Source organism: Somniosus microcephalus, unplaced genomic scaffold, assembly GCF_052327205.1.
Source record: "Somniosus microcephalus isolate GS21.2 unplaced genomic scaffold, FLI_Smic_1.0 unresolved_chr4, whole genome shotgun sequence".
NCBI classification, from domain to species: Eukaryota; Metazoa; Chordata; class Chondrichthyes; order Squaliformes; family Somniosidae; genus Somniosus; species Somniosus microcephalus.
Genome location: NW_028225182.1, coordinates 28,063,670 through 28,206,647, shown reverse-complemented (window position 1 = coordinate 28,206,647; position 142,978 = coordinate 28,063,670). Strand labels below are relative to the sequence as shown.

General features: G+C 51.4%; 1 protein-coding gene, 1 long non-coding RNA gene and 1 pseudogene across 3 annotated transcripts; 1 reads left to right on the top strand and 2 right to left on the bottom strand.

The window, feature by feature from the left end:
* The first annotated feature begins 36,935 nt into the window (after positions 1-36,935).
* LOC147090066 (uncharacterized) lies at positions 36,936-103,295 on the top strand (annotated as a pseudogene).
* LOC147090068 (uncharacterized) lies at positions 52,784-70,196 on the bottom strand. 2 transcript variants are annotated; one of them, XM_085977229.1, is made up of 3 exons: positions 70,106-70,196; positions 69,035-69,196; positions 52,784-54,718 (listed from the first exon to the last, which is right to left on the bottom strand). In XM_085977229.1, coding segments are annotated over exons 2-3 (903 nt in total). In that variant the 5' UTR covers positions 69,037-69,196; positions 70,106-70,196; the 3' UTR covers positions 52,784-53,817. The 2 variants fall into 2 exon arrangements, with proteins under 2 accessions (XP_085833355.1, XP_085833356.1); XM_085977230.1 differs by having other exon boundaries at positions 70,101-70,186.
* LOC147090067 (uncharacterized) lies at positions 72,214-78,525 on the bottom strand. Its single transcript, XR_015075318.1, has 2 exons — positions 77,901-78,525; positions 72,214-73,131 (listed from the first exon to the last, which is right to left on the bottom strand). It is a non-coding gene; the product is annotated as an uncharacterized LOC147090067 (long non-coding RNA).
* Positions 103,296-142,978: the final 39,683 nt, after the last annotated feature.

Here is a 142,978-nt window from a genome sequence, read left to right as displayed (position 1 = left end):
GCTGCTAGTGGGCATGCTCAGGGGCAGAGTCCCAGGACCAGAGTCCCAGGACCAGCTGCTAGTGCGCATGCTCAGGAGCAGAGTCCCAGGACCAGCTGCTAGTGGGCATGGTCAGGGGCAGCAGAGTCCCAGGACCAGCTGCTAGTGGGCATGCTCAGGGGCAGCAGAGTCCCAGGACCAGCTGCTAGTGGGCAGGCTCAGGGGAGCAGAGACCCAGGACCAGCTGCTAGTGGGCATGCTCAGGGGAGCAGAGTCCCAGGACCAGCTGCTAGTGCGCATGCTCAGGGGCAGAGTCCCAGGACCAGCTGCTAGTGGGCATGCTCAGGGGAGCTGAGTCCCAGGACCAGCTGCAAGTGCGCATGCTCAGGAGCAGAGTCCCAGGACCAGCTGCTAGTGCGCATGCTCAGTGGCAGAGTCCCAGGACCAGCTGCTAGTGGGCATGGTCAGGGGCAGCAGAGTCCCGGGACCAGCTGCTAGTGGGCATGCTCAGGGGCAGCAGAGTCCCAGGACCAGCTGCTAGTGCGCATGCTCAGGGGCAGCAGAGCCCCAGGACCAGCTGCTAGTGCGCATGCTCAGGGGCAGCAGAGTCCCAGGAACAGCTGCTAGTGCGCATGCTCAGGGGCAGCGGAGTCCCAGGTGCAGCTGCTAGTGGGCATGCTCAGGGCTGCAGAGTCCCAGGACCAGCTGCTAGTGCGCATGCTCAGGGGCAGCAGAGCACCAGGACCAGCTGCTAGTGGGCATGCTCAGGGGAGCAGAGTCCCAGGACCAGCTGCTAGTGGGCATGCTCAGGGGCAGAGGCCCAGGACCAGCTGCTAGTGGGCATGCTCAAGGGCAGTGTCCCAGGACCAGCTGCTAGTGCGCATGCTCAGGGGCAGAGTCCCAGGACCAGTTGCTAGTGGGCATGCTCAGGGGCAGAGTCCCAGAACCAGCTGCTAGTGCACATGCTCAGGGGCAGAGTCCCAGGACCAGCTGCTAGTGGGCATGCTCAGGGGCAGCAGAGCCCCAGGACCAGCTGCTAGTGCGCATGCTCAGGGGCAGCAGAGTCCCAGGACCAGTTGCTAGTGGGCATGCTCAGGGCTGCAGAGTCCCAGGACCAGCTGCTAGTGCGCATGCTCAGGGGCAGCAGAGTCCCAGGACCAGTTGCTAGTGGCATGCTCAGGGGAGCAGAGTCCCAGGACCAGCTGCTAGTGGGCCTGCTCAGGGGCAGAGTCCGAGAACCAGCTGCTGGTGGGCATGCACAGGGACAGCAGAGTCCCAGGACCAGCTGCTGGTGCGCATGCTCAGGGGCCGAGTCCCAGGACCAGCTGCTAGTGGGCATGCTCAGGGGCCCAGAGTCCCAGGACCAGCTGCTAGTGCGCATGCTCAGGGGCAGAGTCCCAGGACCAGCTGCTGGTGGGCATGCTCAGGGGCCCAGAGTCCCAGGACCAGCTGCTAGTGCGCATGCTCAGGGGCAGAGTCCCAGGACCAGCTGCTAGTGGGCATGCTCAGGGGCAGCAGAGTCCCAGGACCAGCTGCTGGTGCGCATGCTCAGAGGCAGAGTCCCAGGACCAGCTGCTAGTGGGCATGCTCAGGGGAGCAGAGTCTCAGGACCAGCTGCTAGTGGGCATGCTCAGGAGCAGAGTCCCAGGACCAGCTGCTAGTGCGCATGCTCAGTGGCAGAGTCCCAGGACCAGCTGCTAGTGGGCATGGTCAGGGGCAACAGAGTCCCAGGACCAGCTGCTAGTGGGCATGCTCAGGGGAGCAGAGACCCAGGACCAGCTGCTAGTGGGCATGCTCAGGGGAGCAGAGACCCAGGACCAGCTGCTAGTGGGCATGCTCAGGGGCAGCAGAGTCCCAGGACCAGCTGCTAGTGGGCAGGCTCAGGGGAGCAGAGTCCCAGGACCAGCTGCTAGTGGGCATGCTCAGGGGCAGCAGAGTCCCAGGACCAGCTGCTAGTGGGCAGGCTCAGGGGAGCAGAGACCCAGGACCAGCTGCTAGTGGGCATGCTCAGGGCAGCAGAGTCCCAAGTCCAGATGCTAGTGCGCATGCTCAGGGGCAGCGGAGTCCCAGGTCCAGCTGCTCGTGGGCATGCTCAGGGCTGCAGAGTCCCAGGAGCAGCTGCTAGTGCGCATGCTCAGGGGCAGCACATTCCCAGGACCAGCTACTAGTGCACATGCTCAGGGGCAGAGTCCCAGAACCAGCTGCTAGTGGGCATGCTCAGGGGCAGCAGAGTCCCAGGACCAGCTGCTAGTGGGCATGCTCAGGGGCAGCAGAGTCCCAGGACCAGCTGCTAGTGGGCATGCTCAGGGGCAGCACATTCCCAGGACCAGCTGCTAGTGCACATGCTCAGGGGCAGAGTCCCAGGACCAGCTGCTAGTGGGCATGCTCAGGGGAGCAGAGTCCCAGGACCAGCTGCTAGTGCGCATGCTCAGGGGCAGAGTCCCAGGACCAGCTGCAAGTGGGCATGCTCAGGGGAGCAGAGTCCCAGGACCAGCTGCTAGTGGGCATGCTCAGGGGCAGAGGCCCAGGACCAGCTGCTAGTGGGCATGCTCAAGGGCAGTGTCCCAGGACCAGCTGCAAGTGGGCATGCTCAGGGGCAGTGTCCCAGGACCAGCTGCTAGTGGGCATACTCAGGGGCAGCGGAGTCCCAGGACCAGCTGCTAGTGGGCATGCTCAGGGGCAGAGTCCCAGGACCAGCTGCTAGTGCACATGCTCAGGGGCAGAGTCCCAGAACCAGCTGCTAGTGGGCATGCTCCGGGGCAGCAGAGTCCCAGGACCAGCTGCTAGTGGGCATGCTCAGGGGCAGCAGAGTCCCAGGACCAGCTGCTAGTGGGCATGCTCCGGGGCAGCAGAGTCCCAGGACCAGCTGCTAGTGGGCATGCTCAGGGGCAGCGGAGTCCCAGGTCCAGCTGCTAGTGGGCATGCTCAGGGGCAGCGGAAGTCCCAGGACCAGCTGCTAGTGGGCATGCTCAGGGGCAGCGGAGTCCCAGGTCCAGCTGCTAGTGGGCATGCTCAGGGCTGCAGAGTCCCAGGACCAGCTGCTAGTGCGCATGCTCAGGGGCAGCAGAGCCCCAGGACCAGCTGCTAGTGCGCATGCTCAGGGGCAGCAGAGTCCCAGGACCAGTTGCTAGTGGGCATGCTCAGGGGAGCAGAGTCCCAGGACCAGCTGCTAGTGGGCATGCTCAGGGGCAGAGTCCGAGAACCAGCTGCTGGTGGGCATGCACAGGGACAGCAGAGTCCCAGGACCAGCTGCTGGGGCGCATGCTCAGGGGCAGAGTCCCAGGACCAGCTGCTAGTGGGCATGCTCAGGGGCAGAGTCCCAGGACCAGCTGCTGGTGGGCATGCTCAGGGGCCCAGAGTCCCAGGACCAGCTGCTAGTGCGCATGCTCAGGGGCAGAGTCCCAGGACCAGCTGCTAGTGGGCATGCTCAGGGGCAGCAGAGTCCCAGGACCAGCTGCTGGTGCGCATGCTCAGAGGCAGAGTCCCAGGACCAGCTGCTAGTGGGCATGCTCAGGGGAGCAGAGTCTCAGGACCAGCTGCTAGTGGGCATGCTCAGGGGCAGAGTCCCAGGACCAGAGTCCCAGGACCAGCTGCTAGTGCGCATGCTCAGGAGCAGAGTCCCAGGACCAGCTGCTAGTGGGCATGGTCAGGGGCAGCAGAGTCCCAGGACCAGCTGCTAGTGGGCATGCTCAGGGGCAGCAGAGTCCCAGGACCAGCTGCTAGTGGGCAGGCTCAGGGGAGCAGAGACCCAGGACCAGCTGCTAGTGGGCATGCTCAGGGGAGCAGAGTCCCAGGACCAGCTGCTAGTGCGCATGCTCAGGGGCAGAGTCCCAGGACCAGCTGCTAGTGGGCATGCTCAGGGGAGCTGAGTCCCAGGACCAGCTGCAAGTGCGCATGCTCAGGAGCAGAGTCCCAGGACCAGCTGCTAGTGCGCATGCTCAGTGGCAGAGTCCCAGGACCAGCTGCTAGTGGGCATGGTCAGGGGCAGCAGAGTCCCGGGACCAGCTGCTAGTGGGCATGCTCAGGGGCAGCAGAGTCCCAGGACCAGCTGCTAGTGCGCATGCTCAGGGGCAGCAGAGCCCCAGGACCAGCTGCTAGTGCGCATGCTCAGGGGCAGCAGAGTCCCAGGAACAGCTGCTAGTGCGCATGCTCAGGGGCAGCGGAAGTCCCAGGTGCAGCTGCTAGTGGGCATGCTCAGGGCTGCAGAGTCCCAGGACCAGCTGCTAGTGCGCATGCTCAGGGGAGCAGAGTCCCAGGACCAGCTGCTAGTGGGCATGCTCAGGGGCAGAGGCCCAGGACCAGCTGCTAGTGGGCATGCTCAAGGGCAGTGTCCCAGGACCAGCTGCTAGTGCGCATGCTCAGGGGCAGAGTCCCAGGACCAGTTGCTAGTGGGCATGCTCAGGGGCAGAGTCCCAGAACCAGCTGCTAGTGCACATGCTCAGGGGCAGAGTCCCAGGACCAGCTGCTAGTGGGCATGCTCAGGGGCAGCAGAGCCCCAGGACCAGCTGCTAGTGCGCATGCTCAGGGGCAGCAGAGTCCCAGGACCAGTTGCTAGTGGGCATGCTCAGGGCTGCAGAGTCCCAGGACCAGCTGCTAGTGCGCATGCTCAGGGGCAGCAGAGTCCCAGGACCAGTTGCTAGTGGCATGCTCAGGGGAGCAGAGTCCCAGGACCAGCTGCTAGTGGGCCTGCTCAGGGGCAGAGTCCGAGAACCAGCTGCTGGTGGGCATGCACAGGGACAGCAGAGTCCCAGGACCAGCTGCTGGTGCGCATGCTCAGGGGCCGAGTCCCAGGACCAGCTGCTAGTGGGCATGCTCAGGGGCCCAGAGTCCCAGGACCAGCTGCTAGTGCGCATGCTCAGGGGCAGAGTCCCAGGACCAGCTGCTGGTGGGCATGCTCAGGGGCCCAGAGTCCCAGGACCAGCTGCTAGTGCGCATGCTCAGGGGCAGAGTCCCAGGACCAGCTGCTAGTGGGCATGCTCAGGGGCAGCAGAGTCCCAGGACCAGCTGCTGGTGCGCATGCTCAGAGGCAGAGTCCCAGGACCAGCTGCTAGTGGGCATGCTCAGGGGAGCAGAGTCTCAGGACCAGCTGCTAGTGGGCATGCTCAGGAGCAGAGTCCCAGGACCAGCTGCTAGTGCGCATGCTCAGTGGCAGAGTCCCAGGACCAGCTGCTAGTGGGCATGGTCAGGGGCAACAGAGTCCCAGGACCAGCTGCTAGTGGGCATGCTCAGGGGAGCAGAGACCCAGGACCAGCTGCTAGTGGGCATGCTCAGGGGAGCAGAGACCCAGGACCAGCTGCTAGTGGGCATGCTCAGGGGCAGCAGAGTCCCAGGACCAGCTGCTAGTGGGCAGGCTCAGGGGAGCAGAGTCCCAGGACCAGCTGCTAGTGGGCATGCTCAGGGGCAGCAGAGTCCCAGGACCAGCTGCTAGTGGGCAGGCTCAGGGGAGCAGAGACCCAGGACCAGCTGCTAGTGGGCATGCTCAGGGGCAGCAGAGTCCCAGGACCAGCTGCTAGTGGGCATGCTCAGGGGCAGCAGAGTCCCAGGACCAGCTGCTAGTGCGCATGCTCAGGGGCAGCAGAGCCCCAGGACCAGCTGCTAGTGCGCATGCTCAGGGGCAGCGGAAGTCCCAGGTGCAGCTGCTAGTGGGCATGCTCAGGGCTGCAGAGTCCCAGGACCAGCTGCTAGTGCGCATGCTCAGGGGCAGCAGAGTCCCAGGACCAGCTGCTAGTGGGCATGGTCAGGGGCAGCAGAGTCCCAGGACCAGCTGCTAGTGGGCAGGCTCAGGGGAGCAGAGACCCAGGACCAGCTGCTAGTGGGCATGCTCAGGGGAGCAGAGTCCCAGGACCAGCTGCTAGTGCGCATGCTCAGGGGCAGAGTCCCAGGACCAGCTGCTAGTGGGCATGCTCAGGGGAGCTGAGTCCCAGGACCAGCTGCAAGTGCGCATGCTCAGGAGCAGAGTCCCAGGACCAGCTGCTAGTGCGCATGCTCAGTGGCAGAGTCCCAGGACCAGCTGCTAGTGGGCATGGTCAGGGGCAGCAGAGTCCCGGGACCAGCTGCTAGTGGGCATGCTCAGGGGCAGCAGAGTCCCAGGACCAGCTGCTAGTGGGCATGCTCAGGGGCAGCAGAGTCCCAGGACCAGCTGCTAGTGCGCATGCTCAGGGGCAGCAGAGCCCCAGGACCAGCTGCTAGTGCGCATGCTCAGGGGCAGCAGAGTCCCAGGACCAGCTGCTAGTGCGCATGCTCAGGGGCAGCGGAGTCCCAGGTGCAGCTGCTAGTGGGCATGCTCAGGGCTGCAGAGTCCCAGGACCAGCTGCTAGTGCGCATGCTCAGGGGCAGCAGAGCACCAGGACCAGCTGCTAGTGCGCATGCTCAGGGGCAGCAGAGTCCCAGGACCAGCTGCTAGTGGGCATGCTCAGGGGAGCAGAGTCCCAGGACCAGCTGCTAGTGGGCATGCTCAGGGGCAGAGTCCCAGGACCAGCTGCTAGTGGGCATGCTCAGGGGCAGTGCCCCAGGACCAGCTGCCAGTGGGCATGCTCATGGGCAGCGGAGTCCCAGGACCAGCTGCGAGTGCGCATGCTCAGGGGCCTAGTCCCAGGACCAGCTGCTAGTGGGCATGCTCAGGGGCAGAGTCCCAGAACCAGCTGCTAGTGGGCATGCACAGGGACAGCAGAGTCCCAGGACCAGCTGCTAGTGCGCATGCTCAGGGGCAGAGTCCCAGGACCAGCTGCTAGTGGGCATGCTCAGGGGCAGCGGAGACCCAGGTCCAGCTGCTAGTGGGCATGCTCAGGGCTGCAGAGTCCCACGACCAGCTGCTAGTGCGCATGCTCAGGGGCAGCAGAGCACCAGGACCAGCTGCTAGTGCGCATGCTCAGGGGCAGCAGAGTCCTAGGACCAGCTGCTAGTGGGCATGCTCAGGGGAGCAGAGTCCCAGGACCTGCTGCTAGTGGGCATGCTCAGGGGCAGAGTCCCAGGACCAGCTGCTAGTGGGCATGCTCAGGGGCAGTGTCCCAGGACCAGCTGCCAGTGGGCATGCTCAGGCGCAGCGGAGTCCCAGGACCAGCTGCGAGTGTGCATGCTCAGGGGCCTAGTCCCAGGACCAGCTGCTAGTGGGCATGCTCAGGGGCAGTGTTAAATCTGTGAGTTATCTAGTTAATTAAGACACAGACTAATTAATAACAATCAAAAACAGGTCTTTACTGGTTGGAGGTAGGGACTATTCTGAATACAAGATTACTGCACAGTGCTTATATACCGGTGTGTTCACCCCTGGTATTACGTCTACAGCAGCCTGAGAAAGTAGTGCATCTCTTAAGGTGGAACAGGCTTAAGCTCTCAAGGTGGAACAGGTTACATACACAACACTCCTCCCTTCTTAGCTTTATAGTCATCCCCCCATTTAACCTAACGTAATAACAGCTATACATATATAACTTCATGTTTAACGTAACATAATAACATATATACATATATAACTCCATGTCAAAACAGATCACAGATTCAGTCTCTGCGGAAAACAGTTCACAGATTCAATCTCTGTGGTGTAGTCGGTTCACGTTACTCATTCAATAGTCCTTTCATGGATTTAACAGCTTGAACTTCCGAACTGATTTGGCTCCGTTCGGAGGGACCACGTGTTTGATCTGGTAGAGGTGATTATGGTTCAGATGGGTCATCTTCTGTTTCGACTTTTTCTTTTCTGCTTCTTGGATCCTCTCTGGGCTCCACTGTCAGCTGCCAGCTGCATGCAAAGTTTCTCCTTCTCTTCCTCCTTTTTCAGTAGTAGCGCCACCATCTCCCGGTGTTTCTTAGACTTTTTGTGATTCATCATGGTTTCTGCACTTTGGGAGTTTTCATCACAAGCTGGGCAGACCAGGTCACTATAATATTCAGTGTCACTCAATAGGTCATGGTAATATTCGGTGTCGTCCTGATCTAGGCCAGCGAGAGGGTCTTCTATTTCCTCCATACCCAGCTGGGCGTTAGCCAGCTTTTGTTCCAAGTCCAGACATCTTTCCTGAAGAGACTTCTTCATGCGTACCTCTTCATCCAGCTTTTTCTGGGCTTTCAGCAAGTCGTTTACTAATGACCTCATTTGAGATTTTACTATTTCAACTTCTTTTGGAGATTGATTGATCGGACTATTCAATCCCTCTACCGGAGCAGCTGTTTCAGCGATCTGTTGTTCTACGTTGACGTGAGTCAGCGTACTTTTGGCATCCAAGGGCTGCTCTGTTGCAGTCATCTCAGTCTGTGTTGCCACCTCAGCTCTTCCAATAACCTTTGAGAGCTCCGAACCCCTTTCGTTTGAATATTGAAGTTCGTGTTCAAGTTTTTCCCATTTCAGAGTCCTGTCCTTCAGCATATGCAGGAGTTGGCTGACCGTTAACTCCTCTGACATCAGACGTTTTGTGTGCTCCTGCTCCATTTTCTCCATCAGCTGCTTCTGTTGTCTTTCCAGATTCTCCAACTCTATATCAAAGAACTCTTTCGTTGCATTCAACTCTTGCTCAAAACGGCGAAGCATTTGTTCTAATTGCTGTTGTAGTTTGAAATGGAGTTGAGTTCGAGCCCGGTGTCCCTCAGAAATGGGCACATCAGTAGACTTGCCAGACTCAGAATCCACAGTTAAACTATGTTGTTGTTGCTCAGTGGAATTCTGTGCTGAAACTTTGTCTTTTGCACCTGAGTTGGGCTTACCATCATCCGTTCCAGAGTCTGGGCCGACTATCTTCACCGAGTTCTCACTCGTTATTGTTTGTAGGAAATGCCAGTCCATATTCATTTTCCTAATCCACTCCCGTCCTAGTAGTGGAGGACCTCCTTCAGATATCACATATAAGTCCATTATTTGACTGTCTTCGCCCTTGTGGACCACTGCAACCTCTATTTTCCCGATGGGGTACACTCTTTGCCCCGTGTATGTTTTCAATATAATCCTCGTATCCTGTAGGGGAATATGTTGGAATAACTTTCCGTAATCTTTCTTATTTATGACCGTCAATGCCGATCCAGTGTCCAATTCCAGTTTTACTTGGACTCCTTCTATCTGAAGAGTGACCCAAATTGTCTGGAGGTCTGCACCCTTACCAGCGTTGAGTACTCTTAAGCTAGCCAGTTCATTACAGCTTAAGCTAGCCAGTTCATTACTGCTAGCGTCTGAATCGGACTCCTGTTCGGTCACCTTGTGTACCTTTGCGTATTTTCCTTGCGGTGACTTCTTGTTGCTGGTCTTCTTCCCTGACCTGCATACTCTAGCTATATGTCCAAGCCTACCACATGTTCTACATTCTTGGTTTTTAAACCAACACTGGTTCTGATCATGCGTTGTCTTTCCACAACGATAACATTTGACAGAACTCACACCCAATTTGTTTGCACTGAGCTCCGGTGACCGTAGCTGCATTACTGCCGTGCCTCTCGCTGCGGCTTCGTGTGCTGCTGCCATAGTGACCGCCTTCTCAAGCGTCAGCTCATTCTCCTCGAGCAGTCGCTTTTGTGTATCTTGTTTAAATAAACCACACACAAATTTGTCTCATAGTGCAACTGTCAGTCCCGTTCCAAACTGACAATATTTCGCTAATTTACGCAATTCCAGCAAATATTCAGCATTGCTTTCATTCTGTAGTTGCCTTCTGTCGTAAAATTTAAATCGTTCCGCTAGCATCAGCGGCGTGGGGTTTAGATGATCTTTCAGGACAGTAACAATCTCATCGAACGTCTTATCCGCCGGTTCATCTGGTGATAACAGGTGTCTCAATTGCCCGTATGTCTTCGCGCCCATTAAATTTAATAATGTTAGAGCTTTATCTTGGTCACGAATTTTATTGGCCTTACAATAATTTTTTACTCTTTCAACATATATGGCCCAATCTTCGATGTCACTATCAAAGGTGCTAATATTCCCGTGTTTAGGCATTGTAGTACTTTATCAGGTATGTAATTCCTCAGATGTTTTATTTTTTTTACAATCAAAGATGGCGGCTTCCCGCTCTTGCTGTCGTCCTCCGCCCCCAAAATGGCGTTTTTCCCGCGCTTAGCGGTCTTCACCCGTCCCCCGACGCTGTCAGCCCGAGTGCGGCCCTTATTTGAAGATGCGATCGCTCTCGCGGCTCCCGGCCCTTATCTGGAGATGCGATCGCTCTCGCGGCTCTCGGCCCTTATCAGGAGATGCGATCGCTCTGTTGAAACGCCTCCCGCTCGAAGCGGCTCTCGCGCCCTATTCCTCCGGCTCCCCCAGCCTCGTTCGTGCGGCCAACGCGGTCGACTGCCTGTCGCGTCGCTGCCCGGCTCAGACAACGGCTTACCCACCACCAAGCTGGAGAAGAAGCTGACGGTCGCCGATGGAGGCTCCGAGGTCAGGATGTCTTCCAGTGGGGTGGAGAGGGTGGAAACGTCCTGGCTGTGGACGAAGCTGCCGTGGAGTGACTGCCGCAGGGTCCGAATCAGACTCGTCGCCAGTGTTAAATCTGTGAGTTATCTAGTTAATTAAGACACAGACTAATTAATAACAATCAAAAACAGGTCTTTACTGGTTGGAGGTAGGGACTATTCTGAATACAAGATTACTGCACAGTGCTTATATACCGGTGTGTTAACCCCCGGTATTACGTTTACAGCAGCCTGAGAAAGTAATACATCTCTTAAGGTGGAACAGGCTTAAGCTCTCTTAAGGTGGAACAGGTTACATACACAACAGGCAGAGTCCCAGAACCAGCTGCTGGTGGGCATGCACAGGGACAGCAGAGTCCCAGGACCAGCTGCTAGTGGGCATGCTCAGGGGCAGAGTCCCAGGACCAGCTGCTAGTTGGCATGCTTAGGGGCAGAGTCCCAGGACCAGCTGCTGGTCGGCATGCTCAGGGGCCCAGAGTTCCAGGACCAGCTGCTAGTGCGCATGCTCAGGGGCAGGGTCCCAGGAACAGATGCTAGTGGGCATGCTCAGGGGCAGCAGAGTCCCAGGACCAGCTGCTAGTGGGCATGCTCAGAGGCAGAGTCCCAGGACCAGCTGCTAGTGGGCATGCTCAGGGGCAGTCTCCCAGGACCAGCTGCTAGTGGGCATGCTCAGGGGCAGCAGAGTCCCAGGACCAGCTGCTAGTGGGCATGTTCAGGGGCAGCAGAGTCCCAGGACCAGCTGCTAGTGGGCAGGCTCAGGGGAGCAGAGTCCCAGGACCAGCTGCTAGTGGGCATGCTCAAGGGAGCAGAGTCCCAGGACCAGCTGCTACTGCGCATGCTCAGGGGCAGAGTCCCAGGACCAGCTGCTAGTGGGCATGCTCAGGGGAGCAGAGTCCCAGGACCAGCTGCTAGTGGGCATGCTCAGGGGCAGAGTCCCAGGACCAGCTGCTAGTTGGCATGCTTAGGGGCAGAGTCCCAGGACCAGCTGCTGGTCGGCATGCTCAGGGGCCCAGAGTTCCAGGACCAGCTGCTAGTGCGCATGCTCAGGGGCAGGGTCCCAGGAACAGATGCTAGTGGGCATGCTCAGGGGCAGCAGAGTCCCAGGACCAGCTGCTAGTGGGCATGCTCAGAGGCAGAGTCCCAGGACCAGCTGCTAGTGGGCATGCTCAGGGGCAGTCTCCCAGGACCAGCTGCTAGTGGGCATGCTCAGGGGCAGCAGAGTCCCAGGACCAGCTGCTAGTGGGCATGTTCAGGGGCAGCAGAGTCCCAGGACCAGCTGCTAGTGGGCAGGCTCAGGGGAGCAGAGTCCCAGGACCAGCTGCTAGTGGGCATGCTCAAGGGAGCAGAGTCCCAGGACCAGCTGCTACTGCGCATGCTCAGGGGCAGAGTCCCAGGACCAGCTGCTAGTGGGCATGCTCAGGGGAGCAGAGTCCCAGGACCAGCTGCTAGTGGGCATGCTCAGGGGCAGAGTCCCAGGACCAGCTGCTAGTGGGCATGCTCAGGGGCAGAGTCCCAGGACCAGCTGCTAGTGGGCATGCTCAGGGGAGCAGAGTCCCAGGACCAGCTGCTAGTGGGCATGCTCAGGGGCAGAGTCCCAGGACCAGCTGCTAGTGGGCATGCTCAGGAGCAGAGTCCCAGGACCAGCTGCTAGTGGGCATGCTCAGGGGCAGAGTCCCAGGACCAGCTGCTAGTGCGCATGCTCAGGAGCAGAGTCATAGGACCAGCTGCTAGTGCGCATGCTCAGTGGCAGAGTCCCAGGACCAGCTGCGAGTGGGCTTGCTCAGGGGCAGCAGAGTCCCAGGACCAGCTGCTACTGGGCATGCTCAGGGGCAGCAGATTCCCAGGACCAGCTGCTAGTGCACATGCTCAGGGGCAGAGTCCCAGAACCAGCTGCTAGAGGGCATGCTCAGGGTCAGCAGAGTCCCAGGACCAGCTGCTAGTGGGCATGCTCAGGGGCAGCAGAGCCCCAGGACCAGCTGCTAGTGCGCATGCTCAGGGGCAGCAGAGTCCCAGGACCAGCTGCTAGTGCGCATGCTCAGGGGCAGCGGAGTCCCAGGTCCAGCTGCTAGTGGGCATGCTCAGGGCTGCAGAGTCCCAGGACCAGCTGCTAGTGCGCATGCACAGGGGCAGCAGAGTCCCAGGACCAGCTGTTAGTGGGCATGCTCAGGGGCAGCTGAGTCCCAGGACCAGCTGCTGGTGCGCATGCTCAGGGGCAGAGTTCCAGGACCAGCTGCTAGTGGGCATGCTCAGGGGCAGTGTCCCAGGACCAGCTGCTAGTGGGCATGCTCAGGGGCAGCAGAGTCCCAGGACCAGCTGGTAGTGGGCATGCTCAGGGGCAGCAGAGTCCCAGGACCAGCTGCTAGTGGGCAGGCTCAGGGGAGCAGAGACCCAGGACCAGCTGCTAGTGGGCATGCTCAGGGGAGCAGAGTCCCAGGACCAGCTGCTAGTGCGCATGCTCAGTGGCAGAGTCCCAGGACCAGCTGCTAGTGGGCATGGTCAGGGGCAGCAGAGTCCCAGGAGCAGCTGCTAGTGGGCATGCTCAGGGGCAGCAGAGTCCCAGGACCAGCTGCTAGTGGGCATGCTCAGGGGCAGATTCCCAGGACCAGAGTCCCAGGACCAGCTGCTAGTGCGCATGCTCAGGAGCAGAGTCCCAGGACCAGCTGCTAGTGCGCATGGTCAGGGGCAGCAGAGTCCCAGGACCAGCTGCTAGTGGGCATGCTCAGGGGCAGCAGAGTCCCAGGACCAGCTGCTAGTGGGCATGCTCAGGGGCAGCACATTCCCAGGACCAGCTGCTAGTGGGCATGCTCAGGGGCAGCAGAGCCCCAGGACCAGCTGCTAGTGCGCATGCTCAGGGGCAGCAGAGTCCCAGGACCAGCTGCTAGTGCGCATGCTCAGGGGCAGCGGAGTCCCAGGTCCAGCTGCTAGTGCGCATGCTCAGGGCTGCAGAGTCCCAGGACCAGCTGCTAGTGGGCATGCTCAGGGGCAGCAGAGTCCCAGGACCAGCTGCTAGTGGGCATACTCAGGGGCAGCAGAGCCCCAGGACCAGCTGCTAGTGGGCATGCTCAGGGGCAGCAGAGCCCCAGGACCAGCTGCTAGTGCGCATGCTCAGGAGCAGAGTCCCAGGACCAGCTGCGAGTGCGCATGCTCAGGGGCCTAGTCCCAGGACCAGCTGCTAGTGGGCATGCTCAGGGGCAGAGACCCAGAACCAGCTGCTAGTGGGCATGCTCAGGGGCAGTGTCCCAGGACCAGCTGCTAGTGGGCATGCTCAGGGGCAGAGTCACAGGACCAGCTGCTAGTGGGCATTGTCAGGGGCAGCAGAGTCCCAGGACCAGCTGCTAGTGGGCATGCTCAGGGGCAGCAGAGTCCCAGGACCAGCTGCTAGTGGGCATGCTCAGGGGCAGCAGATTCCCAGGACCAGCTGCTAGTGCACATGCTCAGGGGCAGAGTCCCAGAACCAGCTGCTGGTGGGCATGATCAGGGGCCGCAGAGTCCCAGGACCAGCTGCTGGTGGGCATGCTCAGGGGCAGCAGAGCCCCAGGACCAGCTGTTAGTGCGCATGCTCAGGGGCAGCAGAGTCCCAGGACCAGCTGCTAGTGCGCATGCTCAGGGGCAGCGGAGTCCCAGGTCCAGCTGCTAGTGCGCATGCTCAGGGCTGCAGAGTCCCAGGACCAGCTGCTAGTGCGCATGCTCAGGGGCAGCAGAGCCCCAGGACCAGCTGCTAGTGGGCATACTCAGGGGCAGCAGAGTCCCAGGACCAGCTGCTAGTGGGCATGCTCAGGGGCAGCAGATTCCCAGGACCAGCTGCTAGTGCACATGCTCAGGGGGCAGAGTCCCAGAACCAGCTGCTGGTGGGCATGATCAGGGGCCGCAGAGTCCCAGGACCAGCTGCTGGTGGGCATGCTCAGGGGCAGCAGAGCCCCAGGACCAGCTGTTAGTGCGCATGCTCAGGGGCAGCAGAGTCCCAGGACCAGCTGCTAGTGCGCATGCTCAGGGGCAGCGGAGTCCCAGGTCCAGCTGCTAGTGCGCATGCTCAGGGCTGCAGAGTCCCAGGACCAGCTGCTAGTGCGCATGCTCAGGGGCAGCAGATTCCCAGGACCAGCTGCTAGTGCACATGCTCAGGGGCAGAGTCCCAGAACCAGCTGCTGGTGGGCATGATCAGGGGCCGCAGAGTCCCAGGACCAGCTGCTGGTGGGCATGCTCAGGGGCAGCAGAGCCCCAGGACCAGCTGTTAGTGCGCATGCTCAGGGGCAGCAGAGTCCCAGGACCAGCTGCTAGTGCGCATGCTCAGGGGCAGCGGAGTCCCAGGTCCAGCTGCTAGTGCGCATGCTCAGGGCTGCAGAGTCCCAGGACCAGCTGCTAGTGCGCATGCTCAGGGGCAGCAGAGCCCCAGGACCAGCTGCTAGTGGGCATACTCAGGGGCAGCAGAGTCCCAGGACCAGCTGCTAGTGGGCATGCTCAGGGGCAGCAGATTCCCAGGACCAGCTGCTAGTGCACATGCTCAGGGGGCAGAGTCCCAGAACCAGCTGCTGGTGGGCATGATCAGGGGCCGCAGAGTCCCAGGACCAGCTGCTGGTGGGCATGCTCAGGGGCAGCAGAGTCCCAGGACCAGCTGCTAGTGGGCATACTCAGGGGCAGCAGAGCCCCAGGACCAGCTGCTAGTGGGCATGCTCAGGGGCAGCAGAGCCCCAGGACCAGCTGCTAGTGCGCATGCTCAGGAGCAGAGTCCCAGGACCAGCTGCGAGTGCGCATGCTCAGGGGCCTAGTCCCAGGACCAGCTGCTAGTGGGCATGCTCAGGGGCAGAGACCCAGAACCAGCTGCTAGTGGGCATGCTCAGGGGCAGTGTCCCAGGACCAGCTGCTAGTGGGCATGCTCAGGGGCAGAGTCACAGGACCAGCTGCTAGTGGGCATTGTCAGGGGCAGCAGAGTCCCAGGACCAGCTGCTAGTGGGCATGCTCAGGGGCAGCAGAGTCCCAGGACCAGCTGCTAGTGGGCATGCTCAGGGGCAGCAGATTCCCAGGACCAGCTGCTAGTGCACATGCTCAGGGGCAGAGTCCCAGAACCAGCTGCTGGTGGGCATGATCAGGGGCCGCAGAGTCCCAGGACCAGCTGCTGGTGGGCATGCTCAGGGGCAGCAGAGCCCCAGGACCAGCTGTTAGTGCGCATGCTCAGGGGCAGCAGAGTCCCAGGACCAGCTGCTAGTGCGCATGCTCAGGGGCAGCGGAGTCCCAGGTCCAGCTGCTAGTGCGCATGCTCAGGGCTGCAGAGTCCCAGGACCAGCTGCTAGTGCGCATGCTCAGGGGCAGCAGAGCCCCAGGACCAGCTGCTAGTGGGCATACTCAGGGGCAGCAGAGTCCCAGGACCAGCTGCTAGTGGGCATGCTCAGGGGCAGCAGATTCCCAGGACCAGCTGCTAGTGCACATGCTCAGGGGGCAGAGTCCCAGAACCAGCTGCTGGTGGGCATGATCAGGGGCCGCAGAGTCCCAGGACCAGCTGCTGGTGGGCATGCTCAGGGGCAGCAGAGCCCCAGGACCAGCTGTTAGTGCGCATGCTCAGGGGCAGCAGAGTCCCAGGACCAGCTGCTAGTGCGCATGCTCAGGGGCAGCGGAGTCCCAGGTCCAGCTGCTAGTGCGCATGCTCAGGGCTGCAGAGTCCCAGGACCAGCTGCTAGTGCGCATGCTCAGGGGCAGCAGAGCCCCAGGACCAGCTGCTAGTGGGCATACTCAGGGGCAGCAGAGTCCCAGGACCAGCTGCTAGTGGGCATGCTCAGGAGCAGCAGAGACCCAGGACCAGCTGCTAGTGCGCATGCTCAGGGGCAGCAGAGTCCCAGGACCAGCTGCTAGTGGGCATACTCAGGGGCAGCAGAGTCCCAGGACCAGCTGCTAGTGCGCATGCTCAGGGGCAGAGTCCCAGGACCAGCTGCTGGTGGGCATGCTCAGGGGAGCAGAGTCCCAGGACCAGCTGCTAGTGGGCATGCTCAGGGGCAGAGTCCCAGGACCAGCTGCTCGTGGGCATGCTCAGGGGCAGCAGAGTCCCAGGACCAGCTGCTAGTGCGCATGCTCAGGGGCAGCAGAGTCCCAGGACCAGCTGCTTGTGGGCATGCTCAGGGGCAGCACAGTCACAGGACCAGCTGGTAGTGGGCATGCTCAGGGGCAGCAGAGTCCCAGGACCAGCTGCTAGTGGGCAGGTTCAGGGGAGCAGTGACCCAGGACCAGCTGCTAGTGGGCATGCTCAGGGGCAGAATCCAGGACCAGCTGCTCGTGGGCATGCTCAGGGGCAGCAGAGTCCCAGGACCAGCTGCTAGTGCGCATGCTCAGGGGCAGAGTCCCAGGACCAGCTGCTAGTGGGCATGCTCAGGGGCAGCAGAGTCCCAGGACCAGCTGCTAGTGCGCATGCTCAGAGGCAGAGTCCCAGGACCAGCTGCTAGTGGGCATGCTCAGGGGCAGTGTCCCAGGACCAGCTGCTTGTGGGCATGCTCAGGGGCAGCAGAGTCACAGGACCAGCTGGTAGTGGGCATGCTTAGGGGCAGCAGAGACCCAGGACCAGCTGCTAGTGCGCATGCTCAGGGGCAGAGTCCCAGGACCAGCTGCTAGTGGGCATGCTCAGGGGAGCAGAGTCCCAGGACCAGCTGCTAGTGCGCATGCTCAGTGGCAGAGTCCCAGGACCAGCTGCTGGTGGGCATGCTCGGGCCCAGAGTCCCAGGACCAGCTGCTAGTGGGCATGCTCAGGGGCAGAGTCCCAGGACCAGCTGCTGGTGGGCATGCTCATGGGCACAGAGTCCCAGGACCAGCTGCTAGTGCGCATGCTCAGGGGCAGAGTCCCAGGACCAGCTGCTAGTGGGCATGCTCAGGGGCAGCAGAGTCCCAGGACCAGCTGCTAGTGCGCATGCTCAGAGGCAGAGTCCCAGGACCAGCTGCTAGTGGGCATGCTCAGGGGCAGTGTCCCAGGACCAGCTGCTTGTGGGCATGCTCAGGGGCAGCAGAGTCACAGGACCAGCTGGTAGTGGGCAGGCTCAGGGGAGCAGAGACCCAGGACCAGCTGCTAGTGGGCATGCTCAGGGGAGCAGAGTCCCAGGACCAGCTGCGCGTGCGCATGCTCAGTGGCAGAGTCCCAGGACCAGCTGCTAGTGGGCATGCTCAGGGGCCCAGAGTCCCAGGACCAGCTGCTAGTGGGCATGCTCAGGGGCAGAGTCCCAGGACCAGCTGCTAGTGGGCATGCTCAGGGGCAGAGTCCCAGGACCAGCTGCTAGTGGGCATGCTCAGGGGCAGAGTCCCAGGACCAGCTGCTGGTGGGCATGCTCAGGGGCCCAGAGTCCCAGGACCAGCTGCTAGTGCGCATGCTCAGGGGCCCAGAGTCCCAGGACCAGCTGCTAGTGGGCATGCTCAGGGGCAGCAGAGTCCCAGGACCAGCTGCTAGTGCGCATGCTCAGAGGCAGAGTCCCAGGACCAGCTGCTAGTGGGCATGCTCAGGGGCAGAGTCCCAGGACCAGCTGCTAGTGGGCATGCTCAGGGGCAGCACAGTCCCAGGACCAGCTGCTAGTGCGCATGCTCAGAGGCAGAGTCCCAGGACCAGCTGCTAGTGGGCATGCTCAGGGGCAGTGTCCCAGGACCAGCTGCTTGTGGGCATGCTCAGGGGCAGCAGAGTCACAGGACCAGCTGGTAGTGGGCATGCTCAGGGGCAGCAGAGTCCCAGGACCAGCTTCTAGTGGGCATGCTCAGGGGCAGCGGAGTCCCAGGACCAGCTGCGAGTGCGCATGCTCAGGGGCCTAGTCCCAGGACCAGCTGCTAGTGGGCATGCTCAGGGGCAGAGTCCCAGAACCAGCTGCTAGTGGGCATGCACAGGGACAGCAGAGTCCCAGGACCAGCTGCTAGTGCGCATGCTCAGGGGCAGAGTCCCAGGACCAGCTGCTTGTGGGCATGCTCAGGGGCAGAGTCCCAGGACCAGCTGCTGGTGGGCAAGCTCAGGGGCCCAGAGTCCCAGGACCAGCTGCTGGTGCGCATGCTCAGGGGCAGAGTCCCAGGACCAGCTGCTAGTGGGCATGCTCAGGGGCAGCAGAGTCCCAGGACCAGCTGCTAGTGCGCATGCTCAGGGGCAGAGTCCCAGGACCAGCTGCTAGTGGTCATGCTCAGGGGCAGTGTCCCAGGACCAGCTGGTAGTGCGCATGCTCAGGGGCAGAGTCCCAGGACCAGCTGCAAGTGGGCAGGCTCAGGGGAGCAGAGACCCAGGACCACCTGCTAGTGGGCATGCTCAGGGGAGCAGAGTCCCAGGACCAGCTGCGAGTGCGCATGCTCAGGGGCAGAGTCCCAGGACCAGCTGCTAGTGGGCATGGTCAGGGGCAGCAGAGTCCCAGGACCAGCTGCTAGTGGGCATGCTCAGGGGCAGCAGATTCCCAGGACCAGCTGCTAGTGCACATGCTCAGGGGCAGAGTCCCAGAACCAGCTGCTAGTGGGCATGATCAGGGGCAGCAGAGTCCCAGGACCAGCTGCTGGTGGGCATGCTCAGGGGCAGCAGAGCCCCAGGACCAGCTGTTAGTGGGCATGCTCAGGGGCAGCGGAGTCCCAGGTCCAGCTGCTAGTGGGCATGCTCAGGAGCAGCAGAGCCCCAGGACCAGCTGCTAGTGGGCATGCTCAGGGGAGCAGAGTCCCAGGACCAGCTGCTAGTGGGCATGCTCAGGGGCAGCAGAGTCCCAGGACCAGCTGCTAGTGGGCATACTCAGGGGCAGCAGAGTCCCAGGACCAGCTGCTAGTGGGCATGCTCAGGGGCAGAGTCCCAGGACCAGCTGCTAGTGGGCATGCTCAGGGGCCCAGAGTCCCAGGACCAGCTGCTGGTGGGCATGCTCAGGGGAGCAGAGTCCCAGGACCAGCTGCTGGTGGGCATGCTCAGGGGCAGAGTCCCAGGACCAGCTGCTAGTGGGCATGCTCAGGGGAGCAGAGTCCCAGGACCAGCTGCTAGTGGGCATGCTCAGTGGCAGTGTCCCAGGACCAGCTGCTAGTGGGCATGCTCAGGGGCAGAGTCCCAGGACCAGCTGCTAGTGGGCATGCTCAGGGGCAGAGTCCCAGGACCAGCTGCTGGTGGGCATGCTCATGGGCCCAGAGTCCCAGGACCAGCTGCTAGTGCGCATGCTCAGAGGCAGAGTCCCAGGACCAGCTGCTAGTGGGCATGCTCAGGGTCAGTGTCCCAGGACCAGCTGCTTGTGGGCATGCTCAGGGGCAGCACAGTCACAGGACCAGCTGGTAGTGGGCATGCTCAGTGGCAGTGTCCCAGGACCAGCTGCTGGTGGGCATGCTCAGTGGCAGAGTCCCAGGGCCAGCTGCGAGTGGGCATGCTCAGGGGCAGAGTCCCAGGACCAGCTGCTGGTGGGCATGCTCAGGGGCAGAGTCCCAGGACCAGCTGCTAGTGGGCATGCTCAGGGGCAGAGTCCCAGGACCAGCTGCCAGTGGGCATGCTCAGGGGCAGCAGAGTCCCAGGACCAGCTGCTAGTGGGCATGCTCAGGGGCAGAGTCCCAGGACCAGCTGCTGGTGGGCATGCTCATGGGCCCAGAGTCCCAGGACCAGCTGCTAGTGCGCATGCTCAGGGGCAGAGTCCCAGGACCAGCTGCTAGTGGGCATGGTCAGGGGCAGCAGAGTCCCAGGACCAGCTGCTAGTGGGCATGCTCAGGGGCAGAGTCCCAGGACCAGGGTCCCAGGACCAGCTGCTAGTGCGCATGCTCAGGAGCAGAGTCCTAGGACCAGCTGCTCGTGGGCATGGTCAGGGGCAGCAGAGTCCCAGGACCAGCTGCTAGTGGGCATGGTCAGGGGCAGCAGAGTCCCAGGACCAGCTGCTAGTGGGCATGCTCAGGGGCAGCAGAGTCCCAGGACCAGCTGCGAGTGGGGATGCTCAGGGGCAGAGTCCCAGGACCAGAGTCCCAGGACCAGAGTCCCAGGACCAGCTGCTAGTGCACATGCTCAGGAGCAGAGTCCTAGGACCAGCTGCTAGTGCGCATGCTCAGTGGCAGAGTCCCAGGACCAGCTGCTCGTGGGCATGGTCAGGGGCAGCAGAGTCCCAGGACCAGCTGCTAGTGGGCATGCTCAGGGGCAGAGTCCCAGGACCAGCTGCTAGTGGGCATGCTCAGTGGCAGAGTCCCAGGACCAGCTGCTCGTGGGCATGGTCAGGGGCAGCAGAGTCCCAGGACCAGCTGCTAGTGGGCATGCTCAGGGGCAGCAGAGTCCCAGGACCAGCTGCGAGTGGGGATGCTCAGGGGCAGAGTCCCAGGACCAGAGTCCCAGGACCAGCTGCTAGTGCACATGCTCAGGAGCAGAGTCCTAGGACCAGCTGCTAGTGCGCATGCTCAGTGGCAGAGTCCCAGGACCAGCTGCTCGTGGGCATGGTCAGGGGCAGCAGAGTCCCAGGACCAGCTGCTAGTGGGCATGCTCAGGGGCAGAGTCCCAGAACCAGCTGCTAGTGGGCATGCTCAGGGACAGCAGAGTCCCAGGACCAGCTGCTGGTGGGCATGCTCAGGGGCAGCAGAGCCCCAGGACCAGCTGCTAGTGCGCATGCTCAGGGGCAGCAGAGTCCCAGGACCAGCTGCTAGTGCGCATGCTCAGGGGCAGCGGAGTCCCAGGTCCAGCTGCTAGTGGGCATGCTCAGGGCTGCAGAGTCCCAGGAACAGCTGCTAGTGGGCATGCTCAGGGGCCCAGAGTCCCAGAACCAGCTGCTAGTGGGCATGCTCAGGGGCAGAGTCCCAGGACCAGCTGCTAGTGGGCATGCTCATGGGCAGAGTCCCAGGACCAGCTGCGAGAGGGCATGCTCAGGGGCAGTGTCCCAGGACCAGCTGCTAGTGGGCATGCTCAGGGGCAGCGGAGTCCCAGGACCAGCTGCTAGTGGGCATGCTCAGGGGCCTAGTCCCAGGACCAGCTGCTAGTGGGCATGCTCAGGGGCAGAGTCCCAGGACCAGCTGCTAGTGCGCATGCTCAGGGGTCCAGAGTCCCAGGACCAGCTGCTAGTGGGCATGCTCAGGGGCAGTGTCCCAGGACCAGCTGCTAGTGGGCATGCTCAGGGGCAGCAGAGTCCCAGGACCAGCTGCTAGTGGGCAGGCTCAGGGGAGCAGAGACCCAGGACCAGCTGCTAGTGGGCATGCTCAGGGGCAGCAGAATCACAGGACCAGCTGGTAGTGGGCATGCTCAGGGGCAGAGTCCCAGGACCAGCTGCTAGTGGGCATGCTCAGGGGAGCAGAGTCCCAGGACCAGCTGCTAGTGCGCATGCTCAGGGGCAGAGTCCCAGGACCAGCTGCTAGTGGGCATGCTCAGGGGAGCAGAGTCCCAGGACCAGCTGCTAGTGCGCATGCTCAGAGGCAGAGTCCCAGGACCAGCTGCTAGTGGGCATGCTCAGGGGCAGTGTCCCAGGACCAGCTGCCAGTGGGCATGCTCAGGGGCAGCAGAGTCACAGGACCAGCTGGTAGTGGGCATGCTCAGGGGCAGCAGAGTCCCAGGACCAGCTGCTAGTGGGCAGGCTCAGGGGAGCAGAGACCCAGGACCAGCTGCTAGTGGGCATGCTCAGGGGAGCAGAGTCCCAGGACCAGCTACTAGTGTGCATGCTCAGGGGCAGAGTCCCAGGACCAGCCGCTAGTGGGCATGCTCAGGGGCAGAGTCCCAGGACCCGAGTCCCAGGACCAGCTGCTAGTGCGCATGCTCAGGAGCAGAGTCCCAGGACCAGCTGCTAGTGCGCATGCTCAGGGGCAGTGTCCCAGGACCAGCTGCTAGTGGGCATGGTCAGGGGCAGCAGAGTCCCAGGACCAGCTGCTAGTGGGCATGCTCAGGGGCAGCAGAGTCCCAGGACCAGCTGCTAGTGGGCATGCTCAGGGGCAGCAGATTCCCAGGACCAGCTGCTAGTGGGCATGCTCAGGGCAGTGTCCCAGGACCAGCTGCTAGTGGGCATGCTCAGGGGCAGCAGAGTCCCAGGACCAGCTGGTAGTGGGCATGCTCAGGGGCAGCAGAGTCCCAGGACCAGCTGCTAGTGGGCAGGCTCAGGGGAGCAGAGACCCAGGACCAGCTGCAAGTGGGCATGCTCAGGGGAGCAGAGTCCCAGGACCAGCTGCTAGTGCGCATGCTCAGGGGCAGAGTCCCAGGACCAGCTGCTAGTGCGCATGCTCAGAGGCAGAGTCCCAGGACCAGCTGCTAGTGGGCATGCTCAGGCGCAGTGTCCCAGGACCAGCTGCTAGTTGGCATGCTCAGGGGCAGCTGAGTCCCAGGACCAGCTGGTAGTGGGCATACTCAGGGGCAGCAGAGTCCCAGGACCAGCTGCTAGTGGGCAGGCTCAGGGGAGCAGAGACCCAGGACCAGCTGCTAGTTGGCATGCTCAGTGGCAGAGTCCCAGGACCAGCTGCTAGTGGGCATGGTCAAGGGCAGCAGAGTCCCAGGACCAGCTGCTAGTGCGCATGCTCAGGAGCAGAGTCCCAAGACCAGCTGCTTGTGGGCATGCTCAGGGGCAGCACATTCCCAGGACCAGCTGCTAGTGCACATGCTCAGGGGGAGAGTCCCAGGACCAGCTGCTAGTGGGCATGCTCAGGGGCAGCAGAGTCCCAGGACCAGCTGCGAGTGGGGATGCTCAGGGGCAGAGTCCCAGGACCAGCTGCTCGTGGGCATGGTCAGGGGCAGCAGAGTCCCAGGACCAGCTGCTAGTGGGCATGCTCAGGGGCAGAGTCCCAGAACCAGCTGCTGGTGGGCATGCTCAGGGGCAGAGCCCCAGGACCAGCTGCTAGTGCGCATGCTCAGGGGCAGCAGAGTCCCAGGACCAGCTGCTAGTGCGCATGCTCAGGGGCAGCGGAGTCCCAGGTCCAGCTGCTAGTGGGCATGCTCAGGGCTGCAGAGTCCCAGGAACAGCTGCTAGTGGGCATGCTCAGGGGCCCAGAGTCCCAGAACCAGCTGCTAGTGGGCATGCTCAGGGGCAGAGTCCCAGGACCAGCTGCTAGTGGGCATGCTCATGGGCAGAGTCCCAGGACCAGCTGCGAGAGGGCATGCTCAGGGGCAGTGTCCCAGGACCAGCTGCTAGTGGGCATGCTCAGGGGCAGCGGAGTCCCAGGACCAGCTGCTAGTGGGCATGCTCAGGGGCCTAGTCCCAGGACCAGCTGCTAGTGGGCATGCTCAGGGGCAGAGTCCCAGGACCAGCTGCTAGTGCGCATGCTCAGGGGTCCAGAGTCCCAGGACCAGCTGCTAGTGGGCATGCTCAGGGGCAGTGTCCCAGGACCAGCTGCTAGTGGGCATGCTCAGGGGCAGCAGAGTCCCAGGACCAGCTGCTAGTGGGCAGGCTCAGGGGAGCAGAGACCCAGGACCAGCTGCTAGTGGGCATGCTCAGGGGCAGCAGAATCACAGGACCAGCTGGTAGTGGGCATGCTCAGGGGCAGAGTCCCAGGACCAGCTGCTAGTGGGCATGCTCAGGGGAGCAGAGTCCCAGGACCAGCTGCTAGTGCGCATGCTCAGGGGCAGAGTCCCAGGACCAGCTGCTAGTGGGCATGCTCAGGGGAGCAGAGTCCCAGGACCAGCTGCTAGTGCGCATGCTCAGAGGCAGAGTCCCAGGACCAGCTGCTAGTGGGCATGCTCAGGGGCAGTGTCCCAGGACCAGCTGCCAGTGGGCATGCTCAGGGGCAGCAGAGTCACAGGACCAGCTGGTAGTGGGCATGCTCAGGGGCAGCAGAGTCCCAGGACCAGCTGCTAGTGGGCAGGCTCAGGGGAGCAGAGACCCAGGACCAGCTGCTAGTGGGCATGCTCAGGGGAGCAGAGTCCCAGGACCAGCTACTAGTGTGCATGCTCAGGGGCAGAGTCCCAGGACCAGCCGCTAGTGGGCATGCTCAGGGGCAGAGTCCCAGGACCCGAGTCCCAGGACCAGCTGCTAGTGCGCATGCTCAGGAGCAGAGTCCCAGGACCAGCTGCTAGTGCGCATGCTCAGGGGCAGTGTCCCAGGACCAGCTGCTAGTGGGCATGGTCAGGGGCAGCAGAGTCCCAGGACCAGCTGCTAGTGGGCATGCTCAGGGGCAGCAGAGTCCCAGGACCAGCTGCTAGTGGGCATGCTCAGGGGCAGCAGATTCCCAGGACCAGCTGCTAGTGGGCATGCTCAGGGCAGTGTCCCAGGACCAGCTGCTAGTGGGCATGCTCAGGGGCAGCAGAGTCCCAGGACCAGCTGGTAGTGGGCATGCTCAGGGGCAGCAGAGTCCCAGGACCAGCTGCTAGTGGGCAGGCTCAGGGGAGCAGAGACCCAGGACCAGCTGCAAGTGGGCATGCTCAGGGGAGCAGAGTCCCAGGACCAGCTGCTAGTGCGCATGCTCAGGGGCAGAGTCCCAGGACCAGCTGCTAGTGCGCATGCTCAGAGGCAGAGTCCCAGGACCAGCTGCTAGTGGGCATGCTCAGGCGCAGTGTCCCAGGACCAGCTGCTAGTTGGCATGCTCAGGGGCAGCTGAGTCCCAGGACCAGCTGGTAGTGGGCATACTCAGGGGCAGCAGAGTCCCAGGACCAGCTGCTAGTGGGCAGGCTCAGGGGAGCAGAGACCCAGGACCAGCTGCTAGTTGGCATGCTCAGTGGCAGAGTCCCAGGACCAGCTGCTAGTGGGCATGCTCAGGAGCAGAGTCCCAGGACCAGCTGGTAGTGGGCATGCTCAGGAGCAGAGTCCCAAGACCAGCTGCTTGTGGGCATGCTCAGGGGCAGCACATTCCCAGGACCAGCTGCTAGTGCACATGCTCAGGGGCAGAGTCCCAGAACCAGCTGCTAGTGGGCATGCTCAGGGACAGCAGAGTCCCAGGACCAGCTGCTAGTGGGCATGCTCAGGGGCAGCAGAGCCCCAGGACCAGCTGCTAGTGCGCATGCTCAGGGGCAGCAGAGTCCCAGGACCAGCTGCTAGTGCGCATGCTCAGGGGCAGCGGAGTCCCAGGTCCAGCTGCTAGTGGGCATGCTCAGGGCTGCAGAGTCCCAGGAACAGCTGCTAGTGGGCATGCTCAGGGGCCCAGAGTCCCAGAACCAGCTGCTAGTGGGCATGATCAGGGGCAGAGTCCCAGGACCAGCTGCTAGTGGGCATGCTCAGGGGCAGTGTCCCAGGACCAGCTGCTAGTGGGCATGCTCAGGGGCAGCAGAGTCACAGGACCAGCTGGTAGTGGGCATGCTCAGGGGCAGCAGAGTCCCAGGACCAGCTGCTAGTGGGCATGCTCAGGGGAGCAGAGTCCCAGGACCAGCTGCTAGTGGGCATGCTCAGGGGCAGAGTCCCAGGACCAGCTGCTAGTGGGCATGCTCAGGGGCAGAGTCCCAGGACCACATGCTAGTGGGCATGCTCAGGGGCAGAGTCCCAGGACCAGCTGCTGGTGGGCATGCTCAGGGGCCCAGAGTCCCAGGACCAGCTGCTAGTGGGCATGCTCAGGGGCAGAGTCCCAGGACCAGCTGCTAGTGGGCATGCTCAGGGGCAGCAGAGTCCCAGGACCAGCTGCTAGTGCGCATGCTCTGAGGCAGTGTCCCAGGACCAGCTGCTAGTGGGCATGCTCAGGGGCAGCAGAGTCACAGGACCAGCTGGTAGTGGGCATGCTCAGGGGCAGCAGAGTCCCAGGACCAGCTGCTAGTGGGCAGGCTCAGGGGAGCAGAGTCCCAGGACCAGCTGCTAGTGGGCATGCTCAGGGGAGCAGAGTCCCAGGACCAGCTGCTAGTGGGCATGCTCAGGGGAGCAGAGTCCCAGGACCAGCTACTAGTGTGCATGCTCAGGGGCAGAGTCCCAGGACCAGCTGCTAGTGGGCATGCTCAGGGGAGCAGAGTCCCAGGACCAGCCGCTAGTGGGCATGCTCAGGGGCAGAGTCCCAGGACCAGAGTCCCAGGACCAGCTGCTAGTGCGCATGCTCAGGGGCAGCAGAGTCCCAGGACCAGCTGCTAGTGGGCATGCTCAGGGGCAGCAGATTCCCAGGACCAGCTGCTAGTGCACATGCTCAGAGGCAGAGTCCCAGGACCAGCTGCTAGTGGGCATGCTCAGGGCAGTGTCCCAGGACCAGCTGCTAGTGGGCATGCTCAGGGGCAGCAGAGTCCCAGGACCAGCTGGTAGTGGGCATGCTCAGAGGCAGAGTCCCAGGACCAGCTGCTAGTGGGCATGCTCAGGGGAGCAGAGTCCCAGGACCAGCTGCTAGTGGGCATGCTCAGGGGAGCAGAGTCCCAGGAGCAGCTGCTAGTGCGCATGCTCAGGGGCAGAGTCCCAGGACCAGCTGCTAGTGCGCATGCTCAGAGGCAGAGCCCCAGGACCAGCTGCTAGTGGGCTTGCTCAGGCGCAGTGTCCCAGGACCAGCTGCTAGTTGGCATGCTCAGGGGCAGCAGAGTCCCAGGACCAGCTGGTAGTGGGCATACTCAGGGGCAGCAGAGTCCCAGGACCAGCTGCTAGTGGGCAGGCTCAGGGGAGCAGAGACCCAGGACCAGCTGCTAGTGGGCATGCTCAGTGGCAGAGTCCCAGGACCAGCTGCTAGTGGGCATGGTCAGGGGCAGCAGAGTCCCAGGACCAGCTGCTAGTGGGCATGCTCAGGGGCAGAGTCCCAGGACCAGAGTCCCAGGACCAGCTGCAAGTGCGCATGCTCAGGAGCAAAGTCCCAGGACCAGCTGCTAGTGCGCATGCTCAGTGGCAGAGTCCCAGGACCAGCTGCTAGTGGGCATGGTCAGGGGCAGCAGAGTCCCAGGACCAGCTGCTAGTGGGCATGCTCAGGGGCAGCAGAGTCCCAGGACCAGCTGCTAGTGGGCATGCTCAGGGGCAGCAGAGTCCCAGAACCAGCTGCTAGTGGGCATGCTCAGGGACAGCAGAGTCCCAGGACCAGCTGCTAGTGGGCATGCTCAGGGGCAGCAGAGCCCCAGGACCAGCTGCTGGTGCGCATGCTCAGGGGCAGCAGAGTCCCAGGAACAGCTGCTAGTGGGCATGCTCAGGGGCCCAGAGTCCCAGAACCAGCTGCTAGTGGGCATGCTCAGGGGCAGAGTCCCAGGACCAGCTGCGAGTGGGCATGCTCAGGGGCAGTGTCCCAGGACCAGCTGCTAGTGGGCATGCTCAGTGGCAGAGTCCCAGGACCAGCTGCTGGTGGGCATGCTCAGGGGCCCAGAGTCCCAGGACCAGCTGCTAGTGGGCATGCTCAGGGGCAGTGTCCCAGGACCAGCTGCTAGTGGGCATGCTCAGGGGCAGCAGAGTCACAGGACCAGCTGGAAGTGGGCATGCTCAGGGGCAGCAGAGTCCCAGGACCAGCTGCTAGTGGGCAGGCTCAGGGGAGCAGAGACCCAGGACCAGCTGCTAGTGGGCATGCTCAGGGGAGCAGAGTCCCAGGACCAGCTGCTAGTGCGCATGCTCAGGGGAGCAGAGTCCCAGGACCAGCTGCTGTGGGCATGCTCAGGGGCCCAGAGTCCCAGGACCAGCTGCTAGTGGGCATGCTCAGGGGCAGAGTCCCAGGACCAGCTGCTAGTGGGCATGCTCAGGGGCAGAGTCCCAGGACCAGCTGCTGGTGGGCATGCTCAGGGGCAGCAGAGTCCCAGGACCAGCTGTTAGTGCGCATGCTCAGGGGCAGAGTCCCAGGACCAGCTGCTAGTGGGCATGCTCAGGGGCAGCAGAGTCCCAGGACCAGCTGCTACTGGGCATGCTCAGGGGCAGTGTCCCAGGACCAGCTGCTAGTGGGCATGCTCAGGGGCAGCAGAGTCACAGGACCAGCTGGTAGTGGGCATGCTCAGGGGCAGCAGAGTCCCAGGACCAGCTGCTAGTGGGCAGGCTCAGGGGAGCAGAGACCCAGGACCAGCTGCTAGTGGGCATGCTCAGGGGAGCAGAGTCCCAGGACCAGCTACTAGTGCACATGCTCAGGGGCAGAGTCCCAGGACCAGCTGCTAGTGGGCATGCTCAGGGGAGCAGAGTCCCAGGACCAGCCGCTAGTGGGCATGCTCAGGGGCAGAGTCCCAGGACCAGAGTCCCAGGACCAGCTGCTAGTGCGCATGCTCAGGAGCAGAGTCCCAGGACCAGCTGCTAGTGCGCATGCTCATGGGCAGAGTCCCAGGACCAGCTGCTAGTGGGCATGGTCAGGGGCAGCAGAGTCCCAGGACCAGCTGCTAGTGGGCATGCTCAGGGGCAGCAGAGTCCCAGGACCAGCTGCTAGTGGGCATGCTCAGGGGCAGCAGATTCCCAGGACCAGCTGCTAGTGCGCATGCTCAGAGGCAGAGTCCCAGGACCAGCTGCTAGTGGGCATGCTCAGGGCAGTGTCCCAGGACCAGCTGCTAGTGGGCATGCTCAGGGGCAGCAGAGTCCCAGGACCAGCTGGTAGTGGGCATGCTCAGGGGCAGCAGAGTCCCAGGACCAGCTGCTAGTGCGCATGCTCAGGGGCAGAGTCCCAGGACCAGCTGCTAGTGGGCATGCTCAGGGGCAGAGTCCCAGGACCAGCTGCTGGTGGGCAAGCTCAGGAGCCCAGAGTCCCAGGACCAGCTGCTAGTGGGCATGCTCAGGGGCAGCAGAGTCCCAGGACCAGCTGCTAGTGCGCATGCTCAGAGGCAGAGTCCCAGGACCAGCTGATAGTGGGCATGCTCAGGCGCAGTGTCCCAGGACCAGCTGCTAGTGGGCATGCTCAGGGGCAGCAGAGTCCCAGGACCAGCTGGTAGTGGGCATACTCAGGGGCAGCAGAGTCCCAGGACCAGCTGCTAGTGGGCATGCTCAGTGGCAGAGTCCCAGGACCAGCTGCTAGTGGGCATGGTCAGGGGCAGCAGAGTCCCAGGACCAGCTGCTAGTGGGCATGCTCAGGGGCAGAGTCCCAGGACCAGAGTCCCAGGACCAGCTGCTAGTGCGCATGCTCAGGAGCAGAGTCCCAGGAGCAGCTGCAAGTGCGCATGCTCAGTGGCAGAGTCCCAGGACCAGCTGCTAGTGGGCATGGTCAGGGGCAGCAGAGTCCCAGGACCAGCTGCTAGTGGGCATGCTCAGGGGCAGCAGAGTCCCCGGACCAGCTGCTAGTGGGCATGCTCAGGGGCAGCACATTCCCAGGACCAGCTGCTAGTGCACATGCTCAGGGGCAGAGTCCCAGAACCAGCTGCTAGTGGGCATGCTCAGGGGAAGCAGAGTCCCAGGACCAGCTGCTAGTGGGCATGCTCAGGGGCAGCAGAGCCCCAGGACCAGCTGCTAGTGCGCATACTCAGGGGCAGCAGAGTCCCAGGACCAGCTGCTAGTGCGCATGCTCAGGGGCAGCGGAGTCCCAGGTCCAGCTGCTAGTGGGCATGCTCAGGGCTGCAGAGTCCCAGGAACAGCTGCTAGTGGGCATGCTCATTGGCCCAGAGTCCCAGAACCAGCTGCTAGTGGGCATGCTCAGCGGCAGAGTCCCAGGACCAGCTGCTAGTGGGCATGCTCATGGGCAGAGTCCCAGGACCAGCTGCTAGTGGGCATGCTCAGGGGCAGTGTCCCAGGACCAGCTGCTAGTGCGCATGCTCAGGGGCAGCGGAGTCCCAGGACGAGCTGCTAGTGGGCATGCTCAGGGGCAGAGTCCCAGGACCAGCTGCTAGTGCGCATGCTTAAGGGCCCAGAGTCCCAGAACCAGCTGCTAGTGGGCATGCTCAGGGGCAGAGTCCCAGGACCAGCTGCTAGTGGGCATGCTCAGGGGCAGAGTCCCAGGACCAGCTGCTAGTGGGCATGCTCAGGGGCAGTTTCCCAGGACCAGCTGCTAGTGGGCATGCTCAGGGGCCTAGCCCCAGGACCAGCTGCTAGTGGGCATGCTCAGGGGAGCAGAGTCCCAGGACCAGCTGCTAGTGCGCATGCTCAGGGGCAGAGTCCCAGGACCAGCTGCTAGTGCACATGCTCAGTGGCAGAGTCCCAGGTCCAGCTGCTAGTGCGCATGCTCAGGGGCAGAGTCCCAGGTCCAGCTGCTAGTGCGCATGCTCACGGGCGGAGTCCCAGGACCAGCTGCTAGTGCGCATGCTCAGGGGCGACCCTCTGGGTGACGGACGTTAACGGTTGAATAGTCGGAATTACCGGCCGAAAGCGAGTTTTCTCAGCTGGACGGACGAGCGGAGAGAGACGGGGAAATAAATGACGGCAAACACAAACCTGGGAGATTTAGGGTCCCGGGATGCGAAGCGGTCAGACTTCCTCAGAGATACGTGACCGGGGCCTCAGTGACCCGGGCCCACGGCCTGATTGACGGGAGCTTCCGACCAATAGGGAGCGAGCGGGGCGGGGCTGGAGGAGTGAGCCGACGGCGGGTCTTCCAACCAATCAGGCAGCCCGAGGGGCGGGACTAGCGGCACCCAGTGGGCGGGGCTGGAGGAGCGGGCCGGCGGCGGGTCCTCCAAGCAATCGGGGAGCCCGAGGGGCGGGACTAGCGCCGGCTGATTGTCTGATCCGCAGGGCAGCGAGTTTCTCCAGTCCCTTGTTCAGGGCCCGGGGCCCGGGGAGGCTGTGGGCCTTTATTCCCCGCATTGGACACAAGGCTCTTTGTCTCACAACACACTGGCTCAGGTTTTAATAGAGACTTTTTAAATTCATCAATAAAAGCAGATAAACCTTGTGCTTCTGTGGAACAAACTTTCTAATATTTTATAGAATCATAGAAAGGTTACAGCACAGGAGGCCATTCGGCCCGTCAAGCCCGTGCCGGCTCTCTGCAAGACCACTTCAGCGAGTCCCACTCCCCGCCCTTTCCCCGTAACCCTGCACATTTCTTTACTTCAGATACTTATCCAATTCAATACAATACAATACAAATCGCTTTATTGGCATGATAAGGTACATCCTATGTTGCCAAAGCATCAAAATACATTTATGGCTGAACACATAAACGCGGTTCCATTCATACAGTGTATAAACAGGTATACCCCTGAGTCTATAAATATACATTCGCCTTGTTCATATATACTCTTGTCTTAGTTTACTGGTTGTCCCTCCGTTCATGGCAAGCTGTAACATAGTGTGCCGCCAGTGTTACACAGCTTCTCTCCTCCCCCAGTAGGAATGGGAGTTTTTGGTTGTCAGTCAGATTTCTGAATTCAGGGCATATTTGTGAGAATTTTTGGTAGAAATTCTCTCTGATGCCCTGATATTTTCCATAGGCTGTGAGGAAGTGCATCTCTGTCTCAACTACTCCCTGACTGCAGTGAGAGCATATCCTGTCTTCTCTTGGCAGCCTGGTCTGCCTGTGTCTGCCTTTTTCGATCGCTCGGCTATGTTCGCTAAGTCTGTACCTTGTCAAGGTTCTTCTCAGTTTGTTATCCTTTACCATGGTCAGGTAATCAGCTATGTTGTATTGTCTGTTTAGGGCCAAGTAGCAATTGAGTTTGCTTTGGGTTTTTGTTGTTTCTGCCCAATATGACAGATATTTTTCCTTTTGCTTAGCGACGATTGTGTTGGGTCGAATTCTTTGTGTTACCCTGTCACTGTCCTGGGACTGGTTATTGTTAGTATTGTTATTAGTTACTTTATTGAGTCCCAGGACTAGTTGACTGAGGGTATTCTTCTTTATGGTCAGCTCTTGGCATTTCAGGGCGTCGTAGTGATAGCATTGGGGGTTGCTCATTTGTAGGTGATTCCAAAATTTGGTGGCTCTTTTTTGGATAGTGATTATTAATGGGTATTGGCCTAGTTCCGCCCTGCATGCGTTGTTTACTGTTTTCCTTTGAGTCCGGAGGATACTTTTACAGAATTCCGCATGTAGGATCTCAATTGGGTGTTTGTCCCATTTTGCAAAATCTTGTTGTGTTAGTGGTCCCCAGACCTCACTGCCATAGAGTGCAATTGGTTCAATTACTGATTTGAAAATTTTGAGCCAAATGCTAATTGGGATTTCTATTTGGATTGATTTTTTGATGGCATAGAAAGCCCTTCTTGCTTTCTCTTTCAGTTCATTCACAGCCAGTTTGAAGTTTCCCGTAGAACTGATTTTTAAGCCCAAGTATGTGTAGTGAGTGGTTTGTTCAATTTTGGTTGTTCCTACTGTGAAATTTATTGTGGGTCCATGTTGTTTGGATCTTTGCTGGAACACAAGGACTTTGGTTTTTTGGGGATTTATTGTCAGGGCCCAAGTCTGGCAGTACGACTCCAGCAGGTCCAGGTTCTGCTGTAGACCCTCCTTAGTTGGTGACAGCAGAACCAGGTCGTCGGCATAGAGGAGGAATTTAACCTTGGATTCATATAGGGTGAGGCCGGGTGCTGTAGATTGTTCAAGTAGTTTTGCCAATCCATTAATGTAAATATTAAAGAGTGTCAGTGAGATTGGCGAGCCCTGCGTCACCCCCCGCCCCTGTGGGAAGTATTTTGTTTGTTTGTCTCCAATTTTAACTGCACATTTATTGTTTGTATACATTGATTTAATTACATCATATGTTTTCCCTCCTACCCCGCTTTCGATAAGTTTCAGGAATAAACCGTCATGCCAGATGGAGTCGAAAGCCTTCTGGAAATCTACAAAGCATGCGTAGATTTTGCTTTTGTTATGGTGAACGTGTTTGTCAATTAGGGTCTGTCGGGTGAAGATATGATCGGATGTTCTATAGTTTGGCAGGAATCCAATTTGGCTTTTACTCAAGACATTGTGCTCTTCAAGGAAGTTTATAAGTCTTTTGTTTATGATGCTACAGAATACCTTCCCCAGGTTACTGTTTACACAGATGCCTCGATAGTTGTTTGGGTCGATTTTGTCCCCACTTTTGTATATGGGTGTTATGAGTCCTTTGTTCCAGATGTCAGGGAAATAACCGACACTCAGAACCAAGTTGAAGAGTTTTAGGATAGCCAGTTTCAGTTTGTCGTCTGCGTGTTTAATCATCTCGTTTAGTATGCCGTCTGTCCCACAAGCTTTTCCTGGTCGCAGGTCCTTGAGTTTTTCAAGAAGTTCTTTTTCTGTTATTATGGCGTCTAGCGGGTTTTGGTTATCTTTTATGGCCATTTCAAGCTTTTCCAGTTTTTTGCGTATTTGGTGTTGTTATGGTCCTAGTGTGTTTTTCTGGTATAATTTTTCAAAGTGGTTTACCCATGTGTCCCCATTTTGAATGGACAAATCGTCGTGTTGTTTTTTGTGTAGTGTTTTCAAGTTGTCCCAGAAACAATTCGACTCAATGGATTCCTCCATGGAGCTGAGTGTATTCTTAATAAATTGCTCTTTTTTGGTCCTGAGTGTGTTTCTGTATTGTGTTAGCGTCTGACAATAAGTAAGGCATAATTCCTCGTTTTCTGGATGTCTGTGTTTTTGGTTTGATAGTTTTCTAAGTTTTTTCCTCATGTTATGGCAATCATGGTCAAACCATTTTTCATAGTTTTTTGTTTTGGGTTTGTTCTTGCGAGCTTTCAAGTTTGCATTTGTTGCCAAATTATCAAAAATATTGTTTAGTTTACTAACTGCCCGGTTTACGCCTTCTTTATTGTGAGTGTATATGTTATCCAGAAAGGTGTCTAAGAGAGCTTGAGTTGATGCATTGCTAATTGTTTTCTGGTATTTTTCCGTGTCATTTTTGGCCCATCTGTACGATTTTTTGGTGTTGTACAGTTTACTGGGTTGTGTTTCTATGTTGTTTGTTTCTGTCTTTTTGAGAAACATAGTAATTTGGCTGTGATCTGACAGTGTTGTTTGTGGTTTGACTGTGAATGCTCTGAAAGAGGATGGGTCCAAGTCTGTAATCATATAGTCTACTGTGCTGCAGCCAAGAGGTGAGCAGTAGGTCGATCTTCCTAGGAGGTCTCCTATGAACCTACCATTGACAATGTACAGACCCAGGTTTCGACAGAGCTGTAGTAGCTGTTTACCGTTGGTATTTGACTGCTTGTCGCAGTTATGCCTGTATGGAAGGGAAGGGATGTCAAAGTGGTTATTCCCAAATACGTAATTGTTTCCCTGATTATTGGTGAAGTCTGGTTCTTCGCCCATTCTTGAATTGAGGTCCCCACAGATCAACACGTTCCCCTGGGCCTGGTATTGGATAATTTCCCCCTCCATGTTGGAGAAGGTGTCCTCTTTGAATTACGGGGAATCGATTGGAGGGATATAAAGTGCGCAAATGTAATCATCTTGGGTGTTTGAGATAATCTCCCTCTCAAGGTTGAGCCACATATGGTTTTCGCCCTTTTTTATAAATTTGATGTAATTCTTAAGTTCTGTTTTAAACCAGATCAGTATGCCTCCGGAGTCTCTGCCTTGGGTTACACTTGGTAATTTATTGGAGGGGACCACTAGCTCAGTGTACCCTTGGGGACAGCCGGTGTGTCCTTTTCCTTTATACCAAGTTTCCTGTAAAATGATAATATCTAGATCTTTAGCTTCCTCTATGAACTCTGGGGTCCTACTCTTCACTTCTCGCACTGAAGATCGTAGACCTTGGATATTCCAGGTCGAAATATATAAGGATTTAATGTTAAGTTTTATCTTTTTCTATGATAGGTTAAAGAGTGGTACGTGTTTGTCGTGTCTAAGTGTGGGGAAAAAAAAGATCACCCCAGTTGTCTACAAAAGTTAATACAATTTGGTTACCCTTTTAAAAGCCGTGATTGAATCTGCCTCCACCACCCTTTCAGGCAGTGCATTCCAGATCCTAACCACTCGCTGCATAAAATTTTTTTTCCTCATGTCGCCTTTGGTTCTTCTGCCAATCACCTTAAATCTGTGTCCTCTGGTTCTCGACCCTTCTGTCAATGGGAACAGTTTCCCTCTCTCTACTCTGTCCAGACCCCTCATGATTTTGAACACCTGTATCAAATCTCCTCTCAACCTTCTCTGCTCTGAGGAGAACCACCCCAGTTTCTCCAGTCTATCCACATAACTGAAGTCCCTCATCCCTTATCCCTGGAACTATTCTTGTAAATCTTTTCTGCACCCTCTCTCTGAGGTCTTCACATCCTTCATAAAGTGGGGTGCCCAGAATTGGACACAATACTCCAGTTGTGGCCGAACCAGTGTTTTATAAAGGTTCATCATAACCTCCTTGCTTTTGGACTCTATGCCTCTAAAGCCCAGGATCCCGTATGCTTTTTTAACCGCTTTCTCAACCTGCCCTGCCACCTTCAACGATTTGTGTACACATACCCCCAGGTCTCTCTGTTCATGCACACATTTTAGAATTGTACCCTTTAGTTTATATTGCCTCTCCTCGTTCTTCCTACCAAAATGTATCAGTTCGCACTTTTCTGCGTTAAATTTCATCTCCCACGTGTCCGCCCATTCCACCAGCCTGTCTATGTCCTCTTGAAGTCTGTCACTATCCTCCTCACTGTTCACTATACTTCCAAGTTTTTTGTCATCTGCATATTTTGAAACTGTGCCCTGTACACACAAGTCCAAGTCATTAATATATATATCAAGAAAAGCAGTGGTCCTAGTACCGACCCCTGGGGAACACCGCAGTGTACCTTCCTCCAGTCCAAAAAACAACCGTTCACCACTATTCTCTGTTTTCTGTCACTTTGCCAATTTCATATCCATGCTGCCACTGTCCCTTTTATTCCATGGGCTTCAACTTTGCTGGCAAGCCTATTATGTGGCACTTTGTCGAACGCCTTTTGGAAATCCATGTACACCACATTAACCGCATTGCCCTCATCAACCCTCTCTGTTACCTCATCAAAAAACTCAATCAGAATCAGAGCGGCCGGGCCCGGCGGATGTGCGGCCAGGGTCCCGGCACCAGGAAACCCAGGGTGCAGTGCCTCCCCCAGACAGGAGAAACCACAACTGGATCGACACAGCAGAGCCACCAATCCAGAGCCGGCTTGGATCAGGGCGGGCGCTGAATGCAGAAGTCGGTCCCTGGCCGCCTGTGTAGGTCTTTTTGTTGCTTCAGTTTGAGCTGGAGTGGAGATGGAGGAGAAGCTGCTGGGTTTAACCCCCAGTACTTCTGAGCCCAGGAGGACCCAACAATTTCCAACATGGGACTGTCAAGGGAGGTGGATTCTGGGGGAGATTAGGTTGTGAGACACTGTCCCTACAATGTAAAAGAGTATTGTTTTAGGAACAAGTATTTCTGTAGAGGCTTTTAATCCAGTTTACATATACAGATTTGTTTTAATTCATTCTTGGGATGTGGGCGTCGCTTGCAAGATCAGAATATGTTGCCAATCCCCATCTTCCCGTTGAGAAGGTGATGGTGGGCCACCTTCTTGAACCGCTGCAGTCTGTGTGGTGATGGTACTCCCACAATGCTGTTGTGTAAGGAGTTCCAGGATTTTCACCCAGTGATGATGTAGCAACGGCGATATATGTCCAAGTCAGGATGGTGTGTGACTTGGAGAACTTGGAGGTGATGGTGCTCCCATGCACCTTCTGCCTTTGTCCTTCTAGGTGCTGGAGGTTGCGGGTTTTGGAGGTTCTGTCAAAGTTCTGGCCGAGTTGCAGATGTATAAAGTCCATCTCCTTCGCCCACTCCCACTCCCACCTCTCTCTCTCTCTCCTCCCATAGAGGCCAGAGGCCCAGACCAGGTGGCAGATTCCCTTCACCGAGGGACATTAGTGAACCAATGGGATTTTATTACAATCCGGCAGCTTTCATGGTCACTTTTTTCTAGTGCCGGCCCCACAAATAACCAGATTCATTGAGCTCAATTTCACAACCTGCCTCTTCAGTGGGTTCTCTCTCACGCTCCCTGTTTTAAATTCATTTTACAGGGTATTAGAAGGGGAGGATTTGCAGACAGGAAACTCAAACCAAACATCACGTCAAGATCTGACAGTCACTCGATTCATCAGGAACTGAATATCATCGGCCTTTGAATATGGAAGCAAAAAGCACCGTTCACACCGGGGAGAGGCCGTTCACCTGCTCTGAGTGTGGGAAGGGATTCACTAATTCATCCCACCTGCTGAATCACCAGCGAGTTCACACTGATGAGAGACCTTTTAATTGCTCGGACTGTGGGAAGTGCTTTAAAAGTTCCGGGGAACTGATACACCATCAACGTGTTCACACTGACGAGATACCGTTCAGGTGCTCTCACTGCGGGACTGGGTTCAGGCAGTCATCTGACCTCACTGTCCACCAGCACTTTCACACTGGGGAGAGTCCATTCACCTGCTCCGTGTGTGGGAAGTGATTCACTAATTCATCCACCCTGCTGACACACCAGCGAGTTCACTCTGGGGAGAGGCCGTTCACCTGCTCTGAGTGTGGGAAGGGATTCACTCAGTCATCCAACCTGCTGACACACCGGCGAGTTCACACTGATGAGAGACCTTTTAACTGCCCGGACTGTGGGAAGTGCTTTAAAGGTTCCGGGGAAATGATACACCATCAACGTGTTCACACTGATGAGAGACTGTTCAGGTGCTCTCACTGCGGGACTGGGTTTAGGCAGTCATCTGACCTCACTGTACACCTGCGCAGTCACAGTGGGGAGAGGTCATTCACCTGCCCTGAGTGTGGGAAGGGATTCACTCAGTCATCCCACCTGCTGAGACACCAGCGAGTTCACACTGGGGAGAGGCCGTTCACCTGCCCTGAGTGTGGGAAGGGATTCACTCGCTCATCCCACCTCCTGACACACCAGCGGGTTCACAAGTGACTGCAGGGGTTGGATTCTGTTGTTGTTGCTGCTGTTAATCAGATCCAGGACTGAACCATGTTCATTCTGACAGGTGGGGATTGTTTCTGCTGATGTTAATAACTCCGGGAACTGGGCTGGAGTTTAATATTTTGGATATATGTCAAATAAATCAACTTTGTTTTAAACACATTATTGTAGATTTTTGTCTTTCCCACCTGAGTGTTTAGCATCACCTGGCTGGAGCTCAGAAAGGACAATCTGGGGGAGGATCGTACGGTGGGAACAGAACTCCAGCCTGGACACAGTCCTTCAGGGCCACACTGAATGGGGCAAACGGCACTTTGGTCTTTCTCGTCTCTCTTCACTGACAGCAAAGTTGCCGAGCGGGTTAATCTCGATGCGTGTGAGAAATGTGTCCCAGCCGCTCTCTGCCATGGTTCAGAGCTCCGAGGCACGGAACAGAAGGCTCCTTTAGGAATGTACCCCAGTGCTTTTTTTTAATGGCCTTATTAACCTGTGTTGCTACTTTTAGTGATTTGTGTATCTGTATCCCTGGATCCCTCTGCTCCTCCAGTCCATTTAGACTCTTAGGGGGAAATTCGGTGGCGCCCCCTTTGGGTCGCTAACGTCGCCGGGGCTAATTTTAGCCCCCTGAAAAAGTTAGCGCCCCTGCGCATTAAATTCAGTGGTAGCGTCCCAAGCAGGAGGTGGGGTGCTACTGGAAGCGCTCCCCTCCCTCTTGAGGCGCTACCAGTGAATTTCACGGCGTTTTGCGTAACAGCGCCACGCCCATCGGCAGATAGCACTGCGTCATAGCAGACCTCCCTCCCTGATTAAAGGGGAGGGGCCTAGCACTGCGCACACCGGGGCCCTGCTGGACCACCGGGGAGCGGGGTGTCAGATCAAGAGGAGCGCCGGGCTGAGCGATCGCAGTTGACACCCCGAAGAAGAAAGGGGAAGGGGGCAGGTGCTGGCAGTTGGCCAAAATAAAAAGTTGCCGCCCGACACCTGCCCTTTAAGTTGTGTCACCTCGGCTGCAGGAACGACCCCTGACCCTGTCGGACATATCGTCCGGCGATAGGTCAGGGGTCACAACCCAGGAAATGCAGTGGATGTTGTGTCGATGGATTGTCTGAAGGTGTTTGATAAGGTGCCGGACAGGAGGCTTGTTGATCTAATTGAGGCTCACGGTATTAAAGGGAGTGGGGCAGCGTGGATAGGAAGTTGGGTAAAGGGCAGAAAACAGAGAGTCGTGGTTATTGGATGTTCTTCAGACTGGAGGGATGTAAACAGCGGTGTCCCCAGGGTCAGTGTTGGCACCATTGCTCTTCTCAATATAACTGAATGAGCTGGGCTTGTGTTTATGGGGCACAAGGTCAAATTCACCAGATGAGGCTGAAAGAGGGAGCATGGCCACCTGTGAAGAGGACTGTAATTGACTTCAGTGTGAATATACAGGTTTGTATATGGGGCGGGTAGATGTCAAATTAAATTTCATGCTAAGAAATATGAGTTGATAAGAACATAAAACGTAGGAGCAGGAGTCGGTCATTCGGCCCCTCGAGCCTGCTCTGCATTTCAACAAGATCATGGCTGATCTGATCTTGGCCTCAACTCCACTTCCCTGCCCGCTCCCCATAACCCTTGACTCCCTTATCGTTCAAGAATCTGTCTATCTCCACCTTAAACACACTCAATGACCCAACCTCCACAGCTCTCTGGGGAAGAGAATTCCACAGATTCATGACCCTCTGAGAGAAGAAATTCCTCCTCATTCCGATTTAAATGGGTGCCCCCTTATTTTGAAATTATGGCCCCTAGTTCTAGATTTCCCCACGAGGGGAAACATCCTCTCAGCATCTACCCTGTCGAGCCCCCTCAGAATCTTATATGTTTCAATAAGATCACCTCTCATTCTTCTAAACTCCAGTGAGTACAGGCCCAACCTGCTCAACCTCTCCTCATAAGACAACCTCCTCATCTCCAGAATTAACCTACTGAACCTTCTCTGAACTGCCTCCAATGCAAGTATATCCTTCCTTCAATAAGAGACCAAAACTGTATGCCATAAGGCAGGATCTGGCCAAAGTGGATCGGGATAAGCTACTTGAAGGAAAATCCACATCAGAGCAATGGGAGTCTTTCAGAAAGGAAATAGAGAGAGTACAACGCCAACATGTTCCCGTAAAGGTCAAGGGTGGGACCAACAAGCACAGGGAACCCTGGATATCAAGAGATATACAAGAATGGATTAGGGGGAAAAAAGGAGGCTTTTGGCAGATACAAAGGAGTAAAAACAGTGGAAGCTCTAGAGGAGTATAGAAAGTGCAGGGGGGTACTTAAAAAAGAAATTAGGAGAGCGAAGAAGGGGCATGAAAAAACACTGGTGGGCAAAATAAAGGAAAATCCCAAGGTGTTTTATAAGTATATTAAGGGCAAGAGGATAACCAGGGAAAGAGTAGGGCCCATTAGGGACCAAAGTGGCAATCTGTGTGTAGAGCCGGAAGATGTGGGTGAGGTTTTAAATGAATATTTTGCCTCTGTGTTCACTATGGAGAAGGACAATGTAGGTATAGAAATCAGGCAGGGGGATTGTGATATACTTGAACAAATTAGTATTGAGAGGGAGGAGGTACTAGCGGTTTTAGTGGGCTTAAAAGTGGATAAATCCCCAGGCCCAGAAGAAATGTATCCCAGGCTGCTGTGTGAGGCAAGGGAGGAGATTGCAGGGGCTCTGACACAAATGTTCATAACCTCTCTGACCACAATGGAGGTGCCAGAGGACTGGAGGACAGCTAACGTAGTACCATTATTCAAGAAGGGTAGTAGGGATAAACCAGATAATTACAAGCCAGTGAGCTTAACATCAGTGGTAGGGAAATTATTGGAAAAAATTCTGAGGGACAGAATTAGTCCCCACTTGGAAGGACAAGGATTAATCAAGGATAGTCAGCATGGCTTTGTTAGGGGGAGATCGTGTCTAACCAATTTGATTGAATTTTTCGAGGGAGTGACTAGGTGTGTGGATGAGGGTAGTGCAGTTGATGTAGTCTATATGGACTTCAGTAAGGCTTTTGACAAAGTCCCGCATGGGAGACTGGTCAAGAAGGTAAGAGCCCATGGGATCCAGGGCAATTTGGCACATTGGATCCAAAATTGGCTTAATGGCAGGAGGCAGAGGGTGATGGTTGAAGGTTGTTTTGTGACTGGAAGCCTGTGTCCAGTGGTGTACTGCAGAGATCGGTGCTGGGTCCTTTGCTGTTTGTAGTGTACATTAATGATTTAGATATGAATGTAGGAGGTATGATCAGTAAGTTTGCAGATGACACGAAAATTGGTGGAGTGGTAAATAGTGAGGAGGGAAGCCTTAGGCTACAGGATGATATAGATGGGTTGGTGAGATGGGCAGAACAGTGGCAAATGGACTTTAACCCCGAAAAGTGTGAGGTGATGCATTTTGGGAGGACTAACAAAGCAAGGGAATACACAATGAATGGTAGGATCCTAGGAAGGACAGAGGATCAGAGGGACCTTGGTGTGCATGTACATAGATCCCTGAAGGCAGCAGGACAGGTAGATAAGGTGGATAAGAAGGCATATGGGCTACTTGCCTTCATTAGCCGGGGCATAGAACCTAAGAGCAGGGAGATTATGATGGAGCTGTACAAAACACTAGTTAGGCCACAGCTGGAATACTGTGTGCAGTTCTGGTCACCACTCTATAGGAAGGATGTGATTGCATTGGAGAGGGTGCAGAGGAGATTCACCAGGATGTTACCTGGGATGGAGCGCTTCAGCTATGAAGAGAGACTGGACAGGCTGGGGTTGTTTTCCTTAGAGCAGAGAAGGCTGAGGGGGGACCTGATTGAGGTGTACAAAATTATGAGGGGCATAGATAGGGTAGATAGAAAGGAACTTTTCCCCTTAGTAGAGGGGTCAATAACAAGGGGGCATAATTTCAAGGTAAGGGGCAGGAGGCTTAAAGGGGATATGAGGAAAAACTTTTTCACCCAGAGGGTGGTTGGAATCTGGAACTCACTGCCTGAAAGGGTGGTAGAGGCAGGAACCCTCACAACATTCAAGAAGCATTTAGATGAGCACTTGAAACGCCATAGCATACAAGGCTACGGACCAAGTGCTGGAAAATGGGATTAGAATAGACAGGGCTTGATGGCCGGCGCAGACACGATGGGCCGAAGGGCCTCTTTCTGTGCTGTATAACTCTATGACTCTAACTCTGAGCTGAAGTTCCTCGAACTGCAGACACTTCTGGTTGCCACACTTTAGGAAGGATGTGAAGGCCCTTGAGAGGGTGCAGAGGAGATTTACCAGAATGGTTCCGGGGATGGGGGACCTTAGCTACAAGGACAGGTTGGAGAAGCTGGATTTGTTTTCATTAGGGCAAAGGAGGTTGCGAGGTGATTTGATCGAGGTGTACAAGATTATGACCAGTTTGGATAGGCTAGACGGGGAAAGGCTGTTCCCACTAGTTGATGGTACAAGGACTAGGGGGACACAGATTTAAGGTTTTGGGCAAGAGATACAGGGGGGGTGTGAGGAAAAACTTTTTTACGCAGCGAGTGGTGAGGACCTGGAACTCACTGCTGACGGAAGTGGTGGAAGTGGAGACACTCAATGTTTTCAAGGGGAGACTGGATAGGCACTTGAGGGAAATAAACTTGCAGGGCTACGGGGATAGAGCGGGGGAATGGGACTGACTGGATTGCTCGACAGAGAGCTGGCACGGACTCGATGGGCCGAATGGCCTCCTTCTGTGCCTCTATGTGGTTGCTGTGGATCACACTGGGGTCCACCAGCTCCCACATGCTACAGCTGCAACACATCACCTGCCCCGCCATCTCTATTGTATTTTCTTTAACTAATTCGGTTTTCAAGTTTTGAAATACCCAATTCTCTATTAATAGTTTTTAATCTAGGTGATACATTTAGTGTTATGCTTTAGGTCTTTACTGTAACTTAGCCCACAGTCCTAACTTGTACTTCTCGCAATCTAGTATACTGTATTCGCTGCTCACGATGTGGTCTCCTCTACATTGGGGAGACCAAACGCAGATTGGGTGACCGCTTTGCGGATCACCTCCATTCAGTCCGTAAGGGTGACCCCGAGCTTCCGGTCGCCTGTCACTTTAATTCACCGCTCCATTCCCACTCGGACCTCACCGTCCTTGGCCTCTTGTATTGTTCCACGGAAGCTCAATGTAAACTCGAGGAACAGCACCTCATCTTCCGATTAGGCAGTCTGCAGCCTTCCGGACTGTTGTGGGGAAAATAAATTCAAATCTAAACCGTGTAAAAGTAAAAAGATGCAGTTTATTATCAGAGCTCTGGGAGAAGAGTCTCAGACCCCGCGGTCTGTGCGCGCACCTTCTCATTCTCTCTTGGTTGGTACAGCTTTTTATTCTATTTTCATCCAATCACATTGTATTACAATAATCACCTGATCACAAATGGATTCTTTTCAGTATTAATAAAGGTTAGTTACATCTTACTATGCCTTTGGTTACAGGTCAAATTCCCATGACCCCTATATTCTGCTGTGTCTACAATTTTTAGCTAAAGCAGCATATTCCTTATTGCTTACGCAAAACGCACATATTCTGTCTGGTCCCACAACTGCGTCTTATCTTGGTTTTTCGAAGCTTCTCACATTGTTCTTTGTTTAGTTTCGCCTCTTTACGTAAGTCAATTTTTATTGTGATATTTCTTATCTTATTCACTTTCACATGACCCCACTCCTTTGTTCTGAGTTTAATTTTGCTGGCATCACTTAATTAGTGGTCACCTCGGCTGTCCGAATTCTGAGAGGGTTCAATTTAACCCCTTCAATACAATAGCTAATTAATCCTCCCCTGCAATGATTCTGGCGGTTAGGCCCTCGTGACCCTTCCTGGTCTGCAACACTGGGCTGCAGGTCATAGGTTACAGTATCAACAACTGGTTTGTAACTGAGCCCATTCTTTCTGTTCTGTTTCTTATCTCTGCCACCTGTGTTATGACGTCTGGTTCTACAGGCTGCCAGACCATAGTTGCTAGGCTGAGGTTTCTTTAATAATCTACGCAAGCCATTTTGTTTCTTTATGTTACTAGTTTAAGTTTATTAAATCTTTCTCACACTTCAGCATTAGCTGTGTGTAGCTTGGTGGCTGTGCCTTATCTTATTCTTGTAAGGCTCCATTGTATAAAGTCCTTGAGCTGGGCAGACATTTTATCATCACCTGGCTTCTCCTCAGCTCTTAGTGATTTCGCACATGACCCCTTTCTCTTTCCTTTGTAATTTGTTTGCTTTGCATTTTAAACACTGAGAGGATTTGCTTTTAACCCTTTCACGGACTCAATATTGAGTTCAACAATTTCAGATCATAACCTCGGCCCCTATTTCATTTTTTCTTGTAATTTTTCCACTCCTTTCCCCCCCCCCCCACCCTTTCCTTTTGTTTCTCACACCTGGCAGCTATCCCTTGCCCTGCCAGTACACTTCGCACCTAATCTCAGCCTATTACCATCTCATCTAGCTTCGTATACCTTTTATTGTCTCTTTTTTACTTCTTTTGTTTCTTTTATTCTTTTGTCCGATCGCAGCCCTGCCTCCGATCCATCTTTTCTTTCCAGTTTTGAAGAAGGGTTCGACCCGAAACGTCAACTCAAATTTCTGTCCACGGATGTTGCCTGACCTGCTGAGTTTTTCCAGCATTTTCTGTTGTTATTTCGGATTTCCAACATCCGCATTATTTTGCTATCGTACTAATTAAACCCTAGTTGTTTATATTTTTTTAATGTATCAAGCAGCACCTCTTACCCCCACCTCATCGAATTTGCCTACTTACCCAATTCCCGAGTTAAGCACTCTGTAGAAGCAGTACTCCGTAGAACTGGACTCCGTGCTACTTACCTCCCAAACATTTCTCCTTCCACACTCAAAATGCAGATGAATTTCAGGTCCTGATGAATGGAGTGACTCTCTGAGATCTTGATGTGAAGTTTGGTTTGAGTTTCCCCGTCTGTCAATCCTGCCCTTCTCACAGCCTGTGAAAGGAGTTTACAAAAGCCATCACTGAGTGTCCAGGACAGAAATTGACAACATTCTCTCCTCCTGCTCCCTGGCCCAAGGGGGCTGTGCATGCACCCCGCTGCACACTCGGCCTCTCAAGATGGCGGCTGTTGAGCCGGGCCTGTCACCGGGAGAAAGCCCTGCAGCCGCCGCCCCACTCGGGGCAAACGCGGGACCCGTAGGTTCTTATTTGGGGGCTTGAGGCCTACACCGGGTGTTTATAAAGCCTCCCCGCCGGTTCCATTGCTCCCCTGCGCCCCTCCACCTCCCCGCTCCGGAATCTTCTCTCCGCCTTCTGCCGCCATCACCCGACTGGCGGCACTGACTGCGCATGCGCGGGACCCGCCCTGCCCCCATGCCTTGCCTGTGCACCAGGCCCCTGCAGCATTGATAGGGCCTATTCTGCCGCGTGGAGCATTCTGGGTAACAGCCACCGTCATTGTCTAGGGCGGCTGAGGAGCGCAGAGATACATTTAGAGCAAGCAATAGAAGGAGGAGGAGAAAATCAATGAAAGTTGATTCTTGTGATTTCAGACACTGGGATGAGCCGCACGGTGTCCATTGGAGCAATGCTCAGATAGACTCAGCGCACGGGCATCTAGCACAATTTTAGAAAGGGTTAGAAGATTCGATTAAATTGTTATAGTTTATTATTCTATTAAAAAAATTAAGTGGATGATTAGCATGGGTTAGATACAGATTAAGACTCCCTCCGCACTGTCCCATTACACACTCCCAGGACAGGTACAGCAGGGATGAGATACAGAACACAGATACAGAATACAGCTCCCTCTACATTCATGGGATGTGGGCGTCGCTGGCAAGGCCAGCATTTATTGCCCATCCCTAATTGCCCTTGAGCAGGTGGTGGTGAGCCACCTTCTTGAACCGCTGCAGTCCTTGTGGTGAAGGTACTCCCACAGTGCTGTTAGGGAGGAAGTTCCAGCATTTTGATCCAGTGACGATGAAGGATCAGCGATATATTTCCAAGTCAGGATGGTGTGTGACTTGGAGGGGAACTTGCAGGTGGTGGTGTTCCCATGCGCCTGCTGTGCTTGTCCTTCTCGGTGGAAGAGGTCGCGGGTTTGGGAGGTGCTGCCGAAGAAGTATTGGCGAGTTGCTGCAGTGCATCTTGTAGATGGTACACACTGCAGCCACGGTACGCCGGTGGTGGAGGGAGTGAATGTTTAAGGTGGTGGATGGGGTGCTAATCCAGCGGGCTGCTTTGTCCTGGATGGTGTCGAGCTTCTTGAGTCTTGTTGGAGCTGCACTCATCCAGGCAAGTGGAGAGTATTCCATCACACTCCTTACTTGTGCCTTGTAAATGGTGGAAAGGCTTTGCGGAGTCAGGAGGTGAGACAGTTGCCACAGGATACCCAACCTCTGACCTTTGGAATTCTCTCCCCGAGAGAGCTGTGGAGGCTGGGTCATTGATGTGTTTAAGGTGGAGATAGACAGATTTTTGAACGATAAGGGAGTCAAGGGTTATGGGGAGCGGGCAGGGAAGTGGAGTTGAGGCCAAGATCAGATCAGCCATGACCTTATTGAATGGCGGAGCAGGCTCGAGGGGCCAAATGACCAACTCCTGCTCCTACGTCTTAGGTTCCTGTTTCTCGCATCAGCTCTGGCCGCCGCGCTGAGTTGTGGCTGAGCCCACGCCTGCGCCCCATGGCCCCGCCCTCTCCTGCTCCACAGGCGCCTGTCCCGCACCGCGCTTGCTCAGCACACACCCTGGGCCCCTGTCAATCATCCTCCCCCCGCACTTGCACGCTGGGCCCCTGAGCTCCAGGCTGCCGTGCGGGGCTTTCTTTGTAAAGTCGGTGTTGGTGAAGAGCCACAATCAGTGGGGGAAAGTGAGTTTTGCGAGGGGGCGGAGTGAACCGCAGCACGTGATCATGGGGCCTGTGACTGACGGGAGCTCTGACCAATAGGAAGAGCGCGGGCGGAGCCGACTGGCAGCCTGGTCCTCCAACCAATGGCGGCGTGGCAAGGGGGAGGGGCCTCCTCTCTAGCTCAGGTGCGCTGGGGCCGATTGTGACGCGCTGTCCCCAGGTGAGAGCAGCTCAGTCAGCACAGAGCTGGGGCTGGAATCTGGGAGAGGGGCCGCAGGCAGCACAGAGCTGGGGCTGGAATCTGGGAGAGGGGCCGCAGGCAGCACAGAGCTGGGGCTGGAATCTGGGAGAGGGGCCGCAGGCAGCACAGAGCTGGGGCTGGAATCTGGGAGAGGGGCCGCAGGCAGCACAGAGCTGGGGCTGGAATCTGGGAGAGGGGCCGCAGGCAGCACAGAGCTGGGGCTGGAATCTGGGAGCGGGGCCGCAGGCAGCACAGAGCTGGGGCTGGAATCTGGGAGCGGGGCCGCAGGCAGCACAGAGCCGGGGCTGGAATTTGGGAGAGGGGCCGCAGGCAGCACCGAGCCGGGGCTGGAATTTGGGAGAGGGGCCGCAGGCAGCGGGCCTGGCAATGGGGCAATCACTGATTGAATAATAAACAGGGGTAAGGGGACACTAACCTCACATCATATATATATTAATAAATACTTTACATCTGTTTTCACAAAAGAGAGGGACGATGCAGACATTGCAATCAGGGAGGAGGAGTGTGAAATTTAGATGAAATAAACATAGTGAGAGCGGAAATATTAAGGGGTTTAGCATATTTGAAAGTGGACAAATCCCCAGGCCCGGATGAAATGTATTCCAGACTGTTAAGAGAAGCGAGAGAGGAAATAGCAGAGGCTCTGACCATCATTTTCCAATCCTCTCTGGCTACAGGGGTGGTGCCGGAGGACTGGAGGACTGCTGACGTGGTGCCATTGATTAAAAAGGGAGAAAGGGATAGACTGAGTAATTACAGGCCAGTCAGCCTAACCTCGGTGGTGGGAACATTATTGGGAGAAATTCTGAGGGACAGGATAAATCTTCATTTAGAAAGACACGGATTAATCAGGGACAGTCAGCGTGGATTTGTTAAGGGGAGGTCGTGTCTGACTAACCTGATTGCATTTTTTGAGGAGATAAGAAGGAGGGTCGATGAGGGTAGTGTGTTTGATGTAGTCTATATGGATTTTAGCAAGGCTTTTGATAAGGTCCCACATGGCAGACTGGACATGAAAGTAAAAGCCCATGGGATCCAAGGCAAAGTGGCAAGTTGGATCCAAAATTGGCTCAGAGGCAGGAAGCAGAAGGTAATGGTCGAAGGGTGTTTTTGTGACTGGAAGGCTGTTTCCAGTGGGGTTCCGCAGGGCTCAGTACTGGGTCCTTTGCTTTTTGTGGTATATATCAATGATTTGTGTAAGAAGTCACACAACACCAGGTTATAGTCCAACAGCTTTATTTGAAATCACAAGCTTTCGGAGCGCTGCTCCTTCTTCAGGTGAAGTGGAGAAATGCATAAAGACACAGCTTATATAGTCAGAGAATCATATCAGATGTTTACAGGTAACCTTTCCAACTGCCATTTATCACACCTCAGCAGAGAGATAATCACAGCAGTCAAAGGTGTGAATGGTGTCCAAACAGGTCAGTCAGGGAAACATTACATCAAAGAACAATGAGGTGGGGTCACAAGGGGTCAAATATTGCAGATGCTGGGGTCTGTATGAAAAACAAAAAAACAGACAAAAAACATTTTTTTTGGCTGGAAATCACAGCAGGTCCGGCCGCATCTGTGTAGAGAGAACAAGCCAATGTCGACTCGAGTCTGGATGACCCTGCATCAGGTGGTGTTACATGTAGCATGACATGAACCCAAGATCTCGGTTGAGGCCGTCCTCATGAGTGCGGAACTTGGCTATCAGTTTCTGCTCGAGCAAGTTCCGCACTCATGAGGACGGCCTCAACCGAGATCTTGGGTTCATGTCACGCTACATGTAACCCCACCTGATGCAGGGTCATCCAGACTCGAGTCGACATTGGCTTGTTCTCTCTACACAGATGCGGCCGGACCTGCTGTGATTTCCAGCCAAAAAAAATGTTTTTTGTCTGTTTTTTTGTTTTTCATACAGACCCCAGCACCTGCAATATTTGACCCCTTGTGACCCCACCTCATTGTTCTTTGATGTAATGTTTCCCTGACTGACCTGTTTGGACACCATTCACACCTTTGACTGCTGTGATTATCTCTCTGCCGAGGTGTGATAAATGGCAGTTGGAAAGGTTACCTGTAAACATCTGACATGATTCTCTGACTATATAAGCTGTGTCTTTATGCATCTCTCCACTTCACCTGAAGAAGGAGCAGCGCTCCGAAAGCTTGTGATTTCAAATAAAGCTGTTGGACTATAACCTGGTGTTGTGTGACTTCTTACATTTGTCCACCCCAGTCCAACTCCGGCATCTCCACACCATCAATGATTTGTGGACTTGAATGTAGGAAGTATGATTAAGAAGTTTGCAGATGATGCAAAAGTTGGCCGTGTGGTTGATAATGAAGAAGAAAGCTGCAGACTGCAGGAAGATATCAATGGACTGGCCAGGTGGGCAGAACAGTGGCAAATGGAATTCAATCCGGAGAAGTGTGAGGTAATGCATTTGTGGAGGGCTAACAAGGCAAGGGAATACACATTAAATGGTGGGACACTGAGAAGTGCAGAGGATCAGAGGGACCTTGGAGTGCATGTCCACAGATCCCTGAAGGTAGCAGGACAGGTAGATAAGGTGGTTAAGAAGGCATACGGGATACTTGCCTTTATTAGCCGAGGCATAGAATATAAGAGCAGGGAGGTTATGCTTGAACTGTATAAAACACTAGTTAGGCCACAGCTAGAGTACTGCGTGCAGTTCTGGTCACCACATTACAGGAAAGATGTGATTGCACTAGAGAGGGTGCAGAGGAGATTTACGAGGATGTTGCCTAGGCTGGGGAATTTTAGCTATGAGGAAAGATTGGATAGGCTGGGGTTGTTTTCTTTGCAACAGAGAAGGCTGAGGGGAGACTTAATTGAGGTGTATAAAATTATGAGGGGCCTAGATAGAGTGGATAGGAAGGACCTATTTCCCTTAGCAGAAAGGTCAATAACCAGGGGACACAGATTTAAAGTAATTGGTCGGAAGTTTAGAGAGGATTTGAGGAGAAATGGTTTCACCCAGAGGGTGGTGAGGGTCTGGAACTCCTGCCTGAAAGGGTGGTGGAGGCAGAGACCCTCATCACATTTAAAAAGTACTTGGATATGCACTTGAAGTGCTGTAACCTACAGGGCTATGGACCAAGTGCTGGAAAGTGGGATTAGGCTGGATAGCTCTTTGTCGGCCGGCACGGACAAGATGGGCCGAATGGCCTCCTTCTGTGCTGTAAATTTCTATGATTCTATGATTCATTGATCATCCCATTCCCAAGCTGCCTCTGTGTTAACACCTCAGACGAGCCGTCCCATGTAGGGTGACTCCCTCAACCTGTTCTCCCGGTTACAGAAGCAGTTTGTCTCTCTCAGGAATGCCCAAGGCTCTGTTGTCTGTGCACCAACTCACTCGTGACCTCACATGTTGCAACAAGTCTGCTGCCTGAGCAGTTTGCAGTGTTATTAGGTCTGTGGGTCTCTTAGCAACCACCTCCCTTATCTAGGCAAAGGGCTCATCTCCTGACTTTGGGTGTTATCATTCCAAACTTCAGCATTCTCTGTCTTTTAGCATCAATCTGTCTGTGTCCACCCAGTGACAACACTGAGCTCCTCCCTCCAACCACTGACACTCACCCTCTTGCTGAGAAAGACTTGCATTTATATAGTGCCTTTCACAACCTCAGGATGTTCCAGAGCGCTTTACAGCCAATGAAGAACTTCTGAAGTGTAGTCACTGTTGTAATGTAGGAAACACGGCAGCCAATTGGTGCACAGCAAGCTCCCACAAACATACAATGCGACAATGACCAGATAATCTATTTCAGTGATGTTGATTGAGGGATAAATATTGGCCCCAGGACACCGGGGAGAACTCCCCTGCTCTTCTTCAATGTAGTGCCATGGGATCTTTTACATCCACCTGAAAGAGCAGACGGGGCCTCGGTTTAACATCTCATCCGAAAGACGGCACCTCTGACAGTGCAGCACTCTCTCAGTACTGGAGTGTCGGCCTAGATTTTTATGCTCAAGTCTCTGGACTGGGACTTGAACCCACGACCTTCTGACTCAGAGTTGAGAGTGCTGCCCACTGAGCTAAAGTGCCTGGAGCTAAGCCAGCTGGGATACTTGACATAGGATTACATTGGATATACGGCACAGAAACAGGCCATTCGGCCCAACCAGTCCATGCCGGTGTTTATGCTCCACTCGAGCCTCCTCCCGTCTTTCCTCATCTAAATCTATCAGCGTAACCCTCGATTCCCTTCTCCCTCATGTGCTTGTCTAGCCTCCCCTTAAATGCATCGATACTATTTGCTTCAACCACTCCCTGTGGCAGCGAGTTCCACATTCTCACCACTCTCTGGGTAAAGAAGTTTCTTCTGAATTCCCTATTGGATTTCTTGGTGACTATCTTATATTGAGGCCTCTAGTTATGCTCTTCCCCACAAGTGGAAACATTCTCTCTGTATCCACTCTATCAAAATGTTTCATAATTTTAAAGATCTCTATTAGGTCACCCCTCAGCCTTCTGTTTTCAAGAGAAAAGAGACCCAGCCTGTTCATCCTTTCCTGATATGTATACCCTCGCATTTCTGGTATCATCCTTGTAAATCTTCTCTGCACCCTCTCCAGTGCCTCTATATCCTTTTTATAATATGGCGACCAGAACTGTACGCAGTACTCCAAGTGTAGTCTAACCAAGGTTCGATACAGGTTTAGCATAACTTCACTACTTTTCAATTCTATCCCTCTCGAAATAAACCCTAGTGCTTGGTTTGCTTTTTTATGGCTTTGCTAACTTGTGTCGCAACTTTTAGTAATTTGTGTATTTGTACTCCACGATCCCTTTGTTCCTCTACCCCACCTAGACTCGCACCCTCCCAGTGATAAGTGACCTCCCCATTCTTCCTACCAAAATGTAATACATCACATTTATCTGTTCATCCTTGGGCACTCTGCAAAAACGCTGAAATGTTTAATAATGAAATCAGGGAGTCAAAAAGCTCAGGTGAGGCAGTTTAAAAAGACAGTCCCTGACCAGAGATTGCTGGATGCTGACACTCGGTGCTCACGAGGATAGAATGTCCCATTCCCCAGGCACAGACATCCAGCACCTCGATCACAGCAACAATTCACAAAACACTGGCAATATAACTTGGAGCAGAGACGGTTAAGTGGAGCTGTGATCGAGGTGCTCAAAATTATGAGGGGCTTTGATCGAGCAAACAAGGAGAAACTGTTGTCACTGGCAGGAGGGTCGGTAACGAGAGGACACAGATTTCAGATCTGTGCAAAAGAATCGAGAGAGGAAATGAGGAGACTTTTTTTACACAGCGAATTGTGATGATCTGGAATGCACTGCCTGAATGGGAGGTGGAAGCAGATTCAATAGTAACTTTCAAAAGGGAATTGGATATATACTAAAAGCAGAAATTTGCAGGGCTGTGGGGAAAGAGCAGGGCAGTGGGGCTAATTGCATCGCTCTTTCAGAGAGCCGGCACCTGCACGATGGGCCGAAAGGCATCCTACTGTGCTCTATGATTCTATAACATCAGCTTCTCTCTGCTCACTAGTACTGAGAGAACAGGGAATAATCTTTAAATCCAGCCCAGTTATTGGGAGCTCTTAACATTAACAAGGCCCAGTTGCCTGAATTAACATGGTTCAGTCCTGGATGTGATTAAAGGCATCGGAAACAGTGGAATCGACCCACCGCAGTCACAATGTGGACACTCTGGTGTGTCAGTGGGTGGGATACACCAGGGAATCCCTTTCCACACACTGAGGTTGACTCTAATGATCGGGAGTCCCAGGGTTTCGGATACCAGATAATCAAGCTCACAACAACACAAATTGTCTCTCCAGTCTTTATTAAGATGCTGCATAACACAGATCGGGTGATAATTCCCTCAATCTGGAGAATAGAAGTACAGTGGATTCACGCGCGATCTTCTCGAGTCTGTTCCAACTGACAATGGCTTAAGTGGCCTGTTTTTATACACAAGCTTGGTTACCGCTCAGGAAATGGGATTGTTTGGACCCGTCTGTTGACCGCCTCCTGAACTCCTGCTAATTCAGGGAAATTAGTCCATCTGTGACCAGACTATAACCACAAGCCCGTCTGGTTATCACACCTATACGGTCCGTGAGGTTATTATCAGATTCACACCCAGACGTTGTGCCTTTACTTGTCTGGCACTTCATCCCATAACACGGGTACAGGGGCTCAGTAATGTTTCATTCATCAGAAAAAGACAAAGTACAACAACATACTGGTCAGCTTAACAGAATCTCATCATATTTATGGGGCTATAAATATAAAAGTCACTAATAAATCCAGGAGGGAATTCAGGAGAAACTTCTTTACCCAGAGAGTGATGAGAATGGGGAACTCACTTCCACAGGGAGTAGTTGAGGCCAATGGCATAGATGTATTTAAGGAGAAGCCAGATAAACATAGGAGGATATGTCGGAGGAGGCTCGCGTGGAGCATAAACCCCGGCATGGACCAGTTGGGCCGAATGGCCTGTTTCTGTGCTGTACATTCGATGTAATAACATGAACAGTCCACCGGCGCGCTCGAGGCCTTCCGTGACCGGTGGGTACCAGAGGGACTGGCGTGCATCATCACCACCGAAAATAGAATTTTAATTTCATTTAAGTTTCCTTTAAACTTTTTTTGTTATGTTACAGGTTTTATTGGTTGTGATGGTTGACTTTTAATAGGCAATTGCCAGTGATAAGGAGAAAAACAAAAATAACATTAACAGTCAAATCAAGGGAATCATCAGCACAACAGATTGAAAGATTAAACAGCAATACAAGAATTTATAAAACATTCATCCATTCCACGTTAATGTCACCCCAGCTGTCTGCAGGGCCCTGCGTTACAGAACAGTGTGAACTCGCTGGTGTCTCAGCAGGTCATTGGAGCTTTTAAAGCTCTTCCCACAGTCAGAACATGTAAATGCTCTCTCATCAGTGTGAACAAGCTGGTGTGCCAGCAGGTTGGTGGACTGCAAGAATCCCTTCCCCCACACAGAGCAGGTGAACGGCCTCTCCCCAATGTGAACTTGCTGGTGTCTGGTCAGAGCCCTGGAGCTTTTAAAACTCTTCCCACAGTCAGAACATGTAAATGTTCTCTCATCTGTGTGAACAAGCTGGTGTTGCTTCAGGACCCTGGAGTATTTAAAGCTCTTCTGACAGACAGAACATTTAAAGGCTCTCTCATCAGTGTGAACAAGCTGGTGTCTCAGCAAGTTGGATGAAACAGAGAATCCCTTCCCACACACAGAGCAGGGAAATGGCCTCTCCCCAGTGTGAACTTGCTGGTGTCTGGTCAGAACCCCAGAGCATTTAAAGCTCTTCCCACAGTCAGCACATTTAAATGGTTTCTCATCAGCGTGAACAAGCTGGTGTCTCAGCAGGTGGGATGGGTAAACAAATCCCTTCCCACACACGGAGCAGGTGAACAGACTGTCCCCGGGGTGACTGCGCCGATGAACCTCCGACGTAGACGGGGAACTGAATCCATTCCCACCATCCCCACCTTTACCCGGTTTCTCCCCGGTGTGACGGTGCACATGTCTCGCCAGGTCAGGCAATCGGCTGAAGGCGAGTCCACACAGGGAACACGTGTGCGGTTTGTCCACGCTGCGATCGCTGCTCTCTCCTTCCATGTCCAAAGGCCGATAGTATTCAGGTCCTGATGAATCCAGTGACTCTGACAGATCTTGAGGTGATGTTTGGTCTGAGCGTCCTGTCTGTAAATGCTCCACTTCTAAAACCCTGTAAAAGGAGTTTAGAAAGGGGTAAGAGGGAGAATGTTGTCTCATGTCCCCCTTTCCCAGCCCAGGGGCAGTGAAGCTGATTTTCAGTTTCCAGTTGCTGTCCCCAGGTGAGAGCAGCTCAGTCAGCACAGAGCTGGGGCTGGAATCTAGGAGAGGGGCCGCAGGCAGCACAGAGCTGTGGCTGGAATCTGGGAGAGGGGCCGCAGGCAGCACAGAGCTGGGGCTGGAATCTGGGAGAGGGGCCGCAGGCAGCACAGAGCTGGGGCTGGAATCTGGGAGAGGGGCCGCAGGCAGCACAGAGCTGGGGCTGGAATCTGGGAGAGGGGCCGCAGGCAGCACAGAGCTGGGGCTGGAATCTGGGAGAGGGTCCACAGGCAGCACAGAGCTGGGGCTGGAATCTGGGAGAGGGTCCACAGGCAGCGGGCCTGGCAAAGGGGCAATCACTGATTGATTGAATAATAAACAGGGGTAAGGCGACACTAACCTCACATCAGATATATCTATAGCTTAAGTAGACAGATTTTAAGCCAAACAATGGGACCGATGGCTGCAATTCCTGTGCCATGCGGGAACTCCGGGATGCTTCATGTGTCCTGGTGAACCATGTGTGCAGGAAGTGCTTCCCGTGGCTGGAACTCAAGCTCAGGGTCTCTGAGCTTGGGGAGCTGCTGGAGTCACTGCAGGGCAGACGGGAGGCTGAGAGTTTCCTGGAGCGCACGTTCCAGGAGGTGGTCAACCCTCAGCCACAGAGAGTTTGTGGGAATTGGGATGGCAGGAATGACGTATGAGGAGAGATTGGGTCGATTGGGCTTATACTCGCTGGAGTTTAGAAGAATGAGAGGGGATCTCATTGAAACTTATAAAATTCTAACAGGACTAGACAGACTAGATGCAGGAAGGATGTTCCCGATGGTCGGGGAGTCCAGAAGCACATTCTCCCTGTGTTTGCGTGGGTTTCCTCCGGGTGCTCCGGTTTCCTCCCACAGTCCAAAGATGTGCGGGTTAGGTTGATTGGCTATGATAAATTGACCCTTAGTGTTAGGGGGATTAAATACGTGGGGTTACGGGGATAGGGTGGGATATGTGTTGGTGTAGGGGTTACGGGGATCGGGTGGGATATGTGTCGGTGCAGGCTCGATGGGCCGAAATGGCCTCTATCTGCACTGTGGGGTTTCTGTGAACTGTGAACTGTGAACCAGGGGTCACAGTCTAAGGATAAGGGGTAAGCCATTTTGGGCAGGGATGAGGAGGAATTTCTTCACCCAGAGAGTGGTGAACCTGCGGAATTCTCTGCCACAGAGGGTGGTGGAGGCCAGTTCATTATATTTAAGAAGGAGTTAGATATATTTCTTAAGGCTAAAGGGATCAAGGGATATGGAGAGAAGGCAGGGACAGGGTACTGAGTTTGGATGATCAGCCATGATCTCATTGAATGGCGGAGCAGGCTCGAGGGGCTGAATGGCCTATTCCTGCTCCTATCTTCTATGTTTCTATGTAATTGTAACTGGGTGGCCGCCCAGCAGGGTTTGAGGAGGCAAGGCAGTGCAGGAATCCCCCGGGAGTGCGGCGCTCTCAAACCGGTTTTCAGTGCTGAATCCCGGTGAGGGTGATGACACCTCGGGGGGAGTGCAGTCTGGAGTGCATCCACTGCACTGTGGGGCAAGGCCAATTTCAGTGGGGTGAGAATGGATCTGGCCCGGGTAAATTGGAATCAAAGATTGGCAGGAGAAACTGTAGAGGAACAATGGGCTGCCTTTAAAGAGGAAATAATTCGGGTACAGTCGAGGTACATTCCCACTAAGGGGAAATGTAGGGCAACTAAATTCAGAGCTCCCTGGATGACGAAAGAGATAGAGAGTAAGATGAAGCAGAAAAAGAGCGCGTATGACAGATGTCAGGTCAAGCATACATCTGAGAATCAGGCTAAATATAGAAAGCTCAGAGGAGAAGTGAAAAAGAAAATACGAGGGGCAAAGAGAGGGTATGAGAATAGAATGGCAGCTAAAATAAAAGGTAATCCAAAAGTCTTCTATAGGCATATAAATAGTAAACGGGTAGTAAGAGGAGGGGTGGGGCCGATTAGGGACCAAAAAGGAGACCTACACACGGAGGCAGAGGACATGGCTGAGGTACTAAATCAGTACTTTGCATCTGTCTTCACCAAGGAAGAAGATGCTGCCATAGACATAGTGAAGGAGGAGGTAGACGAGATACTGGATGGGATAAAATTGATAAAGACATGGTACTAGAAAGGCTGGCTGTACTTAAAGTAGATAAGTCACCAGGACCGGATGGGAAGCATCCTAGTATGCTGAGGGAAGTGAAGGAAGAAATTGCGGAGGTACTGGCCATAACCTTCCAAATCCTCATTAGAAACTGGGGTGGTGCCAGAGGACTGGAGAATTGCAAATGTTACACCCTTGTTCAAACCCAGCAACCACGGGCCAGTCAGTTTGACCTCGGTAGTGGGGAAGCTTTTAGAAACAAAAATCAGGGACAAAATTAACAGTGTGGATTAATTAAGGAAAGCCAGCACGGATTTGTTAAAGGCAAATCGCGTTTAACCAACTGATATGAAGAGTAGATTGCCTTTCAAAAGCTAGGCTTTATTAACCTTAAAAAACCAGCAGCACATCTTAAGCTCCCAGTCTCAGCCAGACTGTGGAGAACTGAATTTAAGATGGCCACCACAGGTCACATGACATCAACTACCAATAAGTTTACAGCATATATCTCAAGGCAGGAAAACAGGCAACCAATTACAATGCTTCTTATAAAACAAGAATAATCACCACATTGACCCCTCCTTTTAAAATATACTTCAACCTAGGTAGCCTTTACAATTTACAATTAGTTATTTATGACTAAAACAATACATGTATAATATTTCAACAATTTTAAAATTTTACTATCAAATTATTTTAAAAGTCCATTTTTAATCGGTCAACTGGATATCTTGTTCGTGTCGACCTTCTTAGCCTTGGTGAAGTTCTTTGCCCTCCCACACCAGGAGACACGGAAATATCTTCTGCAGGGAGGCTATCAATATCCCGATTATCAACGGTTTCCGGATTGGAAGTCCCATTAGAAGGTAAACTGGGAGGGTCATGAACATCCATCGGGGGCAGACTAAGAGAATTGTAAGTGTCTGCAATAGGATTGGAAACATTCGTAGTATCTGTGACGACATCAACATTATCTGAATTATGGCTATTGTTAATGTCCTCAGAAGAGGGCTGGCCACCACAAGGAGCTAAGTCTTTAACTGAAACCGTGCTTTCTTTCCCATCTTGGAATCGAATGTGAGCATATTGGGAATTTGCCTCCAATAGCTCCACCTCCTCCACTAAAGGATCATACTCTGACAGTCTAACATGGCGTCGGAGCAGCACAGGTCCCTGCATAGTAAGCCATGAAGGTACCGAATATCCCGTAGTGGATCTCCACGGATAGTTGAAGAGCCTTTCATGGGGAGTCACATTAGTAGCCGTTGAAAGCAATGATCTAATGGAATGCAGGGCATCAGGCAATACCATTTCCCACTGTGTATTCTTAAGGTTCCGGGATGTCAAAGCCAACATAACTGCCTTCCAGATCACCCCATTGTATTGTTCACACTGTCCATTACCCTGGGGATTATACGGGGTAGTTCTGCTGGTAGAAATTCCCCGACTCTGGAGGTATTCCTTCAACTGGGAAGACATACAAGAACTTCCTTGATCCAAATGGATATACGCAGGCATCCCAAAGATGACAAAAAGTTGAGTCAGGCATTTGATAACTGTAGCAGCTGATACATCTGCACAAGGAAAAGCAAAAGGGAACCTTGAAAACTCATCCACCACAGTAAATATATATCGATTCTGAGTTGTTGAAGGAAGAGGCCCCTTAAAATCAACGCTCAGACGTTCAAAGGGAGAAGTAGCCTTTATAAGATGAGCTCGTTGAGGCTTAAAGAAATTAGGTTTACACCGAGCACAGACAGAGCATGACGAAGTCATCCGCTTGACGTCTTCAACTGAAAAGGGCAAATTCTTACTGCGTACGAAGTGTATCATCCTCGTAACACCAGGATGGCACAAAGCATTATGAAGATTAATAAGCGTATCTCTGTGAATCACAGAACAATAAGCCCTCGACAGCGCATCAGCGGCAACGTTATCCTTCCCCGGACGATAAACTATATCGAAATGGTACCATGCCAACTCAATCCTCCACCTCATTATTTTATCATTCTTAATCTTTCCAAAATGTTTGACATCAAACATGAAGGACACAGATTTTTGGTCAGTTACTAACGTAAAATGTCGCCCAGATAAATAATATCTCCATTTACGCAGTGCTTCTACTATTGCGTACGCCTCTTTCTCTATTGATGAATGTCTCTTCTCACTATTGTTCAGAGTACGTGAGAAAAAGGCCACAGGTCTTCCATTTTGGTTCAGAGTAGTCCCAATTGCAAAATTGGAAGCGTCCGTCTCAATCACAAAGGGAACCTGCTCATCAATAGAATGCACAACTGCTCCAAGGATATCCTTTTTAAGATTATCAAAACACATCCTGGCCTCCCATGATAGAGGATATGTCGTAACCCGAATAAGGGGCCGGATCTTCTGCGAGAAGTTTGCAATCCAATTAGAATAATAAGAAAACAGTCCAACAACTCGTTGCAAAGCCTTAGAATTAGTAGGACAAGGTAAATCAATCAGTGGTCGCAGCCATTCTGGATCTGGTTTAATCTTTTTCCCCCCGAGATAATATACCCCAGTAAATTTACCTCGGTGGTCGAAAAGATACACTTCTTTTTATTGAAAGTTAAGCCAACTTTTTCCGCAGCTCAAAGGAATCTTTCTAAATTAAAATCATGCTCCACCCTTGATTTGCCACACACCGTGATGTCATCTAAATATGAAAAGGTGTCAGAGAGAGAGTTATCACTTATAAAAGCATCCATTGCCCGTTGGAAACAGGCAACACCGTTAGTAACACCAAATGGTACTCGGCAAAACTGATACAGCTTTCCGCCAGCCTCAAATGCCGTATATGGTTGGTCCCTCTTAGCGATAGGAACCTGATGATAAGCACTCTTTAGGTCAATAGTGCTAAAAACCTTATATTGAGATACTTTATTGATAAGCTCATCAATCTTAGGCAGGGGGTACGCATCTAATTCAGTATACCTGTTAATAGTTTGAGAGTAGTCTATCACCATTCGCTTCTTATGTCTCTCATTAGTGGTGACAACTACGTGTGCCCGCCAGGGCGAAAAACTAGGTTCAATGATTCCTTCCGATAAAAGACGTTGAACTTCAGAATTAATAAATTCTTTATCCTGACTGCTATACCTTCTTGACTTGGTAGCAATTGGCTTACAGTCTGGCATCAACTTGGAAAAAAGTGATAATGGAGAAATGGATAAAGAAGTTAATCCACAAATAGACAAAGGTGGCTTAGTTCCTCCAAAAGAAAGACTGAGAGACTCATGTAATTGAAGCACATCATGACCAATCAAAATATCCGCACGGAGATTAGGCAGAACAGATAGGCGTATATCAGTATACGTATTACCTAGGAAAATTAATTTCACAAGGCAACAACCAGCTACTTGTGAGGTGAGAGTCGTCTGAGCCATACACCCCTGATAGGTAACAGGCGAAATTTTCAAACGCTTCTCCCTCACAAACTGAAGACTTATAAAGCTCTCAGTACTGCCCGTATCTATAAGGGCCTTCACTTCCAACCCATTAACTTGGGCCATAACTATAGCTTTGTTTAGGCCATGGGCAAAGGCGGCAGAAACTGATGCAATAAACGCCCTATCTAAAGGCTGAATGGTCACAGAGGAGGCAACCGATTTGCAAACACGTGCGTAATGACCTCCCTTGCCGCATTTACTACACACAGCCTCCCGGGCAGGGCACTTCAGACGGGGGTGACGGGCGTTCCCGCAAAAATAACACTTCTGAATCCTAGAGGCAACAGCTGCCGAAGTAGAAACTGTTTCGTAATCTGGTAAACCACTCTTATTAAGTCCACATAATTCCTTTTCATCCGGAACTGCCGAAACCAGGGTCGCAGGCCGATCAAAAAGAGCATAAGAATCCGAACTTCTCCGAGCCAAATCCAATGTAGAGGCTTGCTCAAAAGCACTCTTAAGATCCAAGGTCTTATTTTCTAATAACCGCTGACGAATTGATCTAGTCAGTAATCCATTAATAAATGCATCCCGTACCGACTCTTCCTTATATTCTTCTGCAGACACGGCCTTATAATTACAGTTAGCACCAAGGCGCCGGAGTGCCTGTAAATAAGCATCCAAGGATTCTCCCGCCTGCTGCCTACGGGCAGATAAAAGGTGATGTGCAAATACCTCATTTTTAGGTTTAACAAAATTTTTTTCCAACGTAGCAATAGCCAATTCATAAGTTTCACAGTCCAAAATATACTTGTACACATCCAGAGCAATGTAGTTGATTAGTATATCCAACTTTAGAGATTGCTGATCCAACACACCCAAAAAGTTTTTAAATGTACGATACCAATGTTTCCATTGATCATCCACTCCTGCAGAATTAGGGTCAGCATTAAATCGTTCCGGTTGAAGATATCGTTCCATTATAGCAAAAGGTTAATAAATTGATATGAAGAGTAGATTGCCTTTCAAAAGCTAGGCTTTATTAACCTTAAAAAACCAGCAGCACATCTTAAGCTCCCAGTCTCAGCCAGACTGTGGAGAACTGAATTTAAGATGGCCACCACAGGTCACATGACATCAACTACCAATAAGTTTACAGCATATATCTCAAGGCAGGAAAACAGGCAACCAATTACAATGCTTCTTATAAAACAAGAATAATCACCACACCAACTTGATGGAGTTTTTTGATGAGGTAACAGAGAGGGTTGATGAGGGCAACGCGGTTGACGTGGTGTGTATGGATTTCCAAAAGGCGTTCGACAAAGTGCCACATAATAGGCTTACCAGCAAAGTTGAAGCCCATGGAATAAAAGGGACAGTGGCTGCATGGATAGGGAATTGGCTAAGTGACAGGAAACAGTGAGTAGTGGTGAATGGTTGTTTCTAGGACTGGAGGAAGGTATACGGTGGTGTTCCCCAGGGATCAGTTCTAGGACCACTGCTTTTCTTGATCTATATTAAAGACTTGGATGTGGGTGTACAAGGCACAATTTCAAAATTTGCAGATGACACAGAACTTGGAAGTATAGTGAACAGTGGGGAAGATAGTGATAGACTTCAAGTGGACATAGACAGGCTGGTGGAATGGACGGACACGTGACAGATTAAAATGTGAAGTGATACATTTTGGTAGAAAGAATGAGGAGAGGAAATCTAAACTAAAGGGTACAATCCTAAAGTGGGTGCATGAACAGAGAGACCCGGGGGTATGTGTGCACAAATCATTGAAGGTGGCAGGTTGAGAAAGCAGTTAAAAAAGCTTACGGGAACCTGGGCTTCATGAATAGAGGTATAGAGTACAAAAGCGTGAAATTATGATGAACCTGTATAAAACACTAGTTCGGCCTCAACTGGAGTATTGTGTCCAATTCTGGGCACTGCACTTTAGGAAGGATGTGAAGGCCTTAGAGAGGGTGCAGAAAAGATTTACGAGAATGATTCCAGGGATGAGGGACTTCAGTTACATTGATAGACTGGAGAAGCTGGGGTTGTTCTCCTTAGAGCAGAGAAGATTGAGAGGAGATTTGATCGAGGTGTTCAAAATCAAGAGGGGTCTGGACAGAGTAGATAGAGAGAAACTCTTCCAATTGGCAGAGGGGTCGAGAACCAGAGGACACAGATTTAAGGTGATTGACAAAAGAACCAAAGGCGACATGAGGAAAAACTTTTTTATGCAGTGAGTGGTTAGGATCTGGAATGCACTGCCTGAAAGGGTGGTGGAGGCAGATTCAATCACCGCTTTCAAAAGGGAATTGGATAAGTACCTGAAAGAGAAATATTGCAGGACTTCAGATTCCTGGGGCATTGGGACCAGTTCTGGGGCAGGAGGGACCTGTCCAAGGTGGACGGGTTGCACCTTACCAGAACTGGGACCAATGTCCTCATGGGACGGTTAACTAGTGCTGTGGGGGAGGGTTTAAATTAATTAGACAGGGGAATGGGCACCAGGATGAAACATTAGAGAGAGGAGAAACAAGGTGAAGAGAGGACTGGGAGAGACAAGTAGCACTAGAGGGACAGAATTGCTGGTCATCTTCCAAAATTCGATAGACTCTGGAACAGTTCCCATGGATTGGAGGGTAGCTAATGTTACCCCACTATTCAAAAAAGGTGGTAGAGAGAAAATGGGGAATTATAGACCGGTAAGCCTGACATCGGTAGTGGGGAAAATGCTAGAGTCCATTATAAAAGATGTAATAGCAGAGCACTTGGAAAACAGTGACAGGATCGGACAAAGTCAACATGGATTCACAAAAGGTAAATCGTGCTTGACTAATCTACTGGAATTTTTTGAGGATGTAACTGGTAAAATAGATAAGGGAGAACCAGTGGATGTGGTGTATCTGGACTTTCAGAAGGCCTTCGATAAGGTCCCGCATAAGAGATTAGCGTGTAAAGTTAAGGCACATGGGATTGGGGGCAAGGTATTGACTTGGATAGAGAACTGGTGGGCAGACAGAAAGCAAAGAGTTGGAATAAATGGGTCTTTTTCTGAATGGCAGGCAGTGACTAGTGGGGTACCGCAGGGATCGGTCCTTGGACCCCAGCTAATCACAATATTTATTTATGATCTAGACAAGGGAACTAGATGTAATATCTCCAAATTTGCAGACGACACAAAGCTGGGTGGGCGTGTGAGCTGTGAGGAGGATGCCGAGAAACTCCAGGATGATTTGGACATGTTGGGTGATTGGGCAGAAACATGGCAGATGCAATATAACGTGGATAAATGTGAGGTTGTCCACTTTGGTGGCAAAAACAGGAAGGCAGATTATTATCTAAATGGCAATAGATTGGGAGAAGGGGAAGTGCAAAGAGACCTGGGTGTCCTTGTGCACCAGTCGCTGAAAGTAAGCATGCAGGTGCAGCAGGCGGTTAAGGCGACAAATGGTATATTGGCCTTCGTTGCGAGAGGGTTTGAGTACAGGAACAAGGATGTCTTGCTGCAGTTGTACAGGGCCTTGGTGAGACCACATCTTGAGTACTGTGTGCAGTTTTGGTCGCCTTATCTGAGGAAGGATGTTCTTGCCATGGAGGGAGTTCAGCGAAGATTCACCAGGCCGATACCTGGGATGGCAGGAATGACGTATGAGGAGAGATTGGGTTGATTCGGCTTATACTTGCTGGAGTTTAGAAGAATGAGAGGGGATCTCATTGAAACTTATAAAATTCTGACAGGACTAGACAGACTAGATTCAGGAAGGATGTTCCCGATGGTCAGGGAGTCCAGAACCTGGGGACACAGTCTAAGGATAAAGGTTAGGCCATTTAGGACAGAAATGAGGAGGAATTTCTTCACCCAGAGAGTGGTGATCCTGTGGAACTCTCTACCACAGAAGGCAGTGGAGGCCAGTTCATTAAATATATTCAAGAATGAGTTGGATATATTTCTTAAGGCTAAAGGGATCAAGGGGTATGGGGAGAAAGCAGGGACCGGGTACTGAATTTGGATGATCAGCCATGATCGAATTGAATGGCGGAGTGGGCTCGAGGGGCCGAATGGCCTACTCCTGCTCCTATCTTCTATGTTTCTATGTATAGCCTGCTCTCTGGTTTGCTCCAGAATGTGCTGTTCAAAGAAACTATCCCGAAAACATTCTATGAACTCCTCATCTAGGCTACCTTTGCCCATCTGATTTTTCCAGTCTATATGTAGATTAAAATTCCCCATGATTATAGCCATACCTTTCTGACAAGCTCCCATTATTTCTTCCTTTATACTCCATCCTACCGTGTGGTTACTGTGAGGGGGCCTGTACACCACTCCCACAAGTGACTTCTTGCCTTTATCATTTCTCATCTTAACACGCAGGTGCAGCAAGCAATTAGGAAAGCAAATGGTACGTTAGTCTTTATTACAAGAGGATTGGAGTATAAGAGTGAAGAAGTCTTACTGCAATTATATAGGGCCCTGGTGAGACCACACCTGGAGTACTGGGTACAGTTTTGGTCTCCTTACCTAAGGAAGGATATACTTGCCTTAGAGGGAGTGCAACAAAGGTTCACCAGACTGATTCCTGGGATGGGGGGATTGTCCTATGAGGAGAGATTGAGGAGACCAGGCCTATATTCCTATGAATTTTGAAGAATGAGAGGTGATGTCATTGAAACATTTAAAATTCTTACAGGGCTTGACAGGGTAGATGCTGGGAGACTGTTTCCCCTGGCTGGGGAGTCTAGAACCAGGGGTCACAGTCTCAGGATAAGGGGTCGGCCATTTAGCACTGAGATGAGGAGAAATGTCTTCACTCAGAGGGTGGTGAATCTTTGGAATTCTCTGCCCCAGAGGGCTGTGGAGGCTCAGTCATTGAGTATAATCAAGGCTGAGATCGATAGATTTTTGGACTCATGGGGAATCGAGGGATATGAGGATCAGGCGGGAAGGTGGAGATGAGGTAGAAGATCAGCAATGATCTTATTGAATGGCGGAGCAGGCTCGAAGGGCCGAATGGCCTGCTCCTGCTCCTATTTCTTATGTTCTTAAGGAAGCTGTTTGCTATAGCCGGCTGCGCCACGACTAATATACAGAGGATTTCAGTTATGTGGAGAGACTGGAGAAGCTGGGATTGTTCTCCTTGGAGCAGAGAAGGTGCAGCAGAGATTTAATAGAGGTGTTCAAAACACGAAGGGTTTTGATAGAGTAAATAGGAGCATGGGAACAGGAGGAGGCCATTCAGCCCCTCCAGCCTGTTCCGCCATTCAATGAGATCATGGCCGATCTGTGTCTTAACTCCACCCACCTGCCTTGGCTCCATATCCCTTTGCTCCCTTGTCTAGCAAAACTCTATGGCTCTGGGATTTAACATGATTAATTGAGCTGGCATCGACTGCTTTCTGTGGGAGAGGGTTCCACACTTCTACCACCCTTTGTGTGAAGAAGTGTTTCCCAACTTCTCTGCTGAATGGCCTGGCTCTGATTTTAAGGTGATGTCCCCTTGTCCTCGACTCCCCCACCAGCGGAAAACGTTTCTCTCTATCTACTCTACCAATTCCTTTCAAAATCCTCAAAATCTCAATCACTCCTTAACCTTCTAGATTTCAGGGAATACAAGCCTAGTTTATGTAATCTCTCCCTCATAATCTAACCCTTGGAGCCCGGGTAACATTCTGGTGAATCTGTGCTGCACTCCTTCCAAGGCCAGTATATCCTTTCTGAGGTGCGGTGCCCAGAACTGTACACAGTGCTCCAGGGAGTTCCTGGGAGTTAATGTGCGTAGGTCGCTGAAGGTAGCAGGACATATTGAGAGAGTGGTTAACAAAGCATGTGGGATCTTGGGCTTCATAAATATAGGTATTGAGTACAAAAGTAGAGAAGTTATGCTGAACCTTTATAAAGCGCTGGTTAGGCCACAACTGGAGTATTGCGTCCAGTTCTGGTTACCACACTTTAGGAAGGATGTGAAGGCCCTTGAGAGGGTGCAGAGGAGATTTACCAGAATGGTTCTGGGGATGGGGGATCTTAGCTGCAAGGACAGGTTGGAGAAGCTGGATTTGTTTTCATTAGAGCAAAGGAGGTTGAGGGGTGATTTGATAGAGGTGTACAAGATTATGACGGGTTTGGATAGGCTAGACGGGGAAAGGCTGTTCCCACTAGTTGATGGTACAAGGACTAGGGGACACAGAATTAATGTTTTGGGCAAGAGATACAGGGGGGATGTGAGGAAAAACTTTTTTACGCAGCGAGTGGTGATGACCTGGATCTCGGTGCCGATGGAAGATGTGGAAGTGGAGACACTCAATGTTTTCAAGGGGAGACTGGGTAGGCACTTGAGGGAAATAAACTTGCAGGGCTACGGGGATAGAGCGGGGGAGTGGGACTGACTGGATTGCTCTACAGAGAGCTGGCACGGACTGGATGGGCTGAATGGCCTCCTTCTGTGCCGTTATGACTCTCTGGGGTCTAACCAGGGCTTTGTATAGCTGTAGCTTATAAGGAGAAACTGGTTCCAGTGGCAGGAGGGTCGGTGACCAGAGGACACAGATTTAAGGTCATTGACAAAAGAACCAGAGGCGAGGTGAGGAGAATGTTATTGACGCAGCGAGTTGTTGTGATCTGGAATGCGCTGCCTGAAAGGGCGGTGGAAGCAGAGTCAATAATAACGTTCAATGGGGAATTGGATAAACACTTGAAGGGGAAACATTTGCAGGGCTATGGGGACAGAGCAGGGGAGTGGGACTAAATGGAGAGCTCTTTCAAAGAGCCGGCACAGGCACGATGGGCTGAATGGCCTCCTTCTGTGCTGTATGATTCTAGGAGCCACTCCTGGAGCAGAGTGGTGCCCGCAGGGATCGCTTGGCAGGAAATTGGGAGGAGGTGGTTCACACGCAGACAGCACCTGATTTCGAGATGCTGTCCTTTTAAAATTGGCCCTCCACAGGCAAGGAGGGACTCGGTCCCTTTAATGAAAATCACATTGAAAAGGAGAGTCCCTGTCCCTTTAAGAGCCCTCCGCCCACCATTTTCGTAAAGTCTTTGAAATTAATAATAAACTTCATGCAGAAAAAATGTGAGTGTGTGTCTGACTGTATTTTAGTGAGTATCTGTGTCTGTGTGTCTGTCTGACTGTATGTGTGTGTGTCTGTGTAGAATAGCATCATAGAATGATACAGTACAGAAGGAGGCCATTCGGCCCATCGTGCCTGTGCCGGCTCTTTGAAAGAGCGATCCAATTAATCCCACTCCCCCTGCTCTTTCCCCATAGCCCTGTAAATGTTTTCCCTTCAAGTATTTACCTCAATCTCTTTTGAATTATAATATTGAATCTGCTTCCACCGCCCTTTCAGGCAGCGCATTCCAGATCACAACAACTTGGTGTAAAAATCTGTTTCCTCATGGCACCTCTGGCCTTTTGCCAATCGCCTTAAATCTGGTTTCTGTCCCTTCAGCCATTGGAAACGGTTTCTCCTTATTTACTCTCTCAAAATCCATCCTGATTTTGAACAACTCTATTAAATCTCCTCTTAATCTTCTCTGCTCTAAGGAGAACAACCCCAGCTTCTCCCGTCTCTCCACGTAACTCAAGTCCCTCATCCCTGGTCCCATTCTCGTCAATTTCTTCTCCACCCTCTCCAAGGCCTTGACATCCTTCCTAAAGTGTGGTGCCCAGCGGAAGCCTAGCCAGTGTTTTATAAAGGCTTAGCATAACTTCCTTGCTTTTGTACTCTATTCCTCTATTAATAAAGTCAAGGATCCTGTTTGCTTTATTAACAGCCTTCTCAACTTGTCCTGCCACCTTCTAAGATTTGTGTACATACCCCCCGAGGCCTCTCTGTTCCTGCACACTCTTTAAAACTGGACCATTTAGTTTATATTGCCTCTGCTCATTCTTCCTGCCAAAGTGAATCACTTCACACTTCTCGACATTAAATTTAATCTGCCACGTTTCTGCCCATTTCACCAGTCTGGCTACGTCCTCCTGAACTCTGTTACTATCCTCATTGTTTGCTACATTTCTGAGTATCGTGTCATCTGTAAATTTTGAAATTTTGCCCTGGATCCCCAAGTCCAGGTCATTAATATATATCAAAAAAAGCAGTGGTCTGAATCAATGTTCACGTTAAGTTGCGCGGCCACGCAGCGGTCTGGAGGTCCCGCGCAGCCGGCTCACCGCCCTATAAATGGAATAAACACGCATGCGCGGAAATTTGAATGGGCCGTGCAGCCTGTTAAAGGGGACACGCACCTCAAAAAAAGAGGGAACATTGATCCTAATACCGACCCCTGGGGAACATCACTGTTTACCTCCCTCCAGTCTGAAAAGAAACCGTTCACCACTACTCTCTGCTTTCTGTCCCTTGGCAGAAAATTGGGAGGGGGAGAGAGCAAACAGCACCTGATTTCTCACCAAGCACTCACGGGAGCAGAGGATTTGCTCTACTTTAAATGTCAGTCTCTTAAATATACATTATAAAAAGGGAGACGCTGTCCCTTTAAATTCGGTCATCCACGGGGACGCGGTCCCTTTAATGAAAACTTATAGAAAAAGAGAGCGCCTGTCCCTTTAAGAGAACCCCCACCACTCCCATATTCTGTTAAAGTGCTTGAAATTAATAATTAAAAACGCAGAAAATTAATATTAAAAAATTAATTCAGGGAGAAAAAATATTTTTACTCACATTTACTCCACAGGGTTTCTTGTTTCTGTTTCATCAATTTAAAAACGAACTGCTTTTTTATGATCAGCCATGATCGCATTGAATGGCGGAGCAGACTCAAGGGGCCGAATGGCCGACTCCTGCTCCTATCTTCTGTGTTTCTCTGTTTAAAACAAGTATCTTCTGTAAAATAAAATTAGTTTGAGCTGTAAAATGAACATTAAAAATAAACTTTCCCAGGCTCACAGATCCTGACCAGGCCCCTTTACAAAATGGCGGCGGGCCGATCCCAGGCCCCGCCTCCTCCTTCGCCGCGATTGGTTGGAGGACCAAAGCCCCACGGTCGGTCCTCCAGGCTCCGCCTCCCCTCGCTCATTGGTGGAGAGCTCAGTGTCAGTCGGTGCACGCCAGCGACCTCGTGACGTTACAGGGTGGGCGGTTGTGGCAGGCGGGAAATTAAAGTCATTTAAATTAAATCTCCCGTCAGCCTCCTCTGTCCCACTCAGCCGGCACTAGTCCCGCCCCTCGGGCTCCCCGATTGGTTGGAGGACCCGCCGCCGGCTCGCTCCTCCAGCCCCGCCCTGCTCGCTCCCTATTGGTCGGAAGCTCCCGTCAATCAGGCCCTGGGCCAGGGTCCTATCTTCTATGTTTCTATGTACTTTCAGCGATGACTTTTATAAACTGGTTTTACAGGAAATTAGAAGAGGAGGGGAGAGATTTGAAGACACTCGCTCCCTTTGTGACTCTAAAGTGGCAGCTGACTCCACGCATGCGCACCATGGCCCCGCCCTCTCCTGCTCCACAGGCGCCCGGCCCGCACCGCGCATGCTCAGCACCCACCCTGGCCCCTGTCAATCATCCTCCCCCTCTGAACAGGCCCCGCCCCCTCCCTCTACTCCGCATGCGCCGCCGGGCCCCGCTCCCGAAGTTGAGCCGCTACCGCGCCTGCGCAGGGCCTCGCATTCTGGGGAAGGCCCGGGCAACCGCGAGAGTCCGGATCACCGGCGGAAAGTGAGTTTAGTCAGGGTTTTTTATATATAGCGGAGAGAAGCGCGGGCGGGGAGATAACTAAACAGAAAACACAAACCGCACCGTCCCAGCGCCCTCCCGGCACCGAGCGGAGCGGATTGAGTGGCCGCAGCCCCTTGTCTTCTGCAGGGAGCCGGACTGGGGCACGTCATCAACTCTACGGCGGTGACTGACGGGAGCTCCGACCAATAGGGAGAGAGCGGGCGGAGCTTGGAGGACTGAGGTGGCGGCGGGTCCTCCAACCAATCGGGGCGTCCGAGGGGTGGGACTTCCGCCGCCTGCTTCTCCCGCTGCTGAGACAAGTGGAATGCAGCAGAGGGCGCTCTTGTGAGTTTGGGGCTCAGGCCTGTTAGTGGAGCAGTGCAGAGGGAACTTTACTCTGCACTGGGCTTTACTCCCTCAGCACTGCACTGGAGGGGCAGCACAGAGTTTTAGACTCCAATCTCTGGAGTGGGACTTCAACCCACAACCTTCTGACTCAGAGGAGAGAGTGCTACTGCCTGAGACTCTGTATCTAACCCGTGCTGTACCTGCCCTGGGAGTGTTTGATGGGACAGTGTAGAGGGAGCTTTACTCTGTATCTAACCCGTGCTGTACCTGCCCTGGGAGTGTTTGATGGGACAGTGTAGAGGGAGATTTACTCTGTATCTATCCCCGTGCTGTACCTGCCCTGGGAGTGTTTGATGGGACAGTGTAGAGGGAGCTTTACTCTGTATCTAACCCGTGCTGTACCTGTCCTGGGAGTGTTTGATGGGACAGTGTAGAGGGAGCTTTACTCTGTATCTAACCCATGCTGTACCTGCCCTGGGAGTGTTTGATGGGACAGTGTAGAGGGAGCTTTACTCTGTATCTAACCCGTGCTGTACCTGCCCTGGGAGTGTTTGATGGGACAGTGTACAGGGAGCTTTACTCTGTATCTAACCCGTGCTGTACCTGCCCTCAGGAGCAAATTTGGCTAGGATAAATAAAATTAAAGAGTTAAATGCGTGGCTCAAAGACTGGTGTGGGAGAAATGGGTTTTGCTTCTTGGGACACTGGCACCAGTACTGGGACAGGAGAGAGCTGTTCCGTTGGGACGGACTTCACTTGGCCAGTGTTGGGACTAGAATCCTAGTGAATCGAATAACTAGGGCTGTAGAGAGGGCTTTAAACTAATTAGTGGGGGGGAGGTTTCAACAGCGAAAAATAAAAATGTCAGCGGAGAAGGCAATAGAGCAAGGTAGCAGTGGGGGAATTAAAAACCAGATCGTGTCAGGAAGGGACAGAATATATAAAGATAAAGGTAAAGTAGTAAAGGGGGTAAAAGCAGGAATAAATTGTCACAAAACATATTTAAAAGCTCTTTATCTGAATGCACGCAGCATTCGTAACAAAATAGACGAGTTGACGGTACAAATAACTACACATGGGTATGATCTGGTGGCCATTACGGAGACATGGTAGCGTGGTGACCATGACTGGGAACTAAACATCCAGGGGTATTTGACTATTAGGAAGGACAGACAGGAAGGAAAAGGAGGTGGGGTGGCTGTGTTAATAAAGGATGGAATCACTGCAATAGTGAGAAATGATATTGGGTCAAAGGATCAGGATAGTGAAACGGTTTGGGTGGAAATAAGGAATAATAAGGGGAAAAAGTCACTAGTGGTCGTAGCCTATAGGCCTCCTAACAGTTGCAACTCTATTGGTCGGATATAACTCATGAAATAGTTGGGGCTTGTAATAAGGGAACAGCTATAATCATGGGAGATTTTAACTTTCATCTTGACTGGACAAATCAAATTGGGCAGGGCAGCCTTGAGGAAGAGGTCACAGAGTGCATTAGGGATGGGTTCCTTGAGCAGTATGTTACTGAACCAACCAGGGGGCAGGCAATCTTAGATCTGGACCTGTGTAATGAGACAAGATTCATAAAAAATGTCCTAGTAAAGGACCCCCTTGGAATGAGTGACCATAACATGGTTGAATTCCAAATTCAGTTGGAGGGTGAGAGAGTTGGATCTCAAAACAGCATACTAAGCTTAAATAAAGGAGACTATGAAGGTATTGTTAACCCCTCGCTTCTGTGAGGAGGATCTACCCCTAACTTGGGGTATCAGGGTTCGCTGCTTTAGGAGACTCAACACGCCAGTCAGTCTATCACTATCTCAGTAATACACAAAATCAGAAACTGTAAAATAAGTAAAGTTTTATTAAGGTACCTGGACTTCACTCTGAGAAACCCAATTGTGTTTGCACACAAGTATGCCTCCCAAAGAGTGAGCCCCTAGACTCACGGGGCTACAATATTTATACATTTTCATAAACTTGCAAGTCGTCATGAGAATACAGAAAACTAGGCGATCACACGCTACACAAGTCATTTGTTTCTTTTTACAGAGTTCTGTTTAAAATTCACTTTTGCTTTCAACAAAATTCGACCATGAGACTGTCTCCAAGTTATCTAAACATTCTGTTCCTGTCCTTTCTTATCTATGTGTACTGCATTCCCACAGTCCTGCATCAGTTTTTTACATTTAAACTATTCACTGCATATCAAGTAGTCCATCATGCTTTGCGAATCATTGGTAAGGCAGTATGGGATTAATCTAGCTTAACATTCCCTCCTTTTATCATTACATGATAACCTCGACCTTTTCTCTACATACTGCACAGGGTGTCAACTATTCCATATATATATATTACATATTTGAAGATTATTCTGCCCCGCCTGGGGTCTCCTCTCCATTGCTTCGGATCTTCTCTTTCGGTGTGCTCAATTAATTCTGCCCCGCCTGGGGTATCCTCTGTTTCTTCTATCTTTCCTGATGTTACCCCGCCTGGGGTCTCCTCTGTCGCTGTTGAGGTTATGTCCATTATGACAAGAGCGGTGATGACAACTTGCAGTGTGAAGCGTGAATCCATTTTGTCTTTCCTTCGACCTTCACTGCGGTATGTGTGGTTAACAGTACTTGATAAGGTCCCTTCCACCTGGGTTCCAGTCCTTTCCGATAGAAGTTCTTTACGAGGACATAATCACCCGGTTTGAGTCGACGACAGGCATCCTCTGGTGTTAGTTTAGTAACAGCTGTTACCTGTTGATGAGACAACTTTAAAGCAGAGGTTAGTGACATACAATAAGACATCATCTGATTGTCCATTACATGAATATCTATTTGTCTGCCGTCTTGGATGGGAGCCGAGAACGGGGTTCTTAAAAGTTTTCCGAAGATAATTTCTGCTGGTGATAATCCTGTCTTTCATTGGTAATTCTTCTGGCCATTTTAATTTGGTTTCTACACAAAGTTTGGCCAATTTTAGCTTTAGGGCTCCATTAGCCCTTTCCACCAGTCCTGCTGATTGTGGATGGAGCGGGCAATGTAAATGCTGTCTAATATTGAGAACATTGCAAAGTTCAGCATTAATTTCTGCAACAAAATGTGGTCCGTTGTCGGAACTCAATTATATTGGCACTCCGAACCTTGGCACAATATCTTTCAGTATTATTTTGCACACAGCCTTTGCGGTATTGTTCCTTGTTGAGAAGGCTTCTATCCATTTACTAAATACATCAATGATAACTAGTACATATTTATATCCATAAGCTGATTCTAATTGTACAAAATCTAACTGTAGTATTTGAAAAGGGACTGTCTGGGATAGGAGTTGTTGCTGTTACTGTTGGTATGGCTTTTCCTGGGTTGTGTTGCTGACATATCAGACAGTGATCAATTGTCTGCTGTGCCACTTTTTCCCAATTTGGGTTGTACCAAGAATTTTCCAATTTGGAGCAACTATCCTTCCCTTTGGGTCGGCATATAGTTGTGTCAAAGGATCCTTTTTACAATTTTCTTTTATCCACTTTTGTTTTTCATTTTCAGGAGCGTTCTCCTGGTGCTTTTGTACATCTTCCAACGATGGGGCACAAGAGGGATACTTCCCTCCCTCCTTTTGTTCCAACTGGGGCATTTGTTTCTGGTCCTCATACATAGCGGCATATTTTGCAGCTTCATCTGCCCATCTATTCCCCTCGGCAACCTGTGTATGTAACCGTGTGTGTGCCTGGTATTTTACTATGGCTAATTCCCCGGTAGTAATACTGCCTGTGTCAATCTTTCTACCTGTACTTGGTTCAATATGGGAGTTCCAGATGTGGTCAGAAAACCCTTCCTTTTCCATATTATTCCGAAATCATGCACTAATCCGAAGGCATATCTTGAGTCCGTATAAATATTTACTTTCATCCCTTCTGATAATTCGTATGCTCTTGCTAGTGCGTGTAATTCTGCTTTCTATGCTGACCAATGATTTGGAAGTTTACCTGATTCTACCACATTTGGTGATTCTATAATTGCGTATCCTATCTGTCCTTCACCTGTATCTGATCTAGAGGCTGATCCATCCACAAAGTACTCATGGTCTGGGGTATTCAAAGGCACGTCCTTTAAATCAGGTCTAATTATTGTTTGGGTCTCAATTTTTGTTACACAGTCATGTATTGGTTCACCTACATGTTCTGTGGGTTAATCTCATATCTACTTATCCTTGCCGACGTCATGTGCTGTGTGGATAATTTGTTCAGTAATCGGTAGTAGTCACATACAACCTAAATAGTCTATCATACATTGGTCTTCCTACGGGTGGGGCTTCTCTTAAGGCTTGTTGTAAAGAATTAAACGCATCTCTTTGTGCTTCTGATAGAACGAACGGTTCTCTAACCTGTGATCCTGTTAGTATAGTTAGGGGCCTCGTATGTTTAGTGATTTCTGGTATTCATCTGTCCTGCAGAAATGTATTAATCCTAAAAATGCTCGTATTCCTCTTTTAGTGGTAGGTTCCGGATGTTGGGATATTGTTTGGGTCCTTTCTGAGAGCAGGACTTTTTCATCTGGTGTCAGAATGTGCCCTAAGTATGTTACATGCTTTTTGCAAAATTGAATCTTTGCTTTTGATACTACATACCCTTCCCTTGACAAATGGTTCAAAATGAATTTTGTATCTATTTGACAATCCATTGCTGTTGCCGGTACTGAGCTGAAGCCAATAATCCCCCAATCTCGCCAACGTTTGAGTGATAATTTCATCATCCTTTGATGCTTCATCGTATGGCAATTGTTCAAAAGCTTGTTTCGTAATTAACATATCCTGCTCTACTTTATCCACAGCTGCCGTCGCGTCTTTAGCCGATTTCTCAGCCATCGGGTACATTCTCATTTCGTAATTCATTGCACATTGCACATTAGTTGACACACACACGCACCATGCAACTTCAATCACAACTTCTAGCCGCAGTCATGATCGCGAGAGAGAGAGAGAGAGAGAGAGAGCGCAGCCTGTGACCTCGAAGAGGGAAGCACAGGCTTTTAAAGGGACAGCACACTGAAGATGAATGAGCACACACTCGGCAGGTTTTTTATTATTCTTAACTACATCTTACACTCTCAATCACTTTCCTTTAATTACCATTCATATCTCATTCATGAGTCCTGGAGAAACTTTACTGTCCAGTACAATATTTAAGATAGAAAACATAGATCAAACGTTCTCACTTGATCCAAGTTATTAACACTTTTTTATTTATCATTATTTTAGAGGATATTTTATTTTCCCAAAAGTAACCCAATATATATAGTGCCTGAGTCCATTTCGTCATTTCAAAATTATCCCAAAATCCAAACAGCAGTATTATTGTACCGGCAGGTTTTGTCAATGTTCAATTTCATTTCTATCAATTTATCCTCCATTTCCAATTTCAGAAACAAGTAATTCTCAGGCTAGGTAGCTTACACAGTGTTTTAACATTAGTGACAGAAGTGCTGCAATTAGTTTACAAGGTAACTTCCATATAACAAAAGAAAGAAGAGACTCCATTGTGACTCTGCTTAGAGCCCAAGGTTAAGTTATCAAATCATAAATTCCTTCTGTCACTGGGGAAATATTAACTTAAAATTAAGAAACTTAAATTATTTAACATCCAATATCTTTAAACGTCATACTAAAGTTGGGTTAACTCCTTTGCAGGATTCTAAGAAGGTGGAGCAAAACATTATCAAATGCACGTCATTACGTTACTTCACGTAAACTTAAAAAAACTTTCCCGATCGAAAAAGACAGTTGTGTTTTTACACTTTAACCAAACATGAACACGGAGGTAATATGGACAAAGATGGGATTGAGCAACATTCACAAGCTAAGTATTATTCAATGCGGTCTACACAAATTCACACCAACCAGAATTTCACCGTGGCCACAATGAAAGTTTGGTTTTAATAGGTTAATTAACCTCATAACTCCAATTTAATCCAGATCTTGTAAACATTCAAATTAATTTTCTTCCAAGCACATCGGCAACTGTAACTTTAAGGCAGAAGCCCATCTTTTGTAAAACTGTGAACAAACAAATAAAACCAAATAGCGCACTCTCGCAGAAAACAGTAAATGACATCATATTTCCTTATTGTCCTTTCTTCAGATGTCTTTCCAAAATACTGTAAAAACATGGAGTATAACTGGAGAAAATTAGTCTTTCACATTTAAACAAATCAAATCAAACTGCTTTAGAAGATTTCACCAGAGCAACCGCGACTCCAAGGTCAAATCTTAGACTGAAACTTAATCTTTTGAAAAACAAACTTTTTGTTGTTCTTCTCAGTTTTTACACACCAGCTTAATTTAAATTGTAGTTCAAAGGTCTTTTTCAATTCTTGGGGCAAAATCTTATTCGCACATTCTTAAAACTTCCAAAATCAAATCAAAATGCTTTTAACACAGAGAAGTGGGCGGAGCTAAAACACACATAACAGAATCTTTCTGTTAAAGACAGACTTTTCAGACAAAAATACTATAACATCTTAAACATTCATAGTCAGGAAAACAGTCACACTTTAACACACACTGAAATTACAGCATATTTTTTAAGGATCCTTTCACTCAGCAAATCTTGTTTTTTATTTGTCCCGGCACAGATGTTAATAACTTCCATGTCGGTAAAACTTTAAGTTTATTTTTTTTTTCCCCTTTTTTTTCAATTATTATATCCAACGGAGTTTTCGAACCCCCCGATCTCCATCAATTTACTATTTCCTCCCCCCATCTTTTTCCCCTTTTTCTTATTTTGTTCAATTATTATATTTCCTGCCCCCATTTTCCAATTTTTTCCTTATACGTACTTGATTTATTCCAATTTTGTACGTACTTGATCCAACCTGTTCAACGCGCCTTTAACCTGTTTATGGGACTACGAACCCAAAGGCCTTTAACCTGTTTATGGGACTACGAACCCAAAGGACTTTAACCTGTTTATGGGACTACGAACCCAAAGGACTTTAACCTGTTTATGGGACTACGAACCCAAAGGACTTTAACCTTTTTATGGGACTACAAACCCAAAGGCCTTTAACCTGTTTATGGGACTACGAACCCAAAGGACTTTAACCTTTTTATGGGACTACAAACCCAAAGGCCTTTAACCTTTTTATGGGACTACAAACCCAAAGGCCTTTAACCTTTTTATGGGACTACGAACCCAAAGGCCTTTAACCTGTTTATGGGACTACGAACCCAAAGGCCTTTAACCTGTTTATGGGACTACGAACCCAAAGGCCTTTAACCTGTTTATGGGACTACGAACCCAAAGGCCTTTAACCTGTTTATGGGACTACGAACCCAAAGGACTTTAACCTTTTTATGGGACTCACACCCAAAGGCCTTTAACCTACCATATGCTTTATCTGACTTTGCGGTTTAGGGTAATCTGACTTTGAGAAAGTGTTATCTTCCGAATTCCTACCTAAAGGATTCCGTCAGCACTAGGCCAGGATCATCAGCGAATGCGCCAAGTCACTTCGTAACAGACAGAGCAAAAAGGTAAAAATCTTACCTGTGGCCACTTAGTTGCTCAGTCGTCCGAAAGCGACTCGTCAGCCTAGACCGCTGTGGTTTGGACCGAAGTGCTTTGGAATCCCATCCTCGTCGCCAGAATTGTTAACCCCTCGCTTCTGTGAGGAGGATCAACCCCAAACTTGGGGAATCAAGGTTCGCTGCTTTAGGAGACTCAACACGCCGGTCAGTCTATTGTCACTTTCTCAGTAATACACAAAGTCAGAAACTGTAAAATAAGTAAAGTTTTATTCCGGTCACCGGTACTGGACTTCACTCTGAGAAACCCTTTGTGTTTGCCCACAAGGAAGCATCCTCTAGAGTGCGCCCCTAGACTCACGGGGCTACAATATTTATACATTTTCATAAATTGCAAGTCATCATGAGAATACAGAAAACTAGGCGATCACACGCTACACAAGTCATTTGTTTCTTTTTACAGAGTTCTGTTTAAAATTCACTTTAGCTTTCAACAAAATTCGGCCCTGAGACTGTCTCTACTCTGTTCTATAAACATTCTGTTTCATCCTTTCTTATCTATGTGTATTGCATTCCCACAGTCCTGTATCAGCTTTTTACATTTAAACCATTCACTGTATGTCAAGTAGTCCATCATGCTTTGCGAATCATTGCTAAGGCAGTATGGGATTAATCCAGCTTAACAGCAGAGAATTCCACAGGTTCACCACTCTCTGGGTGAAGAAATTCCTCCTCATTTCAGTTCTAAATGGCTTACCCCTTATCCTATGACCCCTGGTTCTGGACTCCCCAGCCATCAGAAACATCCTTCCTGCATCTAGTCTGTCCAGACCTGACAGAATTTTATAGGTTTCGATGAGATCCCCTCACAATCTTCTAAACTCCAGTGAGTATAAGCCCAATTGACACAATCTCTCCTCATATGTTATTCCTGCCATCCCAGGTATCAGCCTTGTGAATCTTCACTGCACTCCCTCCATGGCAAGAACGTCCTTCCTCAGGTAAGGTGACCAAAACTGCACACAATACTCAAGGTGCGGTCTCACCAAGGCCCCGTACAACTGTAGCAAGACATCCTTGGTCCTGTACTCGAACCCTCTTGCTACGAAGGCCAACATACCATTTGCCTTCTTAACCGCCTGCTGCACCTGCATGCTTACCTTCAGTGACTGGTGCACAAGAACACCCAGGTCTCGTTGCACTTCCCCTTCTCTCAATCTATTGCCATTCAAATAATAATCTGCCTTCCTGTTTTTGCCACCAGAGTGGATAACCTCACATTTATCCACATTATAGTGCATTTGCCATGTTTCTGCCCAATCACCCAACCTGTCTAAAGCGAACGACCCCCTCGACCACCCGCTGCCTGGACCAGTTGATGGCAGTTGAGTGTAAGTGAGACACTACAGTTCAGTCTATGACACCCACAAGTTGTGTACTCAAACAGAGCAAGCTTGGGGTTTGATGTGGTAGAGTAAGAAAAGGCCCGAAAATTAAACAGTCTGGAACAGAACATCAATTTGTCTTCTCTTATCATGGAGAAATCAAATATTTGACACACTGTGTGTTTGAAACAAAGCTTATTTATTCACTGAAATAACAACAGAAAATGCTGGAAATACTCAGCAGGCCAGGCAGCATCCGCGGAGAGAGAAACAGAGTTAACGTTTCAGGTCTGGGACCCTTCATCAGAACTGGAAAAAGCTGGAGATGTAACAGATATTACTAAGGTAAGAGGCAGGTAAGTTATCCTGGGTGGATCTGAAACACGAAGGGTGGAAGTTCAGTTGGAATCCACGTGGAATAAGTTGGAACCGGAGACAGTTGCTGAGGAAAGAGATGTGGCTGTGAAACCGAGTCTTGGAAAATGTTGCAAATGGGGATGGCAAAATCATACAGCATGAAAAATGGGAGTAAGGGTTAAAGTCTGAAATTGTTGAACTCAATGTTGAGTCCAGAAGGCTGTAACGTGCCTAATCGAAAGATGAGGTGCTGTTCCTCGAGCTTTATTCACTATTTAAACAGAATATTAATCTCCAGCGCAGATACAGGAGTTATTAAGATCAGCAGAAACAAACCATGACCACTAGAATGAACATGGTTCAGTCCTCAATCTGATCACAGTAAATCATGTTCCATTCACTAATCTGGTCTTTTACCCAGCATTCCCCGCGGTGGACCACGTGCCGCACCCAGGCTACAAGAGCCCAGTGCGCAGGCGCAGGAGGGGCCGGTATATTGAGCATGCGCAGTGCGTTACTGGAGATGGAGAGGAGCTGAAGCCGGGAGCGCGATGGTGCAGCGGGTAAAAATCACGACGGAGGGGAGTAATGGACCGGTAGGTGGGTGGGGAGGCTTCATAAACAACTCGTGCAGGAGGCAAGCCCCGAATAATAAGCTGAAGATCCCGTGTTTGCAGTTACGGGGATTTCTTCCCCTTACAGGCCCAGGTTAACGGCAGCCATCTTTGTAAAGGAGAGCGGAAAGTTTCAGTGCGACGTCACCCTATGCCTGAGCCAAAGAGCCATCTTTGTAAAGGAGAGCGGAAAGTTTCAGTGCGACATCACCCGATGCCTGAGACAAAGAGCCTTGTGTCGAATGCGGGGAATAAAGGCCCACAGCCGCCCCGGGCCCTGAACAAGGGACTGGAGAGACTCGCTGCCCTGCGGATCAGACAATCAGCCGGCGCTAGTCCCGCCCCTCGGGCTCCCCGATTGGTTGGAGTACCCGTCGCCGGCTCGCTCCTCCAGCCCCGCCCACTGGGTGCCGCAAGCCCCGTCCCTCGGGCTCCCCGATTGGTTGGAGGACCCGCCGCCCGTTCGCTCCTCAAGCCCCGCCCCGCTCGCTCCCTATTGGTGGGAAGCTGCTGTCAATCAGGCCGCGGGCTGGGGTGACGTGCCCCGAGGAGATCATGTGCACCGTACAAGTGCCGCCGCTCGGTCCGGGGCCTCGCGGACTCTGAGGTTTTTCTATTTCTCTCCCGATCCACCCCGCGCCATTCTCCACCCAATCGGAGCGGAGAAAACTCACTTCACGTCACCGATCGCGACTCTGGAACTGACACCAAGGCCTTTCGCCGGAATGGCCCCGCGCCAACTCCGTCCGGCAGGATCCGAGTGTGCAGGCGCAGCTCCGAGTGGGGGAGGGGGGTTGGTCTCCTCTGGGCATGCGCGGTCATTACCTTAGTGACCGGGAGGGGTCGCTGTGCCGGAGTCGGCCCAAACTGCCGCTCCCTGTGCGCATGCGCGGACTCTCGGCTGTCAATCAACCAACCGCCACAAGAGGTCGCTGGTGAGACCAGTGAAGAAAGAAAGACTTGCATTTATACAGCGCCTTTCACCACCACCGGACGTCCCAAAGTGCTTTACAGCCAATGAAGTACTTTTGCAGTGTAGTCACTGTTGTAATGTAGGAAATGCGGCAGTCAGTTAGTGCACAGCAAGCTCCCACAAACAGCACTGTGATAATGACCAGATAATCTATCATTTTTTATGTTGATTGAGGGATAAACATTGGCTCGGACACTGGGGATAATTCCCCTGCTCTTTCCCACATTACAACAGTGACTACTTCATTGTAGTACTTCATTGGCTTTAAAGCACTTTAGGATATCTGGTGGCACTATATAAATGCAAGTCTTTCTTTCCTGAAATAATGCCATGGGATCTTTTACATCCACCTGAGAGAGCAAACAGGGCCTCAATTTAACATCTCATCCGAAAGACGGCACCTCCGACAGTGCCGCACTCCCTCAGCACTGCACTGGAGTGTCAGCCTGGATTTTTGTGCTCAAGTCTCTGGAGTGGGACTATGAACCCACAACTTTCTGACTCAGAGTTGAGAGTGCTACCCACTGCGCCACTGGCTGACACTAAAGAGCAAGCAGTTCTGACGAATGGTCATCGACCTGAAACGTTAACTCTGTTTCTCTCTCCACAGATGCTGCCTGACCTGCTGAGTATTTCCAGCATTTTCTGTTTTTCTTAAAGAAACGAGGGAGTGATTGCTGACGGGAAGAATGTTGGGTTGTCCTGCGCATGCGCACCTCCCTGGCGGCTGAGGCGAAACACCGACTCGCCCCCACCTGAGCCGCTCACGCGTACCAGATGTTGCGGCTCCGCATGCACGCCCGATGTTCCAACCGCGGGGTTTTGTGTGCTGAGCATGCGCGTTGCGGACCGATCGGGATGGGCGATTGTAGAGCAGGAGGGAGAGCGCGGGGGCCATGAGCACATGCGCGGGACTCAGTCAACAGAGCACTTTCTGCAGAGCCGGGGCCTTGTGGGTATTACAGCCGCCATTACTGCTGATCCTTTCAACCAACCTGTGCAGCAGCTGGGGCCTGAAAATCAGCTTCACTGCCCCTAGGTTCGGAAAGGGGAAAATTAAACAACAGTTTACCTCTGATCCTTTTCTGATCTCAATTAACAGGGTTATCGAAGTGGAGCAGTTACAGGCGGGAAGCTCAGACCAAACATCACGTCAAGATCTGACAGAGTCGCTGGATTCATCAGGACCTGAATATCATCGGCCTTTGCACATGGAAGGAGAGAGCAGGGATCGCAACGCAGACAAACCGCACACGTGTTCAGTGTGTGGACTCGGATTCAGCCGATCGCCTGACCTGGTGAGACATGTGCACCGTCACACCGGGGAGAAACCGGGTAAAGGTGGGGACGGCGGGAAGGGCTTCAGTTCCCTGTCTGCATTGGAAGTTCAACGGCGCAGTCACCCCAGGGACAGTCCGTTCACCTGGTCCGTGTGTGGAAAGGGATTTGTTTGTTCATCCCACCTGCAAACACACCAGGGAGTTCACACTGAGGAGAGACCATTTCAGTGTCCTGACTGTGGGAAGAGCTTTAAAAGTGCTCAGTATCTGAAGGGACACCAACTTGTCCACACTGATGAGAGACCATTTCAATGTTCTGACTGTGGGAAGAGCTTTAAAAGCCCCAGGGAACTGAAGGGACACCAGCTTGTTCACACTGACGAGAGACCCGTTAAATGTTCTGACTGTGGGAAGAGCTTTAAAAGGCCCCAGGAGCTGAAGGGACACTGGCTCCTACACACTGGGGAGAGGCCGTTCACCTGCTCTGTGTGTGGGAAGGGATTCACTCGGTCATCCCTCCTACTGACACACCAGCGAGTTCACACTGGGGAGAGGCCGTTCACCTGCTCTGTGTGTGGGAAGGGATTCACTCGGTCACCCCACCTACTGACACACCAGCGAGTTCACACTGGGGAGAGGCCGTTCACCTGCTCCGTGTGTGGGAAGGGATTCATTCAGTCATCCCACCTGCTGACACATCAGCGAGTTCACACTGACGAGAGGCCCTTTAAATGTTCTGACTGTGGGAAGAGCTTTAAAAGCTCCGGGGAGTTGAAGAGACACCAACACCGACACACTGGGGAGAGGCCGTTCGCCTGCTCCGTGTGTGGGAAGGGATTCATTCAGTCATCCAACCTGCTGAGACATCAGCGAGTTCACACTGGGGAGAGCCTGTTCACCTGCTCCGTGTGTGGGAAGGGATTCACTCAGTCATCCAACCTGCTGAGACATCAGCGAGTTCACACTGACGAGAAGCCCTTTAAATGTTCTGACTGTGGGAAGAGCTTTAAAAGCTCTAAGAACCTTAAGGGACACCAGCGTGTTCACACTGATCATAGAATCTAACAGCACAGAAGGAGGTGATTCGGCCCATCCTGTCTGTGCCGGCTCTTTGAAAGAGCTGTCCAATTTAGTCCCAAACCCCAGCTTTATCCCCGGAACTCTGCAAACTAGTCCTCTTCAAGGACTCGTCCAATTACTGTTTGAAAGTTCCTGTGGAACCTGATTCCAGCATCCTTTCAGATGGTGCGTTCCAGATCTGAACAACCCTCTGTATGAAAACAATTCTCCTCATTTCCCCTCTAGTTCTTTTAGCAACTATTTTAAATCTGTGACCTTTGGTTACCGACCCACTTGCCAAAGTGAACAGTTTCTCCCTACTTGCTCGATCAAATCCCCTCATCATTTTTAACACCTCTATTAGGTCTCCTCTTAACCTTCTCTGCTCTAAGGGGAACAATCCCAGCTTCTCCAGTCTCTCCACATAACTGAAGTCCCTCATCCTTGGTACCATCCTGGTCAACCTCCTCTGCACCCTTTCCAAGGCCTTGACATCCTTCCTAAAGTGTGGTGCCCAGAACTGTACACAAGACTCCAGCTGAGGCCAAAACCCTGCAGCTGTACAAAACCCTGGTTAGACCACACCTGGAGCACTGTGAGCAGTTCTGGGCATCACACCTTAGGAAGGATATATTGGCCTTGGAGGGAGTGCAGCGTAGGTTTACCAGAATGATACCTGGACTTCAAGGGTTAAGTTACGAGGAGGGATTACACAAATTAGGGTTGTATCCCCTGGAATTTAGAAAGTTAAGGGGTGATCTGATCGAAGTTTTCAGGATATTAAGGGGAACGGATAGGGTAGATAGAGAGAAACTATTTCTGCTGGTTGGGGATTCTAGGACTGGGGCCATAGTCTTAAAAATTAGAGCCAGACCTTTCAGGAGTGAAATTAGGAAACACTTCTACACACAAAGGGTGGTAGAGGTTTGAAACTCTCTTCCGCAAACAGCAATTGATGCTCGATCAATTGTTCATTTTCAATCTGAGATTGATAGGTTTTTGTTAACCAAAGATATTAAGGGATATGGGCCAAAGGCGAGTGTATGGAGTTAGGTCACAGATCAGCCATGATCTCATTGAATGGCGGAACAGGCTTGAGGGGCTGAATGGCCTCCTCCTGTCCTATGTTCCTAACTAGTGATTTGTAAAGGTTTAGTGTAACTTCCTTGTTTTTGTATTCAATGGCACTATTTACAAAGCCAAGTATCCCATACGCTTCCTGAACCACCTCACCAACTTGCCGTGGCACTTTCAAAGACTTGTGAATATGGACCCCCAGGTCCCTCTGCTCTTGCACCCCCTCAAACTAGTCCCATTTAGATTATACGGCCTCTCCCTGTTGTTTCTCCCAAAGTGCATCACTTCACACTTATCCTCATTTAATTTCATCTGCCTTGTGTCTGTTCATTTCACAGTCTGTCTCTGTCCTTCTGAAGTCTGCTACTACTACACTCACAGAACTTGGCAACATAGTAAATAGTATCATCCGTAAACTTTGAAATTGTACACCTATACCCAAGTCCAGGTCAGTTATATATAACAAGAAAAGCAATGGTCCTAATCCCGACCCCTGGGGGAGCCCACTGCATACCTCCCGCCAGTCAGAAAAACATCCCTCAGCACTGCTCACTGCCTCCTCTCCCTTAGCCAATTATATACCCAAATTACCATCAGCCCTTTAATTCCCTGTGCTTCTATTTTCAGAGTAAGTCTCTTATGTGGTATTTTATCAAATGCCTTTTGAAAGTCCATATATACAACATCTGCTGCACTACCTTCATCAACCCTCTGTTACTTCATCAGAGAACTCAATCAGGTTAATCAGACACGATTTACCTTTAACAAATCCATACTGGCTGCCCCTTATTAATCTATGCTTCTCCAAGTGAGAATTAATTTTGTCCTTGACAATGGTCCATAGTCGTTCACCCACCACTGTAGGGGCCGCAAAATCCCCTCAGCCGCCGAAGATCGGGAAATATTAATCCACATCGTAGACGAAGACTCCCAGGGTATAAAGATTAAGCCCAGGAAGTCCTCTGCCCCCTTTTTTGTCTCTTACTCTTTGGACTGCAGGTGAGCAAGGTTTTGACCCACTAGCAAGACAATCTAGTGAGAAGTAAAGGGGTGGTAATTTAAGGGAAATGTTGCTAAGATTGTACGGTTAACATTGTAGCCATTTATCCCTCGTTTTTGCCGTCTGCCTTCCCCTGTTAAGCAATTTTACCGTGATTACTTTGATCGTGTGGTGTAGTTTCTTAAGTTTCAATAAAATTTGACTTTCTTGCATCCAGACCATTTGTCCGTTTTTAATATATCATTAATTATAAGTTCCTCCAGTCAGAACTGGAGGGGGGCGGGGGTTTTAGCGATTCGAAACCGCTGATTGGAATTGGCCACAGTGCAGTGGCAAAGGCTGCCTGACCAGGTAAATTACCGTAAACCAGGTAAAGGATGACCACCTACACCACTGACATTAGACTGATTGGCCTGTCGTTACCAGGTTTATCCCTCTTCCCCTTTTTTTAAACAGGGTGTAACATTTGCAATCCTCCAGTCTTCTGGCACCACTCCCATATATCTGAGGAAGATTGTGGTCGGAGCTTCTGCTATCTCCACCCTAGCTTCCCTCAGCAATCTAGGATGCATCCACCTGGACTGGGTGACTTGTTAACTTTGAGTGATGACAACCTATTTAGCACCTCCTTTCTATCCATTTTTATCCAATTTCTCTACTCCCCCCCTCCTCTACTACGACATTAACTTCATCCTCTTCTTTTGTGAAGACAGATGCTAAGTACTCATTCAGTACCTCAGCCACGCCCTCTGCCTCCGTATGATGAGCTCCTATTTGGTCCCTAATCGGCCCCACCATTCCTTTAACTATCCTTTTACTTTTCATATGTTTATAAAAGATTTTTGGGTTCCCTTTTACATTACCCACTAATCTTTTCTTGTCTTCTCTCCCTTGGGTCAGCTGGGGCTCAGTGGGAGCACTCTCTAGGTGGGAGGGGCTAGGAGTGAGCCAGGTGTGACTGGTTGCCTAATTGCAGTTGGGAGTTGGAGGAAGTTTTGTAAAAAGTTGGTGGAGGGTTTTGGGGTGTTGTTTTCAGGTTTTAGGGCCTTTTTGGCGCACAAAAAACAGCCAGATGGCTGCTGAGGGGTCCGGAGTGCCGGGCCCCTCAGAGGACAATATTCCCGAGAGGAATTTTATTAGGGAAGAAACTGTGCTGGGAAGGGGGAAAAAAAGGCCCAAAGATTTGGGCCGGGACCTCAGGAGGTTTGGTAAAGAAAATACGGTGGTGGTGCAATGTGAAGATAAGAAGATTCGAGCCTGGGATATAATCCAGGCGGTTCATGAGGACTGTGGTGAGGGAAGCTGTTTTGCCTGCCGACCAAAACCAAATGTGGGATTTGAGGTGACGGTCAGTGGCCGTGAGGAGGTGGAAAAACTGCTGCTCAGTCTGAAAGTTGGGAAGAAATTTTTGGAGGTGACTCTGCTATATTCAGAGGAGGTGGTGGTTTCATTTTTGAACTTGCCTGTGTACATCGAGGACGAAGTGCTGAGCAAAAAGTTGGAGTCGTGGGACATTAAAATCTGTTCCGAAATAGAGGAGGTACTATCCGGGAACACGGGTAGCAGACGGAACCCGGTATGTAAAGGTGCGGTTCCCAGAGGGGGTGAGGTCTTTGCCTTACAGTATGAAGTTCGAGACACTGGAAGGAGTACAGTACTTTCGTGTGCTGCACGATAACCAAGTAAAGGTGTGTTACTATTGTCTGGGACATGACCATCTCGTAAGAAACTGTCCTGATTTGTATTGTTACAATTGCGGTGAGTCGGGACATATCGCGCGGAGCTGCAAGGCGGAGAGCTGTGGGGTGTGTCGTAAAGGCCCCACCCGCTGTGAGTGTGTGGCAGAAGGGAGTGAAATGAGTGATGAGGAGATGGGAGAAGGAGTAGGAGAGGAGTGTGGAACGGCCGGAGGTGCGGTGCAGTCGGAGGACACAGCCGGTAAAATGAAGGAAAAAGGAGCACAGGAAGAGGTAGAGGTTGGCGGAGCGGAGATCGAGATGGAGATGGCGGAAAACACGGCGAGTGCTATGGAGGAGAATAAAGACAGCAGCGGGCAGCAAGGGTCGAGTGCAGACTCGAGCCTTAGTGCAGTTCGGCTCCCCCTGGGGAGTCTGGTGTCTGCGGGGGGAGGGGAGGCAGGAGCGGGGTGTGTGGTGGAAGTGAGTGCTCCAGGGAGAGGCGGGGAGTCGGATATTTTGGTGAGCGGGAGGGGGCAGGGCGGGGAGAGGGTGCAAGAGGCAGGAGCCTTAAAGGGACAGCAGAATGGGATCGGCGAGATAGAGACGTCAGAAGGGAACAATTTAGGTGCGCCATTGTCCCATGGAGTGAGGGAACAAGGTGCAAGGGTCAGAGGTAGAGACGTGGTCGAAGGGGGCGGCACAGTGGGAGAAACTGCGATAGCAGGAAGACTCTCACTGGGAGATGAAGTATCTGACGGGGAGCAGGATTATGTATCTGACAGAGAGCAGGCACAGGGGGTTGCAGAAGAGCTTGAGTGTGAGGAATTAGAGGGGGACAGAGACATGGAAGCCGGGGATGGGGTGGCATCATGTTGAAAGGGAAAGGTCAGTGAGGGGCAGAAGGAGGGAGGAAGGCCAGCTTCTGGACCCAAACTTAAGGCAAGGAAGAGGCTGAAACAGCAGGGAGGGGTCAAACAGGAGGGGAAAAAGAGTCGGAGGCTGCAGGAAAAGCAACAGCTGCCCGAAAAGTTGAGAAGGAGCATGAGAGGAGGGAAGAGCCAGAGATTAAATGATGGGGAGACTATTGGGCATACTTCCCTTCTTTGGAGCCATGATTACATTGGCCTCGATCAATGTGAACGGACTGAGGGGTGAGAAGAAATTGCAGCAGTTGTTGCAGGGTTTTAAAGGCACGGACTTGTTGTGTCTGCAAGAAATCTTTTGGGATGAGGATATTCTCGAAAGAGCTCAGAAGGTTTGGAAGGGAGAGGTGTTTGCAAGTTGTGCAAACAATAACCGTAGAGGGGTGGCTGTTTTGGTGAGTCCGTCCGTAGAAGAGAACGTTGCCTTGGTGGACAAGGACACTGAGGGGAGATTTTTACGGCTAAGGGTAAAATTGGAGGGATTTAATTGCGATCTTTTTAAAATCTATGCACCGAACGACCATTGCAAGCGTCGCGAGTTTTTTCAGGGGTTATTCACTGAAGTGGCAGAGGTGGAAAATCCTTGTATAGTGGGGGATTTTAATGTATTTTTATCTTGGATGGACATTTCAGCCCAGATGACCTTTAAAGAGGATAACTCCAGAGGGATGATTATAAAAATGATGGCAAATTTAAATTTGGGAGACTTATGGAGGGACCGGAACCCCATAAAATGGGAGTTCTCCAGAGCAGGTTGGGTGGGTGATGTTTTAAAACAGAGCCGAATAGATTTTGTGTTAATGCGGGAAGGGTTAAGTTCGGAGGTGATGGAGATTTATTATAAAAAAGTATTTTTTAGTGATCACTCGGCTTTGGTTCTTAGAATTAGGAACAGCAGAGTTAAGATCGGTTCAGGGGTGTGGATTTTAAACAATCAATACCTGAAGGAAAGTGCTTATAAAGAAGGGATTATAAATATAATAAAGAATGCTCAGAAGGAACTTTTGTTCTTGAAAGAAAGAAGAGTTTGGTGGGACAATTTCAAATATGAGGTAAAAGTTTTTTCGGTATGTTATGGGAAAAAGAGGGCGGCAGCTAACCGGCATCGAGAAGAGAATATAAACAAAAGGTTTACGGATGTCTGTAAAGCAGTTGACGGAGGGGATAAGGGAGCTGAGACTAAGTTCCGGGTGCTAAAGGAAGAGTGGGAATTATTGCAAGCTGAAAAATGGAAGGGGGCCATTCTCCGTGCAAAGGCTAGAGATGCATTGGAGGGCGAAAGATGCACTAGATATTTTCTAGAGCAAGAAAAGCTGCGACAGAGATTATCGTTAATTGAGGAGTTGAAGGTTGGGGAGAAGATCATTCATGAAAGTGGGGAGATTTTAGAGGCGGCTAGCAGCTTTTATCAAGAGTTATATACAAAAGAAGACATTTCCAATTTGGAGATGGAGAAGGTTACTGCTTTTATTGAAGAGGGTTTAAAGGAGGATGAGAGAAGCATGTGTGATAAAGAAGTAGGATTAGCGGAAATAAAAATAGCAATAAGTGGAATGAAGGGGGGGAAAAGCCCAGGATCCGATGGACTAAGTGCAGAATTTTATAAGGAATTTTGCGAGATTTTAAGTCCATTGCTCTTAGAAGTTCTTAAGGAAATTAAAATTGAGGGAAGCCTGGCCCCATCCATGAGGAGAGGTATCATAAGCTTAGCTTATAAAAATAAAGGGGATAGACGGGATCTGAAGAATTGGAGGCCCATCACACTATTAAATGTGGATTATAAGATCTTGGCGAGGGTTATGGCAAATCGTTTGAAGGAGGTGTTACCGGAGATAGTTTGGCCCTCTCAGTCCTATGGAGTCATAGGCCGGGACATCGCAGACTCTGTGGTCTCAATCCGAGATGCAATAGAGCTCATGGAAGAGAGTGGGAGGGAGGCTTATATGTATTAAAGATAGATCAAGAGAAAGCCTTTGATAGGGTCTCTCATGAGTTTTTATTGAAGGTTTTGGAAGCATTTGTTTTCAAGGAAAATTTCATTCAGTGGATAAGGATTTTTATTTCAAACATATTTAGCTGTGTTAAATGTAATGGTTTTTTATCCATGTATTTTCCGATACAGAGATCAGTGAGACAGGGTTGTCCCCTGTCCCCATTGTTGTACACATTGGTAGCAGAACCATTAGATTAGATGATGCGAAAGAAACAAGGTGTAGTTGGGATTGTGGTACCCAGTTCCGGGCTGGTGTCGGTGATACACCAATATGCAGATGACACAACCTTAACATTGAGAAATGGGAAGTCAGTGAGGAAAGCTATGGAGGTAGTGGAGGAATATTGTAGAGCTTCAGGTCCCAGAGTGAATTATAGTAAGTCCCAATGCCTGGTTGCAGGGAGGGGTAGGGGGGAATGGTTGGGGGAATGTCCCTTTAAGGTGGTGGAGGTTTTGGAAGTTTATGGGGTGCAAGAAAGACAGGGAAGAAGTGGATCGATTAAATTGGGAACCGAAGGTTATGAAAATTAAAAAGATTTTGGGAAGATGGGAAAGAAGGTGGTTGAAAGTGCAAGGAAGAGTGACAGTGGTGTCTGCTCTCCTGCTATCTAAGCTATGGTACTTATTGACGGTGGAGGATATTCCTGAGTGGGCAGAAAAGTCCATCCGAGAGGCTTGTGTGAGGTTTTTATGGGAAGGGAAACCAGCCTTGGTGGCTTACAATACCATCATTGGACGGAGAAATCAGGGAGGACTCAACTTCCCAGATATTGATTTGAAGAAAAAATCCTTTAGAATCAAATGGGTGAAGAGATTTCTTCAGAAGTCAAATTCAAGTTTTTGGAAGAGTTGTTTTGAGCATTTTTTTAAACGAAGTGGGATAGGAGGGCCGGGGATATTGTATATGGAATACAATAATAGGTTTTTGAAATCGATTAAACTTCTCCCTAGGTTTTATTCGGGGGTTGTAGAGGCTTGGGCCCAATTTTTAAAAAGTGTGCAGTTTATGCCCAAGGTGGCTGAGGAATTTTTAGAACAGCCCTTATTTTTGAACAGGTGGATCAACATCGAAGGAGAGGTTTTATTTAATCAAGCTTTTATAAAAGCTGGGATTATATCGGTGAAAGATGTATTATACGAGGTGATTCCAGGTTGGTTGCCGGAAGCGATAGTGAGGGACATGGTGTGGGAGGAGGATCAGGAGGTAGAAGGAAAAGCAACAGGAATCATGTATGAGAAGATTGTGAGGGCAATGCCACAGGATTGGATGGAAGAAATAAATGCGGAAATCTCCAAAGGAAGTAAAATGCGTCCTGCTTTTCCAAGCTTTGTACTGGAGAAAGGGGGAGAGTTAGTCCAATTTGACAACTGTAATACTCGAGATTTCTATGAGGTATTCAGAGAATGGAGATTCAAGACACCTGCTGGTCAGGAGTTTTGGCAGAGTATATACCCACAGCTGGACTTCAACAGGATTTGGAAGGGAGTGTGGGCGAATTTTAAATGCCCAGAATGGATTGAACTGGATTTCAAATTGGCTCAAAACCGGATTTTTACCATGATGGTCTTGTGCAAGATTGGACGAGTGGAGGCGGCAACTTGCCCAATGTGTGGGACACAGGATGAGACTCTGTCCCATTTACTGGTGTTATGTCCGCAGGTAAATGACTTTAAGTACTATGTTCGACAGTTGTGTGAAGCTTTTTTGCTGGGTGGGGACCGAACAGCGAGAATGGGAATCCTGTGGGACTCAATTTTGAGATGGGGATTGCAGGAGAGTCTGCCAGAGTCTAGCGGAGCGGCAATTAATTTAATATTCAGTTTGGCTAGATTCGTGATTGTGCAAAGAAGGAATGCTCTGCTTTTTAAGGGGAGGAGAATCAATCTAAAAGAGTATTTTAAATATAAGCCAGAAGATCATTATAAGGCTCTGTGGATGTTTTATTCAGAAAGGAATTTAAGGACAGTATTTTACAACCAATTTTTAAAGTACAATCGATTAATATATGTTACAGGTGACAAATTAAACTTCAGGTTTTGATGTTAAAGTGTGGTGGCGGAATGGCTGTGCAGAGCGGCGGAATTGATTTGTATCATACAATGTAATGATCACGATGTTGTAAATCTTCTTAATGTTCAATAAAGTATAATATAAAAAAAAAGTGGGCAGCACACTTGCTCTCTGAGTCAGAAGGTTGTGGGTTCTAGTCCCACTCCAGGGACTTGAGCACATAAAGCGAGGCTGACACTCCAGTGCAGTGCTGACGGAGTGCTGCACTGTTTCTGATGAGACTTTAAACTGAGGCCCCGTCTGCTCTCAGGTGGATGTAAAAGATCCCATGGCACTCTTTTGAAGAAGAGTAGGGGAGTTATCCCCGGTGTCCTGGCCAATATTTATCCCTCAACCAACATAACAAAAACAGATTACCTGGTTATTATCACAATGCTGTTTGTGGGAGCTTGCTGAGCACAAATTGGCTGCCGTGTTTCCCACATTACAACAATGACTCCACTTCAAAAATACTTCATTGGCTGTAAAGAGCTTTGAGATGTCCGGTGGCCGTGAAAGGCGCTATATAAATGCAAGTCTTTCTTTCATATATCCTTTTTCAATTTCTCCCCACGCTCTGTAATCTCATGGTTTTTGCCTGTATTCTGTACCTGACATTTGTCGTAAACCTCCTTTTTCTGTTTTATTCTAACGTCTACATCCTTTGTCATCCAGGGAGCTTGAGCTTTGGACGCCCCATCGTTCCTCCTTATGGGAATATGCTTGGTTTGTACCTGGTGTCAAATTTTGTTTTATAACGCTCCCATGAAGCACGTTGGGACATTTTACTATATTAAATATGTTCTATAAAAACAAATCGTTGTTATTGTCTGAAACTAACAAATTCCACAGAGGAAAAATAACAGTATTTTTACTCCCAAATGTTAAATATTTTGTTCCATGAGATTTATCTGCTTTTATTGATGAATTTAAAAAGTCTCTATTAAAACCTGAGCCAGTGTGTTGTGAGCCAAAGAGCCTTGTGTCCAATGCGGGGAATAAAGGCCCACAGCCTCCCCTGGCCCCGGGCCCTGAACAAGGGACTGGAGAAACTCGCTGCCCTGCGGATCAGACAATCAGCCGGCGCTAGTCCCGCCCCTCGGGCTCCCCGATTGGTTGGAGGACCCGCCGCCGGCTCGCTCCTCCAGCCCCGCCCACTGGGTGCCGCTAGTCCCGCCCCTCGGGCTCCCCGATTGGTTGGAGGACCCGCCGCCGGCTCGCTCCTCCAGCCCCGCTCACTGGGCGCCGCTGGTCCCGCCCCTCGGGCTCCCCGATTGGTTGGAGGACCCGCCGCCGGCTCGCTCCTCCAGCCCCGCCCCACTCACTCCCTATTGGTCGGAAGCTCCCGTCAATCACCCGGGCAGTGTGAGCTGAGCATGCCGGACCTTGGCAGCAGCCGCTGACACATCAGGTGAGAGAGCTCCGGGAGCGGGTTCATGAACCCCAGGGGAGGCCGTGAGATTCTCAGCAGCTCAGCTCTGCTCGGTGCTGTGTGAACGGGCTGCTCCACACCCCAGCTGCTCATGGGGAATGCCAGTGCGGAGGGCCCAGTGCAGAAGGCCCAGGGTGGAAGACCCAGAGGAGAGTGTCCGAGGCGGGAGGCCGAGCACGGAGGACCCCAGGCGGGAGGCCTAGCACGGAGGACACCAGGCGGGGGGCCCAGCACGGAGGACCCCAGGCGGGGGGCCCAGCACGGAGGACCCCAGGCGGGGGGCCCAGCACGGAGGACCCCAGGCGGGAGGCCCAGCACGGAGGACCCCAGGCGGGGGGCCCAGCACGGAGGACCACAGGCGGGGGGCCCAGCACGGAGGACCCCAGGCGGGGGGCCCAGCACGGAGGACCCCAGGCGGGGGGCCCAGCACGGAGGACCCCAGGCGGGGGGCCCAGCACGGAGGACCCCAGGCGGGGGGCCCAACACGGAGGACCCCAGGCGGGGGGCCCAGTGCGGAGGGCCCAGTGGAGAGTGTCCTAGGCGGGAGGCCCAGCACGGAGGACCCCAGGCGGAAAGCCCACCACGGAGGGCCCCAGGCGGGAGGCCCACCACGGAGGGCCCCAGGTGGGGGGCCCAGGGCGGAGGACCCCAGGTGGGGGGCCCAGGGCGGAGGACCCCAGGCGGGGGGCCCAGGGCGGAGGACCCCAGGCTGGAGGCCCAGGGCGGAGGACCCCAGGCTGGAGGCCCAGGGCGGAGGACCCCAGGCGGGAGCCCCAGCACGGAGGACCCCAGGCGGGGGGCCCAGGGCGGAGGACCCCAGGCTGGGGGCCCAGGGTGGGGCGGCTGGTCGACAGAAGCGGAGTCGGGAGATGCTGTGGGTGAGCATGCTGCACGGTTTCTAAAGTTGAAGAACGGCCTCCGGCCCGAATGAGTTCCAGCGGCCCCGCCTGTGCTTCGTCTGGTGGCAGCTGTGAGGCTTTGTTTCGGTGATGGGATCGGGTTTGTGCGCTGCCATTTTGGTGGAGGAAAGACAGACTGTTCCTATCTATAGTCTGGTGCTTGAACAGCCATAAGATGGGAAAAGATAACGGGATAAAAGTGAAAGGAAAAAAGGAAAATAAAAGACAAAACAAGGTATATCGGCAAGGAATAACCAATGTCTTGATGGCTGGGTCCTGTGAGTGATAACAGCAAGAAGAAGGAAATTTGAGTAGTCGTTTTCCTCTTTTACGGGATTTCTCTGTCTCTTTGCCTCTCTGTAAAGAGGCACCTCATATCCATCAATTGTCCATTGAGCACAAGATTCCTGGCTGGCTATCAGGGATCCCGAGGTTCATTTTTTCTCTTTTATTTAAATCTGGTAGTACTTGTTACAACTCATTAATTACATGATAAATCCATTACATTCATTAACCACAATAAGGCTAAGCCTTAAAAAACAGCTTTAAGATTAACAGTACAAATACAATAATACATTTTTCCAGACAAAACCAATGTCAACAATACAGGTACCCGTAGTAAAAAACAATACATACCAGTCCTACTGGCAATCTAGTAACTCGTCATTTTTGCTTGGTATAAGCTGTTGTCCTTTTTAAAATTTTAATATTCAAGTACAACAGTACTTATACAACTCATCAGTTACATTGTAAATCCATTACATTCATTGACCAATTATGGTCAACAATATAGAGTCGTAGAGTTATACAGCACGGATAGAGGCCCTTCGGCCCATCGTGTCCGCGCCAGCCATTAAGCCCTGTCTAATCTAATCCCATATTCCAGCATTTGGTCCGTAGCCTTGTATGCTATGGCATTTCAAGTGCTCATCCAAATGCTTCTTAAATGTTGTGAGGGTTTCTGCCTCCACAACCCTTTCAGGCAGTGAGTTCCAGACTCCAACCACCCTCTGGGTGAAAAAGTTCTTTCTCAAATCCCCTCTAAACCTCCTGCCCTTTACCTTGAATCTATGCCCCCTAGTTATTGTCCCCTCTACTAAGGGAAAAAGCTCCTCAGCATCCATCCTATCTATGCCCCTCATAATTTTGTACACCTCAATCATGTCCCCCCTCAGCCTCCTCTGCTCCAAGGAAAACAAACCCAATCTGCCCAGTCTCTCTTCATAGCTGAAGCACTCCAGCCCTGGTAACATCCTGGTGAACCTCCTCTGCACCCTCTCCAACACGACCAGAACTGCACACAGTATTCCAGCTGTGGCCTAACCAGTGTTTTATACAGCTCCATCATAACCTCCTTGCTCTTATATTCAATGCCTCGGCTAATGAAGGCAAGTATCCCATATGCCTTTTTTACCACCTTATCCACCTGTTCCGCCGCCTTCCGGGATCTGTGTACTTGCACACCCAGATCCCTCTGACCCTCCATCTTGCCTAAGGTCTTATCATTCATTGTGTATTCCCTTGCCTTGTTAGTCCCCCCAAAGTGCATCACCTCGCACTTTTCCGGGTTAAATTCCATTTGCCACTGTTCCGCCCATCTGACCAACCCATCTATATTGTCCTGCAGACTGAGGCTACCCTCCTCGCTATTTACCACCCTACCAATTTTTGTATCATCCGCGAACTTACTGATCATACCCTTTACATTCATATCCAAGTCATTAATGTAGACCACAAACAGCAAGGGACCCAGCACCGATCCCTGTGGTACCCCACTGGCCACAGGCTTCCAGTCACAAAAACAACCTTCGACCATCACCCTCTGCCTTCTGCCACTAAGCCAGTTTTGTATCCAATGTGCCAAGGCACCCTGGATTCCATGGGCTCTTACCTTCTTGACCAGTCTCCTGTGCGGGACTTTATCGAAGGCCTTACTGAAATCCATGTATACCACATCCACTGCGTTACCCTCATCCACACACCTAGTCACCCCCTCAAAAAATTCAATCAATTTAGTCAGACATGATCTTCCCTTGACAAAGCCATGTTGACTATCCCTGATTAATCCTTGCCTCTCCAAGTGGAGACAAATTTTGTCCCTCAGAATTTTTTCCAATAATTTTCCTACCACTGATGTTAGGCTCACTGGCCTGTAGTTCCCCGGTTTTTCCCTACTTCCCTTCTTGAATAATGGTACTACATTAGCGGTTCTCCAGTCCTCTGGCACATCCCCTGTGGCCAGAGAGGTCCTGAATATATGTGTTAGAGCCCCCGCAATCTCTTCCTTTGCCTCACACAGCAGCCTGGGATACATTTCATCTGGGCCTGGGGATTTATCCATTTTTAGGCCAGCTAAAACCGCCAATACCTCCTCCCTCTCGATGTTAATATGTTCGAGCATATCACAGTCCCCCCGCCCTATTTCTATGTCTACATTGTCCTTCTCCATAGTGAAAACAGATGCAAAAAATTCATTTAGAACCCCTCCTACATCTTCCGGCTCCACACACAGATTGCCACTTTTGTCCCTAATGGGCCCTATTTTTTCCCTAGTTATCCTCTTACCCTTAATATACTTATAAAACATCTTAGGATTTTCCTTTATTTTGCTCGCCAGTGTTATTTCATGGCCCCTCCTTGATCTCCTAATTTCTTTTTTAAGTATCCCCCTGCACTTTTTGTACTCCTCTAGGGCTTCCTCCGTCTTTAGCCTTTTGTATCTACCAAAAGCCCTCCTTTTTTTCCTAATCCATTCTCGTATATCCCCTGACATCCAAGGTTCCCTGTGGTTTTTGGAACCACCCTTGACCTTTACGGGAACATGTTGCCATTGTATGATCTCAATCTCCCTTCTGAAAGCCTCCCATTGCTCCGATGCGGATTTTCCTACAAGTAGCTGATCCCAGTCCATTTTGGCCAGATCCTGCCTTATCCTATTAAAATCGGCCTTCCCCCAATTTAGAACCTTTATTTCCGGCCCATCCATGTCCTTTTCCATGACCACCTTAAATCTTACCATATTATGGTCACTGTCACCAAAGTGCTCACCTACTAGCACTTTTTCCACTTGGCCAGCCACATTCCCTAGAATTAGGTCCAGTACCGCCCCCTCTCTTGTAGGACTTTCTACATGCTGGCTCAAAAAGCTCTCCTGGATGCACTTTAAGAATTCTACACCCTCTGAGCCTTTCACACTCTGACTATCCCAGTTAATATTGGGGAAGTTGAAATCATCCATTATTATTACCCTATTATTTGCAGGTAAATCAATAATATTTACAGTACAAACTGCAACTATTTAATAAACCAAGAATCCGTACAAACCAGTCCAACTGGCATCGTTCAATCATTCATTCCTCCATTCATCCGTTCGTTCGCTCAAGCATAAGTTCCATTGTGCATGACTGCGTACATGTGTGTCATTTCTATCTGCGGCAATGCGTGTGTTCGTTCATCCATCTGGTAGGCTTCACACTCACCGAGTGACCCCCGTCCTGGGGAGTGGGCCCTTCATTCGGTTGAATGTAAGTTCCATTGTGTATGCGTGCATATCATTTGTCTACCTGTGTGCATGCGTGTGTTCATTCATCCGTCCGGCAGGCCTCACACTCACCGAGTGACCCCCGTCCTGGGGAGTGAGGGCCCTTCATTCGGCTGAACGTAAGTTCCACTGTGTATGCGTGCGTGCGTGCATATATTTGCATCCGCATGCGTGCGTTCACTGGAGCGTTCGTTCGTTCGATTAAGGAAGGCTTTAACACTAAATAACACCACAATATACAAAGTCCCACAACCATATCAAAAAATCACTTAAGACTTCAAGTAAACTACTTTTAACCAGAACCCGAAACTTCTTCAAAAAACAAGTAATACCAGTTCAACGCCAGTCCTATTGGCACTCTAATAACTCCTGGTCTTCACTTGATGTTAACCAACCATATAATGTCATAATCCTTATCCACAGTCTTCAACCTTTCCACAGAAAAGAAGCCAACCACTTTCTCAAATCCCGTAAAAGAGGAAAACGAGTACTCAAATTTCCTTCTTCTTGCTGTTATCACTCACAGGACCCAGCCATCAAGACATTGGTTATTCCTTGCTGATATACCTTGTTTTGTCTTTTATTTTCCTTTTTCACTTGTATCCCGTTATCTTTTCCCATCTTATGGCTATTCAAGCACCATACTATAGATAGGAACAGTCTGTCTTTCCTCCACCAAAATGGCAGCGCACAAACCCGATCCCATCACCGAAACAAAGCCTCACAGCTGCCACCAGACGAAGCACAGGCGGGGCCGCTGGAACTCATTTGGGTCAGAGACTATTCTTAAACTTTAGAAACCGTGCAGCATGCTCACCCACAGCATCTCCCGACTCCGCTTCTGTTGACCAACCGCTCCGTGCTGGGCCCCCCGCCTAGGGTCCTCCGCCCTGGGCTCCCCACCTGGGGTCCTCCGCCCTGGGCCCCCCACCTGGGGTCCTCCGTGCTGGGCCTCCCGCCTAGGACACTCTCCTCTGGGTCTTCCACCCTGGGCCTTCTGCACTGGGCCCTCCGCACTGGCATTCCCCGTGAGCAGCCGGGGTGTGGAGCAGCCCATTCACACAGCACCGAGCAGAGTTTAGCTGCTGAGAATCTCGCAGCCTCCCCCGGGGTTCATTAACCCGCTCCCTGAGCTCTCTCACCTGATGTGTCAGCGGCAGCTGCCAAGGTCCGCGCATGCTCAGCTCACACTGCCCAGGTGATTGACGGGAGCTTCCGACCAATAGGGAGCAAGCGGGGCGGGGCTGGAGGAGCGAGCCGGCGGCGGGTCCTCCAACCAATCGGGGAGCCCGAGGGGCAGGACTAGCGCTGGCTGATTGTCTGATCCGCAGGGCAGTGAGTTTCTCCAGTCCCTTGTTCAGGGCCCGGGGCCAGGGGAGGCTGTGGGCCTTTATTCCCCGCATTGGACACAAGGCTCTTTGTCTCACAACACACTGGCTCAGGTTTTAATAGAGACTTTCTAAATTCATCAATAAAAGCAGATAAACCTTGTGCTTCTGTGGAACAAACTTTCTAATATTTTATAGAGTCATAGAATGGTTGCAGCACAGAAGGAGGCCATTCGGCCCGTCGAGCCCGTGCCGGCTCTCTGCAAGACCACTTCAGCGAGTTCCACTCCCCGCCCTTTCCCCGTAACCCTGCACATTTCTTTACTTCAGATACTTATCCAATTCCCTTTTAAAAGCCGTGATTGAATCTGCCTCCACCACCCTTTCAGGCAGTGCATTCCAGATCCTAACCGCTCGCTGCATAAAAATTTTTTTCCTCATGTCGCCTTTGGTTCCTCTGCCAATCACCTTAAATCTGTGTCCTCTGGTTCTCGACCCTTCCGCCAATGGGAACAGTTTCTCTCTCTACTCTGTCCAGACCCCTCGTGATTTTGAACACCTCTATCAAATCTCCTCTCAACCTTCTCTGCTCTGAGGAGAACCACCCCAAGTTTCTCCAGTCTATCAATGTAACTGAAGTCCCTCATCTGTGATTCTGTGATTCTGTGATCCCATATGCTTTTTTAACTGCTTTCTCAACCTGCCCTGCCACCTTCAACGATTTGTGCACACATACCCCCAGGTCTCTCTGTTCCTGCACCCACTTTAGAATTGTACCCTTTAGTTTATATTGCCTCTCCTCGTTCTTCCTACCAAAATGTATCAGTTCGCACTTTTCTGCGTTAAATTTCATCTCCCACGTGTCCGCCCATTCCACCAGCCTGTCTATGTCCTCTTGAAGTCTATCACTATCCTCCTCACTGTTCACTATACTTCCAAGTTTTTTGTCATCTGCATATTTTGAAACTGTGCCCTGTACACACAAGTCCAAGTCATTAATATATATATCAAGAAAAGCAGTGGTCCTAGTACCGACCCCTGGGGAACACCACAGTGTACCTTCCTCCAGTCCAAAAAACAACCGTTCACCACTATTCTCTGTTTTCTGTCACTTTGCCAATTTCATATCCATGCTGCCACTGTCCCTTTTATTCCATGGGCTTCAACTTTGCTGGCAAGCCTATTATGTGGCACTTTGTCGAACGCCTTTTGGAAATCCATGTACACCACGTTAACCGCATTGCCCTCATCAACCCTCTCTGTTACCTCATCAAAAAACTCAATCAGAATCAGAGCGGCCGGGCCCGGCGGACGTGCGGCCAGGGTCCCGGCACCAGGAAACCCAGGATGCAGCGCCTCCCCCAGACAGGAGAAACCACAACTGGATCGGCACAGCAGAGCCGCCAATCCAGAGCCGGCTTGTATCAGGGCGGGCGCTGAATGCAGAAGTCAGTCCCTGGCCGCCTGTGTAGGTCTTTTTGTTGCTTCAGTTTGAGCTGGAGTGGAGATGGAGTAGAAGCTGCTGGGTTTAACCCCCAGTACTTCTGAGCCCAGGAGGACCCAACAATTTCCAATGTGGGACTGTCAAGGGAGGTGGATTCTGGGGGAGATTAGGTTGTTAGACATTGTCCCTACAATGTAAAAGAGTATTGTTTTAGGAACAAGTATTCTGTAGAGGCTTTTAATCCAGTTTACATATACAGATTTGTTTTAATTCATTCTTGGGATGTGGGCGTCACTCGCAAGAGCAGCAAATATTGCCAATCCCCAGTTGCCCGTTGAGAAGGTGGTGGTGAGTCGCCTTCTTGAACCGCTGCAGTCCGTGTGGTGAAGATACTCCCACAATGCTGTTGTATAAGGGGTTCCAGGATTTTCACCCAGTGATGATGTAGCAACGGCGATATATGTCCAAGTCAGGATGATGTGTGACTAGGAGAACTTGGAGGTGATGGTGCTCCCATGCACCTTCTGCCTTTGTCCTTCTAGGTGCTGGAGGTTGCGGGTTTTGGAGGTTCTGTCAAAGTTCTGGCCGAGTTGCTGATGTATAAAGTCCACCTCCTTTGCCCCCTCCCACTCCCACCTCTCTCTCTCGCCTCCCATAGGGGCCAGAGGCCCAGACCAGGTGGCAGATTCCCTTCACCGAGGGACATTAGTAAACCAGTGGGATTTTATTACAATCCGGCAGCTTTCATGGTCACTTTTTTCTGGTGCCAGCCCCACAAATAACCAGATTCATTGAGCTCAATTTCACAACCTGCCTCTTTAGTAGGTTCTCTCTCACACTCCCGGTTTTAAATTCATTTTACAGGGTATTAGAAGGGGAGGATTTGCAGACGGGAAACTCAAACCAAACATCACGTCAAGATCTGACAGTCACTCAATTCATCAGGAACTGAATATTATCGGTCTTTGAATATGGAAGCAAAAAGCACCATTCACACCGGGGAGAGGCCGTTCACCTGCTCTGAGTGTGGGAAGTGATTCACTCGCTCATCCAACCTGCTGAGACACCAGCGAGTTCACTCTGGGGAGAGGCCGTTCACCTGCTCTGAGTGTGGGAAGGGATTCACTAATTCATCCCACCTGCTGAATCACCAGCGAGTTCACACTGATGAGAGACCGTTCAGGTGCTCTCACTGTAGGACAAGGTTCAGGCGATCATCTGAGCTCACTATACACCAGCGCACTCACACTGGGGAGAGGCCGTTCACCTGCTATGAGTGTGCGAAGGGATTCACTCATTCATCCCACCTGCTGACACACCAGTGACTTCACAGTGGGGAGAGGCCGTTCACCTGCTCTGAGTGTGGGAAGGGATTCACTAATTCATCCCACCTGCTGACACACCAGTGAGTTCACACTGATGAGAGACCTTTTAAATGCCTGGACTGTGGGAAGTGCTTTAAAAGTTCCGGGGAACTGATCTGCCATGAACGTTTTCACACTGACGAGAGACCGTTCAGCTGCTCTCACTGCGGGACTGGGTTCAGGCAGTCATCTGACCTTACTGTCCACCAGCTCACTCACACTGGGGAGAGGCCGTTCACCTGCTCTGAGTGTGGGAAGGGATTCACTCGCTCATCCCACCTGCTGAATCACCAGCGAGTTCACACTGATGAGAGACCTTTTAAATGCTCGGACTGTGGGAAGTGCTATAAAAGTTCCGGGGAACTGAGACGCCATCAACATGTTCACACTGACGAGAGACCGTTCAGGTGCTCTCACTGCGGGACTGGGTTCAGGCAGTCATCTGAGCTCACTGTCCACCAGCGCACTCACACTGGGGAGAGGCCGTTCATCAGGAACTGAATATCATTGGCCTTTGAATATGGACACAAATAGCACCGTTCACAGCGGGGAGAAACCGTACACGTGTTCTGTGTGTGGACGAAGCTTCAGCCAACCTTCTGGCCTATCGAGACACAAGCACATTCACACCGGGGAGAGGCCGTTCACCTGCTTTGAGTGTGGGAAGGGATTCACTCAGTCATCCACTCTGCTGACACACCAGCGAGTTCACACTGGGGAGAGGCCGTTCACCTGCCCTGAGTGTGGGAAGGGATTCACTCAGTCATCCGACCCGCTGAGACACCAGCGAGTTCATACTTGGGAGAGGCCGTTCACATGCCCTGAGTGTGGGAAGGGATTCACTCAGTCATCCAGCCTCCTGACACACCAGTGCATTCACAAGTGACTGCAGGGGTTGGATTCTGTTGTTGCTGCTGTTAATCACATCCAGGACTGAACCATGTTCATTCTGGCAGGTGGGGATTGTTTCTGCTGATGTTAATAACTCCGGGAAATGGGCTGGAGTTTAATATTCTGGATATATGTCAAATAAATCAACTTTGTTTTGAACACATTGTTGTAGATTTTTGTCTTTCCCACCTGAGTGTTTAGCATCACCTGGCTGGAGCTCAGAAAGGACAATCTGGGGGAGGATCGTACGGCGGGAACAGAACTCCAGCCTGGACACAGTCCTTCAGGGCCACACTGAGAGGGCAAACGGCACTTTGGCCTTTCTTGTATCTCTTCACTGACAGCAAAGTTGCCGTGAGGGTTAATCTCGAGACATGTGAGAAACGTGTCCCAGCCGCTCTCTGCCATGGTTCAGAGTTCCTGGGCATGGAACAGAAGGCTCCTTTAGGAATGTACCAAGTGCTTTTTATTAATGGCCTTATTAACCTGTGTTGCTACTTTTAGTGATTTGTGTATCTGTATCCCTGGATCCCTCTGCTCCTCCAGACCATTTAGACTCTTAGGGGGAAATTCGGTGGTGCCCCCTTTGGTTCGCTAACATCACCGGGGCTAATTTTAGCTCCCTGAAAAAGTTAGCGCCCCTGTGCATTAAATTCAGTGGTAGTGCCCCAAGCAGGAGGCGGGGTGCTACTGGAAGCGCTCCCCTCCCTCTTGAGGCGCTACCAGTGAATTTCATGGTGCTTCGTGTAACAGCACCATGCCCGTTGGCACATAGCACCGCGTCATAGCAGACCTCCCTCCCTGATTAAAGCGGAGAGGCCTAGCACTACGCACACCGGGGCCCTGCTGGACCACCGGGGAGTAGGGTGTCGGATCAAGAGGAACTCCGGGCTGTGTGATCGCGGCTGACACCCCAAAGAAGAAAGGGGAAGGGGGCAGGTGCTGGCAGTCGGCCAAAATAAAAAGTTGCCGCCTGACACCTGCCCTTTAAGTGATGTCGCCGTGGCTGCAGGAACGACCCCTCACCCTGTCAGACATATTGTCTGGTGATAGGTCAGGGGTCGCAACCCAAGGTTGCAGCTGGGGTGCTGCACACGGCAATGGTGTCATTGCCGGTGCTGCAGTGCCGCGGGGCGCAACCAGCTGTCGCCGCTGCTAACCTCCCGCTGAATATCACAGGAGGCACAAAGCAACCCAATTTCACCCCCTTGTCCAAGTAGTGTGTGGCCTCCTTATTCTTCCCACCAAAGCACACCACCTCACACTGATCTATAGTGAAATTCATTAACACACCACCTCACACTGATCTATAGTGAAATTCATTAACACACCACCTCACACAGATCTATAGTGAAATTCATTAACACACCACCTCACACTGATCTATAGTGAAATTCATTAACACACCACCTCACACTGATCTACAGTGAAATTCATTAACACACTACCACACACTGATCTATAGAGAAATTCATTAACACACCAGCTTACACTGATCTACAGTGAAATTCATTCACACACCACCTCACACTGATCTATAGTGAAATTCATTAACACACCACCTCACACTGATCTATAGTGAAATTCATTAACACACCACCTTACACTGATCTACAGTGTAATTCATTAACACACCACCTCACACTGATCTATAGTGAAATTCATTAACACACCACCTCACACTGATCTATAGTGAAATTCATTAACGCACCACCTTACACTGATCTACAGTGAAATTCATTAACACACCACCTCACACTGATCTATAGTGAAATTCATTAACACACCACCTCACACTGACCTACTGTGAAATTCATTAACACACCACCTCACACTGATCTACAGTGAAATTCATTTGCCAATTACACGTCCATTCTAAAATTTATTAATGTCTTCTTGCATTTTGTCTTCCTCAGTATTAACTCTACCTCCCAATTTGGTGTCATCGACAAACTTTAAAATTGTTCTTCTGATTCACGTGTCCAAATCGTTTATGTAAATGGTGAACAATAGTGATCCTAGCGCCGATCCCTGTGGAACACCACTTCCCACCTTTTGCCAGTCTGAGTAGCTACTCTTAACCCCTACTCTCTGTTTTCTGTTTTGTGACCAGCTTGCTATCCATAACAGTATGTAAGACCGACAAGATGACCAAGGTCAGGCCGTGTGGCGTGAAGGGCCAGGCAGCAGAATTGATGGAAAGCTGGCTACAAAACAGAAATCAGAGGGTTGGAGTTAAGGGAAGTTTGTAGCGATCTTTCCATCCATTCTGTTGCCTGGCCCTTGACTCCACAAGGCCTGACCGTGGTCATCTTGTAGACCGTACATACTGCAGACACAGTGCACCAGTGGTGGAGGGGGTGGACATTGAGTCCTGTGGCAGGGGCGCTGATGAAGTGGATTTCTCTGTCCATGAGTTTTGAGGCATCACTGGTTGCGTTTTTCACCTCTTTCCACCTTTAAAAAAAACCTTGCTGCCAGTTTATTAAAGCCATTAACAGCCGCTCGGGTGGGACACACCAGTAAATGAGGCCTTGTAAGTTTCCCTCAGAATGACAGGCCTGAACCTGAGTTAGAAAACATTTAGTAATTAAACCAGACTGGCCGGGGCCTGAGGTGTGAATTAGTAATGGAAAATTGGTGGCCAGCATACTTCACACCAGGGCTGAGGACCCGGGGACCTGGGTTTCTGTGTCATTTATTGATAAATTTTGTTTATTGCCCAATCTCAATCAGACTGGCGGTTCATCTTGCTGCCCGCGGAGGCGAGGTCCCCCAATGGAGGGCTCTCTATGCGGGAGTCCTTCCCAGCATCATTGGGGATCTGGGGTGGAGACTGTTGCAGGGAGCTGTTGTGTGCAACAGTTTAAGCTCCTTTCCGGACTCCAAGGTCAGATGTGTTTTCTGCGGCCTAGAGGAGTCCACGGGCCGTGTATATATTCAGTGTGAGAGGTTGCAGCCCCTGTATAGTTCCCTGAAGGGGCTGCTCCTCAACTCATGGTTACACTTTAGCCCCACGCTCCTAATCTTTGGCCGCCCGGTGTGGAGTTGGGGTGGCTAAGTGGGAGGATCTTCTCCTGGACCTGCTCTTGGGCCTGGTGAAAACAGCAATTTGTAGGCCCAGGATGGGCGGGGCCCATGGGGGGGTTACTCTGGCTGCCTGCCTCTCTCCCATGGTCTTGTCCCTACCCGGATGGCCCTGGAGAGTGTTAGAACCGGGTTTTCCTGGTCCTTGTCTTGAGTTCCGTAGTACGAAGAATGATTTCAGGCTCGAGGGTTCGGAGAGTTAAAACAACATTTTATTACTTCCAACTGTTCGCAGTGGTCACACAGTATATTGAGGTCTTTTACAGTACATTCGTGTCCCGAGAGACACACCGGGTTAGGCACGTGTTGCCAGCATTTACGTCCCCGGGAGGTGTCTGACTCTCTTGATGATCCACACGTCTTCTGGCTAAGAGTGAATATCGGTAGGGAAGCCCCTTTTATACAGTGGGACAAGGGTCATTACATCACTTCCCTGGCAACAAGCGTTCTCCAATGGGGATCACTTAAGCCCTTTCAGTTTGGCCATGATCTGGTCTTCAGTCTGGCGGGCAAGTCCTGACTTGTCTCACTGCTGCATATGCCTTCCTGAAGTACCGGATCGTGATTGGGCACCGCACAATAGCTAGTCAATCATCTTCTAGCTAGCAGTTAAGCCCTTTCAGTGACCTTTATTGCTCGTTAACACTTGGCCGCAGGCTGGGGCAGGTATCTCTCTTTTCTGCTAGCTTTGCACTTTGCAAAGCTGGGGCTGCTCTTTAATCTAATCTAGACTTTCCTTGTGCGAAGCCATTTTTGTAAGCCAATTCATCGTCCATTTTATTCACATTTCCACAAGAGGGAGTAGGCGGTGTCCATCGGTTCACTTGATACATTCCTCGACCGGTGGACACGGAAGGTATCAAGAGGCGATAATCGATCCTCACAATCACATTGTGATTTAATTATTAATTGTGTGTGTGTCACAAATACATTTCTTCTATTTTGATACAAAAGTTCTACTAGACATGTTAAACTACTAGTTATTTAATCAGGGCTGCAGCTGCTGAAAGGTTGACTGTACTGGGATTTGTGGCCAGAGCTGGCAGACGTGTTGTTCTGAAGTCTGATGTCTCACACCTGAAGAGTCTGTTTATGTCGTGTTGTAATGACCTTTTTCTGTTGCCTGGTGTCAGAAATGGAAATCAAAGGAAGATGATGCCCCACTCTGTTAATCAACTCTTTGACACATTTCCATTTCTTAATTTACAAAGATCACAACTCCATTAGTGAACAATGGATTGCCAGTCTGCCACTTTTTAGTGAGGCTTGAAAGGATTCGCTGTGAAGCTACACCTGCCCATCTGTCTGTGTATCACTGTGTTTGGATTGTGTTCGACAACATCCCTAATATCTCGCCTACATCCATTACAATTTTTGAAATGTTAGATTGTACTTGGAAGAAGTTGAGTTTGAATCTAACAATTCTGAAATTGGGAGCTTTTAATGATTTCTGTTTTTCACATAACTATATAGTGATGTGATCAGTCAAAGCAAATTAACAGATGGTGCTATTTACTGAACACAACTGAATAATTCTACAAGGATGCTATCGCAGTCTTCCTCAGTATTAACTACACCTTAGTGTCATCAGCAAATTTTGAAATTGTACTTCTGATTCCCAAGTCCAAATCATTCATGTAAATGGTGAACAACAGTGGTCCCAGCACCAATCCCCATGGAACACCACTTCCCACCTTCCGCCCATCTGAGTAAATACCTTTAACTCATCCCATCACTATAACTGGACTTGTCTCCATTCCCGTGCTGAGGGGATTGCTGTACCAGATGGGAGGGGCAACATTTGGGGACTCTCGATTCTCCACCAATTCCCATTCCCCTTCTTTCTGGTGGATAATGGAGGTGCCACTGTGTGTAATGTGTAAGTCAGTAAGAGTTGTCAGCGAGGATTAATCAGCACTTTCTAATTGGAGATGATAATGAATTGTAGATTTTATAGCAAAGATTAATATACGATTGAAGTAAAAGTTCATAATTTTATTGTAAAATATTTCAGGAACATTCATCAGAAATTAAGGGGAAAGATCAGACAGCAGTACTTAAAGGGACACTGCAGCCCCGACAACTCAATCAGCTATATATCCAGAATATTAAAATCCAGCCCAGTTATAGGGATTATTAATATCAGCAGAAACAAACCCCAACTGTCAGAATGAACATGGTTCAGTCCTGGATGTGATTAACAGCAGCAATAACAGCAGAATCGAACCTCTGCAGTCACTTGTGAACTTGCTGGTGTCTCAGCAGGTTGGATGACTGATTGAATCCCTTCTCACACACTGAGCAGGTGAACGGCCTCACCCCAGTGTGAGCTCGCTGGTGTGTCAGCAGGTTGGATGACTGAGTGAATCCCTCCCCACACATGGAGCAGGTGTATGGCCCCTCCCCAGTGTGAATGCACTGGTGTCTCAGAAGGTCAGAGGAATTAGTGAATCCCTTCTCACACACGGGGCAGGTGAACGGCCTCTCTGCAGTGTGAATGTGCTGGTGTATAAGCAGGGTGGATGAATTAGTGAGTCCCTTCTCACACACAGGGCAGGTGAATGGTCTCTCCCCAGTGGGAATGCACTGGTGCTCAATGAGGTGAGATGACTGCCTGAACCTCTTCCCACAGTGAGAGCAACTGAATGGTCTCTCCTCAGTGTGAAGTCGCTGGTGTGTCAGAAGGTGGGATGACTGACTAAATCCCTTCCCACACTTGGAGCAGGTGAACGGCCTCTCCCCGGTGTGACTGCACGATGAGTTTCCAGCAGGGACAGGGAGCTAAATCCCTTCCCACAGTCCCCGCATTCCCACAGTTTCTCCGTGGTGTGAGTGTCCTTGTGTCTCTCCAGGTTGGACAATCGGTTGAAGCCTCATCCACACACACAACATGTGTACGGTTTCTCCCCACTGTGAACGGTGCAATGTTTTTTCAGACTGTGTAACTGGTTAAAGCTCTTTCCACAGTCAGTGCACTGGAACACTCTCACTCGGGTGTGTGTGTGTCTCGGTGCTTTTCCAGTCACACCAATCTTTGAAATCTTTTCCCACAGACAGAACAGGCAATCATTTCTCCTTCCACATTCAAAGGCCGATGATATTCCCTGTAAAAGCAATTTACAAAAGACATCACTGTAAGTTCAGGATTAAAATTCAGAACAGATAATTCTAGTTTCTATGGAACATTCTCTCCTCTCTTATTACATAGAATTACACAGATTGTACAGCACAGAAACAGGCCAATCGGCCCAACTGGTCCATGTGGTGTTTATGCTCCACACGAGCCTCCTCCCATCTCTCTTCATCTCACCCTATCAGCATCTCCTTCTATTCCTTTCTCCCATGTGTTTATCCAGCTTCCCCTTAAATACATCCATGCTCTTCGCCTCAACTACTCCCTGTGGCAGCAAGTTCCACATTCTCAGCACCCTCTGGGTGAAGGACTTTAATCTAAATAGGACTTTCCTGGGCAGCCAATCAGCACTGCTGCCTCTTTTGTGCATTTCCTGGCGAGGCGAAACAGTTGATATTTTCTGATCAAAAAGAGCTGAGCTCGGCAGCATTAGTCCTGTTTTGGCTCCTTTGGAGACCAGGTGTACGAGCAGAGCGAGCGCAGCCTTCACAGCAACCACAATAATATTGTTACAGTTGTGAAGGAACTTTGTGTCAGTGCACTGGACCACAAACAAAGTATGTGTGTCGATTGTTGTCTTATTACCCTACTGTAAAGTGCCTTGAGATGTTTTAAAAGCTCTATATAAAGGTAAGTTGTTGTTGGTGTACAGAGAACTCTGTTGAAATTTAGTGAAATGATCAATAACCAAGGAAGATCATTTCTTTGTTTGGTTCTGTTAGTTTTCATAGAATCATGGAAACATACAGCACGAAGGAGGCCATTCGGCCCATCGTGCTTGTGCTGTCTCTTAGAAAGAGCCCTTGTGCTTTGTCCCACATCCCTGCTTGTTGTCCGTAACCCTGTAAGATCCTCAGCCTCAAGTACCCGCCCAACTCCCTTTTAAAATCATTGATGGAATCAGCTCATGACCTTTTCAGGTCGAGCGTTCCAGATCCCGACAACTCTCTGAGTTTTATTCAATTGTTACCACAGTTGCCTTCTGTGAAGGTTTAACAATAAATGCATTTTGCTATGAAAGCAATTAAAACATTCCTAGTATATAAATAGACAGATGCATCAAAATATTAAAATTGTGGGAGGGAGGGCAGTGCTCGCCAGGGCCCAATAAACAATGGAATTCTTCTTTCCCAACCCAATGCTCAGAAGATGAAGTCCCAGAGCTGCCTCTGGCTCGGTTCCACCTGCCCTATTCTGACAAGCTGAGGTGTTGGTCAGTGCACTGTGATTGCCCTGTGGGCAGAAAATGGCAAATCTAGAAATATGACCAAAATAACACATTTTAACCCCAAAGCTGTAAATCCCCATCCCACACACTCTCCCTCCTCCCTGTGCTGAAATCCAAACCCATCGCACCATCTCCAACATTTCTTTCCTCCACTCCCAGTTTTCTCCCTCCCTCTACTTTGGTTGGGTTCAGTTCTACACCCTCTGTGTGCAGAGTGAGAATAAAATCAATGAGTCAATGAGTCCCTCTTGGTCACTGGGACCCTGAAGCCCTGCCCACTCTCTGTTCCTGTACAAAGATGGTCATGCATGCACCCTGCTGCAGGTAGAACCAGTCTGTCTTTCCTTCACCAAGATGGCGGCGCGTAACCCGGGCCTGTCACCGAGAAAAAGCCTCACCGCTGCCGTCCGGCAGAACACATTCGGGCCTGAGACCGTTCTCCAACTTTATAAACCCTGCAGCGCGGCCTACCCGCAGTTTATTTTTTTTTAGTTTATATTTTTTAGTTTTTTTTTCGTGTTTTATTTTAATGACATTCACAGAGCTCAAGTCTCGGTTCTTTGTACAAAGTCACAAGCCCTCATGCCTACAAGGCAGGGGTCCCAGTCTCTTCAAGTTAATGATGTGATCTCCAAAATTCTTGATCATCTTCACTTGTTCATCCAGATAGTGGGTCTCCAGGAATTCACAAAGTTGAAGGTCGGTGTTCCCAGTGGAGAGTTTGTGCAGATCCAGCAGTCTCTGGTCAACATTCTTCTCCATCTGCAGGGCTCTCTGCATCGCCGAGCGGAGCCTCCCCCTCTCCCAGCCGAACAGGTGGACTGTAAAGAAGCTTAAAAACACTGGATTAATTTAAAAAACGAATCAAATTAAATTAAAATCAGATTGGCCGGGGTGATGATGCACTCCAGTCCCTGCGGCGCCCACCTGTCTCGGAAGGTCCCAAGTGTGCCGGCAGACACCACATGCTCCATCTCCAGGGCAACCCAGGCGTGAACATAGCCGTGGAAGAGAGGCAGGCAATCGGGCCGAATGACCCCCTCGACCGCCCGCTGCCTGGACCTGTTTATGGCCACTTTGGCCAGGCCCAGGAGCAGTCCCACAAGGAGGTCCTCCGACCTGTCGTCTCTCCTCCACACCAGGTGGCCGTAGATCAGGAGCGTGGGACTGAAGTGCAGCCAAAAATCGAGGAGCAGCCCCTTCAAATAATGGAACAGGGGCTGCAACCTCTCACGTTCCACATAAACGCGGAACACGGACTCCTCTAGGCCGCAAAAATAGCAAGAGGCCTGGGAGTCCGTGAACTTACTTAAAATCTTATTGCACGGGACTGCTCCATGCAACACCCTCCAGGCCAAGTCTCCAATAGATAAAGGGAGGACTCCCGCGTAGAGAGCCCCCCATTGGAGACCTCTGCCTCCGCCGGATGGCAAGGTGGCATGCCAAGGCGTGTCCGGACGGCAGGCAAAGATGACAAAGTGGAGAGTGTGCAGGAGCAGCCCGTACAGGAAAACCCTCCGTGCAGAACTAAAAGCCATAGAGGGCATTTCCTCGAGAAGGCTCAAGTTGTGAGGCGCCGGTTCCCGAGAGGGGTTTCAGGGCCACGCGCCGATGAGGAATTCCGTCCGAACAGGGGTCAATTTGGACGGGATCGCCCCACGTGCCAGAGCCTCCTCGATACACCTATTGGAGTCAGGGCCCAGTGCCGCTTTCAGCATCTCGATGGCTTTGGCCGCGAGCCGGACGTTGGCCCAGGGCAGGCGCTGTGCCAGCTCCTCCGGCACCATCCAGCCCACTCCTCCACCATTGAGCTGGTCCCCGACCCTGGTCACCTTACCAGGCACAGCCCTGCCCTCCACCAGCCGCCCGATCCAGTGGTCACGGAGGTGCAGATTCCTGAGCAGCGGCTCCTGAAGGAGAGCCGCCACTCCTGACGGGGGAGAACTCCGCCTGGAGGCGACACTGTTCCAGACCCATAGCAGTTCCTGGTAAAAGACAGGCAACTCCCGCAGGTAGGCACGCATACGGCCCAATTCCACAAACAGGAGCTGCGTGTCATAATTGAGGCCGTGCAGCTGGCGGAAGAAATACGTCACCAGTGCACACCATCGAAGAGGATTCTCGACGTACAGGTATCTCTGCAGGCTCCGAAGATGGAAAGTCGCCGCCCGGGTGCGAAGGCACACCAACGCCTGACCGCCCTCCCGAAGCGGGAGACTCAGAACTGTGGCAGAGACCCAATGCTTCCCTTTGTCCCAGAAGAAGTCGATGAGCTTCTTCTGCATCTTGGCAACAAACGCAGGGGGTGGGATCAAAGTGACCAACCGGTACCACAACATGGCGGCCACCAGCTGGTTTATGACCAGCGCTCGACCCCTGTAGGACAACACTCGGAGCAGTCCTGTCCAGCATCCTAGGCGAGCGGTGACTTTGGCCTCCAGCTCCTGCCAGTTCACCGGCCAGGCGTCCTCGGCAGGGCTGAGGTAGACTCCCAAGTAGAGGAGGTGTGTGGTGCTCCAGGCGAAGGTCCTGAACTCCTCCGGCAGGGAGTCCACCCGCCACTGACCCACCTGGAGCCCGGAGCATTTCTCCCAGTTGATCCTGGCAGAGGATGCGTCCGAGTAAATCTGCTGGCATTCTCGCATCCTCCGCAGGTCGACGGGATCCGTGACCATGAGGAGCACATCATCGGTGTAAGCCGAGAGGACGACTTCCACTCCCAGCCCTTGCAGAGCCAGTCCCATCAACCTCTTCCGCAAGAGGCGCAGGAAAGCTCCATGCAGACGGCGTATAACTGACCGGACATGGGGCATCCCTGACGCACTCCCCTCCCGAAACAAAGGGGCGCCATCAAAGACCCGTTAACTTTTATCAGACACTCCGCGGTGGCGTACAGAAGTCAGATCCGGGCGATGAAATGCATCCCAAACTCGAACGCGCGCAGAGTTCCGAAGAGATACTCGTGTTTCACCCTGTCAAAGGCCTTCTCCTGCTCCAGGGAAAGGAAGGCGACCGACAGACAAGCCCTCTGGGAATGGTGGACCAGGTCCCAGACCAAATGGATGTTATCGTGGATAGTCCGGCCCGGGACCGTGTAGGGCTGGTTGGGGTGGATCATGTGGGCCAGCACAGTGCCAAGGCGGGCAGACATGGCCCTGGCAAAAATGTTATAATCCACGCTGAGAAGGGAGACCGGGCTGAGAAGGGAGACTGGGCGCCAGTTTTTTTAAAAGGCGGAGATCGACCCTCTTAGGCAGCAGGACAATGACTGCCCTGCGCCAAGAGAGGGGCATCTCCCCGGTCGCCAGACTTTCCCCCAGGACCCGCACGTAGTCGCCCCCCAGGACATCCCAGAACACCCTGTGGAACTCCACGGTCAGCCCGTCCAGCCCCGGGGACTTTCCCCTCGAGAGCTGGCTGAGGGCGCCGGTTAGCTCCGCCAAGCTTAGTGGAGCGTCCAATTTTTCGGCGCCCTCCGGGCCGACCTTCAACATGTCCTCCCACAAAACTCTGCACGCATCCTCGCTGGACGGATCCGGAGAGAACAGAGCCCCGTAATAGGCCCGGGTCTCCATGCTGATCCCCTCTGGATCTGAGACCAGAGATCCATCGTCGGCCAGCAGCCCCAAGAGCTGCTTATGGATCCCCCATCTCTTTTCCAGCGAGTAGAAGAAGGGGGAGCCGCAGTCCAGGTCCCGGAGGATCTGGATCCGTGACCTCACCTACGCGCCTCGGGACCCGACGAGCTGCAGGTCCTTCAGTGCACCCTTCTTCTCTTTGTACAGCTTCTGCAGGGCATGGTCATCGACGACTTGACCGAGACGGGACTCCAGGTCGAGCACCTCCCTCTCCAACCGCCTGACCCAGGCCTCCCGCCTCTTGGTCGACCCTCTCATGTACTCCTGACAGAAGAGACAGACATGAGCCTTGGCCACGTCCCACCATAGCCTCAAGGAGGGGAAGCCCCCTCGCTTCCTTCTCCAGTCGGCCCAGAACCGACGATATGAATCCCGGAACCGCTCGTCCTCCAGCAGCAGGTTGTTAAAATGCCAGTACGCGGACCCCGCCGGTGCGCGCAATGGATTGAGCTCTGCCCACACCAGGTGGTGGTCCGTGCATGGCACTGGCTGCATGGAAGCCACTGGGATGCAGGAGACGTACGCCCGGGAAATGTAAAGGCGGTCGATTCTGGACCTTCCTCCTCCAGACCTCACGTAAGTAAATGCGCTGGAGTTGGGATGGAGATTTCGCCAGACGTCCACCAAGTCGAAGTACCCAACCAGGTCCCTCAACTTCTCCACTGACTCCAGGCTGCGCAGGGGACCCAAACGGTCCCTCGCCTCAAGGGTGCAATTAAAATCTCCCCCGAGGATGACGCACTCGCCGATGTCGATGGAGCCCAGAAGAGCGGACACTTCTTCAAAGAAGCACACTTGCTGCGCACCGGCTACAGTGACCTGAAGCAAGCAGCCCGACACGTGCTCCTTGACCCACAAGATAACCGGCTGAAAATGCAGGGTCAGCAAGATAGCCACCCCGCTGGAATAGTTGGAGAGGTGACTCATGCTAACCCCTCCTTGCCACTCCAGGAGCCACGTGGCCTCGTCCTCCGGAACGGTGTGGGTTTCTTGCAGGAAGCACACCGCATACCTCCTGTCCCGGAGGACCAAGAAGTTATTAAATCTATGGCGCGCATCTCTGCTGCCGTTGATGTTGAGGCTGGCTATGGTTATCTTCATGACAAGAGCATAGTGCAACCTCAACCTAACGGGAGGAGGGAGAGTGGCCGCTATTCGATCGCCACTCCCTCAGCAGCCCAGCGAGGAACTTGTTGATCCAACACTGCTCCCGTGGCCCCGCGCCCTCGTCCGCGCCCATGGATTTGACAGCGGCATGTACAGAGCCGACGAGCAGCACCAGATCCGACCATCTGTCTAGGGCCTTGGAGGCAGGGCAGTTCTTTCGTATGTGCCCCACCTCCTTACAGGCATGGCACTGCACACCGTCCAACATCCAAAAGACACGGTGGGCAGCCCCCTCGTGTCACACGATAAAAGCGCCCTCGGTGTCCTCCTCCCGGGCCAGCTGAACAAAAAGCTGGTGCTGGAAGGAGAAGACGTGCCGGAGACTGGCCTCCTTGCATCCGAGCGGGATGGGTGTGATCCCCAACCTCACCTCCCCCAGTTGACATAGGTGGGGGAGGAGGAGCTCAGCCAAAACAAAGGGTGGGACGTTTGACAAGAGGATCCTTTGTGCAGTGGCCTCGAGAGGATCCAGCGGCAGGAAGGTCCCATCCACGGTGAGCCCCTTGGTTACAGCGAGGGACACCGCCCGCTCCGATGCCAGGAAGAACACCACCTTGCCGTACATTTTCGAGGCGGCGACGATGGCTGAAGGGCCGACAACCCCAGCCATGGCCTTCACGCACGCCTCGATAGTCATGTTGGGGTGAGTGTAGCTCTTCACCCCGTGTTTTTTAGTGATGAGGCGGAATGGTGACGGGGCAGCAGAGGCAGCGGGAGCAGCTGTGGCTGTGGCTGTGATACTTGCATATGACCTTGCTGGCCCCGTCACCAGCGATGATGTGGCCACCATCGTGGGGCGCTTATTATAAAGGGCTACACCCACCCAAGTCACAGGCCCGGTGATGTTAATGGCCTCAGTGGTTGTTTTCCCTGAGCAGAGGGAGCTTTACAAGTGAAGGCACACCTCTCCCCTTGTTGATTAATTTGGGAGAGGGGCCTTCTCTCCTCTGCTCAACGGGCAATTAATGGATATGAGGTGCCTCTTTAGAGAGAGACATAGAGAGAGAAAGGGGGGTGGGAAGGAGGGAGGCTGCAGCGGCTGGGTCTCCACTCAAGATGGTGGGTGGGTGCTCACAGGGGTGCACTCTCCGAAAAATAAGTCTCTATTGATGGTCTTCTTGTGGGGGGAGAAGATGTCTTCACCTGGGAAAATAAAGCTGGAGATGCCCAGGCTCAGTCCACCACCAGGTCTTAATGATGTGATAATTAAATGATGACTTCGCCTGGGCAGCTCCAGCTGTCCCAGGTCAAGCAATAGGGAGGGGTGTTTGCTAGTGGTGTGTGTGGCCTACTTTTCACAAGAGCCACACACACTCACACACACCCCTGGATGTTTTCTTCTCCTTCTTCTTTCCTCCCCCCCACTTAAATACAAAGTCTTTATGAGAGTGCACCATGAAACACCCACCTGTAGAAGTTTTCCAACAGCTCTCCCTCCTTCTGAACAGATGTAGGATGTTCGTTTTTCTCACCTCTCTCCCTCTCCTGTAATGGAGACCAGTTGGGGAAACAGTGATGGAATGGCTTCCCTTTGTTGTTAGCTCTGGTCTGGCCTCCTGGTCTCTCCTCTCCTCTCCTCTGGCACCCCAATAGTACTGCAGCAGCAACAGATGTGGTCTCTCCTCCTGGACACAGAGAGAGAGACCTCACCTGTCCTGTCCTTTCCTCTCCTCTCCTCTCCTCTCTTCTCTTCTGGCACAGCAGCAGCACAAGATTCCTGGCTGGCTATCAGGGATCCCGGGGTTCATTTTTTCTCTTTTATTTAAATCTGGTAGTACTTGCTACAACTCATCAATTACATGATAAATCCATTACATTCATTAACCACAATAAGGCTAAGCCTAAAAAAAAAACAGCTTCATGATTAACAGTACAAATACAATAATAAATTTTTCCAGACAACACCAATGTCAACAATAAAGGTACCCGTAGTAAAAAACAATACATACCAGTCCTACTGGCAATCTAGTAACTCTTCATTTTTGCTTGGTATAACCTGTTGTCCTTTTTAAAATGTTAACATTCAAGTACAACAGTACTTCTCCAACTCATCAGTTACATAGTAAATCCATTACATTCATTGACCAATTATGGTCAACAATATAAATACAACAATAAATTTTACAGGTAAATCAACAATATTTACAGTACAAACTGCAACTATTTAATAAACCAAGAATCCGTACACACCAGTCCAACTGGCATCGTTCAATCATTCATTCCTCCAATCGTCCGTTCGTTCGCTCAAGCGTAAGTTCCATTGTGCATGACTGTGTACATGTGTGCCACTTCTATCTGCGTGCATGCGTGCATTCATTCATCCGTCCGGCAGGCTTCGCGCTCACCAAGCGGGCCTTCATCCTGGGGAGCGGGCCCTTCATTCAGTCGAACGTAGGCTCCATTGTGTATGCGTGCATATCATTTGTCTACCTGTGTGCATGCATGCGTTCGTTCATCCATCCGGCAGGCCTCACACTCACCGAGTGACCCCCGTCCTGGAGAGTGGGCCCTTCATTCGGCTGAACGTAAGTTCCACTGTGTATGCGTGTGTGCGTGCATATATTTGTATCTGCATGCGTGCGTTCACTAGAGCGTTCGTTCATTCGATTAAGGAAGGCTTTAACACTAAATAACACCACAATATACAAAGTCCGACAACCATATCAAAAAATCACTTAAGACTTCAAGTAAACTATTTTTAACCAGAATCCGAAACTTCTTCAAAAAACAAGTAATACCAGTTCAACGCCAGTCCTATTGGCACTCTAATAACTCTTGGTCTTCACTTGATGTTATCCAACCATATAATGTCATAATCCTTTTCCACAGTCTTCAACCTTTCCACAGAAAAGAAGCCGACCACTTTCTCATATCCCGTAAAAGAGGAAAACGAGTACTCAAATTTCCTTCTTCTTGCTGTAATCACTCACAGGACCCAGCCATCAAGACATTGGTTATTCCTTGCTGATATACCTTGTTTTGTCTTTTATTTTCCTTTTATCCTTTTTCACTTTTATCCCGTTCTCTTTTCCCATCTTATGGCTGTTCAAGCACCAGACTATAGATAGGAACAGTCTGTCTTTCCTCCACCAAAATGGCAGCGCACAAACCCGATCCCATCACCGAAACAAAGCCTCACAGCTGCCACCAGACGAAGCACAGGCGGGGCCGCTGGAACTCATTCGGGCCGGAGACCGTTCTTCAACTTTAGAAACCGTGCAGCATGCTCACCCACAGCATCTCCCGACTCCGCTTCTGTCGACCAGCCGCTCCGCCCTGGGCCCCCCATCTGGAGTCCTCCACCCTGGGCCCCCCGCCTGGGGCCCTCCGTGCTGGGCCCCCCGCCTGGGGTCCTCCACCCTGGGCCCCCCCTCCTGGGGTCCTCCGCCCTTGGCCCCCCGCCTGGGGTCCTCCGCGCTGGGCCCCCCGCCTGGGGTCCTCCACGCTGGGCCCCCCGCCTGGGGTCCTCCGCGCTGGGCCCCCAGCCTGGGGTCCTCCGCCCTGGGCCCCCCACTTGGGGCCCTCCACGCTGGGCCCCCCACCTGGGGTCCTCTGCGCTGGGCCCCCCGCCTGGTGTCCTCTGTGCTGGGCCCCCCGCCTGGGGTCCTCTGTGCTGGGCCTCCCGCCTAGGACACACTCCTCTGGGTCCTCCGTGCTGGGCCTCCTGCCTGGGGTCCTCTGTGCTGGGCCTCCCACCTATGACACTCTCCTCTGGGTCATCCGTGCTGGGCCCCCCGCCTGGGGTCCTCCGTGCTGAGCCCCCTGCCTGGGGTCCTCCGTGCTGGGCCCCCCACCTGGGGTTCTCCGTGCTGGGCCTCCCGCCTAGGACACTCTCCTCTGGGTCCTCCGTGCTGGGCCTCCCGCCTGGGGTCCTCCACCCTGGGCCTCCCGCCGAGGACACTCTCTGGGCCTTCCACCCTGGGCCTTCTGCACTGGGCGCTCCGCACTGACATTCCCCGTGAGCAGCCGGGGTGTGGAGCAGCCCGTTCACACAGCACCAAGCAGAGCTGAGCTGCTGAGAATCTCGCAGCCTCCCCTGGGGTTCATTAACCCGCTCCCTGAGCTCTCTCACCTGATGTGTCAGCAGCAGCTGCCAAGGTCCGCGCACGCTCAGCTCACACTGCCCGGGTGATTGCCGGGAGCTTCTGACCAATAGGGAGCGAGCGGGGTGGGGCTGGAGGAGTGAGCCGGTGGCGGGTCCTCCAACCAATCGGGGAGCCCAAGGGGCGGGACTCGCGCCGGCTGATTGTCTGATCTGCAGGGCAGCGAGTTTCTCCAGTCCCTTGTTCAGGGCCCGGGGCCCGGGGAGGCTGTGGGCCTTTATTCCCCACATTGGACACAAGGCTCTTTGTCTCACAACACACTGGCTCAGGTTTTAATAGAGACTTTTTAAATTCATCACTAAAAGCAGATAAATTTCGTGGAACAAAATATTTAATATTTGGGAGTGAAAATACTGTTATTTTTCCTCTGTGGAATTTGTTAGTTTCAGACAATAACAACGATTTGCTTTTATAGAACGTATTTAATGAAGTAAAATGTCCCAACGTGCTTCACGGGAGCGTTACAAAACAAAATTTGACACCAGGTTCAAACCAAGCATATTCCCATAAGGAGGAAAGATGGGGCATCCAAAGCTCAAACTCCCTGGATGACAAAGGATATCGAGGTAAGAATAAAACAGAAAAAGGAGGTTTATGACAAATGTCAGGTACAGAATACAGTCAAAAACCAGGAGAATACAGAGAGTGTGGGGAAATTGAAAAAGGATATATGAAAGAAAGACTTGCATTGATATAGCGCCTTTCACGACCACCAGACATCTCAAAGCTCTTTACAGCCAATGAAGTACTTTTGAAGTGGAGTCATTGTTGTAATGTGGGAAACACGGCAGCCAATTTGTGCTCAGCAAGCTCCCACAAACAGCATTGTGATAATAACCAGGTAATGTTTTTGTTATGTTGGTTGAGGGATAAATATTGGCCTGGACACCGGGGATAACTCCCCTACTCGTCTTCAAAAGAGTGCCATGGGATCTTTTACATCCACCTGAGAGCAGACGGGGCCTCAGTTTAAAGTCTCATCAGAAACAGTGCAGCACTCCCTCTGCACTGCACTGGAGTGTCAGCCTAGTTTTATGTGCTCAAGTCCCGGGACTGGGACTAAAACCCACAACCTTCTGACTCAGAGAGCAAGTGTGCTACTCACTGAGCCACAGCTGACACAAGGGAGAAAATACAAGAAAAAATTAGTGGGTAATGTAAAAGGGAACCCAAAAATCTTTTATAAACATATGAAAAGTAAAAGGATAGTTAAAGGAATGGTGGGGCCGATTAGGGACCAAATAGGAGCTCATCATACGGAGGCAGTGGGCATGGCGGAGGTACTGAATGAGTACTTAGCATCTGTCATCACAAAAGAAGAGGATGAAGTTAATGTCGCAGTAGAGGAGGGGGGAGTAGAGAAATTGGATAAAAATGGATAGAAAGGAGATGCTAAATAGGTTGTCATCACTCAAAGTTAACAAGTCACCCAGTCCAGGTGGATGCATCCTAGATTGCAGAGGGAAGCTAGGGTGGAGATAGCAGAAGCTCTGACCACAATCTTTCAATCTCCCTCAGATATATGGGAGTGGTGCCAGAGGACTGGAGGATTGCAAATGTTACACCCTGTTTAAAAAAAGGGAAGAGGGATAAACCTGGTAACTACAGGCCAATCAGTCTAATGTCATTGGTGCAGGTGGGCATCCTTTACCTGGTTTACGGTAATTTACCTGGTCAGGCAGCCTTTGCCACTGCACTTTGACCAATTCCAATCAGCGGTTTTGAATCGCTAACCCCCCCTCCAGTTCTGACTTGAGGAACTTATAATTAATGATATATTAAAAACGGACAAATGGTCTGGATGCAAGAAAGTCACATTTTATTATAACTAAAGAAACTACACCACATGATCAAAGTAATCATGGTAAAATTGCTTAGCAGGGGAAGGCAGACGGCAAAAATGAGGGATAAATGGCTACAATGTTAACCGTACAATCTTAGCAACATTTCCCTTAAATTAACATCCCTTCTCACTAGATTGTCTTGCTAGTGGGTCAAAACCTTGCTTACCTGCAGGCCAAAGAGTAAGAGACAAAAAAGGGGGCAGAGGAATTCCTGGGCTTAATCTTTATACCCTGGGAGTCCCTGCTGTTTTCGCGCCGAAAAGGTCCATGCGCAATTTCGCGCCGAAAAGTCTGAATACACAAGAGAAGGGCTTTTAACTTCCTCCATTCATACATGGAGACATCACATAGTAGAGTCAATTTCAGTGAATGGATGTGTGTAAACAACCCATTGTGCTTGCTGTCCGATGATTGGCTGATTCAAACAGACTACTCCCCAGTGAAAACAAGCAGCTTGTAGGTTACCGGACCCGCCCAATACCACAGGGTGACCGACAGCTCGGGCTCCATTCAAACTTACTACAGGGCAGCGCTGAGCTTTTCATATGCTAACAGCCTGTCTGTCCTTTTCTGCTGCCTTTTAAAATTCGGTTTCCATGAGGTCTGTTCAGCCATTTTTATGCCCTGGGCAATTTAAACAGTCCAAAACTCAAGAGTTCATCTTTTAATAAAATGTACAATCTTAAAGTGTGCGATTTTCACAAAGTTCTTTGATTCCAGTGTCCAAGTGCTGCCTAGCTTACGAGCTTTTTAACACAGCCTTTTGCAGTTCTGGGTATGTTTTAAAACATTGTCCAACCCAGAGACAATTTAAATCACACAAGTCGTCGTCCACGATGTGGATTAATATTTCCCAATCTTCGGGGGTTGGGGGGATTTTGCAACCCCTACATTTCCCCCCTTGGATACTTCCAACTTGCTTGTAGTATCCTCTTGAAGAAGTGAGCAAAATTTTCTGACCCCCCCACAAACAATCATCCCCTGTATTTACCTATAGCTACCTATCACTGATTCCCCGACCCATCTATTACCCTCAAATCCGAGAAAAACCATGGTACAGTAGGCATCTACAGATACATCAATTACAAAATGTACAATAAGGGGTCTCATACCCCTGCACCACTTGTTACATTATAACATATTACAAAATGTTGCAATCTTGGTTATGCAATGTAATCAAAATGATCCCAAGTACGGAGAGGGTCCAATGCCTCTGCACCGCTTGGAACTGTAAAACAAAATACAAAAATCTTCATTAAACATTTGAAACAAAATGCTGAAATAAACCCCAACCATCACGTGCCAATGATGGGTCGCGAAATTCGAGTGGGTATTGCTCCTCCCACCCGGGCAGTAAATGTTCCTTCCACCCCCCCTTTAATGGTCTTAAACTTTTAAAATATACAGAATGGATTTTACAGAACAGTCTGATCCGCCAGCCCCGAGCCGTTCCCTTGTCCCTTTGTGGAGGTGGGGTACCCCTCATGTTTCACAGACCGAGACCGGGGAGTATGGGACTGTGACTCCCAGTCCCTCCCCCTCCCGTCTTCCCTCGACTGGCTGCAGAAAATGATGGGTGCCTGTGTGGCGGCTCTCACTGGCCCCACACTCAAACTTGGATCCCAGATCCGGCCACCCACTCATCCTTCCCAGCCACACTTACACTCTAACTTTACCCGTGGGCCCTGGGTGAGTTCCTCCCTTCCCCGAACGCACCCACGTGACTCTTGGGTCTACCCCTCCCCTTTACAATCTTTCCCGGGCCACCACCACCCACTCCCGGGGAACGCGTCCCTATCTGACAAGGCGCCCGCACTTCCCCACCATGACTCCTCAATAGCGAGGTCTCCCGCAAGTGAAATTCGGTCAGGATAGTGCTGGGTTAGCTGGGGCCATCTCTTCCACGTAGGATGAATAGGCAGGTTCCTCCGGACCCTGTCCGGTTTCTCCCGAAGGTCGCTGCGGGGTCTCCTCCTGGATTCGTCCAGTGGCGAGGTGATCCCCAACATTCTGTATAACTATACCTTCATTTGATGCCCAGCTCGGGCTGAGCGAACAGGGCTGCTCCTTTGTCCACTCTCCTGCAAAAGAACTTAAAATGCAGCCAGGTCTCTCACTGACCTGCTGTCTTAGGTGGAGACATGGTCGGGTCCCTCGACCTCGGACCAAAATACAAGCATTTGGCACACTTATAAACTTAAACCTTGAACTTAAACTCAAAACTACTAGTTACATTCTAAACGTAAAATTTAAACACCCTAAAAGCAAGCTATAAACATTGGTAACTTAACACAAAGCTATAATACAAATGCCGCCCATCTCCGGACAGCCAGGTTAATCTCTGGTGTCACTGTCGCAGATTACTGCTGCCTGCAGCAAAGCTGGACTGCCTCCTGCTTCTGGTCCCTGGCAGCTTATGGCTGCTAGTTGGGGACCTCTGTGATCAGTTTCCTCCCGGGCTTGGGAGATTGCTCTTTGTGGTGGGTACTCTGGTGACCATCTTATCTTGGGCTTGTGGACCCGCTGAGACCTTCTGAGGGGCGTCTCTGTGGGGGAAACTTTGGCTGACAGACCCTGAGCTTGGGTCACAGCCCTAGCTGGCTGGGAACCTTCTCCCCCTGATGCAAACAGCCCACATTGTTTAATATACCTGGCAGCCTGCCAGTAATCCGGGTTTGTCTCCTTTTCCCTACCCACTCCTGTACTGGGGGCAGGTATCCCCTCACCACCCGCTGCTGGTGGCTGAAAATCTTCCTCTCCAGGTCCAAAACCTGGTACCAACTCCTTCCATATGTCCCCTGCAAGAGGAATTGCTATCCTTCCTCCCAGAGTCCCACACCATAGGGGGAACCACTCTAGAAGCGGGCTGGGAAGCTTGTCCCTTTAACCAGGCGACTGCGCCTGCGCGAGAAAACTGAAGAGGAGCTGCTGTGGTCACGGGCTGGGGAACTGCACCTGCGCGAACAGGCCGTTCAAATGACTGGGGAATTCCTGTCTCCAGGCCGGCGACTACGCATCAGCAGGCAGTCTCTTCAAAAGGCGGCTCCTCCCTGGAGCCCCCAAGCGATTTTCTGTGAATGAACTCGCAGCAGCCTGCAGATTTCTACTCTCAGGCTGTGGTTTCTCTGTTTCTGAACTAAATAACTGGTTCAAATTTAAACGTTGGCCAAAACTTGGTTCCCACTGGGGCGGGGAAGTGTCCCAATTGGTGGGCCGGACAACTTTTCCTTTGAAACAAGCCACAGTGCCTGTCTTTACAGCCTGTGAACTTGAACTTGTATGGTCAGATTTATACAATTTACATTGGTTGGCTTGGAACCACTTTGTGCACCGGGGTAGTTTTACTGCATAGACCATGGGGCTGGCCCTATCAACTATACTATAGGGTCCCATGTAGAGTGGCTTTAAACTTCCCACCTGGGAATAGTTTCTTACCATCACTAGGTCTCCTATCTCCCACTGGTGGCTCTTGCTAGGCTCGAGCAGCGGCCGGTTATTCCGATGCTGCTTCCCCATGCTGTCTGCTGCCTGCCCATAATTTACCCCCACCTGCTCCTGACCGGTGAATCCCGATAGTATGTATGGAACCCCGTTAGACAGAGCTGAGGTGGTGGGATTATCTATATGGATCACGGTGCATGATGCCCCCGTATCCAATAGATAAGTCCCTGTGACCTTCTCTGCCTCCATCTGTACGAGCGGTCTCTTCCATTCATCGTACCGGAGATTACACAGACGGACAGACTGCGCGGGCTCCAGTCATTGTGGGGAGGCAGAGGTGGGCGAGGGGGCTGCTACCTTTCCCTGATTGGCCCTGAGGAAAGATTTTATCGACTCCATGACGGACTCGACTGTTTCGGGAGGAGTTTCTGTCTCTGCCTTCTGAGTTGGGCCTCGGGGGTCCGGGCTTTATCATCTCTCCCAGGCTTTTCACAATCCCTGTGCCAGTGGCCATCCTCCCCACACCTGTAACAAGTGACCTTGTTCTGGGAGGGACGGCTCCCCTCCTGGCGCCACTCTTTCTTGTTTTGAGCCATAGGTTTAACCTCGTGGACCTTACCCTTTTGCTGGGGGGTCCCACTATTCCTACCATTCCTATATGCTACTGTGAGCTGCCGGATTACAGTCTCTTCGGTTGCTAGGGGGTCTCGGTGGTCAAACCAAGTATCAGCCTTTGCTTTTATCGGGGCAGGCAATTGGACACCAGGCAACGAAGCCATTGGGTCCGCTGCCGCTGGTTCAGGTGTGCCCTATCTTGTCCCCCTGTACACGCGCTGTTGTAGACTGGCCACAGCCTGTCTGCAAATGCCTGTGGGGTCTCCCCTTCCTTCTGCAGAGTTTTCCCTATGCGATTGAATGGACTGCTGTCGTTCGCACCCATGGCTTCCAGTGTTTCCTCCTTTAGGTCCTCAAAACCCTTCTGCCCTCTCTTAGCCTCACCTGAAAGGGTCTGATAGAGCTTACTATCTACAGAGAAAAGCAACATTTTGGCTTTCTCTTCGTCATCACAGCCATTAACACAGGCTGCCTGTTCTATCTCTTGGAAGTGAATTGAGGGTTTCCCTTTTCGGAGAGCAGGGGAATATGTTTCACCAGGCCTCTGAGCTGTTGGGTATCATAGGGTACCAGAGAGGTATGCTGAACAGCCCCTGGGTCATTATCATTCACGGGCGGACCGTACCTCCGTTGTCGGAGGGGGTACACTGGTCCTGGTCCCCGCCTGCCTAGTGGGACTTGCTGGCGTTCTCCTACCACCCCATTGTCCACCCCTTCTTGCTGCCAGAGCTCCTCAAAACTCGGAGCTGTGGGCTGCGGTCTTGGGATCTCTAATTCCCTAGCCAGCTCTGTTCTGGGTGTTGCCTGTGGGGCAGTTTGATTTGGGCTGCTGGTACTGTCCGACGGACTTCCCTTCCGACTTATGAGACATATCATCCCTTTAGTCCTTAATAACTCCATACCCAAACTCTCTATCTGTCTGTTACATGGGGTATGATCTGCTCCACTAAATCTTTGGTCGCAGGCCAGCTTATAAGCTGCCTTTACCTCCCTAACCTTTTCCTCCTGCTCTGTTACTTCTGAGGTGAGGCGGGCATTCTCTTCCCACAGACTCATCTCGTTACTCTTTGCTTCTGTAATTTGGCACTTTAGGAACTCTATCTTGTGCCTCGTGTGGCTTTTGCCTTCGGTAGCTTCTTGGGTGAGATGTGCGTTTTCCTCCTGTAGCCTCATCTCACTGTCCCTAGCCTCTGTGACTTCCTGCACAAGGCGCTCTATCTCTGCCTGGCATTTTGTGACCTCTAGTGTGAGGCGTGCATTTTCTTCCCACACCCTCATCCCACTATCTCTGGCCTCATTCACCTCTCTTATGAGGCGTTCTACGTCCGCCTGGCATTTTTCAAACACTGACTCCTGATTCTTGGCCTCTGTAACCTCCTCCCGCACCCTCATCTCACCCTTCTTAACCCAGCCACCTATACTATAATAGGTCAGCTTACATGCTGCCGTTAACTTCTGCAGGGCTACCCACAGACTGAAAGCAAGAAAAGCAAGAGCTGATGCTTTCTCTAGATCCAGACCACTTATCCTTTCAAAAACTTCCTCCAGTCCTGCCGTGGTCGCCAATTTGTAGGTGGGCATCCTTTACCTGGTTTACAGTAATTTACCTGGTCAGGCAGCCTTTGCCATTGCACTGTGCCCAATTTCAATCAGCGGTTTCAAATTGCTAAAAAAAACCTCCAGTTCTGACTGGAGGAACTTATAATTAATGATATATTAAAAACGGACAAATAGTCTGGATGCAAGAAAGTCAAATTTTATTAAAACTAAAGAAACTACACCACACGATCAAAGTGGTATGCACGCAGACAGAAATGGCACACATGTACACAGTCATGCACAATGGAACTTACGCTTGAGCGAACGAACGGACGAATGGAGGAATGAATGATTGAACGATGCCAGTTGGACTGGTGTGTACGGATTCTTGGTTTATTAAATAGTTGCAGTTTGTACTGTAAATATTATTGATTTACCTGTAAAATTTATTGTTGTATTTATATTGTTGACCATAATTGGTCAATGAATGTAATGGATTTACTATGTAACTGATGAGTTGTATAAGTACTGTTGTACTTGAATGTTAAAATTTTAAAAAGGACAACAGGTTATACCAAGCAAAAATGACGAGTTACTAGATTGCCAGTAGGACTGGTATGTATTGTTTTTTACTACGGGTACCTGTATTGTTGACATTGTTTTTGTCTGGAAAAATTTATTATTGTATTTGTACTGTTAATCTTAAAGCTGTATTTTAAGGCTTAGCCTTATTGTGGTCAATGAATGTAATGGATTTATCATGTAATTGATCAGTTGCAACAAGTACTACCAGGTTTAAATAAAAGAGAAAAAATGAACCCCGGGATCCCTGATAGCCAGCTGGAATCTTGTGCTGCTGCTGTGCCAGAAGAGAGGAGAGGAGAGGACAGGACAGGTGAGGTCTCTCTCTCTGTGTCCAGGAGGAGAGACCACATCTGTTGCTGCTGCAGCTACTATTGGGGTGTCAGAGGAGAGGAGAGACCAGGAGACCAGACCAGAGCTACCAACAAAGGGAAGCCATTCCATCACTGTTTCCCCAACTGGTCTCCATTACAGGAGAGGGAGAGAGGTGAGAAAAACGAACATCCTACATCTGTTCAGAAGGAGGGAGAGCCGTTGCAAAACTTCTACAGGTGGGTGTTTCATGGTGCACTCTCATAAAGACTTTGGCCTAGAAATTCATTGACGCCACTTTTGGGGCGCTAAAGTGGGGCGTCCGCTAAAGTTTGCGGCTGCCGCCAAATCGATGCCACTTCTCCGATATTCATTAGCTTCGCCCTAGGAGTTCGGGCGAGCGCTAAAACTGCTGCTGGACGCCTCTCTTTGGGCGCTAAGCTGGAGGTGGTGATCGATAGCGCCAAGGCCGGGCACAGCGCAGGTGCGGCCATCTCATGATTGACAGCAGACACCCTGGCGCCGGCCAGCTTTTAAGGGGGAAGGGTCGACTGTGTCTGCTGCCACGCCCTGGATAGTGGAGCCCTCCAGCTAGGCCTGAACACTGCTGCTGGACCCAAATAGTGCCTGAAGACATGGAGAAGGCCCGTGAACGTGCGCAGCGCTTCTCAGAGCGTGATCTGAGTGTGCTGATTGCTGCTGTGGAGAAGAGGTGCCATGTTTTGTACCCGGACAATGGCAAGAAGGTGATGGTCCGCGTCTACAGGAGAGCCTGGAGGCATGTCGCCACCAAGCTGTCAGCCAACAGCGACGTCCCCAGGAGCGGTGCCCAAAGCCGCAAAAAGTTAAATGACCTCACACGCATTGTCAGGGTGAGTACCCTTTCCAATGACCTCCTCATCCTTGCATGTGCACCTCACATTATGGGCAAAGGGACCTGAAAGCTCTAATGGCCAGCCTTCATCCAGCAGCTATGGGACAGGCATGAGCATCAATTGCACATTCTGCACTTAACACACTGGCCAAGCTATTCCACCATGGGAGGCATTGCACACCAGATCATGGCAACACACTGGCCAGGCTATTCCACCATGGGAGGCAGTGCACACCAGATCATGGCGACACACTGGCCAAGCTATTCCACCATGGGAGGCACTGCACACAAGATCACGGTGACACACTGTACTTAGAGGCCGTCCTTTCTCTTGCAGGCCAAGCTGGCGAATAATCGCAAGAGCCGGACTGCGACCGGGGGAGGCCGACCCCATATCCAGCCACTCACCGACCTGCAACATCGCGTGGAATGCCTCATGGGTGGCCGGGTGATTGGGCCCATTGCATGTGGAGATGCCGACCCTGTTCTGGGCAGCACCTTTTGCACCTCTCTCGTCCCACTTGCGCATCAGATCTACATCCTTTGCCACTGTCCGACCAATGCGCTGAATGCCACCACTCATGCATCCTGCACTGACGCCCTCTCCTCGCTCTAAAGCTACTCTTGTGCCTTCCTGCTTTCAGATGGTGAAGAGGAGGTCCCTGAACTTGCCAGTGACAGACCCTCCGAAGAGGAGCAGGAGGAGGAGCAAGAGGAAGGCGGCCCATCAGGGGAACCCTCAGCCGTGGCCACCCAGGCCAATGTAGGGGACACGTCTTCCCTGGAGGGCAGCGTGGTGGAAGTGTCGAAGGGGAGGGGAGCTCCTGGGACCTGCAGGCTGCAGAAAGGCAGGAGGGGGGTGGAAGCTCAGCGGCCTTCTCCCCAGAGGGGGGAAGCATCGGAGGGGAGTCCAATTGCTGGGCCCAGCGGCCTCCAGCAATGCAGGAAGGGTCGGCCAGCTCGGCGGCCTTCTCCCCAGAGGGAGAGTCCGGCCTCCAGTCAGGAGATGCTCTTCGCCGAGGAGATGGAACGCCTCGAAGACTTGTCCGGCACACGGAGCTCATGGCGGCAGTGGCACGGTTGCCTGAGTCCATCGATTCCCTCTCTCGGAGTGTGGCCGAGTTCGGGCCCTCAGAGGCCACCAGTCGGGCGGAATACCGGGCAGATCAGGCAGCGAGTTGGGCGGAATTCGGGGCAGCTCTGTCAGCGACTGGCCAGGTGATCAGTGGTGCCGTCCAGTCACTGGCTGCTCTGATGCAGTCAGTGAACAGGTCAACATGGGCACTCACTGCTGCCACACTCGCTGTGTCAGCCAGGCATTGCCAGGGCACCCGGCGCGCTGCAGCAGCACAGCGGTCTGTCCCTCGGCAGATTGGTGCGCATGCTGCAGTGCTGGCCCGGGCGAGTGCCAGTGTCTCAGGCGACCAGCGAGCACCTGCCATCCGCCAGCTTGCTGCCATTCCTCCAGCCGCCACTGCCAGTCTCCCAGTGGAGCTGCCAGGAGCTGCTGCAGCGACTGATGCTGGCCAGCCACAGCTGCAGCAATCAACAGCCACCCGCTCGACGGCCAGACCTCGACTAGGCCGACCCCCAAGGGCATCTGCCATCACGACATGTGCCCCTCAGGAGCCTGCCCCCAGCCTTGCAGCAGCCAATGGCCTTACTTTGAGGCGGAGCAGCAGGGCGGGCAGGGGCCACCCAAAGATGGCCAAGGCATCGCCCTAGCGGGCCAAATAGTCGAATGTGTGGCCATTTGTGTTTGTTTCTTGAGGCCGAGAATTGGATGTTTGTTTTTTGAAGGCCGATGATGTGATGTTTGTTTTTGACGAAGGCCGAGAATGACGGCCATTTTAGTTGCCCTATTTTGTTAATCCTCTCCAGGTTGTGGGAGCGAGTAATGTGTTTGAGTGTTTTCTGGGGGTTTTGTCTGTTTTTGGTTTTCATGTGGGAAGGGCCCAGAGTTTGTACAATAAACCATTTTATTTATTCACATTGTCCATGTTTGATCTTTGAAGTGTTTGTTGCCTTAACCGGCTGAGGGCTTGCGGAGCGGCTGCAATCATGTTCTTTCATTGGCACAAGCCATTCCCTGACAGGGGGCCTAGAAGTGACGTTCAATAAGCCGCTGACGGGCGGCCCTTGGACCTTGTGCCTCCCTCCTGGGCTGGAACTCCTCGTCCTTGTCATCCTCATGCTCCTCCTCCTGAGGTGGTGGTCCAACATGAGGTGGCAGTGCCTGAGTCCTGCGGATAGCCAGGTTCTATGTCGCTTGATGGCTCTCGTTGTATGCCTCTTCAGCAGGGGTCCTGGGCGCGCGGAGCGGGGTCATGTGCCAGGTACACAAAGGATAGCCTTTGTCCCCGATAAGCCATCCTCTTGGGGGAGGCTGTGCCTGGAACATGTCAGCCACAGTTGTCTGTCGCAGGATAAAGGCATCGTGGCTGCTGCCTGGAAAGCGGGCATTGACAGCTAGGATGCGCTGCCTGTGGTCACACACCAGCTGTACATTGAGGGAATGGTAGCCCTTCCAGTTGCGGTAATCCTCGGCATGCTCAAGAGGTGCCCGCAAAGCCACATGCGTGCAGTCAATGGCGCCCTGCACCATGGGGAAGCCCGCTATTCTTGCAAACCCCACTGCACACTGCTGCTGCTTGTCCAGGGTCATGGGGAAGGAGATGAATTGATGTCTCCTTCTGAAAAGGGCTTCGGTCACCTGGCGGATGCAGCAATGCACGGCGAACTGGGAGATGTTAGCGATGTCCCCAGTAGCGGATTGGAAGGAGCCGGAGGCATAGAAGTTGAGAGCCACCGTCACCTTCACTGCCACCGACAGAGACGTCCTGCGCATCAGCTGTGGCTGCAGATCTCTCTGAAGCAGCCGGCAGATGTCTGCAACCACCTCCCTTCGGAATCGCAGCCTCCTAACGCACATCGCGGCAGACATGGTCAGATAGGAGGTCTGCTGGCGGTATACCCTGCGTGGGTAAAGCCTCAGTTGGCGACGCCTGTTGCCCCCTCTGCGTCTAGCCAGGGCTGCCACTCTCTCACGGCGTCTGTAAGCCCTTCTGGCATAAGGCTGAAATTCAGCGTTGCCACTCAATGCAGCCCCCATTATATGCTGGCAAACACTGAGCTCTGAATGAAGGCAAAGATAATTGGTAAGCTCTGGCCTGAGCCAAAAATACCTGTCCAAGTGTTGGTCCAAACCAGTAAACTCTCCTCCTTGGTCTCTGTCCAAAAAACCGGTGCACAAGAGTGAATGCTGCAAAATGGCTGGCCTTTATACTGCTGGGTAAGTGCCCTTTAATTTGCGCTCCCCGCGGCCCGGCTGGGCTGTGTACCGTTCCACTTCACAGTCGCTCGGGCCGCCCGGCACACAATGGGCCGGCGCGAGTGAAGTTCCGGGTCGGGGCGCACAAAAGGCGTTGCACGAGCAAATGACGTCATGATGTGCGCGCGCAGCAGGGCACGCGCTAAGACTTTGCGCCAGCGCTAAATGTGTACTGAATTTGGGGCGAGGCGCAGATCGCGCTGCGCCCGGCCGCTAAGCGCCTAGCGCTCAAAATCTACTCCTCCTAAGGCGCTAACGGCTGCCGCACCCAACTGAATTTCTAGGCCTTTGTATTTAAGTGGGGGGGAGGAAAGAAGAAGGAGAAGAAACCACCCACCATCTTCAGTGGAGGCCCAGCCCCTGCGGCCTCCCTCCTTCCCACCCCCCTTTCTCTCTCTCTTTGCCTCTCTTTGTCTCTCTCTAAAGAGGCACCTCATATCCATCAATTGTCCATTGAGCACAAGATTCCTGGCTGGCTATCAGGGATCCCGGGGTTCATTTTTTCTCTTTTATTTAAATCTGGTAGTACTTGTTACAACTCATCAATTACATGATAAATCCATTACATTCATTAACCACAATAAGGCTAAGCCTTAAAAAAAAAGCTTTAAGATTAACAGTACAAATACAATAATAAATTTTTCTAGACAAAAACAATGTCAACAATACAGGTACCCGTAGTAAAAAAAAAATACATACCAGTCCTACTGGCAATCTAGTAACTTGTCATTTTTGCTTGGTATAACCTGTTGTCCTTTTTAAATTTTAACATTCAAGTACAACAGTACTTATACAACTCATCAGTTACATAGTAAATCCATTACATTCATTGACCAATTATGGTCAACAATATAAATACACTACATTTTACAGGTAAATCAATATTTACAGTACAAACTGCAACTATTTAATAAACCAAGAATCCATACACACCAGTCCAACTGGCATCGTTCAATCATTCATTCCTCCATTCGTTCGTTCGTTCGCTCAAGCATAAGTTCCATTGTGCATGACTGTGTACATGTGTGCCATTTCTATCTGCGTGCATGCGTGCGTTCGTTCATCCGTCCGGCAGGCTTCACGCTCACCAAGCGGGCCTTCATCCTGGGGCGTGAGGGCCCTTCATTCGGTCGAACGTAAGTTCCATTGTGTATGCGTGCGTGCGTGCATATATTTGTATCCGCATGCGTGCGTTCACTAGAGCGTTCGTTCATTCGATTAAGGAAGGCTTTAACACTAAATAACACCACAATATACAAAGTCCTACAACCATATCAAAAAGTCACTTAAGACTTCAAGTAAACTACTTTTAACCAGAACCCGAAACTTCTTCAAAAAACAAGTAATACCAGTTCAACGCCAGTCCTATTGGCACTCTAATAACTCCTCGTCTTCACTTGATGTTATCCAACCATATAATGTCATAATCCTTATCCACAGTCTCCAACCTTTCCACAGAAAAGAAGCCGACCACTTTCTCAAATCCCGTAAAAGAGGAAAACGAGTACTCAAATTTCCTTCTTCTTGCTGTAATCACTCACAGGACCCAGCCATCAAGACATTGGTTATTCCTTGCCGATATACCTTGTTTTTTCTTTTATTTTCCTTTTTTCCTTTTTCACTTGTATCCCATTCTCTTTTCCCATCTTATGGCTGTTCAAGCACCAGACTATAGATAGGAACAGTCTGTCTTTCCTCCACCAAAATGGCAGCGCACAAACCCGATCCCATCACCGAAACAAAGCCTCACAGCTGCCACCAGACGAAGCACAGGCGGGGCCGCTGGAACTCATTCGGGCCAGAGACCGTTCTTCAACTTTAGAAACCGTGCAGCATGCTCACCCACAGCATCTCCCGACTCCGCTTCTGTTGACCAGCCGCTCCGCCTTGGGCCCCCCGCCTGGGGTCCTCCGCCCTGGGACCCCGCCTGGTGTTCTCCACCCTGGGCCCCCCGCCTGGGGTCCTCCGTGCTGGGCCCCCCGCCTGGGGTCCTCCGCCCTGGGCCCCCCGCCTGGGGTCCTCCGTGCTGGGCCTCCCGCCTGGCGTCCTCCGTGCTGGGCCCCCCCACCTGGGGTCCTCCGTGCTGGGCCTCCCGCCTAGGACACTCTCCTCTGGGCCTTCTACCCTGGGCCTTCTGCACTGGGCCCTCTGCACTGACATTCCCCGTGAGCAGCCGGGGTGTGGAGCAGCCCGTTCACACAGCACTGACCAGAGCTGAGCTGCTGAGAATCTCGCAGCCTCCCCTGGGGTTCATTAACCCGCTCCCTCAGCTCTCTCACCTGATGTGTCAGCGGCAGCTGCCAAGGTCCGCGCATGCTCAGCTCACAATGCCCGGGTGATTGACGGGAGCTTCCGACCAATAGGGAGCGAGCGGGGCGGGGCTGGAGGAGCGAGCCGGCGGCGGGTCCTCCAACCAATCGGGGAGCCCGAGGGCGGGACTAGCGCCGGCTGATTGTCTGATCCGCAGGGCAGCGAGTTTCTCCAGTCCCTTGTTCAGGGCCCGGGGCCCAGGGAGGCTGTGGGCCTTTATTCCCCGCATTGGACACAAGGCTCTTTGTCTCACAACACACTGGCTCAGGTTTTAATAGAAACTTTTTAAATTCAACAATAAAAGCAGATAAATCTCGTGGAACAAAATATTTAATATTTGGGAGTAGAAATACTGTTATTTTTCCTCTGTGGAATTTGTTAGTTTCAGACAATAACAACGATTTGTATTTATAGAACGTATTTAATGTAGTAAAATGTCCCAACGTGCTTCACGAGAGCGTTATAAAACAAAATTTGACACCAGGTACAAACCAAGCATATTCCCATAAGGAGGAAAGATGGAGCGTCCAAAGCTCAAGCTCCCTGGATGATAAAGGATGTAGACGTTACAATAAAACAGAAAAAGGAGGTTTACGACAAATGTCAGGTACAGAATGCAGTCAAAAACCAGGAGAATACAGAGAGTGGGGGGAAATTGAAAAAAGGATATATGAAAGAAAGACTTGCATTTATATAGCGCCTTTCACGGCCACCGGACATCTCAAAGCTCTTTACAGCCAATGAAGTACTTTTGAAGTGGAGTCATTGTTGTAATGTGGGAAACACGGCAGCCAATTTGTGCTCAGCAAGCTCCCACAAACAGCATTGTGATAATAACCAGGTAATCTGTTTTTGTTATGTTGGTTGAGGGATAAATATTGGCCAGGACACCGGGGATAACTCCCCTACTCTTCTTCAAAAGAGTGCCATGGGATCTTTTACATCCACCTGAGAGAGCAGACGGGGCCTCAGTTTAAAGTCTCATCAGAAACAGTGCAGCACTCCCTCAGCACTGCACTGGAGTGTCAGCCTAGCATTTATGTGCTCAAGTCCCTGGAGTGGGACTAAAACCCACAACCTTCTGACTCAGTAGAGCAAGTGTGCGACCCACTGAGCCACAGCTGACACAAGGGAGAGAAGACAAGAAAAGATTAGTGGGTAATGTAAAAGGGAACCGAAAAATCTTTTATAATCATCTGAAAAGTAAAAGGATAGTTAAAGGAATGGTGGGGCCAATTAGGGACCAAATAAGAGCTCATCATACGGAGGCAGAGGGCGTGGCTGAGGTACTGAATGAGTACTTAGCATCTGTCTTCACAAAAGAAGAGGATGAAGTTAATGTCGCAGTAGAGGATGGGGGAGTAGAGAAATTGGATAAAAATGGATAGAAAGGAGGTGCTAAATAGGTTGTCATCACTCAAAGTTAACAAGTCACCCAGTCCAGGTGGATGCATCCTAGAATGCAGAGGGAAGCTAGGGTGGAGATAGCAGAAGCTCCGACCACAATCTTTCAATCTCCCTCAGATATATGGGAGTGGTGCCAGATGACTGGAGGATTGCAAATGTTACACCCTGTTTAAAAAAGGGGAAGAGGGATAAACCTGGTAACTACAGGCCAATCAGTCTAATGTCAGTGGTGTAGGTGGGCATCCTTTACCTGGGTTACAGTAATTTACCTGGTCAGGCAGCCTTTGCCACTGCACTGTGACCAATTCCAATCAGCGGTTCTGAATTGCTAAACCCGCCCCCCTCCAGTTCTGACTTGAGGAACTTATAATTAATGATATATTAAAAACGGAAAAATGGTCTGGATGCAAGAAAGTGAAATTTTATTAAAACAAAAGAAACTACACCACACGATCAAAGTAATCATGGTAAAATTGCTTAACGGGGAAGGCAGACGGCAAAAATGAGGGATAAATGGCTACAATGTTATCCGTACAATCTTAGCAACATTTCCCTTAAATTACCACCCCTTTACTTCTCACTAGATTGTCTTGCTAGTGGGTCAAAACCTTGCTCACCTGCAGTCCAAAGAGTAAGAGACAAAAAAGGGGGCAGAGGACTTCCTGGGCTTAATCTTTATACCCTGGGAGTCCCTGCTGTTTTCGCACCGAAAAGGTCCGTGCGCAATTTCGCGCCGAAAAGTCCGAAGACACAAGAGAAGGGCTTTTAACTTCCTCCATTCATACATGGAGACATCACGTAGTAGAGTCAATTTCAGTGAATGGATGTGTGTAAACAACCCATTGTGCTTGCTGTCCGATGATTGGCTGATTCAAACGGGCTACTCCCCAGTGTAAACAAGCAGCTTGTAGGTTACCGGACCCACCCAATACCACAGGGTGACTGACAGCTCGGGCTCCATTCAAACTTACTGCAGGGCAGCACTGAGCTTTTCATATGCTAACAGCTTGTCTGTCCTATTCTGCTGCCTTTTAAAATTCTGTTTCCATGAGGTCTGTTCAGCCATTTTTATGCCCTGGGCAATTTAAACAGTCCAAAACTCAAGAGTACATCTTTTAATAAAATGTGCAATCTTTAAGTGTGCGATTTTCACAAAGTTCTTTGATTCCAGTGTCCAAGTGCTGCCGAGCTTACGAGCTTTTTAACGCAGCCTTTTGTGGTTCTGGGTATATTTTAAAACATTGTCCAACCCAGAGACAATTTAAATCACACAAGTCTTCGTCCACGATGTGGATTAATATTTCCCGATCTTCGGGGGCTGAGGGGATTTTGCGACCCCTACAGTGGTGGGTGAACGACTAGAGACCATTGTCAAGGACAAAATTAATTCTCACTTGGAGAAGCATGGGTTAATAAGGGGCAGCCAGTATGGATTTGTTAAAGGTAAATCGTGTCTGATTAACCTGATTGAGTTCTCGGATGAAGTAACAGAGGGTTGATGAAGGTAGTGCAGCAGATGTTGTATATATGGACTTACCAAAGGCATTTGATAAAATACCACATAAGAGACTTACTCTGAAAATAGAAGCAGAGGGAATTAAAGGGCTGATGGTAATTTGGGTATATAGTTGGCTAAGGGAGAGGAGGCAGTGAGCAGTGCTGAGGGATGTTTTTCTGACTGGAGGGAAGTATGCAGTGGGCTCCCCCAGGGGTCGGAATTAGGACCACTGCTTTCCTTGTTATATATAACTGACCTGGACTTGGGTATAGGTGAACAATTTCAAAGTTTACGGATGATACTATTTACTATGTTGCCAAGTTTTGTGAGTGTAGTAGTAGCAGACTTCAGAAGGACAGAGACAGACTGTGAAATGAGCAGACACAAGGCAGATGAAATTAAATGAGGATAAGTGTGAAGTGATGCACTTTGGGAGAAACAACAGGGAGAGGCCGTATAATCTAAATGGGACTAGTTTGAGGGGGTGCAAGAGCAGAGGGACCTGGGGGTCCATATTCACAAGTCTTTGAAAGTGCCACGGCAAGTTGGTGAGGCGATTCAGAAAGCGTATGGGATACTTGGCTTTGTAAATAGTGCCATTGAATACAAAAACAAGGAAGTTACACTAAACCTTTACAAATCACTAGTTAGGAACATAGGACAGGAGGAGGCCATTCAGCCCCTCGAGCCTGTTCCGCCATTCAATGAGATCATGGCTGATCTGTGACCTAACTCCATACAGCCGCCTTTGGCCCATATCCCTTAATATCTTTGGGTAACAAAAACCTATCAATCTCAGATTTAAAATTAACAATTGATCGAACATCAATTGCTGTTTGCGGAAGAGAGTTCCAAACCTCTACCACCCTTTGTGTGTAGAAGTGTTTCCTAATTTCACTCCTGAAAAGTCTGGCTCTAATTTTTAGACTATGCCCCCAGTCCTAGAATCCCCAACCAGCGGAAATAGTTTCTCTCTATCTACCCTATCTGTTCCCCCTTAATATCCTGAAAACTTCGATCAGATCACCCCTTAACTTTCTAAATTCCAGGGAATACAACCCTAATTTGTGTAATCCCTCCTCGTAACTTAACCCTTGAAGTCCAGGTATCATTCTGGTAAACCTACGCTGCACTCCCTCCAAGGCCAATATATCCTTCCTAAAGTGTGGTGCCCAGAACTGCTCACAGTGCTCCAGGTGTGGTCTAACCAGGGTTTTGTACAGCTGCAGGGTTTTGGCCTCAGCTGCAGTCTTGTGTACAGTTCTGGGCGCCACACTTCAGCAAGGATGTCAAGGCCTTGGAGCGGGTGCAGAGGAGGTTGACCAGGATGGTACCAGGGATGAGGGACTTCAGTTATGTGGAGAGACTGGAGAAGCTGGGATTGTTCCCCTTAGAGCAGAGAAGGTTAAGAGGAGACCTAATAGAGGTGTTCAAAATGATGAGGGGTTTTGATTGAGCAAGTAGGGAGAAACTGTTCACTCTGGCAACTGGGTCGGTAACCAAAGGTCACAGATTTAAAATAGCTGCTAAAAGAACTAGAGGGGAAATGAGGAGAATTGTTTTCATACAGAGGGTTGTTAAGATCCGGAACGCACCATCTGAAAGGATGCTGGAATCAGGTTCCACAGGAACTTTCAAACAGTAATTGGACGAGTCCTTGAAGAGGACTGGTTTGCAGAGTTCTGGGGATAAAGCTGGGGTGTGGGACTAAATTGGACAGCTCTTTCAAAGACACGAGGGGCCGAATCACCTCCTTCTGTGCTGTTAGATTCTATGATCAGTGTGAAGTCGCTGGTGTCTCTTCAACTCCCCGGAGCTTTTAAAGCTCTTCCCACAGTCAGAACATTTAAAGGACCTCTCGTCAGTGTGAACTCGCTGATGTGTCAGCAGGTTGGATGACTGAGTGAATCCCTTCCCACACACGGAGCAGGTGAACGGCCTCTCCCCAGTGTGAACTCGCTGATGTACCATCAGGTGGAATGACTGAATGAATCCCTTCCCACACACGGAGCAGGTGAACGGCCTCTCCCCAGTGTGTCGGTGTTGGTGTCTCTTCAACTCCCCGGAGCTTTTAAAGCTCTTCCCACAGTCAGAACATTTAAAGGGCCTCTCGTCAGTGTGAACTCGCTGATGTGTCAGCAGGTTGCATGACTGAGTGAATCCCTTCCCACACATGGAGCAGGTGAACGGTCTCTCCCCAGTGTGAACTCGCCGATGTGCCAGCAGGTTGGATGAATCAGTGAATCCCTTCCCACACACAGAGCAGCTGAACGGCCTCTCCCCAGTGTGTAGGTGTTGGTGTAGCTTGAGGTCCCCGGAGCTTTTAAAGCTCTTCCCACAGTCAGAACATTGAAAGGGTCTCTCGTCAGTGTGAACTCGCTGATGTTCCAGCAGGTTGGAGGGCCGAGCGAATACCTTCCCACACACGGAGCAGGTGAACGGTCTCTCCCCAGTGTGAACTCGCTGATGTACCATCAGGTGAAATGACTGAATGAATCCCTTCCCACACACGGAGCAGGTGAACGGCCTCTCCCCAGTGTGTCGGTGTTGGTGTCTCTTCAACTCCCCGGAGCTTTTAAAGTTCATCCCACAGTCAGAACATTTAAAGGGTCTCTCATCAGTGTGAACAAGCTGGTGTCCCTTCAGATACTGAGCGCTTTTAAAGCTCTTCCCACAGTCAGAACATTGAAATGGTCTCTCATCAGTGTGAACAAGCTGGTGGTGTCCCTTCAGTTCCCTGGGGCTTTTAAAGCTCTTCCCACAGTCAGAACATTGAAATGGTCTCTCATCAGTGTGAACAAGCTGGTGGTGTCCCTTCAGTTCCCTGGGGCTTTTAAAGCTCTTCCCACAGTCAGAACATTGAAATGGTCTCTCATCAGTGTGGACAAGTTGGTGTTGCTTTAGTTCCCCGGGGCTTTTAAAGCTCTTCCCACAGTCAGAACATTGAAATGGTCTCTCCTCAGTGTGAACTCCCTGGTGTGTTTGCAGGTGGGATGAACAAACAAATCCCTTTCCACACACGGGGCAGGTGAACAGCCTGTCCCTGGTGTGACTGCGCCATTGAACTTCCAATGCAGACGGGGAACTGAAGCCCTTCCCGCCGTCCCCACCTTTACCCGGTTTCTCCCTGGTGTGACGGTGCACGTGTCTCACCAGGTCAGGTGATCGGCTGAATCCGCGTCCACACACTGAACACGTGTGCGGTTTGTCATCGCTGCGATCGCTGCTCTCTCCTTCCATGTGCAAAGGCCGATGATATTCAGGTCCTGATGAATCCAGCGACTCTGTCAGATCTTGACGTGATGTTTGGTCTGAGCTTCCTGCCTGTAACTGCTCCACTTCTATAACCCTGTAAATTGAGATCAGAAAAGGATCAGAGGCAAACTGTTGTTTAATGTTCGCCTTTCCGAACCTAGGGGCAGTGAAGCTGATTTTCAGGCCCCAGCTGCTGCACAGGTTGGTTGAAAGGATCAGCAGTAAAGGCGGCTGTAATACCCACAAGGCCCCAGCTCTGCAGAAAGTGCTCTATTGACTCTGAGTCCCGCGCATGTGCTCATGGCCCCCGCGCTCTCCCTCCTGCTCTACAATCGCCCGTCCCGATCAGTCCGCAACACGCATGCTCAGCACACAAAACCCCACGGTTGGAACATCGGGCGTGCATGCGGAGCCACAACATCTGGTACGCGTGAGCGGCTCAGGTGGGGGTGAGTCGGTGTTTCACCTCAGCCGCCAGGGAGGTGCGCATGCGCAGGACGACCCAACATTCTTCCTGTCAGCAATCACTCCCTCGTTTCTTTAATAAAAACAGAAAATGCTGGAAATACTCAGCAGGCCAGGCAGCATCTGTGGAGAGAGAAACAGAGTTAACGTTTCAGGTCGATGACCATTCATCAGAACTGCTTGCTCTTTAGTGTCAGCCAGTGTCTCAGTGGGCAGCACTCTCGCCTCTGAGTCAGAAAGTTGTGGGTTCATAGTCCCACTCCAGAGACTTGAGCACAAAAATCCAGGCTGACAGTCCAGTGCAGTGCTGAGGGAGTGCGGCACTGTCGGAGGTGCCGTCTTTCGGATGAGATGTTAAATTGAGGCCCTGTTTGCTCTCTCAGGTGGATGTAAAAGATCCCATGGCACTATTTCAGGAAAGAAAGACTTGCATTTACATAGTGCCACCAGATATCCTAAAGTGCTTTACAGCCAATGAAGTACTACAATGAAGTAGTCACCGTTGTAATGTGGGAAAGAGCAGGGGAATTATCCCCAGTGTCCGAGCCAATGTTTATCCCTCAATCAACATAAAAAATGATAGATTATCTGGTCATTATCACAGTGCTGTTTGTGGGAGCTTGCTGTGCGCTAACTGACTGCCGCATTTCCTACATTACAACAGTGACTACACTGCAAAAGTACTTCATTGGCTGTAAAGCACTTTGGGGCGTCCAGTGGTGGTGAAAGGCGCTATATAAATACAAGTCTTTCTTTCTTCACTGGTCTCACCAGCGACCTCTTCTGGCGGTTAGTTGACTGACAGCCGAGGGCCCGCGCATGCGCACACGGAGCGGCGGTTTGGGCCGGGTCCGGCACAGCGACCCCTCTCGATCACAAAGGGTAATGACCGCGCATGCCCAGAGGAGACCAACCCCCCTCCCCCACTCGGAGCTGCGCCTGCGCACTCGGATCCTGCCGGACGGAGTCGGCGCGGGGCCATTCCGGGGAAAGGCCTTGGTGTCGGTTCCAGAGTCGCGATCGGTGACGCGAAGTGAGTTTTCTCCGCTCCGATTGGGTGGAGAATGGCGCGGGGTGGATCGGGAGAGAATCGAGAGAAATAGAAAAACCTCAGAGTCCGCGAGGCCCCGGACCGAGCGGCGGCACTTGGGCGGTGCACGTGATCTCCTCGGGGCAGGTCACCCTGGCCCGCGGCCTGATTGACGGCAGCTTCCCACCAATAGGGAGCGAGCGGGGCGGGGCTGGAGGAGTGAGCGGGCGGCGGGCCCTCCAACCAATCGGGGAGCCCGAGGGGCGGGACTAGCGGCACCCAGTGGGCGGGACTTGCGCCGGCTGAGTGGCACAAGGAGGCTGACGGGAGATTTAATTTAAATGAATTTAATTTCCCGCCTGCTCCAACCGCCCACCCTGCAACGTCACGACGTCGCCGGCGTGCACCTACTGACACTGACATTTAAAGTCGGGCAAATCCTCTGCTCCCGTGAGTGCTTGGTGAGAAATCAGGTGCTGTTTGCTCTCTCCCCCTCCCAATTTTCTGCCAAGGGACAGAAAGCAGAGAGTAGTGGTGAACGGTTTCTTTTCAGACTGGAGGGAGGTAAACAGTGATGTTCCCCAGGGGTCGGTATTAGGATCAATGTTCCCTCTTTTTTTGAGGTGCGTGTCCCCTTTAACGGGCTGCACGGCCCATTCAAATTTCCACGCATGCGCGTTTATTCCATTTATAGGGCGGTGAGCCGGCTGCGCGGGACCTCCAGACCGCTGCGTGGCCGCGCAACTTAACGTGAACATTGATTCAGACCACTGCTTTTTTTGATACATATTAATGACCTGGACTTGGGGATCCAGGGCAAAATTTCAAAATTTACAGATGACACGATACTCGGAAATGTAGCAAACAATGAGGATAGTAACAGACTTCAGGAGGATGTAGCCAGACTGGTGAAATGGGCAGAAACGTGGCAGATTAAATTTAATGTAGAGAA